The sequence below is a fragment of the Dipodomys spectabilis genome, unplaced genomic scaffold (genome assembly GCF_019054845.1).
Source record: "Dipodomys spectabilis isolate Male_0828 unplaced genomic scaffold, ASM1905484v1 ptg000365l, whole genome shotgun sequence".
Classification (NCBI taxonomy): domain Eukaryota; kingdom Metazoa; phylum Chordata; class Mammalia; order Rodentia; family Heteromyidae; genus Dipodomys; species Dipodomys spectabilis.
Window position 1 is genome coordinate 6,427,524 of NW_024871042.1, and position 144,179 is coordinate 6,571,702.

Sequence of the window (144,179 nt, forward strand, 5' to 3'; positions counted from 1 at the left end):
CAGCAGTTCAAAGCCAGTCCAGGCAGGAAAGTCTGCAAGACTCCTTGTCTAATTAACCAGAAAAATCTGGCTAGGTGTGGTTCAAGTGGTAGAGTTCTAGCCGTGAACAAGAAAGCTGAGTGAGAGTATGAGGCGAAGTTCAAACCCTAATACAGAAACACACTCTTTCCCCAAAAGGCTGTGTATTCAGCACAGCTAGGGAGGGAGGCTGGGAACGTAGTTGCTTATATGACTACTCTGGCTTCCTCTAATTTCTCTGCTTCTCTGAAATTGTAATGATTTTTAAATAGCTTTATACAAGTTGGGTGCCAAAGGCTCATAGTTGTAAACCTAGCTTCTCAGGAGGCTGAGAGCTGGAGGACCACAGTTTGAGGCAACCTTGGCAGAAAAATTTGATTCCCTCTCCAAAATAACCAAGGAGAAAACAGTTTGAAGGCATGACTGAGGTAGTAGAGTACAAGCCTACTTTGCATGAATCCCTGAGTTCAACCCCAGTACCCTCCCTGCACATACAAAGAATTAGACTTACCCCTTTTGGTTTTCTCTTGCTTTTCACACATCCTGGCTCAAAAACTTGGAGACTTAGAGTTGCATTGGATTCCCTCCTTTACTCTTAATCTCGTGTGTGTGTGTGTGTGTGTGTGTGTGTGTGTGTGTGTGTGTGCGCGCGCGCGCGCGCGCGCACATGCTAGTACTGGGGCTTGAACTCAGAACCTAGGCTCTGTCCCTTTGCTTTTTTGCTTAAAGCTGGCATTCTACCACTTGAGACTATGGCTCCACTTCCAGATTTTTGGTGGTTAATTGGAGACCAGTGTCTCATAGAACTTTCCTGCCCAGGGTGGCTTTGAACCACAAATCTCAGATCTCAGCCTCTTAAGCAGCTAGGATTACAGGCATGAGCCACTGGTTGCCCATATTCCTTTATTTTTTAAACAAAAGGTAGTTTTGTTTTATAGTTTTACTCACTAGTAATAAGAACAATGATCCTCCCAATCTCAGCCTCCCAAGTTAGCCAGCTTCAGATACAATTTTATCAAATACTCAGGCTTTTCTGACTCCTCCATATTTGGGAATTCTTGGGCTAGTCATTGGGGGGGGAAAATCTAACACAGTGACCTCAGCATCCTCATCTCCAACAAGAGACAAAGCTAGAAATGGTGTGTTCTATGTATCACACTATGGCATGAGTATGTCCTCAAGTGCAAGGGAGTGAATGAAAAATTGTGTTTGAAAAGTTTCACTAGGCGAGTTTATACAAGAGAGGAGTGGAGGCTGGGGAGTGTGAAGGTCTCTAGGCAGAGAAATGGCATTTGCAAAGATTAGAGGCACAAAAAATGTATAAATTAAACAAATATGCAGTCCCTAACTTATCATGATTTGACTTAAGGTTTTTCAACCCTTTTCCAGGCCAGTGACTTGTCATAAAGAATCCCCTCTCCATGCGTGGGAGCAGTAGACATGAGAGCCCCAGCAGCACTCTACAGTGTACTGTGTAGCTAAGTCATCATGTTAAGAAGACTGGAGGAGTTAAATGCATTTCAACTTAGGTAACTACAGACTGTCAAGGAAGGAAAGTGTTCTTTATTTACAGAAAATATGGTCGTTAAGAACATTAGGAGACTCTAGTGCCAGTAAGTGTTCAATCAACAAAGTTGGTAGATATAAAGGCACCTTCCAAAATGTTGATTTTGGAAAACAGTGTACAACAAGATTAATGACAATTTAAGGGCAAAGACCATATGACAAAATACCCTGAAAAGGCTACTGAAAGACATTTATACATAGAAAACCACATGTTCATGGATAGTCCTATAGTTTGAACATCGGTAGTGCCCCTTGGGCCTCAAGGAAGTACTGTGGAACTCTTAAGAGATGGGACAAAGTGAGAGGTCTTAAGACATGAAGGCATGTCCTTGAAGGGGATTGTGGGGCCCTACACACATATCATGTCTTTTTCTCTCTGCTTCATGTCTTAAGCTGTGAGTGCTGGCTTCAACATGTACTCCACTAAGAGGCCCAAACCAACAGAGCCACCTGATCCTGGCCTTCTGAGTCAAATGATCTTTAATTCCTAAGTAGCCTCTATCACGTATTTTGTTGCAGTGACACAAAGCTGACACCCTGTGAATCTTCTTCCTATAATCCTTTCCAATTAATCAAGAGTCAATGCTATTTAAACCAAAATCCCAACATGCCTACCAGGAATCTGATCATAAAATTTAAAAGGCTAATATGATCAATTTTCAACAGTGAGGAGGAAAGATCTTGCTGTAGCAGAAATCAAAACTTATTATAAAGAATAGGGTTAAAATAAATTGTTGGCATGTTTGAAAACAATCCCTGTTGAAATTATATTAGGAAGAGAGGTAAGGGAGAATGATGGAGGTAGAGAAATTGATTGGAATACAGCATATACATATATGAGAATGTCATAATGAAATGTCCTATTGTATAATGATGATGTATGCTAACAAAATAAAATTTTAGGCAGGTGCTGGTGGCTCACGCCTGTAATCCTAGCTATTCAGGAGGCTGAGATCTGAGGATCGCAGTTCAAAGCCAGCCTGGGCAGGAAAATCCATGAGACTCTTATTTCCAATAAAGCACTAGAAAACCAGAAGTGGCGATGTGGCTCAAGCAGTAGAGCGCTCGCCTTGAGCTGAAGAGCGCAACGACAGCACCCAAGCCCAGAGTTCAAGCCCCGTGACCAACAAAATAACTAAAAAATAAAATTTTAAATATATTTTTAAGAAATATAAATAACAAGCCAGGCACTGGTGGCTCATGCATGTAATCCTAGCTACTCAGGAAGCTGAGATCTGAGGATCATGGTTCAAAGCCAACCCCAGGCAGGAAAGTCTGTGAGACGCTTATCTCCATTTAGCCACCAGAAAACCAGAAATGGTGCTGTGGCTCAAGTGGTAGAGCCACAGGCTTGTGGCTTTCAGGCATGTGGATATAATACAGAAATGAGTATTTTGGCCAGTTTATGAACTATATAACAAAGCACAATTTTTATTTTTTTCCAAGCACAAAAGAAATCACAGCTGGAATCAAGAAATAAATGTAAGGGCTGGGAAGGTGGCTCAGTGGTAGAGTGCTTGCCTGGCATGCATGAGACTCTGGTTTGATTCCTCAGCACACATAAAAAGAAAAAGGCAGAAGTGGTGCAGTGGCTCAAGTGGTAGGGTGCTAACCTTAAGCTGAAGAGCTGAGGGACAGCGCTCAGGCCCAGAGTTCAGGCCCCACAAAAAGAAGAGAAAAGAAAGAAATGTAAGAAAATTTTAAAACATTTGAAGAGAAAAGGCAAGTATCTTATGATTTTGGAGCAAGGAAGAATGTCTTAACCAAAACAGGAAAAGCACAAACTCAGAAATAAATATCACTACATTAAAATACAAAACTTGAGTGACAAAATTATCAAAAATATGAAAAGAAATCATGTAGAAGGTGACATTTGGAAAATATATGTATATCAAAGATCTGTGTCTAGATTAAAGAACTACCCATCAATCAGAAATACAGAACTCAATGGGAAAAACAAAGGGTCAGAATGAGTAGTTCATAGAAAAAGAAACAAATGATAAGTAGATACACAATTATGGTGTATATGCATAATCCCAGCACTTGGCAGGCAGAGGATCAAGAGTTTGAGGCCAACCTGAGCTCTTACCTTCACTCATTCAAGCCATTGAACAAGGGAGGGAATTTGGCTTCTTAATGAGTAGTGTTGCCTGTATATACATTATGAAAAAATTATTGATAGGGCCATCTTTGGAATCTCTGTACCACAAAGAATACTGGACAGCTTAAAAGTCTTGAGAAGTGTTCACTTGGGCAGCATATACTAAAAATAGAACAATACAGAGAAGATTAGCATGACTTCTATACAAGGATGACTTCAAATTCGTGAAGCATTCCATGTTTTTACACTGTATAAAAGGAAATATATTCCTTACCTGACTCATGTAATTGCAATCCCTCTGTACATCACCTCCATAATAACAATAAAGTATGTTAATAATACAAAAAAAATCATCAAGCCCAACCTCTCCCAGCTATGAGAATTCCTGGGAGCACCAAATTTGAGGGAACAGCAATGTCAGCCAAGTTCTATAAGCTCAACAGTACTTTATGGAATATGAAAAATATTAAGGATGAAAAAACAACCCTCTGAACTGAATTTAAAATAATAAAAGAAAATCAGCTTTGGAATTTTTTTTAAAAAAAGAGAAGACTGAACAAACTAACCATTCACCACAGAGGAAGCATTTGCCAAAGTAGGGAGTCATTCTACAGCTGCCAGCTCCATAAACATACCTTTACCACCATAAGGATGCCACAGTGATCAGAAAGCTGCCATAATCAGAAATCCATCCTAATAAAGTCCCCATTACAGCTACCAGCTCCTAAATCAAGCCCTTCTTTACCATCTGTCTCAGGAAAATAGATGTCTAGTGCTGTGTCTTAACATTCTGAGACCCCAAGTAATAACTCCACAAGCTTGCAACTTGAGCAGCAGTGGCAGCAGAAGAGCAGCACAGACCTGCCTTCTTTCTACCCCTCAAATATCTGATTGGTAGGATCTAGCTAAATTACAACAGAACCATAGCTGCAAGAGAGTCTAGACAGTATATCTTTTAGCATGCTCTATAGTATTAAGAAGACATATGAGAGGTGCTGGGAGGGATGGTGAGTATTGTTCTACTAGGTTCTCTGTAAACATCCACCAATACTAGTCCAGGAATAAAGTGAAAGATTGTTCTCAACTGAAAAAGCAAATCTAGAAGTGAAATCTATAAGTCACCAAAATTGACCTTGTTGAATCATGTCCCTAGGGATCCATCCCAGAAACTTCCCATACTTTGTCTAGGCAGAAATCCTTACAAGGAAAATCTTAGCATAGGTCTTACACAGATAAGCCCCAAATTGTATTTGCAACTACTGGGACTTGGCTATTCTTGAGTTTTTCATTTTGATGAATTGTTATTCTAATTTCATATTCTTTTAAAATGATCAACATTCTACTGTATTCTCCCTAACGTTTCCCATTACCATGTGGTTTGATATGCCCCGTGATTAGTTATGTTATTGATTGACGAGATTTGTTTAGGCCACAATTCTCTATTTATGACAGCTTGTGAGATTCTCCCTTCTTTCTCTCAACAAAGAAATGAGGAAAACAAACAACTACAAATCCTAACAGCTTTGGTCAAATTCTCAAGCTTCCGTCCACTTTCAATATCCCTGTCATTAATGGCTATGTCCTTGGCAGAATGCTTTGGTGACAATCAGATCAGGATGGATCAAAACTGGCAAAAACACATTAAAGATGATCACAATAATTCCAGCCCCAAATCCAAGCAGATAAGAATGATATTACTCAAGAACTTATTCTGAATGACAGAAACTGAACTTATCCAATGTAAAAGCTCATTAGCATTCAGCAGCTAAGATTTTAACTCTAACTGCTTTTGGTAGTGGGTGTAGATACTTATTTCAAAATCATCTGCAAATCTCTTGCTTCTTAAGGCAGCTCCCCTTAAGTCTTTTTGGATGACATGGGTCGTCATTTGTCTCCCTTCCCTGATGTTTTCCATTTCCCCAGGCTAGTCTAGTCACTGACACAAAGACTAATATTTGATGACAGATGGTTCTGTGAGCTTCTGGTAAGGCCATATCTCACTTTTGGAATGCAAGTGATAACTGAGTTTCTCTAGAGTCTTATTTATTATACTATTATTGTGCACAAACTCATTAGATGTAAAGCATTCTGCCAGTCAACTTGATCCTACTCTTCCCCAGCTGTCATGCTGGCAGCCCAAAGATGACGACAGATGATACTGATGGACAGTACCATTGCTATCTCCTGCCTTTCCAAATTTAAAGCCACTCAACTGAAAGAACTTACTGGAGAAAAGAGCTAGGGAGCCACTGCATAGTGTGCTGTGGCTTAATCACCACGGTGGTTCATTAAATGTCATTTGTGGGATCCTGCTGCCTAGGTCTGGCTAGCACTTGTAAGCACACCTATAGACACTGTATGAAATCAGTCTGCACCACTCTTTCCAGTCCCAAGAGAATGATGTCACTTCCACATACGTCTGTATTCTTGTTAAGAACCAATCTTCCTCCTTTTTCAGGTGTGTCCACATCCTGTCTCAATGCACAAAAAGTCCTTCATAAACATTTTTTGCAACAAAATAAGAAGTAGCTGCTTATTCAATTCTCATTCTACAGGAGCATTCTTTCTGGATGAATGCCAGATAAGCAGAAAGATGAATTAGACATTCTCTCTGTCCTCAAGAACTTTTCTGTCTCACAGAGAAAAAAATGGATCATCTTCATGTTAATTGTTTAGGGAAAGAATTCAGCTGCTAGAATAAGTAGGCCTCCAAGCACAGTGGCTTAGAGCGTATATAAATTTATTTCACAATCCTTAGTAGCCCCAGGTTTAGCAGATGACTCTGTTTTGTGCATTCAGAAGCCTAGGTTTTTTTCTATTTTGTTCCCTTACCATTCCTAGAGTACAAAGCTGGTCTGCACTGTCATGTTGGGTTATGGACACTAGTAAAGAGAGGAAGAGGAAAAGATATAGGAAAGAAATTTTCTTCTCACATTCCACTAGTGAATGCTTAAGTTATATGGCTACACTTAACTATAAAATAGGAGGGCTGGGAAGGTGGCTCAGTGGTAGAGCGCTTGCCTTGCATACATGAGGCCCTGGGTTCGATTCCTCAGCACCACATAAGCAAAAAAAAACAAAAAGGAAAAAGCCGGAAGTGGCGCTGTGGCTCAAGTGGTAGAGCACTAGCCTTGAGCTGAAGAGCTGAGGGACACGCCCACGCCCAGAGTTCAGGCCCCACGACCGGACCCCAAAAAAAACAAAAAAAAAAAAAAAAAGGAAATAATTCCCAGCTGGATAGTCATGCTCTTAGGAAGAAAAGAAAATATTTAGTTAGAAAACTGGTCATCGTTAGCCAGGTGCTGGTGGCTCACACCTTTAATCCTAGCTACTCAGGAGGCTGAGGTCTGAGGATCAAGGTTCAAAGTCAGCCCAAGCAAAAAAGTCTGTGTCACTCTTATCTCCAATAAACCATTTAGAAAACCAGAAATGGCTCTGTGGCTCAAGTGGTAGAGTGCTAGCCTTGAGCTGAAGAGCTGAGGGGCAGCACCCATGCCCAAAGTTCAAACCCCCTGACTGACAAAAAGGAAAGAAAAGAAAAAAGAAAACTGGTCATCTTTGCCATAAAGAGCTGTGGGCTAAATATTGGTAGAGGAACAACCCCAGAGAGGCTGAGATGTGCAGTGATTTAAGCAGTTCAGTTCAGGAGCCAGATATGCCTATATTTGAATCCTCATACTTGGCACATATTAGCCAATAGTGTGATTATTTGCCATTCTGAAGAAATACATTGAAGAGATTGGACAGACTGCTAATGTGTAGATCCAATTAGGCTGACAAAGTGATCCAAGGATCTATAAGAGTTTAACTAGTGGTGGGGAATGTGGCCAAAGGGAATGCTATTACACTGTTGGTGGGAATGTAAAGTTGTTACACCACTCTGGAAAGCAGTATGGAAATTCCTCAAAAGAGTAAACATAGAGCTTCCCTATGACCTAGAAATTCCATTCCTTGGTACTTATCCAAATGACCACAAACTAAGCTTCACTAAAGCCACCAGCACAACCATATTCATTATAACATTGTTTACCATAGCTAAGACATGGAATCAACCCAGATAGCCCTTATGGAAGAAAAGATCAAGAAAGTGTGGTATATATACACTATGGATTTCTATGCTTCCATCAGGAAGAGTGACATTGCTCCATTCATAAGGAAATAGACTTGGAAAAATTATAAAAAAAGTGAAGTAAGCCACCAGATCCAAAGAAACATAGGCTGCATGGCTTCCCTCATTTGCAATAACTAAAATGTGACTATAAATCTACAAGTAAATCCAATTGATAGTAAAAGACAAATAATTACACTTGGACACAATTAAACAGCACTCTAGATATTCACACAGTGAGACCAAAGGAGGATATGCTTAGGAGAGAATCACAATGGCTCAATAACTATGTGCATATGATCATATAAAATGATGCTCATCGAAATGAACTCCAAGAGATGGAAACATGGTTTTTTTAGTTGTATGGTTTGCATTTTTTTCTTTCAGTTTATTCCCTTTTGTCACTGTTGTTGATTTCTGTACCTTTTGTCTTACATATAAGTATATATGATTTGGGGAAGGGAAGGGAAAGCACAGAAAGGTCAAAGGGTGAACCAATTCAGCAGTGATACTCACTAGACACTATATTGGAAATGAACTATGCAACTTGCTCAAAAAGAACTGTGCTCATTACCTGAGTCATATAACTGTAGCCCCTCTCTTTGTACATCACCTTTACTATAAAATTTAAATTAAAAAATAGTTTAATGAGGAAAAGGCTAGGGGTTCAATCATCCTGAATGTCAAGGAAGTGCTAGACCAGTTTTCCTCTGAGCTATTAGAATTTTCTCATACCACAGGAGCTTATATTGGGCTCTCAAGACTCATATTCTGATCTTTGACAACAACAAACCTTCACAAATACCTCTTAGGAGGAGGTGGGAGAAGAGAAATTTATCAATGTACATCAGAAGAATCAGGGACAAGTATCATGGTGGTACAGACAACAAAACAGCCCAGACTATGATCCAATGCAAAACTTGCCCAACATGTCTGGAGGGTAAAAATCCAAATGTCTCAAATCATTATGTGTATGTACACATATATTGTATATATTATAGCATACACATATGCCACACATATACTTACCATAAATACTATGGTCAAATAGATCTGGGAAACATTTTGTATTATTAACCCCCAACACACGTGAGCTTAAATTCTTTGAGGTCCTGCAACAAGTTAAATGCTTATTTCCCCACTTTTCATCAAACTGTTTGATCACTGCTTTTCAGTTGAAGTGGTCTGGCAATATGGTTTGGATCTTACATAGTTTTAAGTTTGTTGTTTTTTTTTTGAGACAGAGTCTCACTATATAATCCTTGCTTGCATTAAACTCATAATCCAATACCCTCCCAAAGTACTGAGATTATAGGTATGCATCCATACATCTTGTAGTTTTGATATCAAATGTCCCCTGAAGGTTCATGTGTCCCCCAGAAGTGAGTCTTGGAAGGTGATTGGATCAGGAGGATTCTGACTTCACAAGAAAATTAATCCATTTATGGATTCACAATTTAATGGAGTATTGGGAGGGAGGGCTTAGCCATTGGGGGCTTGTTCTTGAAGGGTACATTTTGTCCCAGGCCTCTTCCCCATCCAATATCTTTGGCTATTTTTCTCTGCTTCCTAGACTCCAAGAGATAAGAAGATTTTCTCCCTCACATGCTTCTGCCATTGATACTCTGCCTTGCCATAGGTCTAAAAGCAACCACACCGAGCAAACAAAGACTAAGGCTTCTGAACCTCTCAGCCAAAAGAAATCTTTCCTCCTTTTATGTTGTTTTGTTCTCAATGACAGAAAGATGACCAACAGATCTAATATGGCCCAAAGAGATCTTTGAAGAATTTGGAAACACCTTTTGTGTATCCTGTTTCTGAGATTGCTGACCTACAGAAAATTTCCACACATCACAGTTTCTCCTTTGTAGGTGTGATCCCCATTTAGTGACAATCCCTTCCCATGAGTCTCCCTACCTGGCATTGAAGTCTTGCAAAGTAGGCCTGGCCTCATGACCTGTGTCAGAATTGACACAGTGCCCCTTCTAAGCCTAAGCCTTATGGAAGTTCTGACATTTCCTTTTATGTGCTTGATGGAAAGCCAGCTTCCATGTAAGAAGTCCAACTATGCTGAGACCACCATGTTATGAGGAAATTCAAACTAACCACCTGGACAGGGCATGTGAAAGCGGAGTAAGGAACTCAGCCAAAAAGTATTTAGTCATTGAGCTGCCCCCAAGTGGCATTTGGGTCTACATGTGCTGCCTGCTCAAGATGCAGACTAGCAGCAAATTACCACTTGTTATTACATGTTTTGGGATATTTAGTACACAGCATTGTGTGCTTAAAACAGTGTGTTTTCCATTTGACTGAGAGGAGCCCTGAGCAGACCAGCTAGTTCTGTGATATCTTTGCTTTCCTTCCCTCTATGCTCTATTCTTTCCTCGTGGCCTAAATGCTTCAGGCAGCATCTCCAAAGAACAAGGACATCTCATGCCTAATTATAGTACTATTAAGACATTTGAGATGATAACATTTACACAGTAATGCTCTCCAATATATGGTCCTTATTCAAATTTCCCTATTTGTACAAAAAATGTTCTCTTACAGTATTTTTTTAACTGAAGGAGCCACTTACCTCACTGCATTTGGTTTTTATGGACATGAAAAATTATTGAAAGACACTTGATTGAAGAAACAGATTATATCTAGAAATCCATGTGGTTATTATCTAGGCAACTCTTTCACCTGAATTGGAACAACATCTGTTGTACCTACTTCAGAGGTTATAGGCTTTAGTAAGAGCCATCATTTGCTTGCAGTGGATACCAGTATTCCAAAACTAGTATTCCAAAACTAATCCTAGGTTGTGAGTGCTTTCACATGTTATTTTCATCACTTCTAAACTAGCTCCTATGTTCATTATTTGGCATAATGGCTTCTTTATGGGCCTTATCTATGTTCCTATGTTCCTTTATTTCTTGATGGATCATTTGGTTTTTTTCCTGTATAGCACTTCTAAGCAGTACATTTCCTTATAGCTCCTTCGGTGAATAGCTCCTTCCTTTTGATTAGAGATGCATTATGGGGGAGGGGATACTTAGAAAAAGGGAGACCTGAAGAGGAGGAAGTAAAGAGGAATGTAAAACAGTCTTTACAATGTGGTCCCAAAAAAAGAATTTTGGGGGATGAGAGGGAAAAACCTGGAGAGAGCAAGGGAAGGGGTGACACTGTCCAAAAAGAGATGTACTCTTTACCTGATTTATGTAACTGTAACTCCTCTGTATATCACCTTTATAATAACAATTTAAAATATTTTTAAACAATTTTTTGGTAGCCTCTGTTGGTGGAGTAGGTGACAGCACACGTCCAGAAACAGAGTCATCAAGGATATGGGAGTTAAGAGTTCAAGCCCCATGACCGATCTCCCCCCCCCCACCACCAAAAAAAAAGATATGGGAGTTATAAACCTTAATCAGGAGATTCAAGCCAAAGAGTTAATTTGTTTACCTTTTTTGGTTTTTTGGTCTCTATTTCTTGAAGATCCATGTATACATGCACTAATACTTCTTAGTTGGTCCATTGTCTCAACAACCAAAAAATCCATAAGTTTCTTGTTGATAGTGCATGGAAGGATCCTGAAGGTTGCACATAAAAGGGGGAGTCATAGTCTTATCCTCCTAAACATTAAATTGTTCACAAAGCTGTTCAAAAGTTTGCTCATGATCTCAATCCTTTTCCTTATGAATATTTTACTGTAAGTCTTCCACCTGGAGGATAGAGCACTATCCTCTGCCCACTCTCCCTGGGAACTAAGAAAATCATTCAGGGACCCTACAGATTGCAAGTGGGAACTAGGGAATTTGATGTTAACGTTGCCCTGTTTCCTCCCAAGAAAACAGTTCTGCCAAAACTGGGAAAGAGAGAGAGAAGGCAAGAGAATGCTTTGCCGTCTTGATCTTCTATACAGCCTCTGGGGATGAATCATTGATTAAAAACAGAAGGTCAATATTGTTCCTGCTAGGCAAACTTGAGATCTTGGAGAGCCTCTTAGCCTCGTTAGGATTCTCAAACCCTGCTCTGGAGTGAACAGAAAAGAAGATGGATCCTTGCTTGACTCATCATTAAATAAAAAGTATTTGGGTGTTTACAGTGCCCCTGCTGCCCAGTCAAAGAAGCATTCATCATAGTTCTGAGCTTGATAGTTTCCTAAAGAAGCACAAGGTTGAAGACACTCCAATCCTTTTTATTGTTTTTGAAATGAGAGATGGCATTGACCCAGGAGTCAGGCCCATGTCTCCATAACTTCTTGACAAGGCTGGTCTGCAATCCCTCCTGATCCTTCCACTCATTTGCTGAGCACAACCAGTCTCTTTTCTAAGGCAGCTTTCAAAATTGACATCAAATATTATTATTTTTTTTGGGGGGGGGGATCCAGTCGTGGGGCCTGAACTCTGGGCCTGGGCGCTGTCCCTCAGCTCTTCAGCTCAAGGCTAGTGCCCTACCACTTGAGCCACAGCACCACTTCCATCTTTTTTCTTTTTGATTATGTGGTGCTGAGGAATCGAACCCAGGGCCTCATGCATGCAAGGCAAGTGCTCTACCACTGACCCACCTTCCCAGCCCCGACATCAAATATTATTGACATCAAATATACTTGTAGCTGAAGTTTGGATCGCAGCCATCTTCCCCATCGTTGTACTTATAAAGACTTGGATGACTCATTCTCATTGCAGAGTGGGTGTGAAGGGTTGATCACTGGACAATAGGAGACATGGCCAACTACAAGGACTAGGGAAGTAGCTCCACAGTACAACACATGCCTAGGAAGAGTAAAGCCCTCGGTTCAATTTCTAGCACCTATATAAATTATTTTACCATACTTATTACAAATACACATGCAGTGTGCATGTATATATACCAACTAATATGTATAGTTTGTATAACATATATACATATTAACATACGTATAAGTATTTATATGTGGGTGTGTGTGTGTGTGTAGCAATTAGGAATTATTAGTTGGCATTCTACTGTGAAGAACTTTCTCTCAGTTAACTAAAAATGTAGAAGAGATGCCAGAGTTAGAAACATCACTATTTTGCAACCATCATAATTTGAGTCGGCAAGAAACATCAATGGAAGTTAAAGAGTTAATAGGTAAACATTGGATTAAGAACAGGATATATGCATTGGCATAGGGGCTCACACGTCAACCCAGCCGCATGGGAGGCTGAGATCAAGAGGATTATATTTCCAAGTTGGTCTAGGTAAAAAACATTCATGAGACATCATCTCAGCAGAAAAGTCTGGTCATAACAATAAATGCCTATTATCCCAGTTATGGTGAAAAATGTAGTAAGAGGATCATAGCTGAGCCAACCTGAGCAAAAAGTGAGTCCCTATCTTGAGAAACTCTATCTGAAGATAGATAGGCAGATAGACGACAGACAGACAGACAGACAGACGGACAGACACACACACACACACATATACAGAGAGAGAGCTCAATATGGGCATGAACATTTCTCTAGATACAGAGATAGGAAGGCAGATACAATTTCAATAGAATTGCAAAATTGCACCAAATTTTACCTCCACACAGTACAAAATTATCTTGTTTTTCAATAGCTCAATAACATGATATATGACTATTGTCAATTTCAATAAGGAAAAACTAGCCGTTAGTTTTGCCTTCCACTGGTAATTACTAAGGCTAAGCAGCTGGCCAAATTTACTATTAATGACCAAGTTTTTGTCTTGGCAGTCAGAAAATAAGGTTGGCAGAAGTACAGCTCTTTGGGATTTGCAATGCCATGACTAATCAGTTTTCTGCAAACATTGTAAGGATGTCTAAAGAGGATGTCATTCTCTGTTAAGGGCAAATCTTGGGTTTGCTACTTGGAAGCCATTTGTCTTCCCTTTTAGGATTGGAGGATGTATTCTGCTTTGGGGTGCAGGGTGAAGAGAGTCTCCTTATGGCCAGTCCATTTCAATCCCCATTGAGAGTTGACACAAGGTATTATCTGATCCTTGGCTTCCCTTCCTCCTTGCTGTTTCAACAAACAGTTTCTAAAGAACCCTGGTTTGGCTGGGCACCAATGGTTCACACCTTAATCCCAGCTACTCAGGAGGCTGAGATCTGAGGATAAGGGTTTAAAGTCATACCTGGCAAGGTTAATTGGTTAATCTCCAATTAACCACCAAAAAGCCAGAAGTAGAGCTATGACTCAGGAATTGCTTTGCTAGTCAATCAAAAAAGCAGATACTCAGAAACCTTAATCTCCAAAATCACAGACACTGAAACACTTCACTGCTTGAAACCATATCAGTAAAAATACTGTATTTGCATTTTGCCCAGAGGATCTGAATGAATATTGAAGGTGACTTTAACTCAAAGAAGCAATATCCATTTCCATCTGGTACTGTAAACCCGTGGGCCAGGGGCCCACCTAGTTCTTGTCTGGTCAGAAAAACAAACTGTGTATAAAAAGCAGCAGTTTATTCAAAACTAAAGTATAACCAGTCACCAGTGATGGCTCATGCCTGTATATCCTAGCAGGAGACTGCGATCTGAGGAAGGTGGTTCAAAGCCAGCCCAGGCAGGAAAGTCTATAACAACAACAACAACAACAAAAAAGGCTGAAGTGGACAAGTGACTCTAGTGGTAGAGCTTAAGTTCAGGGATGGCACCCAGACCCTGAGTTCAAATCCCAGAACTGGCACCAAAAGTAACCCAAATAACAAAAACCCTAAAGTATACAGCAATCAAGAGAGGCTGTGGGCTAGATAAGCTACAAGCAGCTCAACAGCTGTTGTTGAGGGTTGTTTCATCTTATTTTCTAGGGAGAGGGTCTAAGACAACCCCAATGGAGAGTGATTATGCTAATTAGGGCTTGATTGACAGGTCTGGGTTATATAACAAGCTATGTTTGTCCGATTCACTCCCTGGGTTTTAATTAGATTCATGAGAGCAAGAGGCAAGTAATATTCCTAAACTGTTAAGTAAAGAAAATCCTGAAAAGTTGAGTGGGGCCACTGACAGGTGAGATGCATACCTTGGGGACAGGCTGGAACTAGACATTTCTACCTTTCTCCTATCAGCAGGATACAAGTAACTAGAAGAACTAGGGAGACAACCACAAAAGGAATATTTGTGGATGTTTCATGAAGTGACTTAGTTCACACCTTCCCTGTGTGCCGCTAGTTTGCTGTCCACCTCTGTCCTGTTAATCTCAGCTTCTTATATGAATGTTAAAGATTTTGCTTCATTTTGTAGTTTCCAAGGACATATGTTCATGGTCTTCTTCCCAATTCAGACCTAGTGTAACCTCCTTCCTATGCTTCCTGGCTGTGCTTGGAGCTTATCAAAAATCTATTTCATACTAAGTTTACCTAAATGTTACCTCCTTCCAATCTTACAAGAAGGAATTTTTTGTTTTGGCTGATGGTTTCAGTTCATGGTTTTTTGGCTCTAGTACTTTAGGATTTCTGGCAAGGTACTACATGGTAGTGGAAACATATGGGAAAGAAAGCTACTAACCTCATGAGAAAGGAAGCAAAGATAGAGACAAGAAAGAAGCCAGGGTTCCAATATCCCCTTCAAGGACACATCCTATATAACTGCCTCCCATTCCTTGGCTTTATTACCTCCCAACAGAATCATGTGCAGACAAGTTGATGGCTTCCCAGCTAGAGCTGCTGGCCAGCACTTTGGTTCTCTTCCAGTTGGGCTTTTCCATTCTCCACATTGCTCCTTGGACTTTTTCATGACATATCTGACATTTTGTCATGGAAATGGAGGTTGCACAGTCAATTCTATGCATTCTTTTGGTCTAAACCATCACAGGATATCCCAGATCCAAGAAGTGAGAAATAGAATCTACTTCCTGATAGGAGTAGTAAAAAAATTTTTTTTGGAATCTATGAGCTACTACTTATTGTGAGTAGACATTTTGAGGTGGCAAAGGTTTCTACAAAGGATTTTCCCACATAGCTCACAGATATTTCCTTTTAAAACCTAAATCCTTTGCCAGGAACCACTGATTCACACCTAGAATCCTAGCTATTTGGGAGTCTGAGATGAGGATGAGGATGATTTCAAGGCCAGCCTATGCAGAAAAGTCCACAAGACTTCATCTCAAGGAGAAAAGTTAGAAATGATGATGTCTGTCATTCCAGCTATGGTGGAAGGGCTAAAATAGGTGGACTATGGTCCAGACAGAAAGTGAGACTCTATCTCAAAAATAACCAGTGTAATGAGGGGCTAAAAGGCATGGCTAATTGGTAGAACACCTGCCTAGCAAGCACAAGACCAGAGCCTTGTTCAATACTTCCTTTAGCCTTGTTGTGTTTTACTTCATAGCACTTATCTCAGACTGTTAACAACATTACGTACTGATTTTTGTCACATTTTGCTGTCTTTCCCACACTCCTACCCATCACTTCAACATGACCATAATATCTGGGATTTTAGATCAGGCACTTTGTCCTCAATATAGAACACCTGCAATTGATTCTGGTACATAGCCATGTTCCATCATTATTTGTTGACTGTTGTGGGATTGATGAAATGACTCCAGGAAGGGAGAGCCACACAGCTGGAAGTAAGCAGTAATCAGACTATATGCACATGTTAACCTCAGACTGCAAATGTCAGGTATTCAGAAATGAAAAGGGAGAGAGAGCATACAATCCTGAGCTGTTAGGTCTGAAGAGTACACAAAGATAACTTTGGTTCCTTGTTTTATGGATGAGGGCAGTGGGATCCAAAGAAAAGAGGCTTATTCAAGGGCACACAGGGGACAGGTTTAGAAACCAGGAGCAGGGGCCTGGTGGCTCAGGCCTATAATCCTATTCAGGAGTCTGAGACCTGAAGATCATTATTTGCAGCCAGCTCAGGCAGATAAACCCAATTATTACCAATTAACCAGCAAAAATCAGAACTGGAGGCATAGCTCAAGTGTCAAGAGGGAGAACCTTAAGCAAGAAGGATTGAGAAGGTGAACACCTGAGTTAAGTCCCAGTATTGGCGTAAAAAACCAACAACTCCTTCCACCCTGCCAACCAGGCCATGTGATTTGAGTTACTTGCTAGGACTCTCAGCTCATCCCCAGTGCTGTATCAGGAAATTGTATCCTAGCCTGGCAGCCACAGAAAGATGTCAGAAATGAGATTATAAGTTGCACAATGAAAGTCAGGCTCACACTTTATGAATTCTCCTTGTACTAGACAAAAGTAGTTTTTGTCAGAATTTTGGGTCATTTCATTTGTCTCTGTTTAGTAGGATCAGCTGTATTAAAAAAAGAAATCCTGCCAGGTGCCGGTGGCTCATGCCTGTAATCCTAGCTACTCAGGAGGTTGAGATCTGAGGATCACGGTTCAAAGCCAGCCAGGACAGGAAAGTCTGTGAGATTCTTATCTCCCATAAACCACTCAAGAACCGGATGTGGAGCTGTGGCTCAAGCAGTAGAGCGCTCACCTCAAGTTGAAGAGCACCCAAGCCCAGAGTGCAAGCCCCACGACCGACAAAAAGAAAAGAAATCCTGGTCTTTTGATGTGACCAAATCACCCTCCCTTTTCCTCTAACTACAGGCTAAAGTGTTGTCTGTAAAAGGTAGAGATTTCTAAGCCAGCTCTCCCGACACAAGTGATCCTATGATAGAAAGATAGAAATGTGTTCCCTGTTTTCCCTGGAAGAAAAGCTTTTTGATCCTTACCTTTATTGCATTTTTAAAAGCACTAATTAATTTAAAGCATTCTCCTATTGTGCAGCTAAATTCTGGAGTGTGAGTAGCTTCTACATTGTGCAGCTTTAAGCCAGATAATGACTCATTTTTGCATAACACAAGTGTTCAATTCCATGTTTTAGTTCTTATTCAAGTTTCTTGAAGGATTCTATTTAAGAAACCCGTGTTAGGACAAAGGAACATACTAGTTCATGTGGAAGATTCATTTCAGAAAAGAATACAGGGATTTGCAAAGAATGTAAATCAGGTTTGAAAAACAGAATAAGAGATGATGCTTGTACATTTTGTGTACCAAATTATGAATATATTTTCTCCTTCAAATTGAGATCATCATCTTACTAAGAAAAATTGGCGACTGGTGATTTTTTAAATGAATTAATTACTCTCTCCCACTCCCCTCCCATCTTTACTTTTAACTCACAAGCTGCGCCCAGATGTTATGGATCCAAATCTTGCCTATGATGATGTTTCAACAAGGTACAGACTTCATATGAATTTACCAAACGGATGACTGAAGTTTATTTGCTTAAGCAATGAATGACTAATGAGAGAGGATGGGTTGTCTTTTTCTTTCTTTCTGTAATTGTCATGAGCCGTACATTCCAATTTTCCAGTTTGTGCTTCAGTTAAAATCGCATCAATACACTTAGACACTTCATGTCCTCCCAGAACCATCTGCTAGCATTCCCTTTCTTTTCAGTCAATGCAGTGAGTCCATGCTACAGAGACACTGCTTATGTTTGTTGACTGAGTCTGTAAAGACAGGATGTCCTTTGTACTTCCCTTCCTTCAAAAAGAAGGTTCCTAAAACCCTAGAAACCAGTTTGATATGACTTTCCTTAGAGACAGTTAAAATGCCAAGGCTGCTGTTATATGTCCATCTGGAGTCTATCTGAAGAATGTGGCGAGTCACACATTCACACTGCTGCCTGACCCTCTTCTTGTTGAGCCCTAATCCTGGCATGTCAACAGTCATATGGACAATTATATGGCTGGTGTAAATTCATTTGCCCCAGAAGTACTATCACTCAGGAAGGGCTCAGATACACATGATAATTCAATGGTGTGGGAGTGAAGTAAACTCATATAGTGGAAGGTAAAGTCTGCAAAGGGAAATACAGAAGGTGGGGGAAAGACAAGATCCTAGACTCAGTGTGAATTCTATTCTATAGAAATCAGGGACTTCCAATTTTTGACCAGGGAAGTAATGCTATATTTACGTAAATCATAGAAATCCTTTGGAAAACTGTTCAATAGATTCTGGCAAGTTAAACGTGTTAAATTTATTCCAAGGTATTTGCCATAAGAATGTGAATGTATTCACACACACAAAAAGACATATAAGAATGTTCAGGGCTGGGAAGGTGGCTCAGTGGTAGAGTGCTTGCCTTGCATGCATGAGGCCCTGGGTTTGATTCCTCAGCACCACATAAGCAGAAAAAGCCAGAAGCGGCATTGTGATTCAAGAGGTAGGGCACTAGCTTTGAGCTGAAGAGCTGAGGGATAGCGCCCAGGTCCACAATTCAGGCTCCACTACAAACAAACAAACAAAAAAGAATGTTCATAATAGCCTTATTTCAAACAACAACTAGTAACAGCTCAAATGTCCATAAGTAGTCAAAAAGAGTAAGTAAATTCTGGGGCATCTAGAGTATGAGATATCACATAGCAATTTAAAAAACACAATGTGCTAATGACTCATGCTTATAATCCTAGCTATTCAGGAGGCTGAGATCTAAGGATTATGGTTAGAAGTCAGCCTGAGTAGTGAAGTCTGTGAGACTCTCATCTTTAATTAACCGCCACAAAGCCAGAAGTGGAGCTTTGGCTTAAGTTATGGGGTACTAGCCTTGAGAACAAAACTCTCAGGAAGAGCAGCTCCCAGAGAGCTCAAGCCCCAGGACTAGTACACACACAGAAAAATTACTGATTCAAACTGATTCAAATGGATGCATTTCAAATACATGATACACAGTGAAAGATGCCAGAAGAAAAGACTAGAAATGGTATGATTTCATTTATATTAAACTCTACAAAAATATTGTTCTAATCTTCAGTGACAAAATCAGATCCATGATTGCTTGAGTCCAGGGATTGGGGGAAGCGCAAAAGGCCTTTTATATTGGAGATGGTATTGTTCTATATCATGATTGTAGTGGTAAATCACAAGTGTATACATTTGTCAAACCTATTGAAGCCTACAGTTAAAACAGATGCACTTTAATGTGTACAAATTGTACCTAAATAAAGTTGGCTAACAACAACAACTATAGCTGAACATAGCTCCCAAAGAAGAGGAAATAGAAGTGACTTTTCTAAGGTGCTTATGATCTAGGAAAAGGCAGAAGGGCATATCCATGACATGTAGCCCTGCACTGAAGAACAGATTGAACCAAGAAGCATATGGACAAGAATTTATCAAGGGAGTGAGGGACAGAGAGAGCATAGAGATCAAGAGAGAGAGATGACATGAACTGGGACCATTATACATTATATATCATTTTAGTAAAGGTCTTATCTCAGTCACACTTCATATATTCTTGCTGACTCCCTACATGCATTAACCTTTCTTCTTCTCCTCTTTAAACTCATATAGTATCTTTAGTTTGTTTGTAAGACCTTATGCCTTATTCTTCTTGAACTGCTACTATTTATTATTACTTAATTTTAAATGTTTATAGATTTATGATATAGGACACAAGCTCCTTGTGGGAGTATTGGACTCAAACTCTCCTACAGTTCCTTTACTGTAGGAACTGAGCAGTTCTCATAGAAGTCCTGCATTCATTTTGATAACAATCAAGGATAACAATTTAGGGTAAGGAAGAGACATCTACATTTTTATGCTTCAATTTAGGGACTAAATAGGGAGATTTGAGGTTTTGAACTCTTTACTAAGTCATTCCACTTCTGCTTCAGTCAAAAGACCATAATTTCTATCAAAAAGCCGAGACCCTCTCCAGAAAATGTCCTTTCTGAGGCAAACTGAAATAGAGTAGGTATAGTTAATTACATGATAATTTCAAATATTAATGATTCCTTCTTTCCAATCAGGAATTTCAGCCCGGTAGTCACATTTGTATTCAACACCTGTCAACTCTGACCAGAAATCAGTTTTCTATTTAAGACACACCTTGACAAGTGGATTAGATGTTCTAGTGAAAGGCAGATAAATGTCACTCATGTCACTATAAATAAAAGTCTAGGCCTGCTTATCAGCTTGTAGGGTTGAGGTCTTACCTTCAACACTTCTCAGAGTGCTTTACACTTTATTATCCTTTAAATGAGGTCTTTTCTATTGGGCTTCTTCCATTTATACCCCCAGAGGGAATTAATACTGTTCAACTCTTTGAAAGATGTGGCTTCTATCATCTTCCTGTCTTTTCCTTTAAGAGACAATCCAACCTGTGGCCTTAAACAGAAATCTGCCAGAATTTTCTCAAATGTCATATAGGGAATGAAATATAGTAGGATCCTTTTATAGTACCAGATATAGGACACCTTGTATTTGCTTTACAAGCAAATCAGGTTCTAGCAGGTTATGATTATTTCTGGTTTGGTTTTGAGTACAGGATTTGACAGATGAATCGATGTAATAGTAAGCATGGACTTAGATCTTATGTTTCTTATCACATTCTGCTCCCTGAAATGGATGTATGTTTGCTAAAGGTGTCAATAGCAACTTGTACACATTTCTATACATATAACACCATTTCCCAAAGCATTTAATAAGTACAAGGTCACTAACTGCACTGCAACAACAACAATAAAGATTCTTATGGTTAAAGAAGTTTAGAGATAGGGTAATTGAAAAGACTCTAAGATGGCCACAGAAATGCAATCTGCTTAGGTCAATTTTACCCATAGTTCTCAATTATTTGACCATAGAATCATTCTCCACATTTAAAGGTATATTATTCACTGTTATATTTTTGGAGGTTGAAGATTTTATGTTTTTGTTTCACTTAAGGTGTGAACATAGATGGACATAGTTTAAAATTAAATGCTCTTTCTCATTATATCAATATATTCTTATCTAGACCTTTAAATGCACTTTCAGTTACTTGTATTTCCAGATTACATTTCTATACCTTCATTTGACTACATTGGAAAGTGCAACAGGGATAGGATTTCATACAATGAAAACATGTTCTCCATTTTTGGTTATCAATATCAAGTTCATTTGTACATGTGAACTACACTTGGTGATAATAATTGAAGACTGTGGCTGGGAAGGTGGCTTAGTGGTAGAGTGCCTGCCTCGCATATATGAGGCCCTGGGTTTGATTTCTCAGCATCATATAAACAGAAAAAGCTGGAAGTGACTCAAGTGGTAAAGCGCTAGCCTTGAGCTGAAGAGCTGAAGGATAGCACCCAGGCCCAGAGTTCAAGCCCCACCACTGACAATAATAATAATAATAATAATAATAGAAGATTGTTTTAGGTAGCAAGGATCATTTGAGATCTGACTACATCAAAATTTTAGAACTTCGAAAAATCAATATTGGTTCTAGAAACTTGTGGATTCCATTTCCAGATTTATGTTCACAGAACTATGAAAATTAGATTGCTCATAATATAGGTGAAGAAATTGAGGCTTAGAGAGGTCAAGCATCTTCACAATGTATTTATCAAGGTTCTTTAGAGAAATAAAACCAACAGGATATGAGAGTAAAGAAATTGTCTCACATGAGTGTGGAACCTTGGCAAAGTCCAGTCTGATGTTGTATTTCAGTAGGCTAGGAAGGGCTGCAGTTCTAATCCAAGGGCAGTATGCTGACAGAAATCATGCTTCATTTTCTCTTTATGGCTAATGTTTCATATATATATATATATATATATATATATATATATATATCTTGCTAAAGATATATTTCTATATTATCTTAAAGAGCTTTATAATTGTCCCTTTCATTCTTACAACCAATGGGAACTTTTTGGGTTTCGTAAAAAAAAAATAATAATAATTAGGACTATTATAGTTTAGATCACACTGTTATATTTAGATTTGGAATATTTTGAAGGCCTGGTCCCCACGTTAGAGCTATTGAGAGGTGACTGAATGGATCATAGAGCTCTGACCTAATTGATGGATTAACTCCTAATGGATTGTGATTGGGTAACTATTGGGAAGTGATGAAAACTGGGAAAATTGGGAAGGCCTGATTGGAGAAAGTGAGTCATTGAGGGCTTGCCTGTGAAGGGTACAATCTCGCCTCAACCTTTTCTTATCCTTCTCTCTCTACTTTAAGGCTCTCATGAGGTACACACTTCTGTTCCACTACACCTTCCTGCCATGATGCTCTGCCTTACCACAGACCCACTACCATGCGGCCATGTACTTAAACTTCTGAAATCATAAGCCAAAACAAATTTTTTTCTCCTTTAAATTCTCAGATTGTCACAATGGCAAAAAATACTAACATAGTTATTTAATTTCAACTTTGACATTTAGATAAAGAAAGAATTCTTATCTAAAAGCTGGGCACTGGTGGCTCCTGCCTAGCTACTCAGGAGACTGAGAGATTAGGATTGTGGTTTGAAGCCAGCCTGAATAGGAAAGTATGCAAGACTCTTATTCTCCCAATTAACCCACAAAAATCTGAATGTGAAGCTGTGGCTCAAATGGTAGAGTGTCAGTCTTGAGCAAATTAGCCAAGGGATAACACCCAGCACCTGAATTCAAGTTCATTTCATGAACTTGAGAATGACATGAAAATTAGTCTCATGTGATAGTCACTATGGTCTAGAACCCACAGGGTTAGGCAACAAAGCAGAGCTCAGAAAGCAAAAGTGATGAAAATTTTGAGTGTTGAGAATTTGTTCAAGCTCAGTGTTTTTTTTTTTGCCAAAAAATTGATGTTAAATTATTATTTCGATTATAATTATTTTTAAATGCCAAGTTCACCCGGCATTTGTATTCTTTACACTAATGTAATCCAGGTGTCAGTGGGACCTTCTTCTCACCCCTTGAAGTACAGACAAAAATGTTTTAACACCATCATGTCCTAACCCTGCTCAAGTCTAAGGTCTCCTTTAATATTATTGCAAATTCTCAACACTCAAAATTTTCACTTTTGCTTTTTGAGCTCTGCTTTGTTGCCTAACCCTGTGGTTCTAGACCATAGTGACTATGACATGATACTCACTCAATTCGAGAAAACCTACACCACTGCTGACACTTTATAGGACATGTTTGGCTGGGGGAGGTGTGATTATATTTAGTCCATATCCACCTGTCAATTTTCAGGGTACTCTCCTTTCTGTCTGTGTATATTGGGTATGTTGGTACTGGGGCTTGAACTCAGGGTCTCACACTTTTGCATGGTTTTTACTCATAGCTGGCATTCTACTATTTGAGCCACACTGGTTTATTGAAGATAAGAGTTTTTTGGATCTTTCTGCTTGGCTTGGCTTGAAACCACAATCTTCAGATCTCAGGTTCCTGAGTAGCTAGGATTACAGGCATGAGCCACCCTTACCCTTCCTTTTTTGGAGGGTCCCAAACCTTAATTTTGTACCACTTCTATACAAACCAACTGTTAAGTTGTTACTAGTAAGTTAGGACTCTTGGCAACAACTAGTTTAGGACATGGAATCAAAGGAAAAGATTATCAATAGATTGCAAAAAGAGAGAGATTGAGTTGTACCCCAACACCTCTTGGAACCAAGGATTCAAACCTGTTCCTCTAATTACAGATTGGCTAGAAGTAGGATTTATAAAAATTTTTTTCTCTAATGAGAGTTTAACTCAGGGCCTTTAACTTCCTAGGCAGATGATCTACCATTTATGCCACACCACAGTCTAAGTCTCAATTCTTGTCTTTCACCTTTGGATCATCTGGAAGGGGCTCTCTTGCTTTCTATACAAAAATGCTGCCTAAGAACTCTGAATGGCTGGACAGGGTCTGCTGTCTGTCCCTGCCCCATCTTGTGTGTTTTTTATAAGAATACAGCACATCCCGGGGGGAACCAAAAATACTTGAAGAGCAGGGGCTATTTCCAAGTAAAATGAGGAACTCACCATAGACATAATACACTGGAATAATTTTTATTATCTTTATATAAAATATGGAATAACCACTTCTCTGAGTTTTATACTAACAGTTTAAACTAAGTGCCATCAAACCACAGAGGAGGGGGCAAGTGTCTGCTGGGTAGCAGGGAGAAATACTTTCATTGAGGCCTCTTGAGATGAGCCTTTAGGATTGAGTGTGATTTGACAAGCCAAGAGGGGATTCAGGCCAGAGACTTTCAGGATTGAGAAAATGGACCTCCTCTTTCCCGCCTCTCCTCATGTGTTGGGGGAAAAAAAATGCACTGGAAGCCATCAAAAAACAAAGGATAAAATGTTACTGCAAGAACAGGAGATTAAATCATCTTTGAACTGAAAACATACAGTTGTATGAGTAAGTGATTCAGAATGTTACAACGTTAACTGTCCATTTATTAAAGAAGAATACCGTACCCTCAGAAAGCTGAAGAGATAAAGGAGGCAATCCCTTAGCTTATGGCTTAGCCTATTCTAAATGCTCAATAAATGTTGGAGAGATAAGCAATTTGTGTGTGTGTGTGTGTGTGTGTGTGCATGCGTGCACCAATCCTGAGGATTGAACTGAGCCTAGGCCCTATCTGAACTTTTTTGCTAGCATTCTACCACTTGAGCCATAACTCCACATTAGTTTTTGGTAGCTAATTGGAGATAAAGAGTCTCACGGACTTTGCTGACTGAGCAGGCTTCAAAACACGATCCTCAGCTCTCAGCCTGCTGAGTAGTAGGGACACAGGTAAGCCACTGATACCTGGATGAGATTAACAATTTTTATACTCACAAAAAAATGCATCTGGATGGCTGGATGGATGCTACTTGATGGCTAAATTCTGTAACTAAAGTGAGTGATTTATGTAAACCAGACCCTATTGTAAAATACCTTAAGAATCCTCCTTCTCATAGTTTTGGTATTGCGCTGTAATAAAAAAAACAGAAAAGAAATCAGGACACGGAACTAACGATGGGAGTTTAGCTGCTTCAACCCTAGCTTGAAAAGAAGGTAAAATGAGTCATGCTTTCCTCAAAGAAGCGACCTCATGGGCAGAGACGTGCTCTCCAGGGCTGGCAGTGAGGATCTGTCCCAGCCGAAGGCAGGGGACGTGAAATCCGAGCAAGCAGTCACAGAGAGTGACAAGTACCAGGCGAGGCCAGGCGCAGCCTCCCCTCCACCACCCCGTCGGCCGCAGGGACCAGCGCTCCCACTACCACACCGGCCAAGTTACCAGCAGCCCAGCGCCACAGCTTCCTCTGCGAGGGGAACGTCCTTCCCGACTTCCCCCGCGGCGACGCGGTGACGTCACTGCCGGTCTCCGGCGCGCACGTGGGAGGAAGCGCCGCTGCCAGTGGCCGCCACTCCGCCCGTCTCTTAGGTTACACTTCTCCACCGGCCTCGGCCGCTGCGCCTAACTGTGCTGCCGCGATGGGAGTCCCGGCGTTCTTCCGCTGGCTCAGCCGCAAGTACCCGTCTATTATTGTCAACTGTGTGGAAGAGAAGGTGAGGAGGCACCCGGAGGCCGTCCGGATGAACTACCCTCCCCACCCCCCCACTCCCGCCTTCGCCCCTCCCCCCCCCCCCCCCCCCCCCGCCCGCTGCATCTCTAGGCCGCGGGCCCTGGGTATGGGGTGTTCGCCTGACCTGGCCGGAGCCCTGGCCTTCCCGCCAAACCCCTGGGCCGCGGTCGCACCGCACGCCTTAGACGTGTTTTGAGAATTAGGGTGCGCGGACGTATCCTGGGCGGGGCCTGTGGCTGGGCCTGAACCCGTGAGCCGCGGGGCCGCTCCGCCCCGTCCCGCTTTTCCCGGCACCGGAAGGCTCCGCCCACGGCTTTGTTTCCTCCGGAGTCCGCGCAGTTTGGGGACTTGGCCCCGGGGGTGGGGGGGGGGAGGGGAGGGCTCCGCGGAGGTTGAGCGGCCTTCGCCCGCGCTGCGGGGTTAGCAGGTTAAGGGTGCACGCGCAGAGAGATCCCTGCTTGTCTCGAACAGTCGGAAGACTCATCGCTGGCGGTGAAGTCCCTGCTCTTCACCATCCAGCGAGGCCGTGTGTTGTCGTAAAATCATAAATGTGTGTGAATTGTTCATACGCCCATCCCAAAGTAGAAAAGGTCTCGGACTAGCCCCCAAGGGTCCCGTGGCGGTCGTTGAAGTTATCAGGAATCTTAGGCACACTCAGTTCAGAGAGGAGACTTTTGGTTATGTATCCCTTCAAGCGTATGATGAACTCGTCCGTCTGAGTGTCCGTTGCTTCGGTATCAGAACCACACCTTCCATCTTTTCGTCGTGCTTGAGTCTTACTCTAGTCATTTCTAAGATTCTGCCCGAATTTTGGTTCTGTACTCCTACTTAGACTATCTGGAGGTTCGGGGCATACTTGTCCCTTCCCCTTCTTGCTTCTTGACGGTGAGTACCAAACTGCCCTGTGAACTTCTTTTGCCTAAATTGCTAAATAAGATCTTGGTGGGTTTTTTGTTTTGTTTTTTTGGTTTGTTTTTTACGTTCTTGGCCCACGTGTTTTTCTCAAAAGAGTAATTGCCAAGCTGAGTGCTTATGTTTTATGTAAAAACTTTTATCAAACCGCATTCTCAGCCGGGCGCCAGTGGCTCATGCCTGTAATCCTAGTTACTCAAGAGGCTGAGATCTGAGGATCAAGGTTCAAAGCAGCCCAGGCAGGAAAGCCCTTGACAGTCTTACCGCCAATAAACCACCAGAAAAGCGAAAGTGGCTCTGTTGCTCGGTAGCAGAAGAGCTTAAAGACAGTGTCCAGGCCCAGAGGTCAAGCCCCACAACCGACAAAAATAAATACATAAACGGCTTTCTCATGAGCTATACTAAAAAGCAACAGTTCTTTTGCTCCACTCTTCCCCATCTATATGTTCTGTCCAGAGACAGCCACTTTAAGCGATTCAGATTCTAACACCAGTTTAGCTTGTGAAAGGAAAGAATTCAGTGTCACTTCTCCAGGTCCTCCTTTAATGTAAACCACTGTCATTTCTTTTTAATTTTGAGTTATACACCTCTTTTTTTAATTTTTTAATTCCATCACTTGTATGTATAAAGTACCCCTTGACCTACTGGTTTCTAAGGTTGGTATTAGGTTTTTTTTGCCCCTACTGCTCTTAACCTTCACACCAAGTTTGTCAGTTGTCTTTTTTTGTTTGCATCCAAAATTGTCAGGGATTTGGCTGTATAAGTTTATTTTGAAAAACAAACTTGAGAAAACTTGAGAAGTGAAAATAGTTCTTTGATTGTGATCCCTGTACACATAGTACGTGCTGTGATTGTTTCTTAACGTACATAGTACGGGCTGTGAATCTGTTTCTTAACTTTGTTTTTCTTTTTCCTAGACCTGCCCTCCCCCCCCCCCTTTTGTACTTTTCCTTAAATTATTTATCAGTCATTCTGTGAAGTCCCTTTTCTTTGAGGATGCTCGGAATTTTTTTATTTCTGTCTCTCTCCCTCCCTCTTTCCTTTCCTTTCTTGGTTTCACCCTATGGCCTAGGCTGGCCTCCAATTTGCAGTTCTCTATCTCAGCCTCTTTAGGTTCTGGGAACTTGTAATTATGTTCGCTTTTTAAGTCCTGTTTATTTCTGTGCTAGTTACAGAAATAAATTCTAGATCCTTATTGGGAAGCTGCTTTCTGAGATTTTCAGCAGGAAGTATGTTTTCTATATCGTTACCTTTCTTGCTAAAATTAAAACTTCCTTTGTTTTTATTCTTTATTGCATTTTTAGTAAATGCCATTGGGCATAGAAGTTTTCTGTCATTGTAGGCCACAGATATCTCCATTCTACCCTATACATATGCATGTTAACTACCTAAACATGGAGTTCCAAGTTTGAAAATTGTTAATACACTTACTTAACAAAATTCAAGGTTAATGAGTTTTTATGTACGTAATTAGTGATTTTTGCATAAGTTAGCATGTACAAGTTCCTATTCTAAGCATTTTATAGATGATAGTTTCTCAGATCCTCAAAAGAGCTGCATAACTTATTATTTATTATTACAAATCAGAAAATTGAAATAGGAGGGTAAAGTATTATTCTCAGATAACATCAGAGCTGGTATAGGAGGCAGGAAAGCCATGCACTTAATATTTACTCCCTTCCTTGTTTTTCCTTCTTTCATTCTGATCAGTTCTTTCTGAATTTTATTTTATTTTAATTTTTTTTTTTTATTTTTTTGGTCTGTCGTGGGGCTTGAACTCTGGGCCTGGGCGCTATCCCTGCACTCTTCAGCTCAAGGCGAGCGCTCTACCACTTGAGCCACAGCTCCACTTCTGAATTTTATTTTTTAAATTAGTTTTTGAGAACATGGCTTGCTGTTTAGCCCAACTGGCTTGAATTGCTGGGTGCTAGCAGTTTTACTGGCTTAGTCTTCCAAGTGGTTGAGATTACAGGCATGCCTAGTTTCTTTCTGAATTTTAAACTTTAATGATTATGGACCTAAGTATAGATTTTAAGTTTAAATTCTGTTCTCCCCCCCACCCCCCATGTACTTGAGTATGTAGTCCAGACTAGTTTCTTTCTTTTCTTTTTCTTTTTTTTCTTTCCTTTTTTTGGGGGGGGGGAGGAGGGGGGTCCGGTCATGGGGCCTAAACCCTGGACCTGGGCGCTGTCCCTCAGCTCTTCTTTTCTTTTCTTTTTTTTTTGGTGCTGGTTCTGGGGGCTTGAACTCAGAGCCTGAGCACTGTCCCTGAGCTTTTTTGCTTAAGGCTAGTGCTTTAGCTACAGCTCCACATCTGGCTCTTTAGGTGGTTTAATTAAGAGATAAGAGTCTTGAGGACTTTCCTACCCAGCTTGGTTTTCAAACATGATTCTCAGATCTCAGCCTCCTGAGTAGCTAGGATTATAATCATGAACCATTGGTGCCAGACTCCAGACTGGCTTTTTACTGGAAAACTTTCTGCTGTAACATCCCAGGTGGAGTTCTGGGATTACAGATGAAGGTTACCACATCTGGCTTTTAATTGTCTTGATAGGTACTTGGCAAACTCTAAATCTAGAGTCTTGTTATTCAGTGTTAGGGAATGTTCTTTGATAATTTCTTAAGCTTTTTATCTTCCTTCTCAAAACTAGATACTGGTTATCACTGGTAATTTTTCTTGGCTATTGTTTTCTAGCTCTTCCCCCAACCTTCACTCCTATTTTTGCAGCTGTATTGAAATATAATTGACATAAGCATACATTTGAAATGTACAATTTAATACAATGTATATATCCGTAGAACTGTCGCCACAGATAAAAAAACAGTATGGCTTCTGAAGTTTTCCTTTTGTCTCTTTATAATTCTCCACCATCTTTCTTGTGGTTTGTCAACTGTTAATTTGCTTTCTGGCACGGTAAATACCTTTCCCTTTCTAAAATTTTATCGAAATGGCTTTGTACAACATATACTCTTTTTTCATAGCTTACTTTCCTGTAGCGTATTTGAGATTTATTCATGTTGATAGATATATCAATAGTTCATTTTTTTTACTTGCTATGTATCCTGTTTGTCCAGAAGTAGATCTTCCTGCCTGTGCCTTGGGAGTACTAAGATAGGCTGTACCATCACAGCCAGCTTTGTTTTTTATTTTTATTTTTTATATTATTCTGTTCTGAGTATACTATATTTTGTTTCTTCATTTCTCTGATTGAATTGAATGCTTGGATTGTTTCCAGTTTTGGGCTATTACAGAAAACATTTTGTACAAGTCTTCATATGGACACAGGCTTTGGTTTCTTTGGAGGGGGTTCCAGAAGTGAGATTGATTTGTATAATAAGTTTGTGATTATTTTAAAAAGAAAAACTTGTATTCATAAACTGCTTTATTAAATGTACCTCCTTTATATAACTACTTAAAGATAAGAAAGAAATAAGAAAAGCCTGTACTTTTCCCAAATTTTAAAATTTTGGTTTGTGTTTTTTATTAAATCATACACAATTGTTGAATCAGTAAGTCAGACACTTGATACAATAATATTAAAGTGGCTAGGCAGTAAAACTCTAGCACCATATTCGTCCAAAGAGCACTGGAGCAAGTGATTACATTTTGCCATTTATAATTCCACCTTTTGGTATTTTAGGTTAGGCAACTTCACCTTTTCTGTATAACACTTCATCCTTTTCTCAGTATTACCATGAAGTCTTAACACAAGATGAGGGGTAGACTTTTTGAATGTTCGAAACAAGTATGACCATCTGTCAGACCTCAGACTTTGCTGATCAAGAGAAATTTCTTCCTTATTCTGGATCTTGGCCTTTACATTTCCTGTTGTATGTAAGGCTCAAACTTTTTTTTAAAATAAAAATCTGCGTCTTGAGCTGGGTGCTGATGGCTCACGCCTATATCTGGGTACTCAGGAGGCTGAGATCTAAGAATATAGGTTCAAAGCCAATCTAGTCAGGAAAGTCACTGAGCCTCTTAACACACACACACACACACACACACACACACACACACACACTCACACACACACACACACACACACCTGGAAGTGAAGTTGTGGTTCAAGTAGTAGAGCATTAGCCTTGAACACAAAAGCTCAAGGACTGGCATATTCACGCACACAAAAAATCTGCAACCTTGGTGGTGATTCCAACCATACATCGCTGATTGGGAAGTTCCTTTGAGCTTTGTTACTACCAGCACATGAGAGTTCTGCTCTCTATCTCCTTGTCAACACTTGGTGTGCTCTCTTTCAATTCTTAGATTTTCTATTATGTCATTTTATTGTGGTTTGAAACTTGTATTTCTGAAATGGCAAATCTTTTCAGATGCTCTATGGCTTGAGCCACTCATCTCCAGCTGTTTTTACTCTGCTTACTGTTTGAGATAGGGTCTTACTGGTTGGTCAAGTTGGCCTTGAATCACAGTCCTGATCTCAGCCTCCCAAATAGGTGGATTACAAGTGCTAGCACTATTCTTGGCTTCTTAATCTCATTTATTCTTTTGTTTGTTTGTTTGTTCAGATTTAGGACCTTGTGCTTGCTTGGCAGGCTACACTTGGGGCTCTCCTGCAATGCCTGTCTTTTCATGTATCTTCTTGGGTAAGGGGTCTATTGAGACTTTTTTTTTCCATTTTTCAATTGTGTTATGTCCTACTATTGAGTTACAGAATTGATTATATATTCTAGATGGAAGTTCTTAGCATTTATCTTTTGCAAATATTTTCTCTTAATCTACAGCTTGCCTTTTTACTAAACAGTGTGTTAAGTTTTAAAATTTTAATGATATATGACTATTGACTTTTTTTTTTGATTGTTGTGAGGTTTAAACTCTGGGTCTGGGCACTGTCCCTGAGCTCTCCAGCTCAAGGTGAGTGCTCTACAACTTGAGCCACAGTGCCATTTCCGGTTTTCTGGTAGTTAATTGGAGATGAGTCTCACAAACTTCCTGCCCAAGGTCCTCAGATCTCAGCCTCCTGAGTAGCTAAGATTATAGGCATGAGCCACCAGCTCCTGGCTTACCTTTTTATTTTATATTCCTGCTCGTTATGTTTAAGAAGTCTGCCAAAGCCAACATCACTAAGCTCTTCTCACGTTTTCTTATATAACTTTTGTACTTTTAGTTCATCTGATTATTTGTTTTTAGTATTTTTTTTTTATTTTTTTTTAATTTTTTGGTCCGATCGTGGGGCCTGAACTCTGGGCCTGGGCACTGTCCCTCAGCTCTTCAGCTCAAGGCTAACGCTCTACCACTTGAGCCACAGCTCCACTTCCGGTTTTTTTTCTTTTTGCTTATGTGGTGCTGAGGAATCGAACCCAGGGCTTCATGCATGCAAGGCAAGCGCTCTACTACTGAGCCACCTTCCCAGCCCGTGTTTTTAGTATTTTAATAGTGAATTTTAAATGCATTCCTTCAATAAACCCTATGGGTTATATTGTGTTGCTTTTTTTTTTTTTGGTCAGCCGTGGGGCTTGAACTCTGGGCCTGGGCGCTGTCCTTCAGCTCAAGGCGAGCGCTCTACCACTTGAGCTACAGCGCCACTTCCGGTTTTCTGGTGGTTTATTGGAGATAGGAGTCTCACGGTCTCTCCTGCCCCGGCTGGCTTTGAACCCCTATCCTCAGATCTCAGCCTCCTGAGTAGCTAGGATTACAGGTGTGAGCCACCAGCGCCCGGCTATTGTGTTGCTTTTATATATTGTTGGATTCCGTTTTCTTGAGAATTTTAAAATATGTTGATGAGATTCATGTAGTACTCATGTAATGTCTTTGTCTAATTTGTTTTGTTTCTATAATAATGGAGATTGAACCAAGGACCTTGCCCTATTGGGCAAGTTCTCTACAACTTAAGCCATGTCTGCAGTTCTTTTGTTTGTACAGTAATTGTGTGTGGGGGGGGGTGGTGGTGGTGGTGGTATCAAACTCAGGGCTTACCATTCTACCACTTGAGACATGCTTCCCCTAGTACTTTTTTTTCCTACTTTGTTTTTCATAAGGGTGGCTAACTTTGCCCATCTGGCCTTGATCTTCCTGTCCATCTGAATAACTGGAATTACAGGCAGGTGTTATTTACACCTCTTCTCTGCTCTCCCCTCTCCTTCCTTACTCTTCATCTTCTTTGACAAGAGTCTTTTTATGTAGCCTACATTGTTTATCTTTTTTTTGGGGGGGGGTCCGGTCGTGGGGCCTGAACTCTGGGCCAGGGTGCTGTCCCCCAGCTCTTCAGCTCAAGGCTAGTGCTCTACCACTTGAGCCACAGCGCCACTTCTGGCTTTTTTTCTTTTTTGCTTACGGTGCTAAGGAATCGAACCCAGGGCCTCATGCATGCAAGGCAAGCGCTCTACCACTGAGCCACCTTCCCAGCCCCTATGTTGATTATCTTGAATGCAGTCATTACACCTTTGCTTCTCAATACTAGGATGACAGTACTGGGATGACGTACCACTGCACTTGGTTGTCTAGTTTTGATATTAAAATAATGTTGGCCTCTGATGAAGTTGTAGTGTTTACTCTCCAGTTTTTTTTAAGTTTTATTTGTAGATTTTTGTATTGTTTCTTAAATATTTAATGTAACTCACCAGTGAAGGCACTTAAACCTGGGGATTGGCGTGAAACTTTTGTTTTTGGTGTGTGTGTGTGCGTGTGCGCGCGCGCGTGTGTGTGTTACTTGTGCTTTGTCACTTGAGCTATACCTCCAGTCCAGCATCTTACTGATTAATTAGAAGTAGAGATTTTGGACTTTTCTGTTCAGACTGGCTCTGAACTTGAAAGATGCTAAGATTACAGGCCTGGGCCCACTGGCCTTTGTTGATGAACTTTGTTTGGGGAATTGATGTTATTCTTTCTTTAGTTCTACAGGTATATTTATAATGGCTACTTTAAAATCTCTTTTTATTAAATCCAACAGCTTGAGCCAGGCACTGGTGGCTCACGCCGGTAATCCTAGCTACTCGAGAGGCTAAGAACTGAGAGTTGCGATTCCAAGCCAGTGTCCCTGAGCTTCTTTTAGCTCAAGGCTAATGTTCTACCACTGGGAGCCACAGCACCACTTCCAGCTTTTTCTGAGTAATTTATTGGTGATAAGAGTCTCCCAGACTTCCCTGCCCAGGATAGCTTCCAACCTCAATCTTTAGATCCTCAGATCTCCTGAGTAGCTAGGATTACTGGGGTGATCTACCAGGGCCTGGCATGACATACTTTTTAAAAAAGTTTTTGTTTGTTTGGGGTTTTGCCATTGTTACTGTTATTTTTGTTTTTAGTATGTCTGGTAAGTTTTTGTTTCAAATTGAACATTTTTAAATGATACATTGTAGTAACTACCTTCTTATTCTTTTTTGTTTATTGACTGAATTATTTTATTGAAATATTATCCCTTTATTGTACTATGCTTGCTTTTGTTCCTCAGGGAAATGCCTTCTTGTGCTTGCTTATAGTCACTGTGGTGCCATGACAGTGGTGCCCGGAGGCTTTGCTCACATTCTTTCCCTGATCACACCCAACAGTTAAACCCAGCAGTGGTTTCAACATTGCCCTGGAGCGTAAATTCCTCTACCAATTAGTCTTGTCTAATTGTGGCTCATTCTTGGGATTAGTTTCTGAGTTCCTTGTTTGCTAAAGTGACTCCCCACAATGTCTCTTTATTCCCTCCCTAGTTTTCTCCTGGAAATTAGCTAGAATAGCCTGGTGAACCCACAAATCTCCCAATCACTTTTCACCACAACTTTCACTATTCTTGAGAGTACGGTTAGGTTTAAACTTCAGCATGTTCTTTTCTAAATAAAGTTCCAGTGTTTTCATAGCTCCTCACCCTGTTTTATTGGAAGTTGCCCTTTATGATTTAATTCTTAATCTGGTGAGCAAGGATCAGTTTCATGTGTCTTGAATATTTTGCATCTCCCATAGTTTTTCTTTAGGAATTGTAATTCCACTATTATACCCAACCTGGTGTGTGCTGAGAGCTCATCTGCTCATCTGTTACTGATTGCTGCTTATATGATTGTCTTTATGAGCATGAAATTTGTGTTAGAAGTTTACTTTAAAACTTGTGGAATGTACTTTTATATGGTAATCCTGCCAAATCTGTGGCTTTACTTTGCATAGTTTCTTGCATGTGGTCAACCATGGTGTGAAAATACTAATGGAAAATTCTAGAAATATCCAATTTGTAAGTTTAAAATTGTGTGCCATTCTAAGTGGTGTGAAGAGACCTTACACTGTATTTACTACTCTACCCAGCCTGGGACATGCCCAAATTATACATACATACATCCATTTGTGTATATATGCATATGTATATTATCTACTTTGTGCTGTAGTCACTTGATAGGGCCCCAAACTATAAGAGCAGTGATGCAGCTGGGTGCCAGTGGCTCACACCTTTAATCTTTAGCTATTCAGGAGGCTGAGATCTGAGAATGCAGTTTGAAGCTAGCCAGGACAGAAAAGTTTGTGAGATTCTCCAATTAATCACCAAAAAGCTGCAAGTGGAATGTAGCTTCTTAAGTGGTAGAATGCTATCTATCCTTGAGCAGAAACACCCAGGTACAGTGCCCAGGCCCTGAGTTCAGGCCCTTGGACAGACACTGAAAAAAAGAAACAAAAGAGAATAATAATTATTCTGGCAGTTTGAATATACTAAAAAAAATCTATAAAGAGCTTATTTACTATGAAAAGGTAAATGTGGAAGTGGCACTGTGGTTCAAGTAATAGAGTGCTTGCCTTGAGCTGAAGAACTCAGGGACAGCGCCCAGGCCCAGAGTTCAAGCCCTACAACTGACCAAAAAAAAAAGTGAACATTCTTAATAAGCCAACAAATAATAAAGGAAATTGTTATGCTGAGAACGAAGATAATAATGAAAAAACAAATGTAGTCTAGTACTACCTTCAATTTCAGGTATCCACTGGAACCTTTGGAACACCATGCATGGATAAGAACTACAGTACAGGGGGCTGGGAAGGTGGCTCAGTGGTAAAGTGCTTGCCTTGCATGTATGAAGCCCTGGGTTTGATTCCTCAGCACCACATAAACAGAAAAAGCTGGAAGTGGTACTGTGGCTCAAGCCTTGAGCTGAAGAGCTGAGGGACAGTGCCCAGGCCCAGAGTTCAGGCCCCAGGACCGACCCAAAAAAAAACCCCATGATATAGCATGTATATAATGGGCTTTTAAATTGTTTAATTTTTTTTCTTTTTGCTATTGCCTTATATGTGTTTGGGGAACTGTTATTTTAAAGTGACTTTTACTTTTTTTTTTTTGGTCCGATCGTGGGGCCTGAACTCTGGGCCTGGGCACTGTCCCTCAGCTCTTCAGCTCAAGGCTAGCGCTCTATCACTTGAGCCACAGCACCACTTCCGGCTTTTTTCTTTTTGCTTATGTGGTGCTGAGGAATCGAACCCAAGGCCTCAGGCATGCAAGGCAAGTGCTCTACCACTGAGCCTCCTTCCCAGCCCGACTTTTACTATTGATAGCAGAACAGATCTTATTATCTTAATCTTCTGTTGGAACCCTGGAAGAGAAAAAGTAATAAATATCATTATGAAACATTATTGACTACTTCTGGAAGTAGTCATTTTGTGTGCCATTTTGTGTGCTAGTCCTGAGACTTGAACTCAGGGATTGAGCATTTGTCCTGAGCTTTATTTATTTTTTTCTTTATTTTTTCTTTTTTACTCAAGGCTAGCACTATACCACTTGAGCCAGATTCTCCATTTTCAATTTTTCGATGATTAAGTAGATATAAGAGTTTCTTGGACTTGACCCATCATCCTCAGATCTCATCCTCCTAAGTAGCTAGGATTACAGGCATGAGGCATCAGTGTCTAGCTAGCTCTTACCTTTGAAGAACTTAAAAATGAAATGACAAATATAAGTCCGACAGTGTTGTAAGACAATAAGCAATGATGTAAGGAGTGTAGGAGGAAGAGGCAGTAATTTCTTGGGGAAAGATCTTTATAAAAAGATGTTCTAAATGAGTGACATTTGATCTGAGTCTAGAAAAATAATATCTAAGAAAGCAAGAGTTGATGGGGGAAAGGGGGACTGTCAAATGAAATGCATTAAGACAAAGCATTGAAGGAAGAAAGTATTTCCTAGGAACTTTGGAAGTAGAAAGTGGGATTCAAAAAATATTGTGGCAGGATAGAAGACTACTCCAGGCTCATTGTTTTCTACTTGCTGTGGGAATCATTTGAAAATAGAAGCAAAATTAAGACACAGACATTAGTGTTTTAGAAAGATAAATGACATTGTAGAGGCTGAGCTGGAAATGTGAGAGTATACTGGTGAAACAGTTTACAGTAGGGTTGCTATGAACTTTTATGTCAGCATTGATGACCTGGTATTTATGGTAGTGGCAGTGAAGGCATGAAATGGAGAGGCTTCATCCCCCCCCCCCCCCCCCCCCCCCCGGCATTCTAGGTTAATTTGACAGGATTTATTAATGAGAATGGTGAGGGAAATAAACTTTTTTTTTTGTAAGGGAAATAAACTCTTACGGGGATCTTTTCATCTCTTACTTGGACATTTGAATGATTTGGGAATTTGATAAAAATCATCTACTTGTTTAAAATTAACTTGTGTTAGAAGCCATTCACTTACTATGGATGGGAGAACAACTTCAGTTTAACAATAAAAATATAAAGGTTATTTGAAGTGTTTTATTTCCAGTTCAGAAATGAATCTACTTAATTATCAAACTACTTAATTATTGCTTCCTTGTAGCCAAAAGAATGCAATGGTGTAAAGATTCCAGTTGATGCCAGTAAACCTAATCCAAATGATGTGGAGTTTGATAATCTGTATTTGGATATGAATGGAATCATCCACCCCTGTACTCATCCTGAAGATAAGTATGTAACCTATTTGTGTCACTCATACACAAATTACAGGGAAAACAATATATTAAATCCCATTGTTTGCTTGTCATTATAGACCAGCACCAAAAAATGAAGATGAAATGATGGTTGCAATTTTTGAGTACATTGACAGACTTTTCAATATTGTAAGACCAAGACGACTTCTCTACATGGCAATAGATGGAGTGGTAAGTGCTAAAATAATTAGAAACCTTCTTGTTTTTGTAGGTTTTCCAGTGACAATGTCTAGAATGAAAGTCAACTAAAAAGTGAAAAATGTTGTGTTTCATTCATTCATATTGTATAATGTTTGTTTTGTACCAGAGTAATTTGTGAATACGCTCACTTTGAAAGAATTAGTGTGGAAAGGAGGGAGACATAGATCCATGAGTGAGTTCAGTCATTTATAGGCACTAAATAAAATGCAGGGTGTAGAATGAAGAAATCAGGTGATAACTCTGGGAGTTAGAAGATAGAGAAAGTGATTTTTGTCCTTTTTTTTTTTTTTTTGGATGCCAGTTCTAAGGCTTTAACTCAGGTCCTGAGCACTATCCCTTAGGGTTTTTTGTTTTTGTTTCGTTTAGGTTTGTTTTTTTTTTTTTTTTTTTGCTCAAGGGTAGTGCTGTGCCACTTGAGCCACAGTTCCATTTCCAACTTTTTGTTTGTTTTGGGGTTTTTCTTGGTTGTGGGTCTTGAACCCTGGGCCTGAGCATTGTCCCTGAGCATTTCAGCTCTAGGTGAGCGCTCTACTGCTTGAACCACAGCACCACTACCAACTTTTAGTAGTTAATTGGAGATAAAGAGTCTTACAGACTTTCCTGTCCAGGCTGGCTTTGAACCACGATTCTCAGATCTCAGTCTCCTAAGTAGCTAGGGTGACAGCTGTGAGCACCAGTGACCAGCTTGTCCATTTCTTTTCTTTCTTTCTTTTTTTTTTTTTTTGGTTGGTCGTGGGGCTTGAACTCTGGGTTTGGGTACTGTCTCTGTGCTCTTCATCTCAAGGCGAGCACTCTACCACTTGAGCCACAGTGCTACTTCCGGTTTTCTAGTGGTTTATTGGAGATAAGAGTCTCACAGTCTTTCCTGCCTGGTCTGGCTTTGAACTATGATCCTCAGATCTCAGCCTCCTTAGTAGCTAGGATTACAGGCGTGAGCCACTGGCTCCCAGCTTCCCATTTCTTTAAGGATGAAAAATGATTGGAGATTGATGGACAGTAGGAATGGGAGGGTAGAAATGGGACAAGCTGGGCCCAAGGTATAAGAAAAGTGAAAATAAATCATAATCCCAAACTTACTGATTATAGGAAAAATAACTTTTTTTTTTTTAATTTAGTATGTTGAGAATGGCATTAGAAATGTGGTCCATGGTAGAATGAACTGATAAGGTTTCATTGGATGTTTTCTACTTGTTACGTGACTTGCTCACTTAACAAGGTTCAGATTTTAGGTTCTTTATCCAAGGTTAAGTTTATAACCATTTGAGTTTGTTATGAAATCATTATTAAACATAGTACTACTTTTATAAGAATGACTGATTGAAAATAGTATACATATTTGTGAATATTTTGAATAGCATTGTGTGAATATGCAATGTGTGTTTTCAGGCACCACGTGCTAAAATGAACCAGCAACGTTCAAGGAGGTTCAGAGCATCAAAGGAAGGAATGGAAGCAGCAGTTGAGAAGCAGCGAGTCAGGGAGGAAATACTGGCAAAAGGTAGAGAATGTGTGTTTAGTAGATGGATTTTACACTATGGCTCCCCAAAGCTTTGAAATTCTTTGTGGTTATATATAGGTAGGAGCTGACTGAATCTCATAGAGGAGAAAGGGAAGGTCAGGGGGTGCTGACACTCACTGGGACTGGGTCATTCCCAACCCACATGTGTTTGAGGTATAAAGTCTGGTTGGTTGTAGCCAAGTGGCAAAATTATATATAATAATTTAAATGGAGAAGCATTCTAATAGACCAGGAAAGCCACATTTATTGGTTCAAGGTAATTACACTTTATAGTTGGAGTAAAAAAGGTACCATCAACTTGTAATTATGATTAAATTTTATTATGCTATTTCAATATGTTGAAAGTATAAGGGTATATAGTTACTTCACAGCTTGTGTCTATAAACTTAAGATCTAAAACTTGTTTGTATTTATGACAGCATACTATTCTAAAAATTCTTTTGAAAGATAAAATTATGAAGTATATTTGTGTGTTAAGCAGCTAATTAGTGATACAGAGCAAAATAAGGCTTTTTAGTCTGCTGGTTCATAATTCTGTTTCACATACAAAGCTGTGAAAAGCTCGTCATTTTTTTTTTCACCTTTTGGTGGCATCTATATCTTAAGAAATACTATCAAAATTAAAACCCTTAAAAAAAACTAAGTCCTTTAATTCACATGTGTTTACACATGCATGTGTTCAGTCAGTCTTTTTGCAGAGAAATAAATTCATAACTTTGTGTTTTTAATGTAACGTAGAACTATAAAATACTAGATTGTAACAAGAGGAGATAGGGGTGTGTGTGGGTGTGTGTGTGTGTGTGTGTGTGTGTGTGTGTGTGTGTGTGTGTGTGTGTGTGTGTGTCCGTCCCATATGTTGTTTGATAGTCTTGTTAAAGTTTAACTTAAATTTGAAAGGAGGAAAAATCTTATTTTCTTCCCCCAAAGGGGAACATTACTTCTCAGGTAACAACATTATTTTTTCTTTTGTATTTAATTTTTTCTGCCTTAATATTAATTTGCCTTGCTTATGGGGCAAACAAAACATTGCATCTCTTCTCTAGGTGGCTTTCTTCCTCCAGAAGAAATAAAAGAAAGGTTTGACAGCAACTGTATTACACCAGTAAGTAATCTCAGACTTTGCTAGCTATTGCTAACTCTTAAATGATAGGTTAATTTATTTCTTTCTATCATTTTAGGGAACTGAGTTCATGGACAATCTTGCTAAATGCCTTCGCTATTACATAGCTGATCGTTTAAATAATGACCCTGGGTGGAAAAATTTGACAGTAAGTTTCACATTTTGGTGCTTCAAGAAGATTAAAGTGATTATTTGAGTCAGTACTTTGATATGACTGATATTATTTGTACTTTTCCCCCCTTAAAATGCTAGTTGGCTGTCAGAGAAAAGAGAAGCTTCCAAGAAGCTTATTGGAAATGGGGTAGCTTGTATAGTCAAGGTTTAGATAGCTGAATTTTCTCTCAATGCCAATTTTGTTCTTTTATCATCACTTGCAAAGTTATAAAATTGGATTCATGATTTTTAAAGTAGTATATAAGAATGCTATTCTTAAATAAAAGTTTCTGTTATATCAATATACAGCAGCTTAAAGTTATGGACTGCCTTTCCAAAAATGACCATGATCTCATAAAAGTTAAGTGAACTTTTGCATAATTTTAGGTTTATAACAATTTCCCTTATTTAGACATGTAAATTATTATTTTAGTGTCTTACTGATTATTCTTGGGGCTTATGTGTTTTGATGCTATATCTTTGGATAGTAGTGAAAACAATAGGAACTTGTGAATTGATTAGTCTAATGACTGAGTCTGACCTAGACATTTTATTCTTTTTCATTCCATATAGTAAGTTAAATCAGTACAATATATTTTGTGTTTTACCATGCATACCTTACTTCAGAGAAATTTAATAATACTATATTACAGAATTTTTATCTTAGTTTTCCTTAAGATACCTACTTCTTCCCATTTTTTTATGCCAATAGAAAATGAGATGAACTGAAAGTGTTCTTTTTTTAATAGGTTATTTTATCTGATGCTAGTGCTCCTGGTGAAGGAGAACATAAAATCATGGATTACATTAGAAGACAAAGAGGTAAAACTCACTTATAAATATTTATATGTTCTATGAAATAAAGAATGGCAAACTAGTGTGGGAATGTAGCTTAATGTTAAGAATGCTTGCTTAGCATGTGCAAGGCCCTGTGTTTAATCTCTAGCATTGTCATCCCCCCAAAATAAAAAACGCCATTGACTAGAAAGTATTTGGAAAGGGATCATGATTTCTGTATTGTGTAATATATTTATATAAATGTGTATTTCATTACTTTTAGCCCAGCCTAATCATGACCCAAATACTCATCATTGTTTGTGTGGAGCTGATGGTAAGTTTCTTGTATTAAACCATAGAGTCAGTGGGTTGGTGTGTAATCATTCTTGTTTACTTTAAATTTATAGGGAACTACTATTGAGTTGCTGTGTAGTCTGTGACCTCTGATTACCTAGCACTCTTTTTTTTTTTTTCTGTTGCTGATTTTCTTCTCATGTTTTTCAACCTTTTGAGACAATTACATATATCTTTAGAATGAGAAATGTCCTGTTTTATCCTGTGTAGTAATTGTAGGTTCATATGTCAGGAGGTTTTCTTCACTGAGAAATGCTGTGAAGTTTTAGCCTTTTTGGTTTTGCTCTTGTTTGTGTGGGGGGGATTTGTGTTGATGTCTTGTAGTATTTTGATTATGTAAAATATTATTTCAAAAGTGCTCTGTGTTCAGTATCTTTTTTTCCTTGTTGATTGATAGCTGATCTCATTATGCTTGGCCTTGCTACACATGAGCCCAACTTTACCATTATTAGAGAAGAATTTAAACCAAACAAACCCAAACCATGTGGTCTGTGTAATCAATTTGGACATGAGGTCAAGGATTGTGAAGGTTTGCCGAGAGAAAAGAAGGGAAAGGTAAGACCTTTGAGATGGGAATTGATTCAGACTACTCCCCAAAGAGGTATATCTTTTTAAACACTTGAAAGAAAGCTTGTATTTAAAAATATGTACACACATACTTGTTCTACTTTATACATTTTCTAACATTGCCTATGTCTCCTTCAAGTTCTCATAGTTAATACTGTCTGTTGCTTGTAGAAGTTGTTGTTTGTAGAAATTGTTTCAAATCATTGGTCAGATATGTTAAACTTCTTGATACTTTTAAGTTAATCCTAGTTTCTAGGTATTTTGAGTTTACTTGGTTATTCCAGTTGCCTTTAAATGGGTTTCTGCTTTAAGAATAGGGTATAGGAGAAAAAGAAGTGAAAGAATAAAAGGAAATACAACATGATTCCATACATGCTATAGAATAAAATGTTAACATTAGTTTGACATAGGTCATGTCCAGTAAACTTAACAGGTTTCCAATAAACATAGTTTTCATATATAGTTGTATTTTATTATGGTCTGATGAGATACTGGGAGCTATTTCAGTTTGTTTATATTTACTAAGACTTTATGTCTTAAGGTATTATATAGTTTGGAGAAAGTTCCATGGGCTACTGAGAGGAATGTATATTATGCAACTGTTACATGAAATACTCTATATGTCTGTTAAGTTTATTTAGTCTATAATGTTGTTTGGTTTTTCTGTTGATTTTTTTTTTCATTTTTGTTTGTATGATCCATCTACAGTATTCGTAAGAGTGGGATATTGAAGTCTATTACTGTTGTGAGGTCTGTCAATGTGTCTATTAAGGATTGTTTCCTCTTGATAGATTTTTTCCCTTTATTAATATGAAGCGACCTTTGTTTTTAACTAGTTTCAGTTTAAAATCTGTTTTGTTAAATGTAAGTGTAACTACTTCTGCTTTTAGAGTCTCTAAACTTGGATTTTTTTTTTTGTCCTTTAAACCTGTTTTTTACAGACAGCAAATAAGTAGATCCTCTTAATCCAAGCTTCTGTTTATATCTCTTTTGTCTTGTATGTACTAGTTCTGGCGCTTGAATTCAGGACTTAATGCTGTTCCTAAGCTTTTTTGCTCAAAGTTGGTGCTCTACCACTTGAGCCACATCTCCACTTCTGTCTTTTTGATAGTTAACTGGATATACGAATCTCACAGACTTTCCTTCCTAGGCTGTCTTTGAACCTTGATCCTCAGATCTCAAGCTACACCAGCTTGTTTTATATCATTTGATCGGAAAGTTGAGACCGTTAATATTGAAAAGTATATCCTATTTCCTGTCATTTTATTGTTTTTATGATGTTTACCTCTTACTTATCCTTCCTTAACTGCCTTACTATTTTACTCATCTAGTGGGGTTTATTCTTTCCTGTGTTTTCCTGTTTTATCTTTCTCTTCTGTGTGTAGTATTTCTTTTTTGCCAGTGCTGGGGCTTCAACTCAGGACCTGGGCATTGAGCCTGAGCTTCTTTTGCTCAAGGCTAATACTTTACCACTTGAGCCACAGTACCACTTTTGGCTTTTTCTGTTTATATGGTACTGAGGAATCAAACCCAGGGCTTCATGCATGCTAGGCAAACACTCTACCACAAGCCACCTTCCCAGCCCCATACGCCTGTGACTCTGCTTCATGACTAACCTGGGAGTCCTATGTTTCCTTTACGTGTCTTTGCTAGTCATCCTGAGCAGCTATCTTTGGTGCCTAAGTTGACAATGTAGTTTCTTACTAATCTCTCTAATTTCTCTTTTCTCAACCACCTCTTGTGACCCAGACTCTGACATAGTACCATATGATAAGACTCTTTGAGCAGTGATTGCTCCTAATTCTGAGTTCCTCAGAGAAACTCAATTTTGAACAATAGGCATTCCCTAAAGGTAATATCTTACTATTGCTCTCTGAGGTAGTGAGTATGACAAAATGCCTTTATTCACCAATGTTAGCCTCCCATAGTAGAAGTAGCTGCTTCACAAATCTCAGTGCTGGTATTAAGGCTTGTGGGATATGGCTAGTTCTTTCTTTTTTCTTCTTTTCTTTTCTTTTTTCTTTTTTTTCCCCTCAGCTCTTCAGCTTAAGGCTAGCATTCTGCCACTTGAGCCACAGCGCCACTTCTGGCTTTTTCTGCTTATGTGGTACTGAGGAATCGAACCCATGGCCTCATGCATGCAAAGCAAGCACTTTACGACTGAGCCACCTTCCCAGCACTATGGTAGCTATTTCTGAAGCTAGAATTGACAGTCTGTTGCTGGGGATGTCTATATTACCTTGCAATGGTAATACCTTGCAATAGTCTTCAGCTTTGCCTCTCCCTCCAAGGGAGCCTGGGACAGCCTTGGCTTGGAACTCCATGCTGCTTTTCTTTTGTAGGTTTGTCTTTTTTGTAGTGTTCTGCCCTCCTACCAACTCATTTGTGGTTCTTGGTTTTGTTCTTCCTTTTTTTATGTCTCTCTCAGATTCTTGTCCCTTCTGTGTTACCACAGTCTCTGGTTTTCATGTTTTTAAATGGATGTAAAAACATAATAAAACATGGAAGAAAATGCATCAGAGACTGTATGTATCCCCCAAAGGCTAAAATATTTTCTCTTCCAACCTTTGGGTTGGAAGTCCTTGCTGCTTTGGGCCAGTTAGTAAGTTAAGGTAAACCATATCTTGTCTGGGTATGATTTGGCTTATGTGTAATTTTTATTTCCAAATGGTTTGTGGTGGGCTTCTTAAATTTTAGTACTTTAATTAAAGTGGATCTTTTTTTACAAAAAGATTTAAAATATTGCTTGCCTTTCTTACAATAAACTTTTAAGGCTTAGGTATGTTTAATCTCCACTCTAATTCTTACAGCATGATGAACTTGCAGATAGTCTTCCTTGTGCAGAAGGAGAGTTTATCTTCCTCCGGCTGAATGTTCTTCGTGAGGTATGTATCAACAGCTACTGGAAACCGACACATAAAATAGGGTAGCTTTTGATAGCTTTAATGGGAGCATTCTTTTTTGATTGTAGTATTTGGAAAGAGAACTCACCATGGCCAGCCTACCATTCACATTTGATGTTGAGAGAAGCATTGATGACTGGGTGTTCATGTGCTTCTTTGTGGGAAATGACTTCCTTCCTCATTTGCCATCATTAGAGATTAGGTATGTATATTCATATGGTTGTATTTTCTAACTACTATTTTAGCCTTCTTGACTTTACAGAGCCTATTGGTCCTAATGCGTGTTTGTCTCCTGGTGGCAGGGAAGGTGCAATTGACCGTTTGGTTAACATATACAAAAACGTGGTGCACAAAACTGGGGTGAGTTTACTCTTGAATAATTTTAAAACAGAAGTGTTTGCTTTCTAAGAAGATCATTTTACATGTATTTTATCACTTACAGGGTTACCTTACAGAAAGTGGTTATGTCAATCTGCAGAGAGTACAGATGATCATGTTAGCAGTTGGTGAAGTTGAGGATAGCATTTTTAAAAAGAGAAAGGATGATGAGGTAAAGTGTTTCTATTGCAGTAGCTAAAATTGCTCCTGTCTCTAATAGGCTGTGATGATCCTGTGATTGTACTTTTAACCTCTTTGAGTGTTTTGTACTATCATTATAGTATATCAACAATAATGTAATCATGAGCATCAGTGCTTTGATTGCTTTCTCTATGGAACTATATATTGCACGCTGTTTGAGTTGCATTGTAATTTTCCCCATCTCTTCCTGATCTTAATTAGGATATAAATTCAAAAACCTGTGTCCTCAAAAGGATATGATATAGGAGTAGTAAGCCAGTGGCTGCCATATTTCATAGGAAATATTTTAGAAGACGGGCTAAGTCCTACTTGTTAAGTATTAGAGTTTAGGTTGGATTATATCAGCTAGGGGTTGGAAGAACATAAGACCTAGGGAAAGCTGCCTGTAGTTCCTAAGAGAGAAATGGAAAGGAAGAAACTTAAGATTATATGTGTTGACTGAATGCTAAGGGAAAAGTCCAGGTTTCTGGCTTGGGCAGTTAGAAATTTGCTGGTGCTGCTTATTGAGTTAGCAAATACTGGGAGTAGTGGGGCTTTGAGGCAATTGAATTTCATTTTGGAGACGTTGAGTTTGAAGGACTACAGGATACCTGAGAAAGGAAAAGTTCTGAAAGATATTAGAGAACTTTATTTGATGGGAAGTACTTACAGACATGAATGGAAATTTGAAATTCTTTGAAATCTTGTGTATAGTGAGAATGTCTTTCATAAAAGCCTTGGGAAACATGAACCATCAAGAAGAAAAAGTTCTAGAGAGGTAAAAGGACTTCTCCCAAAGAGAGAAGCCATTAGAGTTGCCAGATGGGCTGGATTGAGATGATTAGGCACCTGGTAAAATGGCTAGGTGTGACCCTGGGGAGATGATGGGAATGAAGGAAGAGCAGTGTGGAAGTAGAGTGGTTGGGAGATTAATTATGGCAAGTAGCAAAGGAGGTGAGCATTGGGCAAAATGAGCAGATAGTAGCTTCTTAGAGTGAAGGAAATTGTTTCATTAACTGATTTTGAACAATTAGTAAAGCAGTAATTTTGGTGCATTGCTTCATAATCTCTTGAACTGACAGTATTTTCCTTTTTGTATATTGTAGCTCTAGCATTCTCTTAGTTTTAGGATTTTGTTATTTTATATAACATACTTACTTATAAGCATTCTTTCCTTAAACTTTTAATAGTTGGTAATCTTCTGTAACTGCAAGAGTTTTCACTATAAAATTTTAATTATAGACCTGAATTTTTGCCTGGGATTATCAAATGTTTAGACATTTTAAACCCAGTTTTCAGCAATTACACAAGTTTTGCCTCATCTACCGCCATATATGTTTCAACCAAAACAAAAAACAAAACAAAAAAACCTGGTGCCTTATGCCTATAATCCTATCTACTCAAGAAGATGAGATCTGAGGATCAAGTTCAAAGCCAGCCCAGGCAGGAATGTCTATGCCAGTTAACCACCTAAGAGCTAGACATAGAACTGTGGCTCAAGTGGTAGACTGCTAGCCTAAAGTAAAAATCTAAGGGACAGTGTATAGGCCCTGAGTTCAAGCCTAGGACTGATACCCCCCCAAAAAAACCTTTGCTATTTGGCATCATAAATGCAACATGTTAGAATAGAAGAATTGTTTTAACGTAGACTCTTATCATTTAGTATGATTGATACTTTTAACATTAGAGTGAAAAGCATGGGATTTGATAACTACCTGGTGATTCAGATTTAATTAATATGGTTTCTAGCTGATCTGGTGAAGAGGATATTTTAAAGCTTTTTTTTTTTTTTAGTGTCCTCAAAGGCATATAATGTCCTTCCATATGACTAGACTCAGAGAAAACCCTCAGAAATTCAGTGTTAAAGTTTATATGAGTTATATGTATTTTTCTAGGAAGTATGTCTGTGTCTTTTGACAGATTTCCAAAGGAGTTCATAGTTAAAAAAAAAAAGATGTAAGATAAGTGAGGTCCAAGCTAGTAGTATGTTGTTCTGCTAATGTGACTATTAACCCTTAGATATACTTAGTAGATCAGGAGAATGGATTTAGAAGGAGAGCACAGGAATGTATTATTAAAATTGAGCATCTAGCTCCCACCAGTGGCTCAAACCTGTGATCCTAGCTACTTAGGAGGTTGAGATATAAAGATCACTGTTCAAAGCCAGCCCAGGCAGGAGAGTGTGATACTCATCTCCAGTTAACCACCACTGTAGTTTAAAAGTGATAGAGCACTAGCCTTGAGCAAAAGAACTCAGGGATAGTGTCCAGGCCCTGAGTTCAAGTCCCATTATGGACAGGAAAAAGAAAACTAAGCATTTAGTCCAGAAATGTGATACTATTATGTTTTGATGTTTTTTGCCTACAAACAAAGGCTTATTCAACATGAGCCAGTCACAATTCTGAGTGTTAAAAATACAGCAACAAACTAAAACTAAAACATTCCCGTCCTTCTGGCGCTTACATTCTCCTGGGGGAGATGAATATCACATGATAACCACATAAATTGTATAATATGGTAGAGAAGGTGGTAGATGAAGATAAAGCAGATGAGGAAGTATCTGGGAAGGTGGCAATGGAGAGGTTTCATTTTTAGGAAAGTTGACAAGCCCTCCCTCACAGATGACTTTGAATAAAGACCTAAAGAATGTGAGCTAGTGTGCCATGCAGATGAAAACACTTCATACTAAGAGAATAGCCTGGGCCAAGTCAATATAGCAAGAACAGAGGAGGCAAGGGGAAATTAGTAAAGATAAGGTCAGAAAGATGTTGGAGATCCAGATCTGGTGACATCCTTCAGATCATTTTAAGGACCTTAGCTTTTTCATTAGTGCATTAGTAAAGTTTTTAAGTAGAAAAGTGACAAGATCTGACATGTATAAGAAGATCTTGCTAGTTACCCTATGTCAACTAACTATAATAGAAGCAGTGAGCCTGTAGAAGATAGAGTTCAGAGGGTGGCACTGGAGATGGTAAGAGGTAGATTCTGAACATTTTTGTTTGTTTTTTAGAGAGAATGGAATTTGAACTTAGGGTCTTACACTTGCTAGGCAGCCGCTCTCCACTTGTGCCTTGCCTCCAGCCATTTAATATGCTTTCAGAGTAGAACCAATGGGATTGGCAAATGGATTGTGAGTGTGAGAGAAAGGAATGTGTCAAGAATGGCTCCGTGGGGGTTGGAAGCATGGAGCAATAGACCGAGCAAAAGCATCAGGTACTGAGTTCAAGTAGCAGTCTTGGAAAAAAAAAAAGAATGACTCCATGGCATTTTTTCTGAGCAGCTAAAGTACTGAGCGACCCTTATGAGAAAGACTTGGAGTGAAAGGGGCAAGTGTAGGGGCAAGTGAAAGGCAAGTGTAGAAATTCCATTTTGGAAATGTTAAATTTGAAATAATCCAGATGGAGATGTTGAATAGGGACAAGTCTATTAGATCTGCATAGAAGCATAGGTCAGCTAAGCATCACTTCAGACATATACCCTTACGTATCCAGAGTCTTAACTCCTTTCTTGGCAGAAAGCACCAATCTCAGATCTCATTAAGATACTGTGTTGCAATTGACAAGCCTGACTTGGCAAAACAGAAATGCAGTTGCCTAGCCACCCTTGTCATACCTATTGGACCTCATTTTAGGCCACTATATAAGCTGTGGTCATTTTAGCTGTTCTTTCAGAGCAGTGATAACCTAGGAAAAGTTGAGGATGAGCATGTGAAACCTTGTAATGGTCCAGTATGTAGCAAGGTGAAGCCCAAATCCATCCAGTTAAAACCCTGGTGCCCTCTGAAATGAGAGGAGGAGAAGAAGCAACATGGACCAGAGATTTTTGTGAATTAAATTGTCTTAGGTTAAGCAGTACATACTGAATTTCTTTTGTCCATTGATGGATTTTTTTTTTTTACAAGTGAAGAGTTTGTGTTTGCTAACTTTTTTCCCCCTCTGCTATTCATGCTGTAGAGTTGGGAACTTTTAAGCATTTAGTAATGTAACGATCTCTTTTGTAGATCTTTATACAGTGGTAATCTGATGTAATTACAATTAGCTATAACTTGAGGATTACTTTCTTATTTGTGTCTTTTCCACTTTGGCACCTTCTTCTGTCCAGGGCAAAACCAAGGTCTATGTTGTGGCTCTTTCACTTTCCCGAAATGTCAAAAAAAATTAAAATTTATGAACAATTGTATCTAAAAATTCTGTCTTTCTGCTGATCTACAGTTCTTAGCAACACTTTGAATATATAGTTTATTTCATAGTTTAATTATGTACCTAGACTTTTGGGATCTTCCTTTAGAACTTAAAAAATGGCCGTCCGAATCATTCCTGGTAATGTTTAACTCTGACATTTTTGTGTAATTATTTGACAGACTATGTGGATTTTATACTTTTAGGACAGTTTTAGAAGACGCCAGAGAGAAAAAAGAAAAAGGATGAAGGTGAGTTAATATCATGAAATTGGCTATTAGTTTACAGTTTTTGAGAAAAGTATTTTCATCATAGTAACTTTATTCCTTTATTACTTTGGGAAAGAAGACTGGGTTTAATTTTTTTTTGTTGTTTTGTTTTTTTTTTGGCTTGTCCTGGGGCTTGAACTCAGGTACTGGGCACTGTCCCTTAGCTTCTTTTGCTCAAGACTAGCTAGCACTGTACCACTTGAGCCACAGCACCACTTCTGGCTTTTTCTTTTTATGTGATACAGAGGAATTGAACCCAGGGCTTCATGCATGCTAGGCAAGCACTCTACCATTAAGCCACATTCCTAGCCCTCGGTTTAATTTTTAAAGAAGTCCTTTCTCAGTATGGAATTGGGATACACTTGGGCAGGAGGTGAGAAGCTGTGATTACTTAGCTATTACAATTATTTACAATAGGTTTTGTTTTGTAATGAAAGTAATCAAATTTTATTCTACATTTTTCTCGTTAATCTTCCTAAAACACAAGAAAACTTGTTTCCCTGCTCTGAAATCACCTGACACCTTAATCCCTTCAGAATCCACTTCTACCTTAGTTTGGCTTTCCAGGCACTTATCATGTGGTCTGATTCTAGCTGTGCAGTTCACACACACACACACACACACACACACACACACACACACACGCGCGCGCGCCCAGGCACTTATCATGTGGTCTGATTCTAGCTGTGCAGTTCACACACACACACACACACACACACACACACACAAATGTATTGAGGGGAAGGGGTGGGCAGAGGGGAGAATGTGGTTGTGGAGATAGGAGGGAAGGGAAAAAAGAGGAGCAACAATGCTTGATAAGAAATGTACTTATTATCTTGCTCATGTGATTGTAACCCCTCTGTACAGTATTTTCACAATAAAAATCTTATTTTAAAAAATGTATTGCCTTTGTTTGCTACCACTCACATTATATGTTTTCAATAAGATATTCCTTGTTGGTTTTAGTCCTAGTACTGTGGGTCAAACAGTCCTTTCTTTTAATTCTGCTGTTTCTTGCCTGTAATATTTGCATATTTAATTTCATGATGCTTTCTGTTAATTTAACTTATTTAATTCTTGTTTTTCTCATCTCAACTGGATTTTCCAAGTCATGGAATTAGGGACTGACTTTTCTTATGTTTTATTGGAGTTGAGCAATTTCAGGAAACTGGAAGTAGAGTTTTTTTATTTTTAATTGTTGCATGTAGGTTCAAAATCACTTATATTAGGAGGGGCATATTTGATTTCTACCTTATATACTATTATTATTTTCTTTCAGTCAGCATCTATTTTATCAGTCAGCCATGAAATACTACCTGTTGGAGATAATTATATATCTTGTCAATTTGTTTTAAATCTTAGTAAGGTGATAGGCAGATTAATGTTTTTCCTAAGTATAAGTAACACTTGACTTCTTAAAAATCTATTCTTAACATTATTTTCTTTGCTTGAAATTCTATCTTGAATGTTTTCTGAAATTGTAAATAAATAATGGATTGGCATAATGAAACTTAAATTGACTCTATGTACCAGAATATTATATGTACTTTTCAGCCAGAATAAAGTATTATAGACTGTTGTTTGCAGAATATAAATAGCCATCAACTCAAACTGTAGATAACCCTGTAATGCTAATGGGAATCCATTTGGTCTTTTAGCAAGTTTCGTACTTAAATATATAAGATGGGGGAACTCTGTATTTTATTGCCTTTGTTTCTTTTGTCACCTGTGTTCTGATTTAATTTTACTTTCTTCAATTATTTTCATTTATGTTAGAGAGATCAACCAGCTTTTACTCCTAGTGGAATATTGACCCCTCATGCCTTGGGTGCAAGAAATTCACCAGGTTCTCAAGTAGCCAGTAATCCAAGACAAGCAGCCTACGAAATGAGGATGCAGAATAATTCTGTAAGTGATTCACTTTTGTGTGGCATTGAAGAGTGGTAAATACAAAGTTCTTAGAGTTGTGTGTCTCAGTTTTATCCCTTAATCAGGCTGTTTTATTTATAAGTTTTTTTCTTTTACTCTATTAAATCTATCTTTGTGATGTAAAAGAAAAAAACATGGGACAATTGATGCATATGAATATAAGCAATACTGCATTGCTCCAGTAATGCAAATGGATCACAGCTGCTTTCCTCTACCTCAAAGAACTAGGGAGTGGAAGATGCTAGAAGCATGACTGGGATGTGTTAAGAGACTCAAACATAAGGGAAGAGAAAAAGGCAAATTTTGCTCCCTTATTGCTTCATCCTAGGGACCAATTATGAGCATTTTACAAGATAGTGTTTCTTAGATTCTCAAAAGCAGACTGTATAATTTAGACATCGTATTTTAAGATCAATTGAGACATAGTACTTTATAATCCAAACTCTGGTTATTTCCTGTTTGTAAGTTCAGGAAATGAATGGATTTACCACATGTATCCCTTCTTGCTTTAAAATCTACACTCTGCAAAGTGTCCTTGGTCTATGTAGCAACTGTCATGAGCTCAGAATGAGGGTAGAGACCATGAACTGAGAGCTAGCAGTAAAAAAGGAAGTTTAAATATTGTAGTATACTTTTGTTATAAAATATCAGGAAATTACATAAATTTGAATATTTAAATTTTATTATTGTTTTCCTATTGATTCATGTATTCCTTATTAGAAGGAAACTACATGTAGAATTTTTGCTTTATTGGAACATTGATTCAGCTTGTATTTACATAAATTCACACCTACAAGATTTAGGATTTGCAGTTTTCAAAGTGAAACTTTGCATCTTCTGAGAGAAGCAGCCTGGGTTTCTGTTGTATTGGTTGATTTAATGGTTTTTGTTCTCTTGACTCACTAATAGAGCAGGACATGATAAGTCAAGAAAACAGAGTAAAGTAAAAGCTGAATAGAACATAAGAAGTTCTTATCTACCATTCAAAATTACATGTATACATTCCTGCAAAGATCTGAGAGTGTGAGATTTCCAAATATCCTGTTGATAGTGTTTTCATCTCAATCTCAGAGTGGCCTTAGATGTAAAGTTTATCAGTTTATTTGCATTGAGATGGAATCCAATGTTATATTCAGACACCATGGGACTTGATCCGTAGAGCTCGTCTATTGATCCATGTTTCCCATGCAAGAAGGAATGGGGAGATTGGTACTTAGTTTACTTACTCTATTCTGTCTTATCCATTCTTAACATAATTATTCCTAGAGAGACCAGTTATTGCATTAGTCTTTAAAAAGTGGATTTTCACTTTCAGAATGTTCAAAGCTTAAAGAATTCATGATGCCAAATTATCTAATCTTTAAAGGAAGTCTATAAAGTTTGGAGTGTTTTCTGTTTTTCAACCTGTTGGTCATGGTTGGTGGTCTCTAGCACTTGGTACTTGATGGTCAGCATTGTTAGTACTTTATCAGATATTTTATATATGAAGTTTCAAATATTACATTCTGAATTGTGGTTTTATTATAGTTGAGGCTGTGTTTTGTTTGCTTGGTTTTTTTTTTAGTATACTTCACAGATTTTGTGTTATTCTTGCTCAGGAGCTATGCGAATCTTTGTTATGTCATCGTAGTTTTAGTATATGTACTGTTGAAGCAAGCACTTAGGCTAGCTGATTGCAAAAACATTAAGAAATTTGAAGAAGCAGGGCACCAGTGGCTCACGTCTGTAATCCTAACTACTCAGGGGGCTGAGATCTGAGGATCTCGGTTCAAAGCCAGCCCAGGCAGAAAACTCCTTGAGACTTATCTCCAATAAACCACTAGAAAAGGGGAAGTGGCACTGTGGCTCAAGCAGTAGAGCACTCACTTGAGCTGAATTGTTCAGGGACAGCTCCCAAACCCAGAGTTCAAGCCCCACAGCCAACCAAAAAAGAAAGAAAGAAAGAAATTTGGAGAAGATAGATGCCCTGCATAGCAAACATGAAACTGAGTTCAAAACTGAGTACTACCAGTAGAAAGAAAGAAAGGAAGGAAGGAAGGAAGGAAAAGAAAGGAAGAAAGAAAAAATTTGTGTGAATATAATATGTTCAGAAAAGCATGCACTTACTGGGAGAGGCAGAAGAGCAGATACTTAGCATTAAGTGATAAACAGCTTTTATTCTTAAAAGTACACTATTTTTCATTTTTTATGTATTTAAGTTTTTTGGTACTGAAAATTAAGCTTAAGACCTCACACACATTGTTTTTTTTTTTTTTTTTTTTTTTTTTTTGTCGTTCGTGGGGCTTGAACTCTGGGCCTGGGCGCTGTCCCTCAGCTCTTCAGGTCAAGGCGAACGCTCTACCACTTGAGCTACAGAGCCACTTCCGGTTTTCTGGTGGTTTATTGGAGATAGGAGTCTCACGGTCTCTTCTGCCCGGACTGGCTTTGAACCGCGATTCTCAGATCTCAGCCTCCTGAGTATCTAGGATTACAGGCGTGAGCCACCAGCGCCCGGCCACATTGTTTTTTTAAAACCTAAAGGTAGGAACAATCAGCCTGGAGAAGTATTATGACTTTTGTATTTGGTTGATAGGAATGCCACACATAATTTAATCCAAGTGCATTAGTAAATAGTGATAATTTACTGTCTTACCCAAACCACATGTGTCAGAAAAGCAGCATATTACTTAATAATTTATCACAAGTACTGAAGTATCTTCCTGAACTATTTCTATTGAATTTTTAATATAAGATTGACATTGATTTTTTTAAAAAGCAAATGCTTTAAGTTCTATGTGATATATAATATTGCTTTGATTTTACTATTCTGAGCTTAAGGTATGAAGTGTCTCCTTGTAAAGGTTTTAGTTACTACTATTAAAATAGCCTTATCAGTTCTCAATTTTAAGATAATTCAGTTTGCTTGAATTTTCTAATATGTTTTAAATAATTGAAGGAAAGCATGTTTTTGCCACAGGTTTTTGGTCATTTGTTCATTTACTTAAGTAAAGTTGCAGAAGGGTCTCTTAATATTTAAATTAAATATAAAATTATTTAAGGCCTTATTGTTGAGCTAGTTGAATTTGGCACAAAGGGAAACTAATACTGAATTTAAAGTGGCATTAGTAATACTAATAAAAAATCTGCTTTTTTTCCTAAGATGACTAAAATTATTACACATTGAATTTTATTTAACAGTTACTGGATAGAATCCCACTGCTTTCTAGAGTGGTTGTACTAGATTGAACCATTAGTGTGGAATAGAATCTTTACTAAATACAACATTGTCTATTTTATTTCTATTGTTGCTTTTTTTGGTATGTTACATAGGTATGTTATATGTGGATTTTTTCCTCTCAGTACTGCTATTCTTTCTGTTTTTAGAATTTTGCTGTGAAAATGATTGCCAAAGTGAACCAATTCAAGTTCTGCAATTAGGAAAAAATTATAATTTTTTTAATATGAGCAATTTTTCTCTTAATTGTATTAATTCCTTCTAGTTTAAGCATATGAAACTATGTCTTGTGTTACTCTTGGAGAGGAGGGTAGAATTGGACAAGATCAGTCTACTTTCTAAATATATTTGCTATATCTAATTAATGGCTGTTTTAAAAATGAGTGCCTGTGAAGCATAGTAGATAATACCAGTTGGATGTATCTTGTATAAAATGAGTAATGAAATCCTTCTGTAATATCATAATTGTCTGCAGAGTCCTTCAATATCTCCTAATACAAGTTTCACATCTGATGGCTCCCCATCTCCGATAGGAGGAATTAAGAGAAAAGCAGAAGACAGTGACAGTGAACCAGAGCCGGAAGATAACGTCAGGTGAAACTATTTTTCAGTAGCACTTTGTTAGCAAATTGCTGAAATAGATATAGTCTAATTATTGCTATTTAGCTTAGAGCAGCAGTGCCTTAAGACTTGCACCTGTGATCTTTTTATCCATCAGTAATTAATGTGGAGAGTTAGAATAGTCAGTAAATTCCGGTGAGATGTATAAGCTATAGCTGTTAGCTCCCAAGTATCTAGATTAGTATGCATGCAGGTTTTCATCTTCAAGCCACTTTTTCCTCTGAGACCAGGCACTGGATCATGATGCTAGACATGAGGTGTTTAGCTCTGAAGATGTGATCTGAATGTTACTGTTTGGAGATTAAATTTGCAAGCTGCTTAGCTAGAAAGTTCAGTTTTACTTGGACTGGAATGCAGTTTAATCTTCTCAACTGAAAAGGCTTTCCTCCACAATGAAATATGCAAAAAATCGTTCTAATCATTATTTTGCTAAAAACGACAAATGAGCATGCAGTTTTATTTCACGATTAGGAATTTCCTCCTAGCTGTGTACTTGAAATTTATAATAGATTTTTTAAGTGATCCAGAAATTTGAGATTATCATAAAATAAAATGAACACCTTTCCTATAACTAAGTCCAGATTTGAACTCCTAATGCAGAATACTAAAATTCTGGCTCACTAAGAATTTACGAGCTGCTCATCATGGTGCATACCTGTAATCCCAAAATTTTAGGAGATAGGATTGAGAGTTGTAGGCAGTGTGTGTTAACAGAGCTCAGCAGTAGAGTGGTTGTCCAGCTCTGCCAGTCTCTAGGTTCCATCTTAGCCTTGAAATAAAGAAGTGAGAGTAGGGAGAGGGAATTAATGAATGAAAAAAGTGATATGAATGAATTCCAAATTTAGAATTACATATCAGCGTGCCCAACTATAAAAAGTAGTTTTAAAGGTTTTGCATAATCAAAAAAAAACGTAAAGTGGTATTAAAATTTTAAGCACACAAGCATTCTTGCATATACTTAAAAGGTTTCTCTCTTTTAAATCCAGTTTTGTAATGGACTTGTCAGAATCAGTATTTGAATTTTTTTCATGTTTAACTGTCTTTAATAAATCCTATGAAAGTAGACTCTTAGAAATAATTACATGACTATATCAACTTCTTGACACTTCTCCTGGATATTAAATATAAATTGATTTGAGATATAAATCAGTAGCCACTCTGTTATGCAAGTGTATTAATTAAATATAAACTGGCTTTACTTGGTTGTTAGGTTATGGGAAGCTGGTTGGAAGCAGCGGTACTACAAGAACAAATTTGATGTTGATGCAGCTGATGAGAAATTCCGTCGTAAGGTTGTACAGTCTTATGTTGAAGGACTTTGTTGGGTTCTTCGATATTATTATCAGGTACCAAAAATACATTTACCTAAATATATCGCTAAGCATTTTAGAATAATAGTGATTCTATATTTATATCTAATATTGAATATTCTGAAATAAAACCCAGGGCTTGGGCTCTGTCTCTTAGGGGTTTTTTTGCTCAAGGTTGGTGCTCTACCACTTAAACCACAATTCCACTTCTGGCTTTTTGCTGGGTAATTTGAGATAAGATTTTAGCCTTCTGTGTAGTTAAGATTACAAATGTAAACCACCAGTGCCTGGCTCAGCTTCGTTTTTTAAAAAGCTTTCTATTTTTGTCATTAATAATTTTTATTACCATTATGCACACACATTTACACACACATGCACATATATATATATAGCTGCCATAATATTTGAAAAGGCTTAGAAGTGCCTTAGGTATTATGCATAAACAAAGTTTTTTGCTGTGTTAAGGGTTTTCAGCATCAAGTAGTGTGGTTGGCTGTATTTTGTATTTAAGATAACTAAATTTTAGTGGTTCTAAATTTTAAGATTTTAAGATAATTGGGTAATTGATAGTCCCTAAATAGTGGAACAATGGACAAATCCTGGAACATACCAGTACAAATCTGGAAGGGATTTAAAGGATAGTATCCCTTTTGTAATATAGTAATATTACATAAAGTAAATTCTAACTGAAGTGATTTGTATCTGATGCATGTCTTTTTAAAATTGAGATGTCAGATTGCTGAGAAATTAAGTAGAAATACTGAGGATCTTAACAGATAGTTAATAACCTGGTTTCCATGCTCCAGAGCAAACCAGATTAAGTTTGGTATGACCTGGGAGTTGATGAAGTTAAGTAAATACAAACTATTTACTAAGTACGGCCTGTATACTATTCTGTTTGTTTCACTGCTACTTACAAGATTTTAATTTATTAGGCACATTCAAAATATCTGTCAAAAAGACATGTCTTTATTATGAATATAGCCTGTTTTTTGTTGTGGTGGTAGTGATTATGGGTTTTGTTTTTTGTTTTTCGTTATTTTTGTGTTTGCTTTTATTTTATTTTATTTTTTTTTGTTCAGATCTTGGGGCTTGAACTCGGGGTCTGGGCCCTGTCCCTGAGCTTTTTTGCTCAAGGCTTGTGCTCTACCACTTGAGCCACAGCTCCACTTCCAACTTTGTGGTGGTTAATTGGTGATAAGAGTCTCTTGGACTTTCCTGCCTGGGCTGGATTCGAACTGTGATCCTCAGATCTCAGCCTCCTGAGTAGCTAGGATTACAGGTATGAGCCACCAACACCCAGGTGTGTTTGGTTTTTATTGGTAGTAGAGTTTGAACTCAGGTTCTTGGGCTTGGCAGGCAGGTGCTATACCACCTTTTTGCCTTAGTTATTTTTTTGTAAGCTTTCACTCTGATGCTAGCCTTGTAATTGGAATGAGAGATGTGTACCACCATGCCCAGCTTTTTTATTGATTGGGATAGAGTCCCACTGTCAACTTAGGCTATCTTTGAATGTTATTCTTCCCAGTCTCCGCCTCCTATGTAGCTAGTATTACAGAGGTGAGCCACCACACTTGGCTACTTAAGCTTTTTTTTAACAAGAGAAAATTATATGAAAATATAGTAATGTGTGTCATAAAATAAAACTTTTGGCTGTTTAATACTTAGCTACTATTCCATTGATAGCTCCAGTTACCTGCTTGCTCAGCTTCAACTGCTCTTGTTTTTATTTCATGATGAGTAGCTTAGAGTTAGAAAGAAATGTCATCAAATATTCATCTTCACCAAATTGTGTTTGTGAGTATAAACGTGATGCTAAACTTCTGATGATTAAAGATGTTTTACAATATTTTTAAGTTAAGGAACAAGAGATTTCGTCAAAACAATTTTAAGAATTCACAGGTATTTTTATAAATAGATTACAGGTTAATAGTCTAGTATTTTTTTTTCAGTGTGCCTATTACTGACATAGATTTTTGTTTGTGCTGTTTTTAATGATTATAGGGCTGTGCTTCCTGGAAGTGGTACTACCCATTCCATTATGCACCATTTGCTTCAGACTTTGAAGGTATTGCAGACATGCCTTCTGATTTTGAGAAGGGAACAAAACCGGTAAGCTTGATTAGAGTTGATGAAAAAAATGGAATTTTGGATTAGATAATAATTTGGAGGCTTTACTTCTCTCTATCTTGCACACAGTTTAAGCCACTGGAACAACTTATGGGAGTCTTTCCAGCTGCAAGTGGTAATTTCTTACCTCCATCATGGCGGAAGCTTATGAGTGATCCCGTGAGTATTTTAGTATTTTAAGGATATCATAACCAAGTTTTTCTCATATATTTTACTACAATTGTTTTTGCATCTCATAGTTTAAAATTTTTAAAGTACAGAAACAACGTATTTAGGTTATTTTGTACATTTTTCCATGCTTTTTTTAAATCCTTGAGTCCCTTACCTAGAAAATAAAAATTTTATATTTATTTATTTATTTGGCTTGAACTCTGTGCCTGGGAGCTGTCCCTCAGTTCTTCAGCTCAAGGCAAGTACTCTACCACTTGAGCTACAGCACCACTTCTGGTTTTCTGGTGGTTTATTGGAGATAAGAGTCTCATGACCTTCCCTGCCTGGACTGGCTTTGAACCACAATCCTCAGATCTCAGCCTCTTGAGTAGTTTGGATGACAGGCATGAGCCACCAGCACCCGGCAAATTTTTATTTTTAAGCCTACTTGGTAGGTTATTTTTAGTACTAGGATTTGAACTCATGGCTTCATGCATGTTTAGGCAGGCCCTCTATTTCTTAAGCTAATCCCTAGTCTGTCTGTCCTTCCTTCTTCCCTCCTTCCTTCCTTCCTTATTTTTTTTTAAAATAGTGTCTCTCTTTTCTCACCTAGATCTTTCTACTCACACCTGGAATTATAAGCATACTCCACTACACCTGGCTTATTTGTTGCATTGGAAATTTTCTTTTTATCCTGGGTAACCCCCCCACATAGACGATATTGCAGTTGTGAGCTGTTACACCTAGCCTCTGTTAATCTTTTAAATAAAATTGTTAGTTTTGTTTTACTCTGGCTACAATTGATCATCTACTTTATTTATTTACTTATTTATTTAGCCAGTCTTGGGGCTTGAACTAAGGGTGTGGGTACTATGGCCCTGAGCTTCTTTTGCTCAAGGCTAGCACTCTGCCACTTGAGCCACATCATCACTTCCCGCTTTTTTTCCCCTCTCTTTATGTGGTTCTGAGGAATGGAATCCAGGGCTTCATGTACTAGGCACATACTCTACCACTAAGCCACATTCTCAGCCTAACTTAATGTTTTTTAAATGAAATTTACCTCATTTCCTCATCAGGCTTGATTAATTAGACAAAACTCAAATCACGTTCTTTGTAACAGAGCTGTATGTGTGCTGTTTTGATTCTTTATACTTTTCTTCTTAATATAGGATTCAAGTATTATTGACTTCTACCCTGAAGATTTTGCTATTGATTTGAATGGGAAGAAATATGCATGGCAAGGTAAAATTTAGACATCACTCTTTTTTGTTACCATGGTAGCTTAAATTGAGCAGTCAGGCTGGGTTGGTGGCTCAGTGGTAGAGTGTTTGCCTTGCATGAGTACCTGGGTTTGATTCCTTAGCACCACATAAGCAGAAAAAGCCAGAAGTGACACTGTGGCTCATGTGGTAGAGCTCTAGCCTTGAGCTGACGGCTGAGGGACAGATCCCAGGTCCAGAGTTCAGGCCCCACGACCAGCAAAAAAAAAAAAAACTGAGCAGTCATACTTCATGCATGGAGTAATCCAGGAAATGAATAATTTCTGAATTGTGTACAAAAATTGATATTCATCCCACCTGCAGTTATCCCACCTGATTAATAACAGTTTTAATTGTAACATTCTGATTAATAGCAACTCGATTTCAAAGACCTTAGTAATTACAGGTTTTGTCTCCTTTGTAATTAATTAGTGACATTTGTTCTATTCAGTCAGTAGTTTGTATCACCTTTGAAAGAGAAAGAAACATGGTAGTTTCCACATGGATATTTACTTATACTTTATTGAAATTTGTGAAAAATGTACTGAAATCCTTATTTAAATACTTGGCATTGGTCATTGCTTTTTTTCATTTCTCAAAGGAATGCATTTTTACAGGAATAGCAATATAAGATTAATACTAAATTTAAACACCTTAAATTTAGATGTTGGCTATAGAATGTCAGGCATGATAAATCTCCCACCTACTGAGCCAGTAGGCGAGCTTTTGTTTCACCCCCAAAATTTCAGCAGTCATTTCAGATTTTTGCAGTTGTTTTAACCTGTTCTTTCTCCATGTTTTTTCAGGATAATAAACACATTTGGTGAAATTATCATTTCACTTTTTTTCTTTTCTTTCTTTTTTTTTTAATCTTTCCAGAATAGTTTTTAATTACCAAGGCTTTCTACTGCATGAGAACACCCAACTGTGCTATTTGTTCTTGTGTCAAGTCGTAGGCACAAGACTGTTTTCTCATGTTAGTAAAGACTCCTGAACTCGCTCATAATTTGCATCGCTAAATGATTTGAACAGGCCTCTTTACTACCTCTGTGGCCTTTTATAGTTCCTGTTTAGGAAAAACAGCCCTTCTGTTGTCCAACCCTATCTATTCCCCTATCACTTCTGTGTAGAATGTATTTCTATTACCTACTGGTAATAGAGAGCAGTGATCAATAAAACAGACTTAATTCTTTCCAGCATCGCTTTTTTTCTTGATTATTCCCTATAGTGTGGTTATACCATCCAATAAAAGTGATTTAAAGAGAATCATGAGACAGAATGACAAAACTATTTTAAATTTCATACAAGCTTAATGCAACAATAATGAGAAACATACCTCACTGGTTGAAGTTATATGAGGTAAAAGAGTGCCTATTTTGGTCATATGTACATAGCTTGGAGTCTCAGCTTTTCAAGCAGCTCTGTGGAAGGATTTTGATTAAAGAGAGAAGAGGCATAAAAAATTAGAGATAGTAAAATAACTAAAGGAGTAAATGCATTTATATACTTGTTGAATGAGCAAAAAATTAAGTCTTTGCCTCAGTTTATTAAGTTTATAAATGTACACAAATTGCTATTGTATTATTGTATTCTGTATCATTTAAATCACTGACAAATATTTTCAATAGGGAAAAGAAGCCAGGGTCCTTGCCAATATATTTGTTATTTTCTATTGTTTAAATAATAGTTATCCCATTAGTTATAACATTATAACATGATGGTTTTTATTTACATTTCCATAGTGATTACTGATATTAAGCATATTTTCATGTACTTACTGACCATTTACATATCTTCAGAAAAAGTTCTTTGTCATTTTTTAATTGGGTTTGATTTTTAGTTGTTGCATTATAGAACTTAATTCGTGTGTGTGTCTGTGTGATTGCTAGCAATTGAATCTAGGTCCTCACACATGCTAGACAAGGGCTCTATCACTGCTACATCCATAGCCTGTAGAAATTCTTTTTTTTTTTTTTTTTTTTTGTATTTTTTTTTTTTTTAATTTTATTTGAGAACATACTGTACAGAGGGGTTACAATTACATGGGCAGGAAAATGCATACATTTCTTACCAAGCATTGCAGCCTCCTCCTTTGTTTACCCTTCACCTCCCTTCCCAGCCTCCCCCCTCCCTCCCACCCAATCATACCCCCCCCACCCCCCCCCCCTAGAAATTCTTTTGGATATATGATATGCATATATTTTCTCCTATTCTGTGTGTTGTCTTTACCCTCTGTTTTAATATCCATTAATACACAACAGTTTTTAAGTTAGAGAAATCCATTTGTGCTTGTGCCTTTGGTGTCATATCCAAGAAATCATTGCCAAGTCCATTGCATGAAGCTCTCTCAATTTTTCTTTTTTCTCTTCCCCTTTTCTTTCTCTTCTTTTCTCCCTCTTTCTTTTTTATTTTCACTGAAGCTTCCTGACCTTTTCTTTTAATTCAGTTTTTTTCCCCATCTATTTCTGTAATTATTTTGCTCCTACATTTAGATCTTTGATCTATTTTGAGATTTTTGTGGGGTTTTTTTTGGTGAGGAGTGGGTGGTACTGGGGTTTGAACTTTGCTAAGCAGTCAGAGTTTTTGTTGTGTAATGTAAGGATCTAGCTTCATTATTTTATATCTAAACATCAAATTTTCTCATCGGTTATTGAAAAGCTCTTTTCCCCTGGAATAGTCTTAGCATTCATTGAAAGTTAATCATATTTATGAGCATTTATTTTGGGGCTCTCTATTCTGTTGTGTATATGTCATCTTCATACCTGAACTATACTGTTTCAATTATTGAAGCTTTAGTAAGTGATGTCAGAAATTCTGCCATCCAAGTTTATTCTTGTTCAGTGTTGTTTTGGCTATTTGAGGGTCTCTTGAGAGTCTGTGTTCATTTCTGGGTAGATGTAAATTTTGCAATGTATTATTACTACATATTAATATTTTCATCTAAGGTCCCAGGCAAGAGCATTTTTAGATAAAATTAAATATTACTAGGAAATAGTTATTCTTCCATACATAGTTTTACAACTTAGTTGGAGTAATGATAATTATTACAGCATTAAGGTTTTTTAATAAGACAGCATTAAGTTTATGCCTGTATTGAATATATCTTAAAATTATAGAAAGATAAAATATAATTCAATACTTTTCACCATTTTTGAAGGTGTGTATTTACCAACATTATATATAGATAAACAGCAATATTGTGTTTTTGTAAAATTTGTCTAGTAGAGATATATAGTATAGTAGTGTTTTAATTGCTGTGTATTTTACATGCAAATAGAGAATTTAAGTAGTTTTATCATATTGGCAGATTCAGATTCTGAACCCAAAGAGTCTGATGACTCTAGAGCTCATATTTGAAGGACTTCTTACTTGAACATAACTCCTACCTGGGTTGTCTTGGGGTGATTAAGAGGATTAAGGAAGTAATGCCTAGAACATAGTAAGAGCTCAGAGATTAGTAGCTGCTATTCTTATTTTTACTCTCAGTATATTCTCAAGCTCTCAGGTTGTAAAGCATTGCTTTCTGCTCTGGTCTGCAAGGTTGATTTATTGCTTGATAATTTTTTTGCCCTTGTAGCATTGTGAGTTGATAATTGAATCAGATTTAGCTTCTAGGGTTAATATGGTAGGAAAAATCTACTGGAGTAGGGGGAGGGGAAGCCAGATAGTATATTAATTTCTTGTTTATTATATATTTCTCCTTACTAAAAACAAACAAAACTTGAGAAACTCTAGTTTCCATGGAAGTGTCTAGCAGTAATTTAAATAGCCTGACTGAGGTGATACCGATATTTTTTACATCACTTCCTTTTATAATGCGTGCTAGAATTTAGTTTCTTTTTAATCTTAAAAATTCTTCTTACTTAGTAGTAAGCTTACTTATTTTCTTACTTTAAAAATGTAATATCTAAGTAAATAATAACTTTGAAAATCTTTTCATTTCTTAGAATTTTTTTTAATACATCAGTTTTGAGTGGCTATAGTTTCAAAGTTATTTAATTCTACTTAGCATTTATCTTTATTGTGTGCAAGTTTTACTTAGCCACTACTTTTTACATTGCCACTAGCAATGTCTAGATAACATTTGTTTTTCTAGTAATAGATATTTCATTACTGATGAGCTTCCCTGAAATAATAGGTTCTTAAAGTAATGCCCTTAATTATAGCATACTCCATATGATCATTTTCAGCCTCTGTACAAATAGCATGTTCCTGTTCTGTTCCTCATCTGTAAGTCTCTTAGCTTTTCTATATCACCTGCTTGATGGGCTTTAAAATATAAATAGAATACTTTGGGATTTTAGATCGAGAAGACATCATTCATAGAGTCTAGTTGAATAGAAGTACTTGAGTTACCTGTATTTTTCAAAAGAGAAAACCAGCTACCACAAAAGCATACAATCAAACCCTCAGAAGATTATTTGCCTTATTGAAAGCATCTTAGCAAGTAAGGAAAGACCATAGATTGGTGTTTAGATGGGCACTTGTTCTTTTTGCTTAAATATCTATCACACAAAGACTCAAAAACCACAAATGAGCCATGGGAAGTATGAAAAATGTGAAGGGTATTTCTTCTACTACCACATACAAAATAGTTGAATCTGTGTTTTTGCTAAATTAGGTAATGGAGTTGAGTTCCAAAATGTCTTGATATTCTACAAAATATGTCTGTATAGACCAATGTAACTTGGAATGAGGTGCTCATAATAGCTGGGATGATTTGTATTGGTTGGTTTTCCCAGGTGTTGCTCTGCTACCATTTGTGGATGAGCGAAGGCTGAGAGCTGCCTTAGAAGAGGTGTACCCAGATCTCACTCCAGAAGAGAGTAAGAGTTACACTGCTACTTGTTCAGATCTGAGTCTGTGTAACATAGACTTTACATGTCTGTATAAAATTGAACATTTTTACGAGGCACCAGAGATGCCAGTCGTAATCCTAGCTTTTCAAGAGGCTGAGATCTGAGGATCTAAGTTATTGAAACCAGCTGGAACATCTCTGAGACTCTTTATCTTCAATTAGCTAGCAAAAGGCCAGAACTGCAGCTGTGGCTCAAGTAGTAGAGTGTCAGCCTTGAGCAAACAAGCTTAGCAAGAGCACCTTGGCCCTGAGTTCAAGCCCTATTACTGGCACACATACAAGAAAAAATTACCCCATTTGTCAACTTTCGCATGGAGATATAAGTCATAAATTTGTCTTTTTCCTGCTATTTATTAACTTTTATTAATCATGTATAAATTGAGTAGTATTTAAATAAAGCTCTTGATTTAAAATATTTCTTGAATGTATTAAAAAGTGACACTTAAGAATATCCTGGGACTGGGAAGGTGGCTCAGTGGTAGAGTGCTTGCATTGCATACATGAGGCCCTGGGTTTGATTCCTCAGCACCACATAAACAGAAAAAGCCAGAAGTGGAGCTGTAGCTCACATGGTAGAGCGTTAGCCTTGAGCTGAAGAGCTGAGGGACCCAGGCCCAGAATTCAGGCCCCACAACTGGCAAAACAAAACAAAAAGAATGTCCTGGACCTCTTCATTCTTACATGATATTTTGCACACAAAGTACTTGCCTATTGGGAAGATATTATTAACTTACTCAATTTGTCTTAACTCCATCATTGCCAAATAAAAGCTTTACTTGAAGCATTAAGGTGAAACAAACATTTACCTTTAGAATATTAATTTAAAATATTATCTTGCATAACATAGCATTTTGTAATTTTGACAATAGTGTATTAGATGGGGAAGGAAATCGTAAAGCTAATTTCTGCTGAAATTTTTACTTAGTAATTGTAAGAAACAATTTATCAATTATGTGTAGAATAATCCCTGTAATTGGATGATAGTTTGTATTTCCTCAGGAATACTTACACATTTTTAATATCAGGTAATTGAACACTTTTTGAATAAGACAACTTTGCCCTTTCTCTTATACTCAGATACTTTTCAGGGATAACTTTTCTGATAGTCACTGATCTTTGAGACTCATTGTCAGAATATTTTTTCTTCCATAAGGCCATGTCTCACGTCTAGTTCTATCACTTTAAAATTATTTTTTATAGATTTTATACTGGATGTTTTTAAAGATGTAGTTATTTTCCTTTTTTTTTTTTTTTTTGTATTTAAAACATCTTCCTCTGAGCACAAGTGGCTCATACCTGTAACTCTAGCTACTAAAGAGGCTGAGATCTGAGGATCACAGTTTGAAGCTAGAACAGGCAGGAAAGTCTGTGAGATTCTTATCTCCAATTAAGCCCTAAAAAGTCAGAAATGGACTGTGGCTCACTTGGCAGAGCATTATCCTTGAGAAAGAAAGCTCAGGCCCTGGCCCTGAGTTCAAGCCCAGGACCAGCACCAAAAAAAAAAAAATGTTCCATATCCAATAAATGTCTTAGAAAGACGATTGGTTTGATGTGTGGTCTTAAGCTTTTTCTTACTCTTTCCTCAGACAGAAGAAACAGCCTGGGAGGTGATGTCTTGTTTGTGGGGAAACATCACCCACTTCACGATTTCATTTCAGAGCTGTACCAGACAGGTTCCTCAGAGGTATTGTATATCATGTGCTTAAAAAAAAATTAAGAACTCATTTTAAAACTTTTAGTAAAATTCTGTTATATTAAGTACATTTATGGTATTATACAACCACGTATTTTATCTCCATAATTTTTTAATCTCATCCAGAAGTTCTTCAACCATTAGATATTATTAAAGCATATCTTCCTTGCTGGATGCTAGTTACTCACAACTGTATTCCTAACTACTCAGGAGGCTGAGATCTGAGGATCATGGTTCAAAGCCAGCCCAGGCAAAAATGTCCATGAAACTCTGATCTCCAATAAACCACTTAGAAAAAGGGAGAAGTAGCAGTGTGGCTCAAATGGTGGAATGATAGCCTTGAGCACAAAGCTGCTCAGAGACAGCACCCAATCCCTGTGTTCAAGCCCCTGGACTGGCAAAAACAAACAAAAAATAAAAACTTAACTATTCCACTGTCTTCTAGCTACTGGTAACCTTTCTATTACTTTCTACCTCTGAATTTGTCCTTCTTGGTGCCATATTGCAGTGAAATCAATATTTGTACTTATGTATTTGTCTGATTTATTTCACTTAATTTTTTTAAAGATTCATCTGTGTTGTAGCATGCACAAAAATGTTCCTTTTTATGGCTGGATGATTTTCTGTTAATGTGTAAATGCCACATTTTGTTTATCCAGTTATCTGTTGATAATTGATAGTTTTTACCTGTAGGCTCTTTAGAATAATACTCCTATGAATTTTAGTGAACCAATACCTGCTTTCATCCACTTCCCATTCATTTGGGCATATAGTCAACAATGTGTTTTTCCACAGCCAGTAGATGTACCACCTGAACTGTGTCATGGGATTCAAGGAAAGTTTACTTTGGATGAAGAAGCTGTTCTTCCAGATCAGTAAGCATTCATTTGTATATAATTAAAGTGACTAGAAGGAATTTTAATCAGCATTTTTCATTTGTCTAATGTTTATTTTCAAGTAATTGCAAGAAAATTATATTTAAAACAAAACACAGCCATAGTGAATGACAAAAGGCTTGGATTCAAAGTCTATCTCTTCAGTATTTAGTAGCTGTTTTAACTTCTGTGGCGATCTTTGAGAGTGCCTGATAACCGTCAGGGCACCCACAGGGTCAAAACTGTTTTCATAATAATACTAATGTTGTGGTGCTACTTGCTGTTCTGTGTTCTTTCTTATGTGTACATTGTTAGGGGCTAAATGGATGACACCTTAACAGGTGAAATTAAGAAGCAAAGAAGAAGCTGGGTGTTAGTGGCTCATGCCTGTAATCCTAGCTCCGCAGGAAACTCCAATCTAAGGATCACAGTACAAAAGCAGCCTGGGCAAGAAAGTATGAGACTCTTATCACCTACAAACTACCCAAAAAACTTTACCAAAAAAAAGCTCACAGACAGAACCCAGACCCTTACTTCAAGTCCCTAGATGGCACCTAGAAGAAGAAGAAAAAAAGCAGCAGCAGCAGCAGAGGAGTAGTAGTTATATTAAGTCAGACAGATATTTTGATTTTCAAAAATGTAAAACGGAAATGGAGGTGTGGCTATAGCAAAAAAGGTGTGCCTGGAGCAAAAAAGTCAAGTGAAAGCACAAGGCTCTGAGTTCAAGTATTGTCACACATGCACAAACCAAAAAGCATGTAAAGCATTGACCCTATTCTAAGGTTTTTTTGTTTACTTTGTAAAATACAGCTATTTTTAATTAAAATTAATTTTTTATGTTAAATAGTAGTTTTGCTTTTAATTTTGTTTTGTTCCAGTACCGGGGCTTGATCTCAGGACTTAATCACTGTCCTTTGAACTTGCCCACTCAAGGTTGGCACCACTTGAGCCACAGCTCTACTTCTGGCTTTTTGGTGGTAATTGGAGAAAAGTGTCTCAAACTTGTCTGCCCCAGCAGCTCCAGACTTGGATTCTCAGATCTCAGCTTCTTGAGTAGATAGGATTATAAGCATGAGTCATGGGGTACCTTGTTTATTAAGTACCTTTAAATTTTTCTTAGCTTTAATCTTTAATAGGAAAATACTGAGACACATAGTTAACATAAACCAAAGCTCTTGGCACTCCATAATATTTTAAGAATAATTTTTAATTTTTAAAGGTTTTTTTTTATTAGTACACATTAGTTATACAAAGGGAGGTTTCATTGTGATATTTCCATTTGTGTGTACAATGTACCCTATCAACCTCATCCCCTCATTATCCCTCTAGATCATTTTTAAGGATATAAAAAGTTCAGAGAACAGAGTTTGAGAACTACTTATTCAACTACTCATTAAACTGTTAATCAGAGAGTATATATCTCTTCATCCTTTTTATGTAAATACTTGTCAGTATGCTGGATGCTTATTGGCATTTTGTAGTTTCCAGTTTCATTTCCCTGATAGCTCATGAGGTTAAATATCTATGGTTAATGATGAACAATGGTTCTTTCTTTTGAGGTACCTGTTTGTTATAGGTTAAGTCCTTTGTCATAATTTTTCTCTGTTTATGAGATGATAAACAAGGAAGGCAGATTCATGTTTTAAAGAAATGTTTTTGTTAGTGCATTGCACTAAAGCTTAGCAAACATAGCAACATTTTACTTCTACTTATCTGAAAGGTTACAATTTACAAACAGATGGCTCTTCTCATTTCTCTTTAGAATTGTATGCTCTCCTGTTCCCATGTTGCGGGACCTAACACAGAATACAGCAATAAGGTAAGTTTTCCAAAATCATAGCATTTGCTTAGGAAACAGCTCAGAACTTAAAAATAGTTTTTTGTTTTTTGCTTTTTAATCTTTGGTTTACAAGGAAATAGCAGCTGTTAATCCACCAATGCTTTGAGAGTCCCTGTGTTGTAGACCTCAGAGCAGAACCTCTTGACTTTAAATTATGTATATTGTTAAGGCTACTGACTTAACAAGCATGCTTATCTGTTTTCTGGTTTCCCTTGACAACCTTTAATTCTTCCTGGATTAGGAAAGTGGGAGGCAGAAAGTAGAGTTTGTAGTAGTTCACCATCCAGGAACAAACAGATCTCTATACCCTAGTGGCTTATACTGCTTTGCTGTATTATAACAAATTAATTATTTTTATAATTGTGTCACTGCAAAATTTAAAAACAGAGATGGGATTGAATGGAATTGTGAAAATTCAGCTACTTAGAATAAAAATCAATACACACACACTTCTATGTGTGATATAATTACTAGTCTTGATGCTAGGATTTGTTTTCCAATCTTTAGGCAAGTCTTAAAGCAAACACATATTAGGAATTCAAGAATTGGGTAAAAACCTGCTTTTTCTGAGTGTTCTTTTTCTTTTCCATCCATTTGTATGATTTTTCTTCCTCACAGAAAATGGTTTAGATTTTACTTCACTTCCTCATCTAAAATAAGCGTATTTATTATTTAAATATAAGCATATTGTTTTTTATAGTTAATGGATTTAGTAGTAACTGATTGCCATTTTAGAATGTCTCTTACTTAAAGAAAACTATTATGCATTGGGAAAATCTTAACTAGATTAGGTGATTTCATTTATCTTTACATGTAATTTTTTATTTAACTTTTACACATAATTTGTCATGGCACTTTATCTCTGTGCTCTGTTGTTAAGGGTAGAGTACAGACTTCAAAGCCATGTTGCTAAGCCCATCACAAACAATCTGGTTCTGACAAATTCAGTGTGGACAGTGTGTATTAACCTGTGGGGTCTTACATCGATGCTTGAGACCCATTAACCCCACCAGTTCTCTTTTTGGTTGTCACATTTTTGCTTATGCTTCTCAGTTCTTCTGGGTCTTATTGCCTACCCTTATAGAAATAGTTAATTCTGCTTAGCTTTGTGATTAGTATAGACAGACTTGCTCACAACAATGTTAGAGAATGAACAAGTTTTGGAAGTCTTTGTTTAGATGTTGCAGATGTTACTTCTGAGCCTGAAGCAGGCTTTAGTATTTGGTATTCACTGTGTTTATTAAGTTTAAAACAAACTCCAGGTTTCTGGGCATACTCAAATGTATGTTGAAAACTGATATTAAAAATATTTTTTTGTTGTTTTCCTAAAGAAAATAACAAAGATCAAAGTTAACTCTTACCTAATTTCATTGTTTTCTCTGGTAAATTTCATTGTTTTCTCTGAGGGATAACGTGGAAGCCAGAATTCACTTACTTTATGTAGTGTTTTGTGTGCTTATTTCAGGGCTTGATGTGTATCCAGAGTTTGTTTTATATACAAAAATCTGAAGCTGTAGCCTTCAGTGTCAGTTAATTCTGTTCTTCTTTTCCCTTTCTATTTAGATGCATCCAGTGTCCTCTTCTGTAGTTGGAAAATTATTTCCTTAAGTTGAATTTAGTTTGGTTATTCACATCATGTTTTATCCTATTTGGAATGTTGAGAAAATGTAAAAAGTATCTTACATTTATAAAAGGAACAGGAGAGAAATGGGGAGAGAGGACCTTTTTATTTTCTTTCAATTTTTATTTCAGTTAAGCATTCAACATATTAGTAGCTTCTCTTTGAATAAATCTGAGCTGCCTCCCTTAATTTTTCTCACTCCAGTTTTTCTTTGCTATTTTAATTGGTTTAAGCATAGAATTTTTTGCTTATAATTTTTTGTTAACTTTAAATACATAAGCTTTTCTACATATAATTTTTAGGTTCCAGAAAAGTTATCTTCTTAGCATAACTACACATTAGAATCTTGCATTATTCAGATACACTTTTGCATTTTCAAGGCCTGTTATAATTTGACACATCTATAGTTCTGTACCTGAATCTCCCATTCCTTAAGATTACCTCTTCACCATGTTGCTGGTCTCTTCAATATCCCTTTGACCCCTGTCTTTCTACCATTCCTTAGAGTGCTGCTTCTTTTTTTGCTTGCCTGTAGTCTACCTTTCTTTGTTTTTTATTTCTTGTTTCATTTTATTTTCTTTCAAAGCAAAGGGTATATGTCAGCATGGTGACACACATTGTCATCCTAACACTCAGGAGAAAGGCAGGAAGATTCAAGGGCACCCTGGGCTGTATAGTGAAACCAGTTTGACAAAAACCAAAAATGTCATAAAATGTCAAATGCAACAAAAAAACAAGTAAAAGGAAACCCATAGAATATAATTTATATGTTTTATGTCTATTATTTTCAGCAGTATTACTGTTCGATGTTTAATATTTCTCTCACAGAACTTAGTAGAGCACAATATATAAATGCTTAATATTTATAATTTTGTATCCAGTACTTGACACATTCTTCTAAGAACTCTATACTTCCCTTTAAAGCAATGTTTCTCAAACATCTCTGTTCCCCTTTGGGTAAATCAGGCAAAGAACAGAACATTTTATCTCTTCCAGAGGAATTTTCTTTTAATGTGGATCTGTGTCAAGATGAATTTTTTTAATTCATTTTTATTTATTGTTACCTTTCATTGTATAGGAAGTGTTTCAGTTCCACATATCAATTTATGAGTACAGTACATCTCAAGATTAGTTTTTAAATATAACCGCTGCAGTATTAGCAAGGCTCGTGGTTGGCAGGCAATTAAGCAAAAATCTAAGGCTTGAAAGTGTGAAATGCAAGCTATCAGCCCTAGACTTAATAGTTAAGAAAACACGTTTTAGGGTTCAACTGCCTGTAGTACTGGGTAGGATACTGAACTAGTTACTGTCTTCTGATAGAATTTAACAATTTTATAAACTCCCTTAAGGGTTTTAAAATGTCAAGTATGGGAGTCATAAAAATTTCCCTCTAAGAATAGTTTGCATTGGTATGCTAATTTAGCATTAATTGCAGAACGTATTAGTGAAAGGTAGAATAAAAATGAGACTTGGTATTAGGCGTTTTCTCCTTTCTTTGTGAAGTGTGGTAATGCTCTACAAAATAACAATGTAAATGGGGCGCCAGTGGCTCATGCCTATAATCCTAGCTACTCAGGAGGCTGAGATCTAAAGGTCACTGTTCAAAGCCAGTCTGGGAGGAAAGTCTGTAAGACTCTTAGCTCCCAATTAACCACCAGAAAACCAGAAGTGGCGGCTGTGGTTCAAGTAGTAGAGTGCTTGCCTTGAGCTGAAGAGCTCAGGACAGCACCCAGGCCCAGAGTTCAGGCCCCACGACCGCCCAAAAAAAAAAAGTGTTTTCAATAATAGTACTTAAACTTGCATTGCTAAAAGTAATTCCTTTTTGGTAGTATTGAGATTTGAACTCCAGATCTACTTGCTAGACAAGAGTTCTGTCATTTGAGCTGTGCCTCCAGTCCTTTTTGCTGTAGTTTATATTTCAACTAAGGTCACATACACTTTGCCTCAGGGCAGGCCTTGAACTGTGATACCCCTACCCCTACCTCTGGGATTATGAGTGTGTGATACAGTGCTTGGTTCTTATAATAATTCATAAAGTGAATCAAACAAGAAAAAATATCTGCCTTCCTGCCTTCTTTTTCCTCTTTCTCTTATCCCTCTCTCTCTTCCTCCCCCTTTTCCTCACTTCTCTCCTTTCTTTCTTCCCTCCCTTCCTACTCTTAAGCTTGCTTACAACTTTTCTATTTATATTTTCCTTATAAACATAAACATGCACTTATAATTTTTAAAAATTATGTCCAGCTTAATGAATTCTTCCTCATTGACCAACACTTAGATTAAGTCAACCCATTGTCACCCTTAAAGTTCCCATATCTCCAGGCTTGGTTTTATACTTTGTTAGGGTAGAGATAAAGTAACATTTATTCTTTTAGACCTACTTTCAAGTCATGATCCCTGGGGTCTCTAGTGATGATATTCAGTGATCAGCTAGGTCTCTTTGATCAGGACTTGAATGATTCCTAAACTTTTGTGAATTCTATGGTACATACCTATAATAATCCCAGCACTCTGGAAGCTTGGGCTAAGGATTGTACATTAGAGGCCAGCCTGGGCCACATAGTTGAAACTATATCTAGGGAGAGAGAGGCAGGAAAAATAGTTGTTTTCCTTTACATCTTCACTAACTATTCTGTATGGGGTGATTTAGTAATCTGATTGTGGTTTTAATTTGTATTAATAATGATGTTAAGCATTTTGAAAATACTTATTGGCCATTAATATATCTTTTGAGAAATGTCTATTTAGATCATTTGCTCATTATTAATCACATTTTGTTGTTTCCTTGCATACTCTTGATATTATCCCCTTGTGTGATTAGCAATTGGAAAATATTGTCTGTTCTGTAGTTTGTTTCGTTTGTATTTTCTTTGATGTTGCAAAGACTTCCTCACTGATACAATTTCATGTGTCCTGTTTTGTTTTTGTTGTCCATTCATTTAGGATCTTTACAGTGAATTGAGAAGTGTTTCCCCTATGTTTTTTTTCTAGTAGTTTCATAGTTTCATCTAGGATCTTAGCCCATTTTGAGTTGGTTTTTTTAAATAGTGAGATATAGGGATGTAGTTGTTGATGGTGGGTTTTGTTGTTTTTTTGTTTTGTTTTGTTTTGTTTTTTAATGATATCCAGCTTTCCCAATACCATTTGCTGAACACTTGAAAATTTTTTCAAAAATCAGTTGGCTATAAACGTGTGTTAATTTCTAGATTTCTAAAAGTCCTGTTGATTACTGTATCTTAAATCCATTATTAAACTGCTTTGATCAATATAGATCTGTAGTGTGTTTTGAAGTAGGTATTGTGATGCTTCCCGCTTTGTTATCTGATTTTCTAAGAATTGCTTTAGCTATGTTGGGTCTTTTATGGTTCCATATTTGTTGTTTTTCTCAATTCTGTGAAGAATACCATTGCATTTAATCATGCAGATTGCCTATGAAAATATGGAAATTTTAACAGTGTTCTACTTCATGAACATGAATGTCCTTCCATTTTCCATTTTTGTATGATTTCTATTATTTTTCATAAGTTTTTAAAATGGTTTTTATTTTAGAGATATTTCATTTCCTTGTTTTAATTCTTTAATTTATTTCTAGAGATTTTATTATTTTTAAATTTTGGGCGAGTGCCAGTGGTTCATGCTTATAATCCTAATATTCAAGAGATTGGGAAGAGAAGATTACAGTTCTAGGATAGCCAAGGCAGAAAAGTTTCTGAGACCCCCCCTCTTTCTCTCTTTTTCTCTTTCTCTTTCTCTTTCTCTCTCTCTCTCTCTCTCTCTCTCTCACACACACACACACACACACACACACACAGAGGCAGCAAAAACCATTAGATATCAAGATTATATATATATATATATATATATATATATATATATATATATATCAAAATTAAATAGTAGAGAAAGTAATACTAGCCTAGCAAGCTCGGTGCCCTGAGTTCAAATCCAAAACTACCAAAAAAATATATATTTCGTGTATTATGAACAGGACTGATTTTTAGATTTACTTTTCAGCCATTTCACAATGGTAATAAAAATACTATTTTCTTAAACATTGACTTTTGTATTTGCAACTACTTTTATTAGTCCCAACTTTCTCTTATCTGCTGTGCCACTGGGACTCTTCAAAAAGTTTCTGCCTGTGCCTATAAGTTCTAATATTTCTCTTCTCTTTTGCAGTAGTTGCAAAGTTTTAGGTCTAATGTTGAGGTCTTTGATCCACTGTGAGTTGATATTGGTACATGATGATAAGCATCGACTCCTCACTGTTTTTCTGTCTTCCTAATTTTTATGACCAAGTCTAAGAGTATTAATAGGATCAGTAAAAATGGACATCTTTTGGGTTTTTGGACATCTTTAAAGTTTTTTTTCCTATTTAGCATATTTAATGTGGTTTTTCATGTATAATATTTATTTTGTTGAGGTATTTTCCTTCCATGCCTAATTCATTGAGGTATTTTAATAGGAAAGGATTCTGAATACTTTTTTGCATCTGTTGAGACAATCATATGGTTTTAATCTCCTAATGTAATGTATTGTAATTACTCTTTGTGAGTATTCAACCAGCCTTACAGCCTGAGGATAAATCCCACTTGGTCAAGTGTATGTTCTTTTCTTTTTGCTTACCAGTCCTACAGCCTGAACTCAGGGCCTGGGCACTGTTCCTGAGCTTTTTTATTTTTTGTTCAAGGCTAGCACTGTACTACTTGAGCCACAGCACCATTTCTGGCTTTTCCTGTATATGTGGTACCGAGGAATCAAACAGGGCTTCATGCATGCTAGGCAAGCACTCGGTAAGCCACCTTCCCAGCCCTGTATGATCTTTTTTATGGGCTGTTGAATTTGGTTTACTAGTATTTTGTTGATAATTTTTTGCATATATGTTGTATTAGTTACTTTCTGTGCCAAATTAGTTACTAGTTATTAGTTTTTTACTAGTTATTTGTTTTTATAAAGTAATACCTAAGAACTTAAGAGAGGAAAGATTTATTTTGCTTATGGTTTCAGAGAGTTCTAAACCCCTCTGGAAACTGTTTGTTTTTCCCCCAATACTGTAGCTTGGACTCAAAGCATCCAGCTCAGGGCTTCATGCTCTTGCTTGGCTTTCCCTCATGGCTAACACTCTTGCATTTAAGCCACAACTCCACTTCCAGCTTTTTTCTGGTTAACTAGAGATAATTGCCTCATACATTTGTCTGCCTAAGCTAGCTCAGAACTTTGTTTTTTTGTTTTTGTTTTTTTTTTTTGTTTTTTTTGGGGGGGTCCGGTCATGGGGCCTGAACTCTGGGCCTGGGCGCTGTCCCTCAGCTCTTCAGCTCAAGGCTAGCACTCTACCACTTGAGCCACAGCGCCACTTCCGGCTTTTTTCTTTTTGCTTATGTGGTGCTGAGGAATCGAACCCAGGGCCTCAGACATGCAAGGCAAGCGCTCTACCACTGAGCCACCTTCCCAGCCCTAGCTCAGAACTTTGATCTTCAGATCTCAGCTGCCTGGGTAGCTAGGATTATAGATATGAGCCAGTAGGCCTATAGTTTACTATAGTTTTGTAATTATAACAATATCTTTGTTCTTTTTTTTTCTGACATCTTATTACCAATCCTGTTCTACCTTAAACTATAGCCTTTTAGTTGTATTGTGTGGTTTGTTTGTTTGTTTGTTGGTCCCCTAGTAGAAGAGTTCCCTTCTTCCTCAACTTCTTTCCACACACTGACAAAGATGTGCACCCAGAAGGCCAGTACACACACATTCTTTGACTTGGCATCTCTTGTGTACCTATTTTCTACTTCCTTATACTCTTATCACACAGTATTGATTTCCATTACTATGGGGGGATGCGGAACTGTTTGTTGATCAAAGTGTGTTCACCAGTGCATATCCTGATAATAACTATGTGATAGGCACCCCACTGTTATTCATATACTTATATAATCTTTCAGCATTATGAATAAAGATGTTATGAACATATTTAAGCATAAATCTGATGCATAACTAGAAATGTTGCTGGGTCAGAAAGCAGATGTGTATATTTATCCTAGCAAACTTTAGGATAGATACATATGTATGTATCACTGTCTCCAACCCAGAAAGGAAGTTTGACTCAGTTTATACTCCAATTCTGAGTATACAGCTTTGAGAAGCAAGCATTTGTATAGTTTTCAAACAGTTCCTTATTTTTAAGAAGTACATAAGGCAAGCAAGGTGTGGGATTTCAGCTGGGAAGTTCTGTAGAGTTGGTGGTAGTGTTATTGTTTTCTCTTATAGGTTTCTTACCTACTTGTATATAGTTTTTACTTTTAGATTTTGTTGTTGTTAGCCTCTTTTACCTGTCTATGATCATAGTGAAATTTCTTAAGAATTGGAGCAGTACCTGCAAGGGATAAGTGAATCAAGAAAATGTGATACATATATTCAATGGAATTTTACTCTTCCATAAGAATAATACCATGTCATAAGAATAATACCAGGGAAATAGATGAATCTAGAAAAAACTCATGTTGAATGAAGTAAGCCAGCTTGAGAGAGACATGTTTTCTCTCATATGTGGAAGCTAGATCTAAAATACAACTGTGCATGATAGCATATATATGGCCTGATGCATTTATACAAACTAAAGGAAAGTATACTGAGGGGAGGAATCCGCAGGTGTAACTCCTCCGGACAACTAGTGTACTGTTTATCAAAATGAATATCAGGAAGTGGAAACATGTTTTTTTGGAGGGAAGGCACAGGAATAAAGGGAAGGAAGGATAATCAAATGTAGTCATTATATTCCGTTTACATTATGTGAAAATTAACTTGAAGGTAGGAATGGGAGGCGGTGAATGGGCAAAATAAAGCAGGGTACAACATTGACCAAGAAGCATTGTGCTTAAAATCTTATGTAATTGTAATCCCTTTATACAATTACTTAATAACAATGAAAAATGGAGGGATGGAGCAGTGCCCATTATTTGATCATTCACAGCCAGAATATAGTTTTTCATACAGAGAAAGTTAGCTGAATACCATGTATAGGAATACTGTGTATTCAGGGCTGGGAAGGTGGCTCAGTGGTAGAACGCTTGCCTTGCATGTCTGAGGCCCTGGGTTCGATTCCTCAGCACCACATAAACAAACAAAAAAAAAGGAATACTGTGTATTCAGAATCAGTGAGGAAGCTAGTCATTTGGCAAAAATCATTGGCTAAAATCAGATTTAGATGCTTTTGAATTTGTTATTTCTGTTAAAATAGAAAAAATTCTCCAGTTTCCTTGATAATTAATTAAAGCCACGCTAATCGTGAAAGTTTATTGTTCTCTTGCAGTATTAATTTTAAAGACCCACAATTTGCTGAAGATTACATTTTTAAGGCTGTTATGCTTCCAGGAGCAAGGTAATATCACTAAACTACCTACATTTATTTTATGTGGATAGTGTTCATCCCTATAACTAAATATTATATTTTAAAATGCTCAGAAAGCCAGCAGCAGTACTGAAACCTGGTGACTGGGAAAAATCTAGCAATGGACGGCAGTGGAAGCCACAACTTGGCTTTAATCGGGACCGGCGACCTGTACACCTGGATCAAGCAGCCTTTAGGACTTTGGGGTGAGTTATTGATTCTTTTTTTTTTTTTTTTGTCGGCCTTGGGGCTTGAACTCTGGGCCTGGGCGCTGTCCCTCAGCTCTTCAGCTCAAGGCGAGCGCTCTACCACTTGAGCTACTGCGCCACTTCCGGTTTTCTGATGGTTTATTGGAGATAGGAGTCTCACAGTCTCTCCTGCCCGGGCTGGCTTTGAACCGCGATCCTCAGATCTCAGCCTTCTGAGTAGCTAGGATTACAGGCGTGAGCCACCAGCGCCTGGCTGAGTTATTGATTCTTATGTCTTTTATATTTTGCTTTTTTGAACTAGTATATTAGTACAGTCACCAGTTCAACATTTTACCCCCTGCTTGAATGGTGATAACCATCTCATTGTTGCTCGAATTCGCATTTCTTTGCCTGTGGAGATAATATGTTTACTGATTTATATTTCCTCATTTGCAAGTTCTGATTTTTTTTTTTTTTTTTGTGAAGGGGGCGGTGGTCATGGGGCTTGAACTCTGGGCTTGGGTGCTGTCCCTGTGCTCTTCAGCTCAAGGCGAGCGCTCTACCACTTGAGCCACAGCACCACTTCTGGTTTTCTAGTGTTTATTGGAGCTAAGAGTGTCACAGACTTTCCTCCCTGGGCTGGCTTTGAACTATGTTCCTCAGATCTCAGCCTCCTTAGTAGCTAGGATTACAGGTGTGAGCCACCGGCATCCACCTTCTGATTTTTATCTTTTGGATTTGTAGCTCCTGAACTGTTTTTTTCCTGATTGTAGAGATTATGTATAGAGAGAAGTATTTCCAAAACTGATTTGGACAGAAAGTTACGATCAGCATATAATTTATATAGAGAATAGTAAGGGATGGTTTGTCTACCACTTAATATATTTGCATTCTGAACTGCTTTATGCTGCAATTTCCTTGTGTATAAGGTAGAGAAAATACTTTTTATCCACATCATAGAGCTGTAAGAACTAAGTGTCATAATGTCTTCCAGCACTGAGACTAGTTCCTAGAAAGTCTTCATTCTTAAGAATAAAAAGAGGAAGTGGAGATGTTTGCCCAAGTGGTAATATACCAGCTTTAAATGGAAAAAGCTAAGTGAGAGTGCAAGGCCCTAAGTTCAAGACTCAGTACTGGCACAAAAAAATTAAAATATACTAAATATACTTTTTTGTGTTACTCTAGCTACTTTGGGAAGCCACATTGAAGTGTCTCTAAATAATAAAAGTTCTGTGTTCTGAGGATACTCAATTTTTATCCAGATTTTTATTTCTTGGAATTTATCCTGAGAAGGCAATTTTAAAAAAGCAGTTATATGCCTAAATATTTCTACTATATTGAAATATATAATTCTGATGTAAGAAGAGAAAAAGTTTACTAAAATATGAGTCATCAACATAGTTTAAGTACATCTACATATAATATCTACAAAGAGAAAGGGCATAGAGCACTGTTTGACATAGTAAATTGAAAACTGAGTAGTAGAGTAGTAATGTATAATAGTGATAGGACAGGTGGAGTTCTTGAGAAAACTGAAAAATTACCCGTTCAACAATTAGATATTTCAAGGATTTTTAGTTAAGAATCCTGGTGTGACAAGTAGAGACTTGCTAATCACCATTACCATTGCATGCACTTTGGGTATTTCTATTAGTCAGATGTAATAGTAAAGAAGTGGCTACTAACATTTGTTTTATTTATGTCAGCTTGATATGCTAAATATATTTCTATAGATGTGTTATATTTCTCTATATTTTTTTCTTATATGGGGGGTTCTTTTACAGCCATGTCATGCCAAGAGGCTCAGGGACTGGCATGTACAGCAATGCTGCACCACCACCTGGGACTTACCAGGGAAACTTATATAGGCCACTCTTGAGAGGACAAACCCAGATCCCAAAACTTATGTCAAGTAAGTTTTTACTTATTTTGTATTTTAACAGTTAAATATCACAGTACAAAGTAGTTTCTAATCCTCATTGCTAAAAAGATTTAACAGTGGGCTTTAAAAATATGTAAGCTATAAGAATTATGAAAGAATAATATATGCAAAATCAAATAATTTTTATCTTGTATTTATATAGTTAATTGAGGTCAACTAGCTTTTTTTTTTCTTTTTTTTTATTGTGAAAATTACCGTACAAAGGGGTTACAATTACGTAGGCAAAGGTAATGAGTACATTTCTTATCAAGCATTGTTGCTACCTCCTTTGTTTCCCCTTACCATCACAACTAGCTATTTTACTTTTACTGACTAACCTATTTCCAAGTTAACATATGCAGAAAGAGGTATATGGAGTTCATTGACATTTGAACAGTTAAATCAGGTACAGAAGATAATTGCTGCCACTTGAATATTTACAGACAATACCTCTTTAAACCAGAAAAAAGTCAGTTCTGTGGCTTGAACTCAAGGCCTCTAGCTCTAGCTCATTGTTTGCTCATGATTGACACTCTTCACCACTTGACCAATGCCTCTAGCCTTTTTTTTTTCTGGTTCTTTTGGAGATTGGAGTCTAGCAAACTATTCTACTCTACCTGGGCTGACCTTAAACTGTGATCTTCCAGATCTCAGCCTTCTGAGTAGCAAGGATTACAGGCAAGAGCCACAGGTGCCCCACTATTGGAAAATATTTATCTTCTGTATCTGCCACTGTTTTAATGCTAATTAAGGTACAAATCATTTTTAAAAAACAGGCAGGTTTTTTGGATTTTGGAATCTAAGAAAAAATTAATTCTTGAGGTCTTGTTTTCTCAGGGCCCTCTTTTTGATGTATGCTCTCTCTGTTGACTGCTATATTGTATGGTTTAATGACATTGATTGTAACATTATGAGATAATATAATAAAAACTGTGAGCTTCAACAGTTTTATTCTATTTAATAAAGCACAGAAAGGGTACAAAGTATCCCCCGTGGGGATACTCATGATACAGTGGCTGAATAGCTGCTTTTCCTCTAAGATTTAGCAGATAACATTTCTGAATTTTTCCATATATCGATTTCATGTTATACTACATACAACAGAAGAGTATAATCACTTTGAAATAGCTATCTGTGTTCTGAAATTTTACCAATAAGTACTGATACCTATCCACCTTAACTTTTAAATTAATTTTTATTATCATCAGTTCGACAAGGGGAGGTTCATTTTGACATATCCATGTATACATAAATAGTATATCTTGCTCTGACTTACCTAATCCAATCTCAACAAGTTTCATTGTTTTATTTTCAGACATGTACATAAAGTATTTTTACTATTTGCTTCCTTCACCCTCTCCATTCCCCCTCATCCCTCCCACTAGTACACATACTTCAGACAGGACCAGCTTTACATTTCTGTCATTCGTTTTTTATAAAAGTACATGTTAATTATTCAAAGGAGCTTAACCATGGTATTTCACACATGTACATACTACACTTCAATCAGATTATATATATGTATTATAATCATATATAAATAATGTGATTTTTCTCTGTATTTGTGTATATGTTGTATATATAAGAGAAAATATGTGACCTTAGTCCTCAACCTGGCGGCATATTTTGCTTAATATGAGGGTCTTCAGATCCATGCATTTCCCTGCAAACAATGCAGTTTCATTTTTCATTATAGCTGATTAATATCCCATTGTATGTGTATATCACATTTTCTTGACTCATCCAACTGTTAAAAGAGTATCTCGGTTGTTTCTTAGCTTTGCTATTGTGAACAGTGCTACAATAAATGGGTGTGCAAGTACCACTAGATAAGTGCTTAAGAGTGCTATTGCTGGATTATATAGGGTAGTTCTTTCCAAGTTTTTTTTTTTTTTTTTTGAGGAACCACCATACTGATTTTTTTTTATTTTGTTGTTGTTTTTTTTGTTTACCCTTCACATCCCTTCCCAGCCTCTCCCCACCATCCCCCCACCCAATCCTCCCCCCCCCCACCACTAAAGTTGTAAAGTTCATTTTCGACATGACAACTTGTACTTCTCATTGCTGCAACAGGTCCATCTGTATCCTTATTTAAATGACTTATTTTTCCCCTTCCCCTCCACAAATTATACCGACATCATATACAGTGAAAGCAGGGTTTATACTGTGGGGGAGGGACATACAAAGCAACAAAGAATTAATCTTATAAATGCGTTAGAAACAAATGCATGAAAGAAAAAAAACATTTAAATACATACCTTAGGGTTCATTTTCCTAACATCACCTTATCTGACCTTTTCTGCTTGACTCATACATATACTAGATATTGCAAATAAGGGAAATCACGGGACCTATGTTTCTTTGGGCTTGACTTACTTACTTAATATAATTTTTTCCAAGTCTTTCCATTTCCTAACAAATGGGGCAATGTCATTCTTTCTGATGGAGGCATAGAATTCCATTGTGTACATATACCACATTTTCTTGATCCGTTCATCTACTGAGGGGCATCTGGGTTGGTTCCATATCTTAGCTATGGTAAATAATGCTGCAGTAATAGTAGTGCTGGTAGCTTTAGTGTGGTCTTATTTGTGAACATTTGGGTAAATGCCCAAAAGTGGGATTGCTGGGTCATAGGGGAGCTTGATGTGGAGTCTTTTGAGGAACCTCCATACTACTTTCCAAAGTGGTTGAACAAGTTTACACTCCCACCAACAATGAAGTAAGGTTCCTTCTGTCCACATCCCCTCCAGCATCTGTTGTTATTAGAGTTCTTGATTTTTGCCATGCTAACTGGGATGAGGTGGTATCTCAATGTTGTTTTGATTTGCATTTTTTTTATGGCTAGGGAGGTTGAACATTTCTTCATGTGTCTATTGGCCATCCTTCTTTGCCCACTTATTTATTGGGCAGTTGTTTCTTTGAGGATTTGTTGTTGGGGGATTTAATTTCTTGAGTTCAAAGTATATTTTAGATATGAGACCCTTGTCTGTTGTATGGCTAGTGAAGATTTTCTCCCAATCCGTAGGCTTTCTATTGATCTTGCTAGCTATGTCCTTTGCCATGCAGAAGCTCTGCAACTTCATGCAATCCTATTTGTCCAACCTTTCTTTGATTTGTTGTGTTTCCGGGTCTCTATTAAGAAAATTTCGGCCTGCTCCGAGGAGACCTAGGGTTTCTCCTATTCCATCCTGTAATGTTTTCAGTGTCTGCTTTGACTCCGAGGTCTTTGATCCATTTGGAGTTGATTCTGGTGCAGGGTGATATATAAGGATCTAGTCAACACCATACTGATTTCTATAGCAGATCTAGTTTACATTTCTGCTACAAGTGTCTGAGAGTTTCTTTTTCCCCACAACTTCTCCAGCATTTGTTGTTGTTTGTGTTCTTGATGATCATCATTCTGACTGAAGTGAGATGAAATCTTACTGTTGCTTTGATTTGCATTTCCTTTGTGGCCAGGAATGTTGAGTATGTCTTCATGTATTTATTGGCCATTTATTTGTACTTCTTTTGAGAAGTGTCTGTTGAGTTCCTTTGTTCATGCAGGTTAGTTTGAAAGCCAACTGTTTGTTTATTGATACTTTTTATCAGTTCCCCTTTCATTATGGTTTTTTCCATTTACTTCTGTCTACAATGGTACTACTTCCAAATGGGAAAAGGAATTAAGATACAGTTTAGGTAATTCTCAAGATGAGTCTCAAGAGGTTATTGATTTCATTCAGCAACATGAAAAAAGAAATTTGAATAGCAAAGGTAAAAGCACATGCTCAATGCTATATCTCATAGGTATTAATAATTCACTTTGCAAATCTGTAATAAAAGTACTTGAGTGATCATTTCTAATCCTGATCACCTCCCAAAGGGCCCCTCTGACATAGTTTATAACATGAATATACATTGCCCATCTTTCTTTCTTTTTTTTTTTTTTCTGCTGGTCATGGAGCTTGAACTCAGGGCCTAGGCACTGTTCCTGAACTTTTTGGCTCAAGGCTAGTGCTCTACCATTTGAGTCACAGCTCCACTCCAGCTTTTTGGTGGTTAATTTGAGATGAAACCTTTTTTAAAAAAAATAGTGTTCTCAGTTACTATTTTCTGTAGTTGTTCCAAAGAATTGTCATTCAACAAAGCATTTTATGAGCACAATGTATCTTGGTCACCATTACCTTTTTGAACAGCCCTCTCTCCCAACCCTTTCTGAGATGAAACTCTGGACAGATTTTTCTGCCCCAGCTGGCTTTGAACTTAATTTCTCTACCTCTTGAGTAGCTAGGATTATAGACATGAGCCTCTGGCACCTTTTAAAAAAAATTTTTTTTTTGAATTTTATAATCTGGTCAGACATTGTTTTGGAAAAATTGAAATCTAATCAGTTTTAATGTCATAACTATTTTCTCCGTATAATGTAAAATTGCATTGCAGGGCATTTGATCAAACCGCCAACTCTTTATCAAGAGTCTGTTGATAGTGTTGCTTATTGTTAGTCTTTGATTTGTCTTTAATGTGCCAGTTCCTGGTTGATGAGCAATTGTCCCTGTACTGATGACTTGTTGGAGTCAAGTGCAACCCTGAGTACTCAGTATGAATAAAGCAATTCATTTCTGCAGGCAGAAAACCTGATATGTGACTTATCTTCATTATGGTCAGTAAACTTGTCAATTAGCTGCATTTCAAAGTGATTTTTGATTAGTGCAATCAGTAAACATGGGATCTTTCTGTGATTGCCATGCTGATTAGATAAATTGTCACTTGAGAATCTATTGGTGAAACCTTGGTTTATGTGGTCTTAGAACTCTAGAAAAGGGATAAGTTTTTAAAGACCAAAGGAAAAAATTAACAGTCATTTTATTTCGCTCACTTCTACTTTCTGAAGTGCAATTCACTGTCTCACAGTTTTTTTTTTCTCCCACTCAAATGGATCTTCTGTTAGAGCCATACAAATGAATGATAATAAGTTTGTTTTACCATCTACTTCATAACATATCATCCAGGAAGTATTTCTGCTTTATGAATACTTATAGGCTATATGTATTTCAGCGACATGTGCAGACATTTGTTTAAAGGTAGCCTTGAAGTTTTTCTTTACTGCTGATCATTTTCCTTTTTAGGATTTAAAGCAAGGACTTAATTGTGTGTGTGTGTGTGTGTGTGTGTGTGTGTGTGTGTGAAGATTTGATTAGGTTTTAACAAAATATATTTTTGCATACAATTAGTATGTCAACAGATTTATTTATTATGGAGATGAGTAATGATAAATGGAAGTTGGGAAGGGAAACTTCAACTGATAAGACTAGAATTTGTGGAATGAAACATGGTTCCTGTTTTCTAACACTTGTAGGTGGACTTAAACAGCACTCACCTTTGTCTCCTAAAACTTTTACGCTTAGTGAAATTTCCAGTTCATTTTTGTTTGGATATGTTACTCTGCTTATTTTTACACGTGTAATGTCTGAATCTAATGCATGTGTATTGATTTAAATATCCAGGGATCCAGTGTGGAAGCTTTTTTAAGTACCAATAGGTTCTGATGATAATTGTGAAATCTTCTGTGTTGTTACTCAGTCTGATTACTAGTAATTTGGTTAAGAGATTTAAAAGGAGGACAGTTCAAACTGACAATGCAAGTTCAAATTGATCCCACCTTTCTTTCAATTCAAAAATGAGATTCTTCCTAGTAGTAACAGCTGTTGAAAGGCTTGTTGCTGCTTTCAGAAGGAGACATCTCAGGTGTGGATAGATGGATGGATGGATGGATGGATGGATGGATGGATGGATGGATGGATGGATGGATGGATGGATGGATGGATGGATGGATGGATGGATAGATAGATAGATAGATAGATAGATAGATAATATCCATAGCTAAAAAGCTCTTAGTCTTGCTTCTTCAGTCATGTGGAGATAAAAAGGAAGCCCAGAGCAGAGGAGACCATGCTATAATCATATGGGCTATACTTTACTCAAGTCTGCGTTGTTCTTTGTGGGGCTCTTGGGGGGGGGACGGGATCAGGGAGAGGAGTGTCAGTATTAAATATGTTTTTGAACTCAGGATCTTGTTCTCTTTTGGTTTGTTTGGCTGATGTTCTTAGCCACTGAAGCCATGTTTCCAGCTCTACTTTTTGCTGGTTATTTTAGAGATGGAGTCTGATAAACTTCCTGACCAGATTGGCTTCTAACCATGATCTTCTAGGTATCAGCCTGAGGAGGAATTACAGGCATGAGCTACCAGTGTTCAGCTCTTTGCGGGTTTTTCTGTTTTTGTTTTCTTTCTTTTAAAAAACATTTCAAGTAAAAACCAGATTGCATTTAATTATTATCCAGAGATAAACTTTGAATTCTTCTTTCTTTTAAAAAAGCAATTTTGAAAAACATATTTCTAGTTTGCATTTCTACTGTGAGCCTGAATATATAAACTCTGGTAAGCTTTGTTTTTGGTCCCTAGAGGCTAGAAGAGAACTCATTAGAAAACTTAATTTTTATTTATTTAGTTAGTTTTTTGGTGCTGGTATTGGGATGTGAACTCAGGTCTTAAAAACTGTCCCTGAGCTTTTCCACTCAAGACTGGCATTCTACCACTTGAGTCACAGCTTTGCTTTTGGCTTTTTGGTGATTAGAGATAGTAGTCTAATGGACTTTCTAGCCTGGGCTGCCTTCAAGTTGTGATCCTCAGATCTCTGTCTCCTGGGTAGCTAAGATTACAAGATGACTTCTGGAACCAGCTGAAAGCAAAATGGCTACTAAAGGGCTGAAACAAGGAGCTAGAGTTATGATTAGTTGATAATCCCTTGCCTTGACTGGTCTAACTGAATGTTGGTATGTCTTAGGATACAGAGTAGGCCCCATTTAGCTATCAGTTAGATGTTGTTCCTAATTCCCCTTTGTGTTAAGGGGAAAGATTTTACTGTCAGAAAAAACAGAAAAGTTAGTAGTCTGTCCCTTCATTAACATCTCCCTAGTTTGTGTTAGAAAGATTGTGTGTCTCTGTTTTATGTTGTAGCAGTTAGTAACTTTACAAGGAAAATTTCAAGATATCTATAAAAGTTAGGGGTTTTTTTTCTGTCTATATTTATAGAAAGACCTAAATCATCTTGTTTTGCACAGCATTTAAAAATACATATGTACATACATATACATATACGTACAATATAGGGAATGAGAAAGAAATGTATGTGTTTAATGGCCTCTGTTACCCGAAATGATAAAATAATTACTGATCCTGTTGGTTATATTTATATTTGTTTTGTATGTATTTATGGTACTAGTTACGTGCTTTGTATTCTAAGGTTTTTTTCAGCAACTTTCAATTGTAAAATGTATGTGTAGATAAACAATGATTACTTTTTGAATTTTTTTGTTAATTTTTTTTCCTTGTATATTTTCCAGATATGAGGCCTCAGGAACCCTGGCGAGGTCCACCTCCTCTTTTCCAACAGCAAAGATTTGACAGGTAATAGTAAAGCAAATTTAGCTTGTAGATATTTTCCCAACATTTGAGTTTGTTGGCTGCTTAGAAATCAGAATCTAGTGGTTTAAAATACACTTTTCCCACCAAAATCAAATACTCTTTCATGGGTCCTTCAGGAAAATATTTAGCTAACACTTTGAATTAAAATGTTCATGTTTATATACTTTTGTACTTTTCTCGGTTCTTGGCCTTTATTTTACTGAACTTTGAGATGCTCAGAAAAATGAAATACAGCTTAAAACTGTTATTAGACTTTTTTGGTCAGGCTAAACAAATTTCTTTTTAGCAGGGTTGTTCAGCTTAATGAGGCATAACTAATGATGTTCCACTTTTATCATTTCAGTGCAGCAACATAGCATTAGTACAGACTAGCCATTGATTCTTGCTACAAACCTCTTGAAGTTCTAATCAGCTTCTTTGGTACAACTTTTTCAGGGCTGACAAGTCTATTGTAGGGCAGTGTCACTGTAGGTCAGTAGTTATTAGTTGCCACTGAAAACAGTTTCTTTAACTACTTAAGACTGAACTGAATTAAATGCAGAAGGGACTCAGAAGAGGATTATAGGCTCTGCAGTCTAATAAGTACCATGGACTAGGAGGAATGTGACATGGTTTAATAACAAGGGATGTTTGACATGTGTTCTTTCATTGATAAGTTGTGTGCTTCTAAGTCAGACTTTCCATGACAAGACATCTAGGCATGTTATGAATAATTATATTAACATTGATAGAATAATTTTTTAAAGGTAGCTTTAAAATGTGTCATTTTATATTGGTTTTATCAGCATCAGTAAATACAAAAACAAATGAACCCCTATCACAATAGGGCTGGCCTTTTTACCTTCCCAGTTCTGTTTTGCTGGGTTATTTTAGCAATCTCTGATCTGTTCATATCTAAAATGAAGAAAGCATAGTAACAAGTGAGTTTATAAATGTTCTTTCCCTTAAAAAAATCTGTTTAAAGTTATCGAAATTTCACTTTTCTTTTCTTTCTTTTTTTTATTATTATATCTTTAAGTAGTTGTACAAAGAAGTTCCCATTCTACAAAACAGTATATGAGTACAAAGTGTCTGACAACATGGTCGCCCGTCGCTCCTAACCCATCCCTTCTCTCACTTTTCTTTTATATTGAGATTAGGTGATTACATAAATTTCACATATTTCACAGTATTGTGGATACTTAGTTAATAACAGCCACAAACACATTTTAACCTTCACAATTGTTATTATCATGTTCTATAAAGTTTGTGAATTCTATGAGCTTTGACAATACAGTTATTTCTTCCACATCAAGTAATGTTTACATTTTTTTCCTTTTGCTTAGTGTAAGCTGGGGTTTTTTTTGAGAAAAGGCCAGGTGCCAGTGGCTCACATCTGTAATCCTAATTATTCAGGAGACTGAGATTTGATAATCATAGTTCAAAGCTAACCCAGGCAAGAAAATTTGTCAGACTCTGTCTCCAGTTAACCACCAAAAAGCCAGAATTGGAGCTGTGGTTCAAATATTAGAGCACTAACTTTGATCACAGCTAAGTGATAGCACCCAGGCCTTAAGTTCAAACCCTTGAAGTTTAATATGACTGATAATACACATATTCATGTTTTGTTTTTCAGTGTCCTATTTTATTACTGTCAAAGTGCTGCCATTTTAAAATAAAAATTAAAAAGGGATAATTTTTCTAAATTACATTATTAGTTTTGCCTCCTGTTGCTCACTCCTCTCATATTAATTACTAATATTTAATTTTTTCAAAAAGTATTTCTCCAGTGTTAACTCCATTTCATACACATGACTTCATCTGTTCCTCCTAACAACGTTTGACATAGTTGATATTTTTTATTCATTTTTATTGATGTAGAAGATGGAACACATAGTTTAGAAGCTTACCTAAGCTCACTCTTTCATACCATTGTTTACTGAAAAACTTTTCTGTAGAACAAAAACATGCAAATATTTACTCTGAGCATAATATAAAGCCACAAAGACTTCAAAGGCATCCAATCTACTTCTGAGACTCCAGTTCTAGTGGCTTCCTTCCTCTGGGTAGTTACACGTTTTCCTAAGATCACTGTCTTTGTATCTTTCCTTGCCAAGTACTGGTATTATCCTAACTTTGTGAACCCAGCAGATTTGGACAAATTTTATTAGGGTAGTTTTATGTTTCGTCTTGTACTAAGTGTTGAACTAGTGGGCACTCTACCACTTGAGCCACACTTCCAGACCCTGTTGATTGTTTTTGATGTAGTCAGATACTTAAAACCACTCTTGAGCCAGGCCCCAGGGCTCATGCCTGTAATCCTAGCTCCCTAGGAGACTGAGATCTGAGGATCACACAGTTCCAGGCCAGCATGGGCAGGAAAGTCTGTGAGACTCTTACATCCAATTAGCCACCAAAAAAACCATCAGAAGTGGAGCTGTGGCTCAAGTGATGGAGTGTTAGCCTTGAGCACAAAAGCTCAAGGACAGGAGCTAGACCTTGAGTTCAAGCCCAACCCAGGGGAAACACACACACACTTGAAATCAGAAGGTAAAAATGAGCATTAATAAAATTCTATCTTCAAGCCTTAAGTTTTTATCATATAAGGCATCTATATTTGAACAGTCAGACATGGTAGCTCACATCTGTTAATCCTGACAGTTCAAAAGGCAGGGAGACTAGAAAGATATGGTTTGAGGCCAGACTAGTCAAAAAGTTATTAAAACCCCATCTCAAATAATAAGCCCAGGTAAGTGGTGTGTACCTGTCATCACAGTAATGTAGGAGTCCATAGATATAGGGGGATGGCAATCTAGATGAAGCAGTCATGTAGGGAAGAAAAACAACTCTATATGCAAAAGCAAAAAGGGGAGTGGGAGGTATGTCTCAAGTGGTAGAGCACCTGTTTAGCAAACAAAAAGGTCTGAGTTCAAACCCCAGTTACTAAAAAGTAGGGGGAGGGAGGAAGACAGAAATAAAAGGAAACTAAATTTGAATTCTGAGATCCTAAACTTCTCCACCAGCTAATAAGCAGGCATGCTGCCTTCCTTCCTTCCTTCCTTCCTTCCTTCCTTCCTTCCTTCCTTCCTTCCTTCCTTCCTTCCTTCCTTCCTTCCTTCCTTCCTTCCCTCCCTCCCTCCCTCCCTCCCTCCCTCCCTCCCTCCCTCCCTCCCTTTTTTGTGGGTATTGGGGCGTGAATTTTGGTGCCTAGATGCTGTCCTTGAGCTCTTTTGCTCAAGGCTACTACTGCTCTACCACTTTGAGCCATACTCCCACTTCTGGTTTTATGGTGGTTAACTGGAGATAAGAGTCTGGGACTTTCCTGCCCAGGCTGGCTTTGAACCAGGATCCTCATATCTCAGCCTCCTGAGTAGCTAGGATTATAGGCATGAGTTATGAGCGCCGGCTCTATATCATTGCTTTCTACAGCGCTTGTCAGTCTAACCAAAGGAAGAATACCTCTCTGACTTTGTCAAGTTGTGAAATTCTTATAAGAGCCAAATTTTACTGATCCTTAGTTTAGTACATTTCCACTATGTTATTTTTAGTATATTTTGATAATTGTATTAACAAAGAGAATTTTTAGCATATCTTGTTTCCTAAACAAGATGCTTTGAATTGTTTTCTACGATAGTATTTATAATTCATATAGTAGTTTGATTTAAAAATGCAGCCAGAGCCAGTCATGGTGGCCTGTGCTTATAGTCACAGCAGGAGGATTATGAATTCAAGGCCAGTCTGGACTACAACATTCCCCATCCTGCTGCCCTTATAATCTGTGAGTGTTCAGACCAATTAGTCATAGAACATCTTTAAAAACTGGTTAGCCATATGTATAAATTAAAACTACCTAAATTGGCAATCCACACTGTTAACTACTTTCCAAAGCAGTACTTTGAAATATTTTTGTCACCATGATACTAACTACCTCAAATTAGTTGCCCCAGTTTATAACTGGTAATTCTTTTAAAAATTAATGTAGACTGGTTTTAGTGTTTATATCAGACATTAAAAACACATTTTCTGAGGCTCAGTGGTAGAATGCTTGCCTTGCATGCATAAGGCCCTGGGTTTGATTTCCTAGTACCACAAAAGCAGAAAAAAAAGCCAGAAGTGGCACTATGGCTCAAATGGTAGAGCGCTAGCCTTGAACTGAATAGCTGAGGGACCAGAGTTCAGGCCCCACGACCGGCAAAAACAAAACAAAGCAAAAAAAAACACATTTTCCTAGGCAAATTAAATAATAAATAGGATTGCCTTGTAAAAATAAAAGACCTTTCTGCAAATAAACAACAACAGAGTAATAATGCTCTTTTTATTCTGTCATTTCTTGTTTAGTTTTCATTATTAATGATTTCTAATTATAAAAATATTTGTCAAAAATACTACTAATCACTTTAAGCAAAAAAAGTTTTTATATTATTGACATTGTTTCTAACATATTATTCAAATATAGTATTTTAAAATTGTGTTTTCAGCCAGCCAGGCACTGGTGGCTCACGCCTGTAATCCTAGCTACTTAGGAGGCTGAGAGCTGAGGATGGCGGTTTGAAGCCAGCCTAGGCAAGAAAGTCTATGAGACTCTTCAATAAACTACTCAGAAAAAGCTGGAAATAGCACTTAAGTGGTACAGTGCTAGCCTGAGCACAAAAAGGCTCAGGAACAGCGCCCAGACTGAGTTCAAGCCCCAGAATTGCACACCCCCCCCCCCCCCAAAAAAAAAATGTGCTTTCAGTGTAAATTACGCTAGCAGATTTTCCTGAAATACAGTTGCATGAATTTTGTTAGTATAAAACTAACAAAGAAAACCTTATCACAATTAATACAATGTATATGTTACATGTTTGGCTTGGGTTTTGTGCAACTGGATCAGTATTAATGAGCCTCTTTGGCCATAATATACATCTTAACCCCTCATCATCTCTCACTTCTGAAGAGACAAGGGAAGACTATCCTGTCTGCCTGAACAATCATTTTCTATTGTAACAAAGGAGATGCTCTTCCTAGGATTTATTTGTACTAACAGTGAACCTAAAAAAATAATTGTAAGCACTAAATATATATACTTCTTTCTGAGATACAGACTTACTTTCAATTTATTTAAAATCACAACACATTATATTTTAGCTCTAGTTTCAGACACTAACTATAAAGATAGCTTTGGCCTTTCTAGAGTTCTTCAGAGAGCTGTTTTCTGAGCCATTACTCAGAATAAAAATTAATTATATTTGGGTTTCCTCCTTCCCCTGCCTTAAGAAGGCATGTTCTGAGAGAAGAGTGGAGAGTGAAGGGTAGGAATGAGAGTGGAGGGTGTCAAAGATGGGTTCGGGCTTGAATAGCTGCAAAAAGAATGCATTACCCAACGAGCCCATTCTCGGGCCCTGTACCTCTTCAGATTTCCTTTTCCCAAAAAAGTGAAACCCATGCTATTTATAGCTAATAGTGGCTAGCCTGCGCCTTACTGAATATAAATTTTTATTGAATTATTCTTCCCACTATTAGTAGTGCCAAAGTTTCTAATGTTAAAATACACTAAAACATTTTGCTTCTGTTTATTCTTCATAGTGACTTTTATAAAATAGAAGTTGAATAAAATACCTTGCAAAAAAGTTGCATCTTAAATGGTGATTACCTTTAGAAAATGTATGTCCTTGCCACATTGTTTATGTGACAGATTTTAATTATGGTTTAATCCCTTATACCTGTTGCTTTATAGCTACAAAGTTAAAACAGGCACTTGAAGACAATTAAAACATTTCTTTCAACCAGTAATCTGGGACAGCAAACTGGGTTATAATAGCTGTTGAATCTCTGTTCCCATGTAAACTGTACACCAAATGCCAGTCAGCCCATGCCAATTAGTGCTCATGTTGCTAGGTCACCATGGTCAATTGAAAGCTGCATCAATAGAACTTGAAAAGGTTTCCTCCCGATCAGACCCTCTGACATATTGAGCAGAATAATGGATGGGAAAAAACAGCCAAGTCCCCTACCCTGGATTCAAAATACTCAACAGTAAGAATTCATTTGCAACCTGCAATTAACTAGAAAGAATGGATTCTAAGAACAAGTCTGAATGTTTTTGAAAATAAAGCCTCATTCTCATGTCTTGTACATATTTACTCTTCAGATAGCATCATAAATGTAGCCAACTTGGTGATCTTAGATCTAAATCTCCAAATGACTAAAAAGAAAATTTCACAATTAAAAATAAATGTTCTTTCTCAAAGTCAGATCTTTTGAATCACTCTTTAATACTGATACTACTACCTATCCCATATGACAAATGGGGAAAATTGTATTGCCCTAAAATTTGGACATTGTATCATTTTTGACTTGGTTCTATAACATGGTCCCTAATAAAAAAACCCATGCTACCTTTCCACAGAGGCGTTGGGGCTGAGCCATTACTTCCATGGAACCGGATGCTCCAGTCCCAAAATGCACCCTTTCAGCCAAACCAATATCAGATGCTCGGCGGACCTGGTGGCTATCCACCCAGGCGAGATGATCGTGGAGGGAGACAGGTAATGCAGTGTGGTCTGTGGGTAAAAAGCATACTGTTCACTTTGCATTTGAGCATGACTCTCAGGACTAAGTATTTTCTTACCAGTATTTCTGGAAAAGTTCAGCTGAACTTGTATACATCATTAGAAATGTACTCAAGGTAAGTATCTGCTTTACTAAACAGGTTATACTATGAAGACACTAAAAGAATTTTCACCCCAGAAATTCATGTTATGGTTGTACTCAGTGATAATTAGCACAAGTATAGTCAGTCACCAAAATACATGGTTTTCCTTTTAAGGATATTATTCTTTAGTGGCAACTAGATTTGTCATAGCAGATGAGAATTTTCTGGATCCAAAATTAATAATTATTCAGCCATTTTTTAAAAATTCATATAAGAAGTCTCTGTTTGAAGAGAAGCTTTATATTTTCCTTAAAAAAATTTTTTTGAGGAGCTGGGAAGGTGGCTCAGTGGTAAGATGCTTGACTTGCATGCACAAGGCCCTGAGTTTGATTCCTTAGTATCACATAAGCAGAAAAAGCCAGAAGTGGCGCCATGGCTCAAGTGCTAGAGCGCTAGCCTTGAGCTGAAGAGCTGAGGGACAGTGCCCAGGTCCAGAGTTCAGGTCCCACAACTGACCAAAAAAAAAAAAAAAATTGAGCCAGGCACCCATGGCTCACGCCTGTAATACTACCTACTCAGGAGGCTGAGATCTGAGGATCATTGTTCAAAGCCAGCCTAGGCAGGAAGTCCGTGAGATTTTTATCTCCAGTTAACCACCAGAAAACCAGAAGTAGTGCTGTGACTCAAGTGGTAGAGGGCTCACCTTGAGCTGAAGAGCTCAGCGACAGCATCCAGGCTTTGTTCAAGCCCTATGACTAACAAAAAAAAAGAGAGAGAGAAAAATTTTTTGTAGTGCTGAGATAGCCCTCAGGGCTCAGTGCTTTGCTAGCAGACTGTCTACCACTTGGGCCATGACCAATCCCTTTTTGATTTGGTTATTTTTGAGATGGGGTTTTGCTTTTTGTCCTAGCCAGCCCAGACTATAATCCGCCTAGGTATACTTCCAACCATAACTGGTATAACAGGCTCACACCACTGTGCCCAGCTTTTTCTGTTGAGATAGGTCTTGAACATTTTTGCCCAAACCATGATGCTCCCACTCCACCTTCAGAATAGCTAGGATTCCATTTCTGAGGTACCAGCTCCACCTTCTTTTTTTTTTTCTACTGAACGTAAACAGCCGTGTCACTGGATGAATACTATGATTCATAAATTTAGTAAGCTAGTTTCATTTTCTTTTAGCAGCATGTAAGACTGGGGTCTATTAAACATAATTTCTACAACAATCTCATACCCTGGACAGTACTGACATGATCTTTAATCAAATCCTTGCTAGAGAAGAGGATAAGAATGCTGCAATTTCAGTGTGGTGTTCATGGATTTGGCGCCTGCAGTGATGTGAAGTGGTTTTTAAATTGCTTACCTGGTGTTGCCTGCAGGCCTTTTGTAGTGCTTTGCATACTAATTTTCTAACTTGAGTTCTTGTCATGTGTCCAGAGGCCTTTTTACATGTATTTTTACAAGTTCTCTTAACCTTACAAGAAAGTAATCCCCTTAGGCTGTACACTGGTGGCTCATGCCAGTAATCCTAGGTACTCAGGAGGCTGAGATTTGAAGATTGCAATTCAAAGCCATCAGGAAAGTACATGAGACTCTTATTTCCAGTTAACTGTTAAAAAGTTGGAAATGGAGCTGTCTCTTAAGTGGTAGAACAGTGGCCTTGGGCACAAAATCTCAAGGAAAGGGCCTAGGTCTTGAGTTCAAGCCCCAGGAATGGCATCCCCCACCCTCAAGTCCCCCTCCCCCCAAAAAATGTTACCACCTTAACTGCAAATAGCCTTTTCAGTGGGTATCATTATAATTCATAGAAATGAATTTTTTTTACTTTGAAGTCTTTCAATCCATTACCTCTAAGAAGTTACATGAATAAATTGAGTCTAGCTATTCTAGTATAGTTTCAATAACAGTAGGCAGTTTAAATAGCTTTTGTGTGTGTGCGTGCCAGTATGGGGGCTTGCACACAGGTCCTTGACACTATCCCTTAGCTGACACTCTGCTTACTTGAGCCATACCTTCACTTCAGGATTTTTGCTGGCTATTTGGAGATAAGAGTCTCACTGACTTCTGTCTGGGCTATCTTCAAACCTCAATACTCTTATTTCAAGTCTCCTGAGTAGGTAGGATTACAGGTGTGAGCCCCTGGCACCCAAACAACAGCAATTTTTTTAAATGAGGACAGACAGCTAGAAGAACCCTTGGAGAATGATCAATCCACCTCATTTTCCAAGTCAGGAACTCCTGAATCTGAACTCCCATAAAGTTGGTCAGTAGAGCTGAAGACTGGCTGTTTGCACTACTAACCCCAGTTCATCTTCTAACTGCCTGCTGTGGAGATCTCCCTTTCAAGAACTCTGCTGTGCAGTAGACTCTGGTGGCTCATGATTGTAATCATAGCTGCTTAGCAAGCTGAGGTTGGGAGGATTAAGGTTAGAGGCTGGCCCAAGTAGAAAAGTTAATAAGACCCCTTTCACAGTGGAGAGCTCAACTTGCACTTCTGTTATCCCAGCTATGGGAAGCCTAACAGGAAAATCGTGCCTCCCCAAACAGGAAGCCAGACCCTGTCTCAAAAATAGCCAGAAGAAATCAGGGCTGGTGTAGGTTATGTTACTGGCAAAGTTGTTAGGCTACATGGTTCTGAGTCTTGCATATACTGTAATTGAAACTACTAAAAGTACTCTGGATAGCACAGTTGAGTATTGCTCTATTTTAAAACCCTGGAAGCCTAAAATGAGATTTAATTTCTTCCTTCACTTTTTTTTCCCAAGATTGAGCATCAAACCAGGTCTCACACATGCTAGGCAAGTGCTCTACCATTGACCTATATCCATACCTCCAAGAAGTAAACGTATGGTGGAAGGGACATAACATTTATCTTGTATTCTATAGAAATGTTATTTGCAAGCATACTAGCAGGATATGTTATGCTGCTTATTGATTATAGAATAATCATAAGTTTATTAATGCTCCACTATTTACTGCTAAACAAAAATACATCCTGAAATTAATTGCTCTTTAAGATTTAATGATTGCTAGCCAACTGCTGGTGGCTCACGCCTGTAATCCTAGCTACTCAGGAGGCTAAGATCTGAGCTAAGCATTGCAGTTCAAAGCCAGTCTGGGCAGGAAAGTCCATGAAACCCTTAGCTCCAATTATTCACCAGAAAACTGAGTGGCATTATGGCTCAAAGTGGTAGAGTGCTAGCCTTGAGTGCAAAACCTCAGGGACAGCACCCAGGCCCTGAGTTTAATATTTAATGATTCCAAGTTTCTTACCTCAAACAAAATTACTTTCCTTATGCAGGTAATATGTCTACTAATGTATGGCTCAGAGTGGTAGCAAAATTGAGAACAACACCGTACACATTTGTTGTTTGCAGCAAACTCTTGTGTGCATTTTAAGGTATTCTTAGGGGTGATGGTTAAGCTTGTTAAGCCTGTGTGCTAGTTTTCTGCTTTGCAGCAAGCTATGGTAAAGCTCTGGATTCAAAGCACCTATTTATTGGGACTTTCCATGTGTTATATGTTAAGACATACTCAGCTTCTTTATGTTTTTCCTGAGATGTAAAAATCAATTTCTTTGCAAGGGTGTTAATCCAGAAGGCAAACTCTTTCTTTTGTTTATTTTCAGGGATATCCCAGAGAAGGAAGGAAATACCCTTTGCCACCATCATCAGGAAGATACAATTGGAATTAAGCTTTTGTAAAGCTTTCCCAAATCCTCTCACCATTCTACAGTTTTATGCTATTTGTGGAAAGGAGATTTCTTTCTCAAGTAGTAGTTTTTAATAAAACTACAATACTTTGTGTATTTCTTTTAACTGTATATTTCTACTCGTCTGATCTCACTGTTTTATGTTGCTTTCCAAAGATGTGTGTTACATAATACAGTGGATCTGAATTTGTTATTGCTTGTGAACACATTTGATGGAATTAGGAGAACTGGTTTTTTTCTTTATGGTTAAAAATCAAACCAGCTGTGGATTTTAAAACACAGTGTATTCTAGATCATCTAAGATCCATGCTGATTTTTAATGCACAAGAATTAGGTATGAACATTTGAGCTGAAATGCTCAGAGTATATATTGTTCAGTATTTGGAAACATTTCATTAATGTACTTGTCTTACAGAAATTTCTGGACTTTAGTAAAAAAATAATAAAGTCAAACTTTAAAAACTCTTGTCTCTTGTGTTATACTTTTATAGTATTTCAGCTGAAAATCTTAAGCACATTTGGTTGGCTTATTTTTGTTCGTTGGTGATATTAGGATTTGAATTCAGGACCTGCCACTTGCTTATTAACAAGTGTTCTACCAATTGAGGCATGCCTCCCCTTCCCTGCTGTTTTTATTTTTTTCAGGTAGTGTCTGGCTGTTTGTTTTTCTCCTTCACTGGCCTCAGATGATGATTCTTTTACAATTGTGCACCACCACACTCATCTTGTTTTCTGACATAGGGTCTCATTCCTCCCCACCCCTTGCTGGATGGTCTTGAACCTGGATTCTCCTACCTCTGCCTTCAGCGTAGATGGGATCACAGATGTGTACCATAGTTCTCAGTCAAAGCAAGGTTTTTTGGTTTTTTATAAATCAACTTTTGCAGAAAATAATTTGGTCCAACTAAATATCAGAAACAAGTCAATGATTTCAAGAGGATGTAATCGGCAAGACAATCCAACAAAATCTTTTATTATTTATTAAAGTAATATGTTCATTACTGAAAAAAGTAGGAGAATAAGTTATTACAGTAATTTTAAGGACTTGTTCTAAATTTCAACTTGAAGATTTTAATGCATAATTATAGTCTGTAGTCCTTAACATATTCTAAAGGTTATTTCACAGTTGAGTTCCATTGTACTCATTTTTCCCCTGGTGACTAAGCATACTATAATTCCTTACATGATGTTTGGAGTTCACACACCACTTTCTTACATGTTTTCTTTTAGCAAAACAGGCATGAGACAAAGAACTGGCTACATCATCTCAAGTTTTCCATCCTACCCTGAGATTTGTAGGATGAGGCTTCTCTTTGACCTGATTTAGGGCATTTTTGTTTTAATATTCAACTGAAGCACACTTGTTAATCCTTAGCTAATGCTATCTTAAACTTGAATAGGAAGGTAAGTTGTTCATTGCTGATAAAAGGTGACTAGAGTAGAATCCTTTTATTGTGGAGAAAGTCTCCTCTAGGAATGGTTGACAACCTTTAGGTTATACCTTCACCTCTACATTGTGTTAATGCCTACCAGTATCAGATTTCTCTGTAGTGTTGCACAGACTAAAAATGCATATCCATCTAAACAAAGTATTCCATTTTCCACACCTCCTAAATGTCTGTATAGCTTCATAGGAACCTCAAATCCACACTTCTACCCTATTTTCTCAGCCTTTAGTTGGAAGCCTTCACATACATGACCTAGTTCCATTTTTAATGGAACATAGGAAACTGAGTTTGAAGATGACCTCAAGCAAAAGATGACAGAAGATTCCTTCTTAAGAACAGGAGAATGATCCCCTTCTCATTCTTCCCCCATTTCCTTCAACTTGTCTCTATGTAGAGTCTTATACACAAACACACAAAAGCCCTGTTTCAAATAAAGGCTTTTCTGTGCTTTAAAGTATAATATTTACAGCTATAAATGTCTCTTCAAAATTGTAATGTCAAAGTCAGCAGGCCATTTTTAAAGTAGCTAATTGCACTCCATTATATTATCTATAAACAGGGCACTTTTTTTTTTTTCAATTTCATGAAGGTTTTTAAAAAAAAATCTTAGAACCTGGTAACAGCCTGACTACTGTGGCGCTAGGGACTCGTAATGAGCAGCTGTCTTCTCTGTGTAGATCAAATGGGGTAATGTATGTTAAAGTACAAAGCCTTCTGCACTGCCATCAGATTGCCATTTAGCGTTACAAAGGCAAATGGGGTGTAATGACCGATAGGTTAATTTTCCTGCGATGACGGTAGACTCCAGGAACAGACCGAGGTGGGGCTGGGGGTCCTACACTAGCTCTTTTTATCCCCTTCCCTCGAGTTGAATGGCGATCGATGTGCCTGGGCTGAGCAGAAAGGAGGTCGGGGCGGGGGTGCAGGGACTTCACAGCCAGACGCTGTGCCCAGAAGCGGGCGGCTGGTGCTGCTGCTGGGCCCGGTGAGCTGCTCTGCAAGGAATCAAAGCCACAATAAGTAGCTGGTCTCCCATACCCTCCCGACAGGGTCGGACAGCGTGGCCGGCGGTGCACTTGCGGCGCCTCCCTAGTCCCAGTCACTGCTCCCAGTGCCTCGCGCGCCAACCCCGCCGATGGCTCGGCTGCTCAGCGTGCTCAGCGAGCTGCTGGCGGCAGACAGCAAGGTGGGCGGGGGGGGGGGGGGGGGGGCGGGGGGCAGGGGTGGAGGAGGGGGAAGGTCAGCCCTCCACCCTCGGGGTGGTATGGTGGCATCCTCCCTGGCGCCCAGCCTCCCGCGTCGGCCTCAGCACCACGGCCAGCCCAGTTTCATCATCTGTCCAAGTGCAAGCTTCAAACCTGTAAGAAAACATCGGAAATTGTCCCTTTCCTTTTTTTTTTCTTTTTCCCCCTCCAGCTATTTTAAGTTCGAGATCTGAGATCAATTAAATATAGCTATGCTCAGAAATGTAAAATACAGACATTCCCTGAACGTTAATGTATCATCCATCCTCTCCTAGACCGCACTGTAGCCGTTCAGTATTGTCCCATTTAACCCGCAACTTGAATGCACCCAAAAGAGTCAGAGAACTGAATCCGGACAGAATCCATTCCTGATGATGGAGTTCTATTTCTAACCAGGAAAAAGAAAAAATGAACGAACGATATAAGAGATGGCCCATTTTCTGAGGAAGTTTTCTTCATTCGGAGTTAGGTCCAATACTCTGATGGCTTGTTTCCCCCTACTCTGTGGGGTGCGAATCAAGAGAAAACAGAGTGAAATGGGACCAGAGTTGTTCACTATTGCAAAATCAGTGTGCACAACCTAAATGTAGGCAGTTGGTGATTAAAATTTTATTATGAGTCAGTCACCTAAACAATAACAGAAGTTGAGGTTATACTAATTCTTTTTAAAGCACTGCATTCAACTTCAGGTAAACATTCTAAAGCACAACCCAACAAAAAACAAAAAAATTAAAACTCCCTGAAACTTTCTGTGTCTAAACTTAGACATAATACAAGTGATCTTGAAAACCAAAGGGATCACAATACTTACTGGAGAGAGCGGGGCTTCTGACAAGGTGTGGTGTGGTTTTCCTTCTCCCATCTTCTTTTAAATTTCACCAGAAATTCTCACCAGCAGTAACAAGCTACTTATATTTTATCAAATATATAATCAACTTTGCATTGTTTTCTCATATGCACAGACTCATATCTAAAAATCCAATCCATACATCTTTACATAATTATGGTTCACAAATTTATTTTAAAAGTTTTGCTAAACTGTCACTATTCAATGCAGTTAACAAAGCAAGTCTGCGGAAGGTGCTTGCAATTTAGTGAACAGGATTGAGCCTCCAGTTTGCTTTAAATTGAAAGCAAACAATTGCCAACCGAATGGAGTCTGAACACAACATCTGTGTGGATAGAAGTCTGATTGACTACTTGTTCTGACCTTTAGGTTGTGTTTCTAAGCAAAATCTTAAATAGAAGACACCCTCACCCCCTTCATACAGAAAACACTCTCCTTATGTTCTTCAAAATTGCACACATTTACATCCCAATGCAGCAAAGTACCTGCAATCTGCCGTCCCCCTCTACAGTTTTCATTCTGCATTTTGGTGTCTGCCTCAATTGGAAATGATGGCTAGTTAGACCCGAAACCGTGTAGGCAAATGTTATATCTGCAGAGTTAGCATTTCTGGAACCATGGTTTGCTGTGGCCTCTACAAAACTCTGAAGGGGGCTTTGTTCCACTCAGACCCAGCGCCAGTTCTCCCTCTTGGTTGTGAAGACACTTATCCTGCTCTTCAGTTAATGAGTTTCACCTAGTCTGGCCGTTTGTGTTTTTATAAAGGATCTGCAAAGTACTAATTACAAAAGAAAAAAAAAGTTCTTGCTTTGCATTAATCAGAAGATGGAATTCTATAGTAAAAACATTCTTTAAATTTTCAGGAATCAGACCTTTTCCTAAGTCCTGGAGTAGGAGTATAAACTCAGTAAATCTCTGGGTGTAGCCCTTTGCACCAATTACTTCTGGCTTAGGTCTTTTACTGCTTTTCAAAGACTGAATGGAAAAGGTATGGCTACCCTAAATACACTGTCAGAAAATACTGAATACAAAATTGTTTCTTCTTAATAATGACATTATTTTTGACAGAGTTCATTAGTCTAAATAAACTATCAAGGCGAAAAAAGTGCCCATGAAGATTTATTTTCCTTTAAATTTAATTTCTGGGTGTCCTTGAACCATAAACTATTATTGCTTTTGTAGGTATTGGACTATAAAAGTAATTATGGAAAACCATGTGGATTTTTAGGACAGATTTTCAGAAAGTAATTTTAAAATCATATAAAACTAAAAAAGCACTTTGAACTCTAACTCATCAGTTACAGTTTTGACTATTTGGTTAACCTTTGTTTCTAAAGTTAATCTATTATTATGCAAAAACCCAAGCTGGGACACTTTTCTTTAGGTTTACTGCACTATCTTTATATTAATTTGCTGAAATTTCTTCTAATGTAATTTTTTTTGATAAAACCTCATTTTCCAAAAGTGCATCCAGAGCCCCTAAATAAGGAGGATCTCTTCCTCCACAAAGGAGCTGCAGTTATTTAAAACAAAATAAGAAGCAGAAAAAACCCAAACCTAAAGAATTCACTTTATAAAATACAGTTTGGAGAGAGTGCAAATTTAACGTTTATATCTTCCTATGGATTCACTTTGTACACTCAGAAAAATGTTTAAACAGTAAGATAAAATATTTCAGTCACAATCAGTTTTCTAAAGCTTCAAATGTGGAAAAGGTTTGGGGTCTCTGGCAACTATGTGTTTTAATCATCCGTAAAACATGCTTTACCCATATTACTCCTTTAACTTTTATTTATCTTACAAATTGCCCTTATTCCGTTGTTTCCTAGCATTTTTCCTCCAAAACAAGTTGTTTAAAAGATAAGTAAGCTGGGGTTGTAACATCATGCCAACTAGTTTTAATTTTTTTAATCCCTTCCCTAATATAATTAATGAAAAAGAAATGACCACTTGACTTTTTTTTTTTTTTTTGGAAAAAGTACTCAAGGTTCTTTTAAGTTATATTTAAATATTCATTTGAAACACTGGAAATATAAATTGCATATTAAACAGTAAATACATAATTTATACAATAAAACACCAACAAAATCGGTGCAAGTCCTATTAAGTCCTAAATGTGTTGGAAAAATTATAAATATGTTACTTTTTCTTTATATCTTCACTACAATTCAATGGACCACCCTACTATTTTTTCTAATTCTTTTAGCAATTACTTGCTCATTCTGGTACTTTATCAAAGTATTCAAATTCAGACCAAAAAAAAAAAAAATCCTACAGAGTGTAAATGCCTTGACTACTGGATAAGGTTGTTGTTGTTGTTGTTTTATCAGCTCAACTGGAGAGGCCAAACTCCATAGAAAAAGTAGTTCACAACCGTTCTTTCTTATGGTGAGCTGCATCTTGGGGAAAGGTGAAGGCTCTTCTGGGATTGTACGCAAAAGTTCAAGATATTCTGAAATAGCATGGAATTTAAAAAGCTGTTTCAACCCATATAAGCAATATTTTGATCCCTTTTATTCCATAGCTCTATTTTACCTAATTGCAATAACTCCCCTGCAAGAATGTCTCTGTGGGTATGCTCCACCTTGAGCTACAATTCAATTTACTTTCAATCAAACATTAATGAAATTGCACTTAGGGAGACCCTTTGAAAATTAATCTCCCAAGATAAATACCACTTGGACAAGGATTCCTTCTTAAAGCTGGAGTGATTTTTAACACTAAGAAAGTTTCCAACTTTTCGAACTCTGGGAACTCTGGTCAGGAACATAGTGGACTTGGTCAGCTTTTCCAATAATTTAGAAACTTCTGGAAGGGGGGAAAAATCACTTCCACCAAGTGTGATGTTACATTATTCAGTTCTGGTCTGTCTGTCCCCCACTCCCAGAAAAGAAGTTCCTGTCCCTGTGAACGACTCGTCCTTTTTTTTTTTTTTTTTAAATATCCATGGACTCCACACATTTCCCCCACTGGTTCTAGCAGTTTCTTGCAGACCCTCAGGGCTGCAGGCGGGACCCTTTCGGGGATCCCGCGCTGTCACCACGTCCTGCCATACAGCAGGTTGGTGCCCAGCACACCTCCACCATAGTCTCCCGCCGCTGCGTCCAGGGCCGCCAAGCCGCCCCCGGGCCCGTGCAGCGCGGGCGGGCTGGGCGACAGCTCCTCTAGCTCGGGCGCTGGTGTCGGGGCCTGCGGTTGCTGGCCAGCCTGGCCGGGAGTGGGCGTGCCAGCACCATTTTGGCACGGTTTGCCGTCCTTCACCAACACGGGCACGGCCACGCGGCGCGGCGAGGGAGGTGGCGGTGGCGGCGGACCCAGGCCGCCCTCCTGCTGCAGCTGCTGCGCCGCCTTGTCCTTGGCCTGCCTCTTCATCTTGTAGCGGTGGTTCTGGAACCAGATCTTGACCTGGGTGGGCGTCAGGTGGATCATGCTGGCCAGGTGCTCGCGCTCGGGCGCCGACAGGTACTTCTGCTGCTTGAAGCGCCGCTCCAGCTCGTAGACCTGCGCTTGCGAGAAAAGCACCCGGCGCTTCCTGCGCGGTGCTGCCGCGTGCAGCGGGGCCAACGATTTGGCGGCGTCCGCGATGCCCGTCAGCGACCCCATGCCGGCCACATTCACACCCGCCGACGGCCCCATAAACCTGGAGACTGGGGGTGGGGTGGGGTGGGGTGGGAAGGCCAAGAACATGGCGGTGAGCTTCAGGCCCGCCGGTCCCCTTCCCGCCGCCGTCCCCTTTTCTTGAAAACGCAGCAGCCGCGACGGCGCGAGCTTCCCCGCTTTTCCCGCTCGACAGTCCGAGGATTCCCCCTTAGCTCTCCACGACCCGGGTCCCCAGCACCCTTAGGGAGCCAAGAGGCCCGACAGTCACCCCTGCGCGCCCCGGGTTGTGGGACCCGGGACACCTCAGGCTTCTCCAGGTTGGGCCCCGGGGACACAGCTCGTGCGTCCCACTCCGGGACCTAAAGACACCCGTTGGGGGCCCCAAGCCGGGTCTCTGAAAGCCCTGCGCGCCCAAGTCCGGGTCCCCACACTCCCTGCGCGCCCCACGCGGAGGCCCAGGACGCCCCAGGGCCGTGACCCAGGACACCTTGGATCCCACGTCGCGGCGGCCCAGGATCCTCGAGCGCGCGTGGCCCCGGGAACCCAGGGCCCCTTGCCCCGGCGCGCCCAGAGCGCGAACGCCAGGACGCTGGCGCCAGGGTGGTGGCGGGCCATACCCGCGGCCGCCCGCCTGCCCGCAGTGCCCGCGCTCCTCGCCCCGCTCACTTGACGAGTAGCGCGGGTCCGGGTTGGCGCCGTACCAGCCGGTGGCTGCAGCCGCCGCGCCGCCCCGCATGCCTTCCGCATAGGCGGGCAGCTCGCCCATGTTGCCCAAGCCGCCGTTGCAGTAGCCGCCCATGGCGCCATGCGGGAACTGCGAGACGCCCGGGGGCATGTGGTAAGTGGCGGCGGCCGCCGCCGCCGCCGCCGCCGCCGCGGCCGCCGCCGCCGCGTTGTGCCCGGTCATGGCGTGGGGCGACTGCATGCCCGCCACCGCCGCCGCCTGCGAGGAGGGGCCGGGCGGCGGCGCGCGGTAGGCGGCGGCGGCCCCCAGGGGCGCCCCCAAGCCGGGCGGCGCGCCGTCCATGGCGCCGCCGAACTTCTTGTAGGTCTCCTCGATGGGGCTCAGGATGTCGGATACGGAGAAGGGCGTCGTGTGCTTGGGGCTCAACGACATGGCTCGGCGGACCGCCAGGTAGGGGGGCCCGGGGTGGGGGCGGGCGCGGGAGGGACGCGGCGGCCGGTGGTGGCCGCCACCTCGGCCGCGGGCGGGCGGCGGGCGGCGGGCAGCGCCTGTGGAGAGCAGTCGGTGGCGCGGCGAGCGCCCGGAGCTGCGGGGATCTGGGGTTTATTTTAGTCCAGCGCCAGGTTTACGACAGACTCGGGGGGCGGAGCAACATCCCAAACGAGCAAACAATGGTCATTGACATCTTTTTCTCGCCCCCCCCCCTCGCCCCGTAATGGAGGCGAGAAAGGTAAAGGGGGCAGTTGGGTGTTTCTTGAAAAGATCACCCCCCTTTACTTTCTCCATCCTTCGCGCCTCTACCCGCGCCGGTTACCCTGGCCCCTCGAGCACCAGAAATAGAAACTCGGGGATTGGCGTCGAGGCTGGACGTGAGCCGCCACACTTGTCTCTTGCCACACCCGAGTTTTCCTAAAGTGACTCCGTGGCGAAGTCCGGTATAATTGTGTGTGTGTGTGTGTGTGTGTGTGTGTGTGTGTGTGTGTGTGTGTGTGTGTGTGGCGGGGAGAGACGCGCAGTTAAGTTTGGGAGGGGGTGGTTTTCAGGGCTGGCTGCATCCTTTCCAGCTACCAACCCCTCACTGGCTCCTTCATCTAAAGTGTTAAATTAAAATTAAAAAGAAAAAAAAAAAAGCTCTTGGGTTCCACCGTAAGAGTGCATAAAGAGAAGAGGTACAATGACCGTTCTCTGCCATTGTAGGGCTCTCTAATTTATGCATCTTTAGATCCTTAAGTATCATTTTGTGGGCAACCAAACGGATACTTCCAAATTAGCTCAAAGTATCCAAATCCAAAGAAGAGAGAAAACACAGAGAGACACTGGCAAATGCATAGATGCTAACTTGTATTTTGTTTTTACTCGGAGGGGATGGAAGTTGAACAAGAGAGAAAGAAGGTAAACTTTTATTTGCTAAAATGTTTCGTGTTCTATTTGCATTTGTAAAGTTCTTTACTCTCTTTTCCTTTGTTTCTGACTCCCCTCATATCTGACTTAAGATACATTTTCCTATCACAATCCCCCCTCATCGAGAGAGAGAGAGAGAGAGAGAGAGAGGAAGAGAGAGAGAGAGACTAAACTCGAATTTCAAATATTGCAATGCGTCTTTTTGTTATGTTTGGAAAAAGAACGTATTAAAGAATATGAAAAGAAATGTAGAAAAATTAAGTGAAAGCAGTAGCTTCTCTCAAAAAACTGTCTTGTCTTATGATTTGTAAATATATCTGCAAAGCAAAGAAGTTAGAAATGATCAAATCCTCAACAAGACCAAAGCTAAAACAAAAGGAGTGTGAGAGCATATTCACTGAAATTTGATAAGTCTTACAATTAAGAAACATCATGATGAAAGGGAAATGAAGACACAAATAAAAATGATGATAAAAAGATAAATGAAGATTCAATTTTAAGTTTTCCTGGAAACTGGAATAGAAGAAGCAAAACAATGCTTTTTAAGCAAGAGTTTACTGTAGAAAAAAAGAAAGGAAAGGAAAAGAGAAAGAATGGAAGAAAGAACAGAGAAGGGAGGGAGGGAAGGAGGGAGGAAGGAAGGAAAGTAGGAAGGAAGGAAAGTAGGAAGAGGGAAGGAAGGAGGGAAGGAAGGAAGGAAGGAAGGGAGGGAGGAAGGGAAGGAGGGAGGGAGGGAGAAAAAGGGGTGGGGGAGGGAAACTACTAAAGTTTAACCAGACAGTTGCACTAAGTCTCCAAGATGAAAACTGTTTTTTTTTCTGTTTGGCCGCAGGCCTGTGATTAGAACGTCACTCCTGGCTTTGTCTTATTGTTTGAATTGTTGTTTTGATCATTTTAGTGTAGTTTTGCAAAGAATCTGCCCTTCACAGGGAGAAAAATCCATGTGGTCATCTATAGGAAGAAAGTGACAAATAGAGGAGTATTACTAGTAATATTCAAAATATGTACTAAGAATATAATAAGGTAAAATGAACTTGTTTACAAACATCAGTTAATGACTTAACAAGTGTATGATTGTTGCAACTTTAACATGATGCTACTTTTGCAGGTCTTTAAATACTTGGGCTAGGTCTTCCTCCTTACCTGCACTGGATTGCCTACTTATTTTTACCTAAGTTAATGGTACACAAAGAAGCCTTTTAGTACACATTTAATTACTTGCTGGGATCCTTCTGAAAACTCCAATTTAGCATTCAGATTTTTGGTTTAATTTAAATTGTATTATATTTATTGGCTTAAAAATGGAAAGTCATTTTAAACTTCCATAGAAGACAATAAGGTAAGTAAAAAATAGTCTTACAACATATGTAGATATAAAAGTCACTTATGAGCAATCATATTTTATTTCTCAGGTCTAAACATAATTTAAAAAATGAAACCATTATTATAATGTCCATGTTGATTAGTTGTCCAGATTGGAAAGGTATTAACAGTTTTTCCAAATAAATATGTTTTCAAGCTATCCATTTATTTAATCTCTTATTTTACTTACAGAACTTCAATGTAGCAATTTACAGGTGGTTATATTATTCATTGTTGCTTTGTCATGTATGTGAATATATATCTGGAAAACTGCCATCTTTAAGTAACAAAGCACTTTGTCACATCTGAAGAATGTCTACAGAGAGTTACTTTCTGATTGTTTAGAAACATAATCAACCAAATAGTACTCCTTCAGAGGAGGTTGTGGGAAGAAAAATTTACAGTCTTCAACATATCCTGTCAATTATTTGTGTCTCATTCTAGACATTAACATACTGTCATGCTAGAAACACTATTTGAATGTGCAAAGATGATTTTTTAAAGATATGTACATTCAAAGACATAAAATAGTAATATTCCATTGACACTTTCTATCAAATTCATTTCATCAGAATATTTTCTTCTTACATTGCAATGGAAATTTGTAGCTGATTCATTGTTAAATACTGTTGATTACATTGGATTTCAAAGGAAATTTGTTTCTAGATAATGTTTTCTTGTTCTTTCTATCCAAAACAATGCTGGTACTCAGGGCTTAAAAAAAAAATAAAAGGCAAATGCTCTCACAGGGCAAAGAGATTCCACCCTGAGCTTGGTGTTCACCTGTTCTCTCGGGTTTGTCTTTACATCTTGAGTCTATTTTGTATGCCAGGAATAGTATGTTTTATATGATTTGGTACTTTTCCTTTTTTGTAGTTTCACACATCATACTGAACATGAAAAAGTTAATTAAAAAATATAGGCTGTGGCAAATAATGAAAATATTTCTAGGCAAAAAGATTCAGTAGGGTTTCCTGACTTTTTTTTTTAATGAAACTGAACATCTCTGAGGTGTTAATCTCACGAACAAAAACATTTGGCAAAAAAAAAAAAAAAAAACAATTCTGAAGGAGGCGCCTGTCTCCACCCCCTCCCCATCCCGAGTTGGGATTTGCTGTTGTCAGACATCTCAACAAGAGAGGCCTGGGAGACTGAAGAAACCTTGTGACAGACCGGCTTTGAAGTGGAGTTCCAGCCAGCACGGAGAGGGAGAGTTTTGTCTTTTTAGGGTAGCAAATAGACTGCCAATTGGACCTAAATTTCCTCATCAAAGTGAAATGTGGTTCAAAATATAACTCACTTTCTGATACTCAAGAATGGAAGTGCCATGTAGAAATGAGACACTTGATGTATTTGTGGTTGGTTTTAAATAGTTACGAAATCATTTGATCAATGACATTTTCAAGTTGGAGAAGTAACTTGAAAGTATATCATCTTTGCAGCTGGGAAGGAATAAAGACTAGTACCAAAGACAGGATTTTGTAGAGGAATTTGAGGCATAAGGGAAAAAATGCTAGGAGAATGAAACAAAGTTTATTCTAAATGTTTACTAATAGCTGCGGTTTTTGAAGTGTGGTCCTCCCTCCCCACCCCCCTCTCTCTTTATCTCCTGCCCTGAATGTTTTTGTTTTCAGTGTTTATTTCATTTATTTAAAATTTGTCTTAGCAAGTTTACTTTTGAATTTATATGACTTTGTTATTTCTCTGTGACACAGTGCTTCTTTTATATTTTCTTTATAAGATGCAAAATCCTGGTTATTTAACTACTCAAAATATGTCTTGGATGATCATTCCTAAGATTTTGTATATTTTAGGTTAAAAATAGTTTCCCAATTAACACACTTATTAGCACAACGCAAGAATGTATGGTAGGTGTCTAGCTAGGTGTCTACTAAATCATCATCACAATGGAGTCCGATAATATGATTTTCTTAAAATATACATGCGTGCATGTGCACACATACACAGACACCAACAAAAACCTACCATGGAAGAGACTTTTCCTTCTAACAGGCAAGCTGTAATAGTTTTTAAATTTTGTTTTTAGGGCTATAACATGGAGTAAAATTATGAAATTGGCTAGTAAGCTACAATTTATTTGCCTTAACATTATAAACTTAAGCTAGACATTAAAAAATTTTGGCATTTAAAAAGCTATATTTTAGAGTGAATAATGCATATTTGTGGGGGAAACAATGGCAATATTATAACAATTTTATTTCTGAATAATTATATATTTTGCTTACTTAGAAAGTTTAAAACTTTAAAACATATAATGGCATTTCTATTGGACAATATCTTTGACATCATTTGCCTGTTTCAGAATGTCATTAAATGTCTATTTTATAGAAAAGAAAATCTTTTGCAGTTTAAGCATAACCATATTTCTATTATTTTTGCCTGCAGAACTGGTTATTGTAAATATTCTACCCTATCCATCACTTGAAAGAGAATTCCAATTTTTGATGTTTTGGCAAAGTGATTATTAGATTATTATATTTTTAAGTAAATTTTCACCATATACATTTTAGACAAAATAACTGGGAAGTATTATACCAGGTAAATAATTTCACCATTTTTGTACACTTTTTGTTCTGTGTATTGCTAATATTGAGATGATATTTAAAACAGGCAGTTGTATATAATCAAATATTTGAATTCAATATTAAGAATTATGTTTAAAAAAAGCAATAAGCTGTGTTCACTTCAAAAATCAGTGAATTTTAGTAGATTTCAAGCAATTTAACTATTGCTTCAATTATTTCTGTGAAAAAGCCTGATATGAAACAACCTAAACTAGTAAAAAATTTAGTTACGAAAGAAGAGAATTTTAAAAATTGAGTTCATAATTTTATAAAGTTAACTTGCTAATGATACAAATAAACGTTGAATTGTGAGGGTTATATTAAAGCTAATGCTATACAACATTGTTCTAGGATTTGGTGAGTGGGATAGTTCACACAGCAATTGTTTTAATACATTTTGTATGCTTATTTTTATTTTTATTTTTTTTGAATCAGGTCCTCATTATATATAGTTGGCTGGCCAGAAACTCACCCAAATTTGTCTTAAATTTATAATCTTCCTACCTTAATCCTCTTGAGATTCCTGGGATTGTAGGCATGAACTACCCTCCACCCCCTACCCTCAGCTTCTCCATATGCTTTATGTGGTTATTAATATAAACATATAAACATAAAATGTTCTGAAATATATGAATGGGAAGTATTTCATATAGGAAGTTTTATCTTTGTGTAAATAGCCGGATAAGTACATATTCCAAAGCTGATTCTCTTAAATGCAATTTATTGCTTTAGAATAATCAGTGTTAGTTAATATATATGATTGAGCTACTGTTGGCAGGCTCCCTTTATGTAGCTCTTACCAACCATTTGCAGAGATTAAAAGGGTAGTGGAAATAGTGTTTTCAAAATTGCTTTCTAAAGACACTGGAGGATTGAAGAGAAACCTTGGGGGTCCCAGTGCCCTCTGAAATCATCTTCACATAAAATCCAGGTTTAGTGGGTAAAAGTGTCATTTAAGTGCTTTGTTCAGGAAAAAAAAATTATGTGACATAAAGAGATTATTTGGTCACGGCTCTTAAAGGGAACAAATTAGGATGTTTATTCTATACTCATGTCAAAAAGGGAAATTGAGAATGTTTTGTGTATTCAATATACTCCAGGAGATTATACTTAACTCCATAACTAATAAATGAATACAGGTAAACACTCATGAAAATCAAGCGCTTTTCATACCCCCCTCCAAAAAACTCTTAATCACAAGGGGAGGCTTGTCATACATGCCTGTAACTCTAGTTCTTGGGAAGCCGAGGCAGGAAGATCACAAGTTTGAGGCCAGTCTGTTCTACATAATGATTTTACATAGAGGCTCGACTTAGGCTACAGAGTGAGACCCTATGTTTTTTTTTAAAGTCTAAACTCAACTCAAATTATCCTTAGTGTTATATATATAATTACCTTATTTTTAAAAGCCAGTACCGTGTGTGTGTGTGTCTGTGTGTGTGTGTGTGTGTGTGTGTGTGTGTACTGGGGCTTGAACTCAGGACCTGGGTGCTGACCCTTAACTTTTTTGCTTGAGGCTGGTGCTCTACCACTTGAGCCACAGCTCCACTTTTGGCTTTTTGGTGGTTAATTAGAGATAAGTCTCATGGACTTTCCTGGCCAGGCTGGCTTTGAACTATGATTCTGAGATTTCAGTTTCCTGAGTAGCTAGAATGAACCACCAAGTGCTCAACTTGCATCTTCCTTCCTTCCTTCCTCCCTTCCTTCCTTCCTTCCTTCCTTCCTTCCTTCCTTCCTTCTTTCCTCCTTCTCTCCCTCCCTCCCTCTTCCTCTTTCTTTTTCCTTCCTTCTCTCCCTCCCTCTTCCTCTTTCTTTTTCTTTGTCTCTCCCTCCCTCTCTCTCTCACCCTCCCTCCCTCTTTCCCTATCTCCCTCTCTCCCTTCCTTTCTTCTTCCCTTCTTTCCTCCCTTCCCATCTTCATTTTTTTTCTAGCTAGTACAGGGGTGTGAATTCAGACTTTCAAACTTTCTCTGCTGCTTGCTGAACTATTGCTCTACAACTTAAACCATGCTTCCAGCTTGGACTTTTGATGGTTAACTTTGAAGATGGAATCTTGATGTTTCTGCTTGGTCTGACTTTGAACTGTAATTCTTCAATTTCCGCCTCCTGAGTAGCTAGGATTATAAGTATGAACCACTGGCTCCTGTATTCACATAAATATTTTGACACAAAGACTCAGGAGAGCCAGGTGCTGGTGGCTTTCACCTGTAATCCTAAGCAGGCTGACTTGAGATTTCAGGATCCTGATTCAAAGCCAGCCCAGTCAGGAAAGTCCGTGAGACTCTTATCTCCAATTAAGTACCAGGAAACCAGAAGTGGAGCTGTGGCTTAAAGTGGTAAAGTTTTAGCCTTGAGCAAAAGAGCTCAGGGACAGTGCCCAGGCTTGGAATTTAAGCCCCAGAACAGGAAAAAAAAGAAAAAGAAAAAGAAATTCAGGAAAAATCATATGAAGACAACACACACACACACACACACACACACACACACACACACACACACACACATTCTTTTTCTGCCTTGATTCATAAAATATCAGACAGTTTATGAAGAAATATATTTGTGTACTTCAAACATCCAGTAAGAATCGGAATCTCATAAGAACCTCATAAATAAAAGAATAGGAAATTAAGGTATGGGTGGAAAAACATCAGCCATACCAGCATATAAAGCCTACTAAATTTCTGTACTTGAACCTCCGTATTTGCTCTAGTCTTCCTAGAGTTTAGTTGTAAACACTATTTAACTGGACACTGGTGGCTCATACTTGTAATCCTAGCTACTCAGGAGGCTGAGAGGATTGAGGATTGAGATTCAAAGCCAATTCAGTCAAGAAAGACTGTGAGACTACCAAAAAAGCCAAAAGTAGAGCTGTGGCTCAAGTGGTAGAGCACTATTCTTGGGGTGGTGGGGGGGGAACAACAACAACAACACAGAGACAGGGCCCAGGCCCCAAGTTCAAGCCTCAGGTCTGGCACACATGCATGCACACACACACACATATACACACATGTGCACATACACACAGAGCCAGTTTGCACTGTTATAGTTAGGAAGAACATATCTATAACTCCTATTCTTCAGGCAAAGAAATGTTTTCTAACACTTAGCTCTAAAGGATATTTCACATGGGGTCTGAAGTTGATTCTCAGAGACAATATTAAAAATACTGAATGGACCCAGAACAAATCATGTTTAGTCAGGTAAGCCAAGCTCAGAGATACAAATGATGCAAGTTTTCTCTCATATGCAGAAGCTAGATCTAAAATACACTGGCACATGAGGAGTTATACAGGTCTAGCATTTCACACACAAACAAATGAAGGATATTCTTAAGTGCCTTTGATCCTATAAAATAATATTTATTGAAATGAACTCCAGGGAATGGAAACAGGAGTTTTTATTCCTTCACTGTTGGTTTTGTTTTCTTTTTGTTTTGTTTGTTTGTCTGGCAGGGTAAGGGGGGGACACAGAAATGGAAGGACAAAGGGTGAACAAATGCAGCAGTGGTACTCAGACACTATGTTGAAAATGAACTGTATAACTTGTGTATGGAGGTGGGAGGGAAAGGCTGGGAGACAGTGAGGGAAGGGGTGACATTGTCCAAAAAGAAAAGTACTCTTTACCTGACTTATGTAAGTATAACCCCTCTGTCCATCATCTTTATAATGATAAAAATTTTTAAATATATATTTAATGGTTCTAGATAGTTATTTCCTAAACTTTTTATAGTGGTCATTCCTAAAATGTTTGAGTCCTTAACACTAAATCAGCTCAATGGGAACAAGATAACATGGTCTGAGCAAGTCTTCTTCTGCAGGGGAGTAAGGAGTCACATATTTTTCGAGGAAGACATCACATGAACCACACTGTTTGAAAACTAAAAAGTTCTTATATTGAGGCTAATTATGTTCCCATAATTTACAGGTATCAGTCTTCCATCCCTTGAGGTTTAACTATATTTCTAGCTTCTTCCCATAAAGCTCTACACCTACAAGCATATATTTATTATCCTATTATTATACCCTCATTATATTTTCTCCTCATATGAGAAATCTCCCAGAACAAAAGGATCTAGAATGAATGTTAATGTTAACTATGGATTTATTACATGGTCACTATATGCTTAAAAATGTCTTCTGTGCTTTGGAAAATAGGAGAATGGGCAACTGTATCCTAAGTGTATTCTAATGGGAAAATGTATCCTAACAATCATACTCTGATCCTGACCAGTATTTTAAAATTATATGTACATACATATGATTACTTTTAGATATTATTTAAAATTATGTGTGCCTATGTATGATTGAGAAAATATATCTTAATCCATACATATTTGTCTAGAAGAAAATACATGCTAAGTTAAACAATTGACTTGCTATGAACTTTTCAGTATACAACCATTTGGTAAGGTGGAGGTAAAGCTAAAATTCTAAAAATCCTAAATATTTATTAGTCAATTGATAGCATACTAGGTACTGTCATGAACTGTGTGTATGTTTCTCTCATTTAATAGTTACAGCAGAAGAGAACTTAACGTGTGATTGACATTGAGATTGAATTTAAATCGAACATATTTACAAGTGGGAAGTATTTAGGAGTGGGAAGATCTCAAAAAATGGTATCACTTTCTGCATCTCTACAAGGTTGACATATCAAGATTTATGCTATCTTTGAGTAGCTGTTGTTAGAAACAGTGAAATTCTTACACTGTCAGATGATTTTGATGACTCTCTGGACAAAGTTTACCAACTTAGTATTCAACTGACTATTTTGAGTGCCTTTTTTTGGTAATGAAAGCAGAAAATTCAGAAGTTTCAAATGGCATGAGTTAATGGAGCAGTGATAAAAGGTGTTCTTTCCTGTTTGTATCACAGTAACACAGTAGCTTCTTTAGAAAATCGAATTTCTCAGGTTATAGTGAACTATGAGTACTTTATGTGTACATTGCTATTGACATAAGCTCAGTTATTATTAAAGTTACTGATAAAAGAAATAAATAGAATCTTGTTGCAATAGAAATAAAACACAAACCAAATACACAATTTAGTAGCCACATTAAAGTGAAAAGAACCAGGTAGTATTGAATAAAAAACATTTTCACTTAAGCCAGAATATCTAAATTATTTTGTTCTCTCTCTCTCTCTCTCCTTTTCTCCCTCCCTGTCCTGGGACTTGAACTCAGAGCCTAGGTGCTGTTCCTCAGCTCCTCCTCCCCCTCCCCCTCCTCCCCTCCTCCCCCTCCCCCTCCTCCCCCTCCTCCCCCTCCCCCTCCTCCTCCTCCTCCCCCTCCTCCTCCTCCTCCTCCTCTTCCTCCTCCTCCTCCTCCTCTTCCTCCTCCTTCTTCTTCTTTTTGGTTATGTGGCTTGAATTCTGGCCTGGGCGCTGTCCCTCAGCACTTCAGCTCAAGGCTAGCATACTACCACTTGAGCCTCAGTGCCACTTCTGGTTTTCTGGTGGTTAATTAAGAGTCTCATGGACCTTCCTGATCCAGCTGGCTTTGAACCTTGATCCTCAGATCTCAGCATCCTGAGTAGCTAGGATTACAGGGGTGAGCCACTGGCACCTGGCTGTTCTTCAGCTTCTTTGCTCAAAGCTAGTGCTCTACCAGTTAAGCCATAGCTCCACTTCCAGCTTTTTGCATGCTTAATTAGAGATAAGTGTCTTATAGACTTGCCTGGACTTGAACCATGGTGCTCAGATCTCAACCTCCTGAGTAGCTATAATTAGAGGTATGAGTCATGGATGCCTGGCTAAGGAGGGGTTTTTGTTTTGTTTTGTTTTTGTCGGTCATGGGGCTTGAACTCTTGGCCTGGGCACTGTCCCTCAGCTCTGCAGCTCAAGGCTAGTGCTCTACAGCTTGAGCCACAGTGCCACTTTGGGTTTTCTGATTGGTTTATTGGAGAAAAGAGTCTCATGGACTTTCCTGGCTGGGTTGGCTTTGAATCACGATCCTTAGATCTCAGCCTCCTGAATAGCTAGGATTACAGGCGTGAGCCACAGGCTCCTGGCCTAAGGAGGTTTTTTAAAAAATAATTTTATACTTCATTCTCACTCTGAACTAGCCACATTTCAGGGGCTCATTAGCCCCTGCTGCTCATGGCTATCGTACTGAACAGCACTGCTCCATTCATCTCTTAAATATGTTTTTAAGACAAGAGCTCACTCAGGACCCAGACAAACCTCAGACTCTCAATCCTCCTGCTTTACTTTCTTGGAGCTGGGGTTATATGTATACACCCAATGCCTAGCTACACTCCAACTATATTTTATATCAAATTTCCACATCAGTACTATACATACCTTCATTGTCATTACAAATGTGTTTTTACCACTGTGTACATACATCTTCAGGAATCTATGCCCTAAATTTGGCTTATCCAGGACATAAGAATTTTAAAAAATTTTTCAAATGGTTGAAAAATGTCAAGTAAATAATAAAATTCATGACATGAAAATCTTAGGAAATTCAGATACTATTCTTCATAGATAAGGTTCACTGAATATAGCTACACTTATCCATCTTTGGCTGCTTGTCTGCTAAAGTAACAGAGTTGAATAGTTGTGCCAGGGATTATGTGGCCTACTAACCTAGCAGACTTAGTTTAGAAGGAAAAGCCATCTTTGCACATACGCAGTTCCATGCCTGTCTCTATAAGTGATCACTGTTAAGGTATATTTTTCTGTATTTAACCAAATGTTTCTTTGTATATATATCCTGTATGGTATGTTTTATATATGTGCCCAAATATGCAAATATTTATACACATATTCTGTAGTTATCTTTATATATCTGAGACATATTCACACCATTACTTGTAATAGTATTATTATACTGTGTTTTTCTTTATTTGCTTGACTATATATCAGTTTCCATGCCAGTACTTATACATGTTCCTTGTTATTACAGTTGTAATATATATAAGTATAATATATACATATGTATAATATAAATAAAATATTATATACAAATATTATAAATATATTTTGTATTTTTGTATATATATTTTTTATGGCAGCACACATTGATTTAGCGCCACAATTTTTCTAATGAACACATCAAGATTCTGTAATATGGTCTTACTAAAAGTTATTTAACTAGTCTCTTATTAAGGAGGTTAGGTTAATTATTTCTTTCCTTTCTTTTTCTCCTGTCTTCCTTTTTCCCTCTCTTATACAGATCTTTGTATGCTAGCATAATAATTCAGCAGAATTAATATCTATAAGTTAGCTTTTATCAGTGGGTTAAATTTATCGCTCATTTTGGTGAATGATACCAAATTGCCCTTCAAAAATAGCAGGTTACACGTGTGTTACTTCTCTCCCCATTATCCTCACCAACTGTACATAATCATTCCTCTATTTACCAGACGAGTTTAGTCTTACATAAGTGTTTTACTACCTCTTCAATATTTTTTCTATTTGCAAAAATACTCTTACTCTTTTTAAGAGGTGAAAAAAGAAAATTGACCAAGGAATATATTAAATATAAAGAAAAGCCTCCACAAATAATACCCAGAAATATCACTACTAAATACTTGTTGCCCAGAATGCTAATGCATTTTCATTTTTTATCCTTATTACTGTTCTTTATGGGGATTATGGTATAGTGTAAAGCAATTATGCTTTAGAATTAAAGGGACATCAGTTGAGTCCAGCCTTACCAAACTGTAAAATGCAGTGGCAAACATTACTTAAGCCTTCAGAATCTCATTTTTCTCAACTATGAAAATGTGACAGCTAGCTGAAATAGATTTAAGTAACAGGTGAAATCACCTGTCATAACAGTTCCAAAATTGTTTACTTTATCGCTTCCTTTTACTTCTTTATGGGAATGACAAAAGGATGTATTTCCTAGACTATCATGTTTTATTGCAGAAGTTTGTGAAGAGTGGTTGGGGAGTGATGCTGGTATACTGATGGATCTGTAGCTGAAGAAAGAAAGATCTTTTTCATTTGAGGACTGTTTCCTCACCCTCACTTGACACCTCTCCTCCACTTAATCTTTTCTTGTCATGTGCTATTCTACAGCCCAAGTGTTCAATAATATTCTTCTACTTTTGGGAAAACACAAATCTTCAGGAATAAAGAAAGTACCTTTCTCTGTCATCTTAGAAAAAAGTCAATGGCATAATCTAGAATGAAAACGAAGTTTGTTAGGAGTAACATTGATCAAGATACGTTGTATTTAAAAACTGCTTTGTGGAATAACAACTCCTGTGTACAACTATTTAAAGATAATGAAAATATTTTTTAAATGCTGGGTGTCAGTGGCTCACACCTGTAATCCTAGCTACTAAGGAGGCTGAAATCTGAGGATCTAGGTTCAAAGCCAGTCCAGGAGGAAAGTCCATAAGACTCTTATCTCCAATAAACCACCAGAAAACTGGAAGTGACGTGGTAGCTTAAAGGGCAGAGCATTATCCTTGTCCAGCCCTTGAGTTCAAGCCCCACAGGTGACAAAATAAAAATAAAAAATTTAGTAAGCAAATAGTTGGCCTATAGAAAATTCTGTGCCAAAGTAGGGTAATCTTAAGAGCTATGTCTTCAGAACTTCTAGAGGGCAACATTATGAATTTCAAAAGGTAAGTAGTTAGAGGGCAGAGATGGCATTCTAGATAGAAGAGTATTTAAAAGAATTTATACAAGTTATTTACATATTTAGATTTGGGAGAGAGGGTCCACAAGCTGGTATAGAACTTGGTATGCATTTCTGTCTGGCCTAGAACTTGTGATCTTCCTACCTTATCTTTCTGAATATTGGGCAGCAGTCACATACCACTAAATCTGGCTCAGAGCTAATTTAATCAAATCATTTAGTGAATGTCTACTGCCATGCTTCTATATGTTGTGAATATATATAAACCCCAAAGGTTTCTATGCTGGAAGCTTAGTTCCATTGTGTTCATTTGAGATGTGATAGAGCCTGTAAAAGATAGGGACAGGGCCCAGGGATATAGTTCAGTGGTAGGGTACTTGCTAAGCATACACAAGGCCCTAGATTCAATCCTCAGCACTGCAAAAGAAAACTCAGTTCTCATATTCTTATCAGCAGTAAATCTCAAAGCTTTTGTTCCTTTTTTTTTTGATGCTAGAGGCTAAATGCTTTGGGCATAGTGAACAGACACTTTACCACTAAGCTATTAGATCTCAAAATTGATTGGTAGACTTCTGGCTGGCTACTGTCTCTCCTCAGTAGAGAGAAGAGCATAATTGTTGGTTCCACTTTTCTTCCAAGATTCATTGGGCCAATCCTGGGTGATCTGCTGGACTAAGGGCAGTAAAGAGTTAACCCTTTAGCCCTCCATTCCTCTGCTCTACATTCAGAAAATCTATTGCTCTTAGGATTCCAGTAGTAGCTCTCTATGAGTGACTATTTCCTAACCATCCTACCCTTAGATGTTCCAGGACACATCTTGTGACCTAGACAGGTTGGTTGTCTTATTATCCTAAGCATACTTCTTCCACTCCCTTAGTCCTGTCCTCTTCAGAGCAACCACTTGCTATCTATATGTCAAGGCCCTATTCAAAAATCTCTTTTCTCTGAGAAAACAGTCCCAGCCAGGGTATTTCTTTTGATCGCTCCATAGATGCCCTATTCCAACTTAGAGTCTTCTATCACATAAATACTTTATGAGAATAGTTTCTATTACATGTTAACATTTTTCAATTACATTTATCCTATTTGTTGCTATGTTATTTTTGTTCTAGGATATTATGTGGGAGAGCTGTATTTTGATGCCACTCTGGACTACTAGCAAGTGACTTAACGTTTGTGAGTTGGTTTCTCCATGTGTAGAATGAAGGTCATGAACTCAGTTCTGGGAAACATTACAGATTAGATTTTATAGGAGTTCAAAGTCCTATGAAACAAAATACATTACAAGGTTAAAAGACAAATGAGTGCGGGAAATATGTGCCACATCTATACAAAAGATTAGTGCTGCTACTATAGAAGTGACTTTCAACAAATAAGCATGTAGAAAACAATTTGCAAAAGGAACAGGATGAATGTCTAAACAGTGTTTATTCCCTAGCAGTACAAGAGAATTGCAAATAAAATAAAAATAGCCTTAGGAAGGCACTCATTTTCCTTTCCTTTTTTTCTTCATTGTGTGTGTGAGTGTGTGTGTGTGTGTGTGTGAGAGAGAGAGAGAGAGAGAGAGAGAGAGAGAGAGAGAACGAGAGAGAGATACTAGGTTGAACTGAGAGCTTTACATTTGCATGGCAATCCATGTCTCTAGTTTGTAGCTATTTCTTTCTTCCAGAAAGATTAACATTATGTCTAGAGTTAGAGAACATAGAACTATAAGGGCAGATATCAATGAAACTGTGAAATAAAATAGCACCTTTGTCTGAAAGTGTTAGATGTATGTCTCTGTTAACCTATCAGATAGATCTCCAGAAAAGTATCCTGAAAAAATGCTTGGACAGGGATTTATATAAAAACGATCTATATAGCATAATTTGTAGTATTACGAATTATTTGAATTTTCATCATTGGGAGAATGCTATGAGATCACTAAAAAGAGTAAGGGAGGGTTGCATTCAGCTGTATTTATAACTATGAAAGGTATCAGTGATACCTTTTTTTAGTTTTAGTTTTTGTCAGTCGTGGGGCTTGAATTCAGAGCCTGGGTACTGTCCCTGAGTTCTTTTTATTCGGCTAGCACTCTACCACTTTGAGCTACAGCTCCACTGCCAGTTTCTGGTGACTAATTGGAGATAAGAATGTCATGGATTTTCCTGCCTGGGCTGGCTCTGAACCTCGATACTCAGATCTCAAACCTCCTCAGTAGCTAGGATTACAAGCTTGAGGCACCAGTGCCCAGTGCTTTCTTTGAGGGGGAGGTAGGGGAGGTGTCGGTATTGGGGCTTGAATGCAGTGCTTATACACTATCTCTTAGCTTTATTGCTCAAGGCTGGTGCTGTACCACTTGGGCCATTGTTCTACTTCTGGCTTTTTGGTGGTTAAGTGGAGATAAGAGTCTCAAGGACTTCACTGCCTGTGATCCGCAGATCTCAGCCTCTTTGAGTAGCTAGTATTACAAGTGTGAGCTCCTGACACTCAATTAGTGATATACTTTTGAGGAAAAAAATTGCCATGCCACATGATCCTCTCTTGTTAAAAAAAAAAAAAAGGTGCAATGTACCTTAATACTTAATTAGTACTTAAATTGTTAATCTGTTTGTGTGATTGAAAATTATTTGTAAGGAGACATAGATATTTACAAAGGGCTACCCTTTACAGAGTAGGCAGGAGTGAAGGAATGAATTATTACTTTTTAAACATGGTTACAACTACTAGGTTTATATGGGAATTTTAGTTTGAGTTTGAGTTTTGCACCTCTGGAGAATGGATCCAGAATTTTACACATGCTAGGCAAATGTTCTACCATTTGAGTCATGCCCCAGCTTGTCTTAACCTTTCTGTTTTTGAAACGGTCTTGCCACTTTTGCTCAGGCTACCTTCAATCTCTTAATCTTCCTGTCTCTGCCTTCCAAATAGGATGACAAGGCTGCGGTCTGCTTCTATGTTAATATTCCCTAGTTAGCTCTGGTTATGAATATAACCATCTCTTCCTCATAGTACTCACCACAGGTTTGATCATTTGAATATGTATCTCTACTTTCTTCTTGCCTGCAGTCTCTAATAACTATATTTTTGTGCTTAAGATTTGCATATGGTATATTGAGGTGTAGATTTGTTTCTGAGCTCCTTGGATCTTTAATTTGGTATCTATCATTAATTTTGGTGTGTTCTTGGCTATTATTACTTCTATCTTTTGTTCTCTTTTTTCTCTTCAGTACTTCTAATATGTATATGTTACACCTTTTGAAATTGCTCCAACGTTTTCAGTGGCTGTTTTTTTTTTTAATCTTCTCTTTTCCTTTTGCATTTCATTTAGGAAAGCCTATTCTCATCTGTTTAAGACCACAGAGGGCTTTATATATATATATATAGTATTTATTTTTAAATTTTATTTCCACATCTCTGCTTATATCACCTGTGTATCCTTCTCTGTTGTATTGGTTTTTTCCCCCCACTAGAATACTTAACATTATTTAAAATCTCTTGCTAGATATTTTCAAAAGCTGTGCCATCATAAAGTCTGGCTTTTTTTCTTGCTATCAGTTAACAAGGTTTGCAATGTTGGTGTTGAAAGGTAAATGTGCTTTTTTGTTTTTGTCATTTGTTGTTGTTGTTGAAAATAGGAACTGAGATAAGTAGGCCTTCAGAGTTAGGGCAGCTGGGCTGTTTGTTGTGGCTGCAGGTACCACAGTCTTCAGGATTTTCTAATTTCCTTGCTTTCCTCTCTTGAGGTATGGAGGCTTCTTGAAGAATCTTTTTTTTTTTAATAGAGTCTTTATTTTGTAGCTCTTTCAGCATAATCCACTATTACAGTGTCTCTAGGTATGATCTTCTCAAGTATTTCTTCCCTCTTCTACCCTTTGAGCCAGGAAGGGTAGCAGGGGCTAGAGATGGAGCATGTCCTTTTTCCAGATCCGGTAGTGGGCATTTGCATGGGAATGCTCTGGATATATTTCACCATGGTCACTTTCCCTTTTCCACACCAGAGCTAAGTGTGTCATTCCTGGCTTTCCACTGCCAGAACCTAGGTAAGCTAACAAACGTGTGAGTTCTCCTAAGGTTACAGCCATCAGCAATTTTTTACTCACACTAATCCACCCTCAGCATCCAGCACTTTGTCACACTCTCCATTCACTTCACCAGTTTGGGCTCTAGCAGTTCTACTCTAGGTCTGCAGATGTGAGCTGTACATATTGTCCATGCTACAAGACGGCAGTAAGCTTCCATCCCCCACTCTGGTGACTTAAGGTTGTTCCCCCGGGTCCCCCCCATATTTTTTGCTTTTGTTTTAAACAGGGGATTAATGACTTCCAAGCTATTTTATGTTTGAGTTGAAATGTGTTGAACATGTAGTAGCCACTAAATAAACTACTTATTAGACACAAGAAAATTTTCTTTTGGTGTGTGTGTGTGTGTGTGTGTGTGTGTGTGTGTGTGTGTGTGTGTGTGTGTCTGTGGTGTGTGTGTGTGTGTGTGTGTGTGTGTGTGTGTGTCTGTGTGTGTCTGTGTACCAGTACATGGGATTGAGTTTAGGGCCTCTTGCTCTTGCTTGGCCTTTTTATTCATGCTGGTGCGCTACCACTTGGATCATATCTCCAGTTCTGGCTTTTTGCTGGTTAATTGGAGATAAGAGTCTTGAGGGTTTGTCTGCTTGGGCTGGCTTTTGAATTTGGATCCTCAGATTTCAACCTCCTGAGTAGTTACAGTTATATGTATGAGTTGGCCAGCTAAGAATCTTATTTTTTAAGCTGAGCATATGCCACCATAATCCCAGTGCCCAGCAGATATGGGCAGGAGAATTCAAGGCCAGCCTGGGCTACATTGTGAGACCCTATCTCAAAAAAAAAAAAACAAGAGTGAGGGAAGGTGTGATATTGTCCAAAAAGACAGGTACTCGTTATCTGACTTATGTAATTTGAACCTCTGTGTAATCACCTTTATAATAACAATAAAAAATAAAAATAAAAAGCAAAACAGAACAGTATATATGATTTCTCTATATAATTTTTATTAGCAGAAATTATATATAGACAGATTTAAAATTTTTTACTCCAACATGAGAATATCTCAATAAAATTATTCAACAGAATTGGGCATACAGGTGGTACTTTGTGGCCTTCAGAATCTACTTTTTTTTTTTTGTTGTTAGTCATGGGGCCTGAACTCTGGGCCTGGGCACTGTCCCTCACTCAGCTCTTCAGCTCAAGGCTAACACTTTATCACTTGAGCCATAGCTTATTTCTGGCTTTTTGTGCTTATGTGGTACTGAGGCATCGAACCCAGGGCCTCATGCATGCAAGGCAAGCATGCTACCACTGAGCCACCTTCCCAGCCCCAGAATCTACTTTTAATTGTGGATTGGTTTGGGAAGGTCACAAGGATCTTCACGAACTTAGGAAGCACCTTGCCCCTTGCTGAGCATGTGAGTGAAGGCAGAAGCTAAGGGACAGCTCCTCAGATATTATCTCGAATGAGAAGTGGGACTGTATAACTTCCAAACTGGGAATTTGGGGTTTCTCAAAAGCAGTATGTTCTTTAACTCTTTAAAGGAGGGTTAGGAATGTAGCTCAGTAGTGGAACACTTGTCTAGTATATGGAAGGCCTTAGGTTTTATCTTCAGCACACATACACATGCATGCACATGCAAATACATGCACACACCTGCGCACACATGCATACATATACACACATATGCACACACATACACATGCACACACAGGCCTACATGTCTTTCAGTATTTTTGTCTAACTAGAATTTAAATCAACTTGCCCATTTATAATGGTATGATGTTTGAGGAAACTGATTTACTGTCCTGAACTTACATTTCAGGTTTACAACCAAAACATAGGCATGGAGCTTCAACCACAGCAGATTAAGAATGAGTCACTAGCCCAGCTAGTAGACCAACATGCATTTCTGTGTAATTCTGAGACACTAGAATATTGTCTATATGTGCCTGTGAAGGAGAGAGAGACAGAGAGAGACAGAGACAAAGAGAGAGAGAGAGACACACACACACACAGACAGAGAGAGAGGGGAAGAGAGAGAGAGAGAGAGAGAGAGAGAGAGAGAGAGAGAGAGAGAGAGAGAGAGAGAGATGAGTATATCTTGTGTGATGCTTCTGTGATGCTGATTTTCCCCCTTCTTTCTGCAGGAAGAGATAAGCCCAGGATGTCTTAGAATTAACTTCCATTCCTGGGGAACTATTGTGAGCAGACCTTGTATGTAGTAGAGCTACTTCATATTGCTTCCTCACTAAGAGCTTTATTGTTAATAAAAGAGAGAAAGACCTTGATTGGTTGTTTTACATCTGTTTTATTTTGAAGAAGTATTTGCTTTCATAAAGGTTAAAAAAATAAGCCAAGTCTTTTAAAAGTTGTTTTCAAAGGCTGTAAAATACCATTTTGAAGTAACAACAGTTTGATTTCATAGAATTAATGGCTTCTAAGTTTTATATATGTCAGCTTTTCTTTATTCTACTTAACTCAAGATATATTTGTGAATACATTTTAATTTTCCAGAAACCACTTGTGTGTGTGTGTCTGTGTGTGTGAATTGATATCAGGCTTGAATTCAGAGTCTTGCACTTTTCTTCAGCTCTTTTCACTCATAGCCAGTGCCCTTGAGCCATACCTCTGGCTTGGCATTTTGCTGGTTAACTGGAGATGAATCTCACAGACTTTTCTGCCTGGATTGGTTCCAAACACTGATACTCAGATCTCAGCATTCTGAGCTAGGATTAAAGGCATAAGCCTCTAGTGCCTGGCAGGAAACTACTTATTTTGAGTTAGGTATCCTTCTAAGTCTTATATAGGACGAGTTTTATATAGTTTCTTCCCCCCACCTTCCTTCTCTCCCTTCCTCCTGCCCTCCTTTATGTTGTTTTGCAAGCGGATGTCCAATTATTTAAATGAGCATCATTTTTAATGGCCTCTTTGTCTTTATGGAAATCTTGACCAGATATATACTTATCTAAAATTTCTGAGATTTCTCCTTTATGCTACCATCTATAAATCTCACAAATTTTAAGTCCATCAGTGTGTTAAGACCTAACACTTGTCATCATTATTTCACTACTTATTTAATCTTTGATAGACAAAAAAATAAGTACAAAACAAAGTACTTTCCTCTTTCTTTCTTTCTCTCTCTCCCCCTTTTTGACTTTTTAAAATGCCTTAGGCAACCATAACTCATTGACATTTATATCTCAGAGCTAAAATTCAGAGATTACATTTGGATCAACACCTTCGGTACTGAAACTAATTATATTGCCAGAATAATGAAATGAAAATGTTAACATATTTAAACCTGTCATGTGAAAAATCTTTCAGATCTCACAATGAAACCCTTTATGCCACCCTTGTTGCAGGTTGTTACAATACCATAATTACTTTTTACTTTCTGGAAAGTCTATTTCAATACTAAAATATTCGAGAATAAAACATCTGTGAGAAAGTAGAGATGCTCCCCTGAACTCCTGTACAAGTCTCTCTGTTTTTTTACCTAACATTATCTTATCTGGACACAGTTTGGGTTTCATTGGGCCTCAACATAGGGAAATCTTCACTCCTCCCTCCCCTACATTTAGCAAGGGAGATTTCATTGTATATTTTTGACAAGAGCTATATTCTACCAGGTAGTTGACTTCTAAAGTACTCCCTCTCCCGATCTATACTTGACTCTAAGTTAATTTCGTTGTTATGATTGGAGGTGTGGCAAGCTAGGGGGAGTGCATCTACCACTAAAAATTCTGTGTTTCTCCATATATTCCCAGAGTCTGGGGTTCTAGGGTAGTCACTCATGGACATCTCCATGGCTATAGGGGGAAGAGAAATGAGAAGTTTGTACCTTGAACCAGAATGAACACTGTCTACTTGGTTCTATTTCCCATTGACTTCTTCTCACACTCCCATTGGGTTGTAACAGAATGTACAATTTCTGTGGCCTTGCAGACTTTTTATCTCTGCCATGCCATGGGATGAAGACAAGTTTTCACATGCTACTTGGTACCATGCACATGGCAAAGCACCTGACAAGAAAATTGGAGCTGAACTTAGGCAGTCTGAGATCACTGACGGCACCTGCTGAAGGTTGCCCTCCACTTTATGGTGCTGTTACCTGCTGCCAAATCCCTGGCTCCTCTCTTCCAGTTAACAGCTCGTGAGGAGTGTCTCTGAGGGGACTCTGTCCCAACAATATTCAGCTCCTAGGAGCCAAATCATTGTCAGTGTCATTTTCCTTCCTCCCTGACAAAGCAAGTAGTCTTCCTTACTACCTCCTCTGCATGGGTCAGAGAAGAATCAGGCTTCGGGATTTACAGAACTCCTCAGCACTTTGTATACTCCTACCCTCTGTCTCTACCCCAAGTTCACAACAGGCCCTTTTTATCCCTTTCATCTCCCTTGTATTGAGGACATTACAGAACTTGGCCTGTAATGCTAAATGAAACGTGTCTAACTATCCAGATTTAGCTATTCATCTTGATTGTACTTACGGTACCTTTTTTTGTAAAGACTGCTGTAATTGGAGACCTTATCCCTAACCCCTTGAAGGCCCCAACATCTGTAGCTAAATAAATCTGGGGCCACAGAGAAGCTGATTACACCTGTGGACTTTCTCGCTTGGTTTTGCTTCCCACATCTCATTCTTTTCGGGAGAACCTATGCAAATGATCCCAGGGGATTTGGTCATGTATTGCCTTACCCTCTTTCATGTGACTATCAGGGACAGCCATTTAGAAATTTAGTCTAGACTCTTCTAATGCATTTTCTCCTGAAAACAAAACAAAACAAAACACCACCACCACCAAAAACACCAAAAAAACCCAACAACAAACATGCAGCTGGCTGCTGCTAGCTCACACCTTTAATCCTAGCTACTTTGGAGGCTGAGATCTGAGGGTTGCAGTTTGAAGCCAGCCTGGGCAGAAAAGCTCATGAAACTCTTTATCTCCAAATAACTACCACAAAACTGGAACTGGTGCTGTGGTAGAGTGCTAGCCATGAGCAAAAGAAGCTCAGAGACAACACTCAGGCTCAGAGTTCAAGCCCCAGGACCAACAAAAAACAAAACAAACAAAAAAGCATGTACATAGTGATATTACACAGGTCATAGGCTTCTTTGTCTATGTACTCCTATGATTATGACATTCCAGTGTTCTTCACTTTGTGAACCTCCATTACATAACCACCACCAGTTTCACATCACAGGACCTTTCTTACTTTTTTTTGGTTGGTTGTAGGGCTTGAACTCGGGCCTGGGTGTTGTCCCTCAGCTCTTCAGCTCAAGGCAAGTGATCTACTGCTTGAGCCACAGCGCCACTTCTCTTTTCCTGGTGGTTAATTGGAGATCAGAGTCTCAAAGACTGTCCTGTCCAGGCTGGCTTTGAACCACAATCCTTAGATCTCGGTCTCTTGAGTAGCTAGGATTAGGATTACAAGCATGAGCCACCGGTTACAGAACCTTATTTTACTAATGGTTTTGGTGGCACTGAGATTTGAACTCAGGGCCTCCAAGCACTCCACTACTTAAGTCATGCACTAAGCACTTTTTGCTTTAATCCTTTTAGATAATGAAAGGATAGAGTATTTGAGGCAGTGACCATTTGTTGCTTGTTTCAAAGCAGAGCAACACGTGGTGCTAAACCACCTGGTTGTGTGCCCTTATAAGACCTGCAAATCCTTAGCTTGGGGCTCTCCTCCTGGGCTTCACTATGTCAGAGTGTAGGACAAGGCCCGAAATGCAGCCCGTTTAAATAAAACAGCTGTAGAGTCTGACTCTCAGTGGTCTTGTTGGTGGGGGTCCTGCGACCTTGGCATAACAGATAACATCTTCTACTTTTTGCCCAGGGCTGGCCTTAGACTTCAGTCTTCCTATCTCTGCCTCCTCCTGGTCTCACTAGACCATTACTGACTGATGTTCATATTACTTCCACTTTCAGGTGCTATGAAGAATAATTCATTGATGTTATTATTGTTTTGTTTGTTTGTTTGTTTTTTGGTCATGGGCCTGAACTCTGGGCCTGGGTGCTGTCCCTCAGCTCTTCAGTCAAAGTCAGCACTCTACCACTTGAACCACAGCACCACTTCCTGGTTTTTTTGGCTAATGTGGTGCTGACGAATTGAACCCAGGGCCTCATGCTTGCAAGGCAAGCACTCTACAACTGAGCCACCTTCCCAGCCCCCATTGATGTAAATCTTTGTACACCTGAACAATAATCTCCCTAGACATGAAATGGATTATTTATACTTTGATACATAGTACCCTTTGAAAAAGTAGCACCATTTTAAGAACGTACCAGTATATAAGGCCAACTTTTGCATACACTCTTGCCAGCATTGGACTCTAGAGGCTTCATTTTTAATCTATATCGAATTATACCTATACCACAATAATTGTTTTTGAAACATGGTATTTGATTATTCTGGTCTGGATCTCTTTATTTATGAGGTTATTCATCAATAGTCAATAATCATTTGGATTTTTTTATTTTTTATTTATTTGGTTTGAACTCTGGGTCTGGGAGCTCTCCCTGAACTCTTCAGGTCAAGGCTAGCGCAGTACCACTTGAGACACAGTGCCACTTCTGGTTTTCTGGTGTATTGGAGATTAGAGTCTCGAGAGCTTTCCTGCCCAGGGCTGGCTTTGATACTCAGATCTCAGCCTCCTGAGTAGCTAGGATTACAGGTGTGAACCATCAATCAGTGCCTGGCGCCAGCTTAGAATTTCTTATCATTAAGTTGAACAATTCTTTTGTTTCTCATCCTTATCATATCTGTACCAGTGTTATAATTTGTAAGCCACTAAACACTGGCCTAGATTTTTCTAGAAAAAAAATAAAGATTCACTATGCAATGTGTCATGAATTACTGTTAAGTCTCTCTGAGAAACAGAATGGATGCTCTCTCAAAAGTGGTTTTGGATGTTGGTATTGATGACATCACACACACACCTAAGAGCATATGAAAACCTTTGTTAGGTACACAATTATATCTCTGGGGAAAGCAGAATATACATCCCAAGCAAGTCCAAAATAACTAGAGAAAATCAGAAAGGGAGTCCCAGGTTTTCTTGAGAACTTTTTCTAGGGCAGAGGCACACAGAGAGGGGGAGACTCAAAAGTAGATAGTAGTCAGATATCAAAACAGAATTAGACTCCTTGTATCTCATCAGTCATGGGCAGGCACATTTATACATCCTTGGGTTGAAATATGGGAGCACCATTACATTGGAGAGTTAACTCCTTCAAATGTTAGTACTACCCAGCCAGACACAATCAATTAACCAAACACTTTTAAAAATAAAAACTAGCCAGGCACTGGTGGCTCACACCTGTAAGCCTAGCTACTCGGGAGATTGAGAGATCAGGATTGTGGTTCAAAGCCAACCTGGACAGGAAAGTCCCTGAGACTCATCTCCAATTAACCACCAGAAAACTAGAAGTAGATCTATGGCTCAAAGTGGTAGCCTACCACTCAGGGACAGCGTCCAGACTCCAAGTTCAAGCCCTATGACTGAAAAATAAATACATAAAAAAACAAATAAAATAAATAAGATTAAAAAAATTTGTGTCTGGAACTGCAAAAGATCACAGTGAGAGTATTCATCACCTTCAGAGGTAGCTGGGTAGCACAGACATTTATGTTGCAACAGATTTGAAATGACTCTTACCCACATGGATGTACAATGACCTTACACTCCTATAACAATAGCACCTCAATTGTCTGAGTTTTTCCATTACTTTGTGATTTAGTTACTAATGTTCTGTGAATCAGATGTCACTAGTGCATTTACTTCTGGAATACTGAGTATCAAAGCTTAGATAAACTGGGGCTATTTTCCTTTGTGGAAATACTATTCATTGATATGTGATTTTCTCATTTCCTCCTGAAATCACTCCATCATTGTCAGTAATTTCATTCTCTTTCTTTAGGCAGCAGTTACTGCCCTTGACTGCTTGCTTTTCAGATTTTCTGTCTTTCTTGGTAACCACTTTTAACAGTACAAACCGACATAGTTGAAAAAAAGATTTCATAGCTGTGCTGGCTTTTGTTGAGAGTGTAAATGACCATTTGATTTCAGTGGGTTCTTTGACATTATAGATATAATCGTTGTGAACATATTTGGTTTTGAGATGAATTGGGCTTCATGTTCAATACTAATTTTCAAAGCCTGAGTGGTTGATTGGGAAAACAGAGAAGTGATATATGACTCCTGTTTCACCACTTACTGCAATGCTGTGATTAATTTTTATATTCTGCGAAAGCTTGCCATATACCAGGCTTTTGAGTCATAGATTCATTTATGGTCATTTGTTTTTAAAGGGTTCGTAGTCATTTTATCTTAATACTACTAGTCCCTTTAACCAACACTTTCTGCACTGGTTTTTTATTGTGTATACAAATAGTTTATTTTCTTTTTCAAGACATTACACAAACATCTTTCACCACAAAAATTGTTTATATTTTACTATTTCTGCATCTCTGCATTTCAAAGCAGGAATTTCTGATGAATCAATGGAGACTTTGTATTTAGACATAGTACGTAGAGTTGAAGGATTTCTTTGTTAGACATATTTGGCTAAAAATTAAAACCTGTCAGCCAGGAACAGTAGCTACCACCTGTAATTCTAGATATTCCAAAGGCTGAAATCAGGAATATCTGTTTAAAGCCTTTCAGCCCAAGAGTTCACAAAATCCTATCTCAATAGAAAAACCTTGGCATGGTAATATATAGTTGTTGTCCTAACAGGAAGCATAAATAGAATCAAAACTCCCAGAATAGCCCCTCAGAACTGAGAGGCTAAGATACTATCTCAAAAATAATAAAAGCTGAAAAGGCTGATGGTATGTCTTAAATGAGAGTGCCTAGCAATCATGAAGCCTTGAACTCAAACTTCAGTACTGTATAAATAAATAAATAACATGTTGAGGTAGAAGCTTAAACAACTGAAAATTAAAAAGTAACAATCAAGCTGGGCGCAGGTGACTCATACCTGTAATCCTAGCTACTCAGGAGCTACTCTTAGCTACAATAAAAGCTATTCAGAAAAAGCCAGAAGTGGATCTGTGGCTCTAGTCTTGAGCACAAAGAAGCTCAGGGACAGTTCCCAGGTCCTGAGTTGAAGCTCCAGGACTGGCAAGAAGAAGAAGAAGAAAGAGGGGAGATGCAGGGGAAGGAGGAGAGAGAGGAGGAGGAGAGAAGAAAATCAGCAGGAGCTCGGCTGCTCATGCCAATAATCCTAGCAACTCAGGAGGCTGACATCTAGGGATCACAATTTGAAGCCAGCCTGGACAGGAAAGTCTGTGAGACTCTAATCTTCAGTTCACCAGCAAAAAGCCAGAAGTGGACCTGTGGCTCAAGTAGTGGAGCATTATACTACCCTTGAGTAAAAAGCCTAGAGATAGCATCCAGGTCCTGAGTTCAAACTCCAGAGCCTGCACAAAAGAAGAAGGAGAAGGAAAAGGAGAAGATCATTGAACCAATTTTCCTAGAAAATGTTGGACAAATTTTCACTTAGAATAGGGACCCTAATTCTGTAACCCTCATCATACTTAAATGAGAAACTCAATTGTAAAATGCAAAGAAATTTTGCTATTAACATCAACATGGATAAGATTTGTTTATTAAGTCAAATTGAATCAATTCAGTGAATTCTGAACTCAGAAAATTTTCATCAAGTACTGTATAATCCACTGAAACATGACCAATGTCATTATGGTAATCTATCAAAATTACATTCCACATACCAACATTTTGACTATCAGAGGGAACTTATTCCCCATTAAAATAACTATGATATTAATAATTTGGGGAAGCAAAGCTATAGAAGTATAATTATGAGTTTAGTGCTGGTGGCTCACGACTGTAATCCTAGCTCCTCAGGAGGCTGAGATCTGAGGATTGCAGTTCAAAATCAGCCTTGGCAGCCGTGGCAGGAAAGTCTGAGATTCTTACTTACAATTAACCACCAGAAAATTGGAAGTGGAACTGTGGCTCAAATGGTAGGGCCCTAGCCTTAAGCATAAAAGCTCAGGGAGGGGCTGGGAAGGTGGCTCAGTGGTAGAGCGCTTGCCTTGCATGTATGAGGTCATGGGTTCGATTCCTCAGCACCACATAAGCAAAAAGAAAAAAGCCAGAAGTGGCGCTGTGGCTCAAGTGGTAGAGCGCTCGCCTTGAGCTGAAGAGCTGAGGGACAGCGCCCAGGCCCAGAGTTCAGGCCCCACGACCGGACCCAAAAAAAAAAAAACAAAAAAAAACTCAGGGACAGCGCCAAGCACTGAACTGAAGCCCCAGGACTAGAACATATACAGAAATTATAATTATGATATTATCAGAAACCTTTTCCAAACAAAAAAAAAGCTGTCTAAAAATATTAATCCTTAATTATCCTCTTGGCAAAATGCCAGTGCATCACATCCGAAAATGTTAAACTTGGGGCTGGGAAGGTGGCTCAGTGGTAGAGCGCTTGCCTTGCATACCTGAGAGCCTGGGTTCGATTCCCCAGCACCACATAAGCAAAAAAAAAAAGAAAAAACCCAGAAGTGGCGCTATGGCTCAAGTGGTAGAGCGCTAGCTTTGAGCTGAAGAGCTGAGGGACAGTGCCCAGGTCCAAAGTTCAGGCCCCACAACCGGACCAAAAAAAAAAAAAAAGAAAATGTTAAACTTTAATACAATAGGATGATCCTCTTAACATTACTATTTGATGCTTCAATGTTTGCCTAAATTCATAAGGCAGTATGGTGGTATCAAATATTGTTATTTTGCTCACTATTAAAATGTTCCTATCATTCTTTAAGAAGTCTGAATGAATCATGGAGCCTTGTTTTGAGGCTGCTATTTTAGTAATTATTACTCTTGGTCAGTGAATCAAAATATAGCATGGGATTTCACAGTACCTTACAACAGTTAGGAAGCCTGGGATTAGAAGTAGTATGTTTACATTTCTAGTCTGTAGAGTTTATACTAAAGATTCTAAAACCTCGTGATGTTTAATTTTATGTATTAACTTGTATAGTTAATGGTGCCAAGTTGTTTCAACACTAGTCATTGTGTTTCTGTGAAGGTGTTGTTTTCATGGGATTAACATTTAAATCAGTGCACATGAATTTAGGCATATTATTCTCCATAATATGGTTGGACCTCATCCAAGCAGCTGAAAGGTTTAAGAGGAAAGGTGGAGGTACTCAGGGAAAGGAATTCTGCCTCCAGCCTGCTCTTCAGATTTTAGACTTGCCAACTCTCCTAATGACAGATACAGTGCCTTCTTTACCCATGGGGGTCTACATCTGCGGATATAACCAATTCAGGATTTTAAAAAATTGAAAAAAATTTCTACAGAGCACACATAGATTTTTTTCTTATCATTATAAATAATACAGTAAAACAACTATTTATATAACATTTACATTTTATTTGATACAAGTAAAAGAACAAATATAAAGAAAAAATCATACATAAAAATCATAAATAAAAATAAATACAAGAACAAATTTTTAAAAATTAAGTATATGGATCATGTATATAAATTACATGGAAATGCTCCATCATTTTGTAAAAAGAATTTCAGTATGGGAGATGGATTTTGATATATACAGTGGTCCAAGGACCAATGCTTCAGAGATATCAAGAGATAACAGCATTCATACATCTTTTTTTTGGTTCACTTTCTTGGGAAAAATCTTAGCTAATACAAGTGATAGTTTTAAAATGAATACTTTTTAAATATATAATGGTATTGTTATTATTAAGGTGTTGTACAGAGAGGTTACCATTTCATAAATTAGGTTTTACCTACATACATTATTAAAACTTATTAAGCATCTGATATGTGCCAGGGCTTGTGTCCAGACTCTTTCTCCTAAACAATTACATTCCAAATGTCTATATTGTCTTGGGCTCCATTTCACAGATATATTTGTCTTTCCATGCATGAATACTACACTAACATGGTGTTATTTACTGTAATTTCTTTTTTTTTTTGGAGGGGGGTCAGTTGTGGGGCCTGTACTCTGGGCCTGGGCACTGTCCCTCAGCTCTTCAGCTCAAGGCTAGCGCTCTACCACTTGAGCCACAGCACCACTTCTGGCCTTTTCTGCTTATGTGGTGCTGAGGAATTGAACCCAGGACCTCATGCATGTAAGGCAAGCACTCTACCACTGAACCACCTTCCCAGCCCCCATTTACTGTAATTTCTAATGAGCATTGCTACCTAGTTAGATCCGCTTATTCTGTTCTTTAAGAGTGTTCTCATTATTCCTTGGCATGTACATAAATTTGTCAGTTTCTAAGAAAATTTGACCTTACACACCAATTTTGAAGAATTGATTTATTTATAATGCTTTATTTTCCAATCCATAAACATGGTAGTTCTCTTATTTAGTCTTGTTTTGCAGTTTTGTGTGTAAAGATATTATAATTTTTTCAAATGCTATTTTATAATGTATATTTAAAATTTGGCATTTTGTAATTGTATAGAAATAGGGCTGGGAAGGTGGCTCAGTGGTAGAGTGCTTGCCTTGCATGCATGAAGCCCTGGGTTCGATTCCTCAGCACCACATAAGCAGAAAAGGTCAGAAGTGGTGCTGTGGCTCAAGTGGTGGAGCGCTAGCCTTGAGCTGAAGAGCTGAGGGACAGTGCCCAGGCCCAAAGTTCAGGCCCCACGACTGACCCCCCTCAAAGAAAAGAAAGAAATATAAAAATAAAGTTATATGGAAATACATTAATTTGGGTAAAATTTCCAGATCCACTAATAATTTATTTGTGATTTGGTTGAAATGTCTATACCAACCATACTGTCTATGAATAATGACAATTTTAATCCTTTCAATCCTTTTAAGTCCTTTCAATAATGCATCATGACAAAGTTGGATAGTTCAATATTTAAAAGTCAGTATCAATGGGCTGGGAAGGTGGCTCAGTGATAGAGCACTTGCCTTGCATGCATGAGGCCCTGAGTTCGATTCCTCAGTACCACATAAGCAAAAAGAAAAAAGCCAGAAGTGGCGCTGTGGCTTAAGTGGTAGAGTGCTAGCCTTGAGCTGAAGAGCTGAGGGACAGGGCCCAGGCCCAGAGTTCAGGCCCCACGACTGGACCGCTCCCCCCCAAAAAAAATCAGTATCAATAACAATATGCCAAGAAATGACATCTCAATAAATGCAGAAAGAGAATCTAAACAAATTAAACATGGACTCTTGATTTAAAAAAAAAAAAATCTTGGTATCTCCAAAAACCTACAGCTAAAATCAAACTACATTTGGTCTATTCTCCTAATGTTAGACCAAAAAAAGACAAAAAAAAAAAAGCAAGCTCCGGGTTGGGAGTGTGGCTTAGTGGTAGAGTGCTTGCCTATATCCATGAAGCCCTCAATACCACACAAATAGAAAAATATGGAAGTGGTACTGTGGCTCAAGTGGTAGAGTGCTAGCCTTGAACAAAAGAAGTTTGGGAGAGTGCCCAGGCCCTGGGTTCAAGCCGGAGGACTGGCAAAAAAAAAACAACAACTTCCATTTACCACTCCTGTCAGGGTTTAGACTAAGTTTGTTCACCATTGCAATAGGTAAGAAAAAAGAAAGATATAATTCTCAGATATAATTCTATATACTGGCAATGAATGATTAAACTTTTAAAAAGTAAGATGTAGCACTTTTTTTTTTTTTTGGGTCCGGTCGTGGGGCCTGAACTCTGGGCCTGGGCACTGTCCTTCAGCTCTTCAGCTCAAGGCTAGCGCTCTACCACTTTAGCCACAGTGCCACTTCCTGCTTTTTTTCTTTTTGCTTATGTGGTGCTGAGGAATCGAACCCAGGGCCTCATGCATGCAAGGCAAGCGCTCTACCACTGAGCCACCTTCCCAGCCCAAGATGTAGCACTTTTAATAGCAATGAAATTGAAACTTTTAAATATAAGTTTGATAAAATACAAACAGGGTCTGTATGATTAAAACAACAAAATACTGATAAAAGAAATCAAGTGTTAAACAGAGAGCCACATTATATGCTTTGGAATACTCAGCATTGCAAAGCTGTCAATCTCTCCAACTTGTTCCAACACAATCTCAAAATCCCAGCAGGACTTTCTACAGAAATTGACAAAGTCTACAAATTATAGAGAAAGGCAAATAATTTATCCAGAATGACTTTTTTTGAGACAATATTTTGATACATATCCCACTAGCCTTAAACATGTGATCCTTATGGCTCAGACTCTCAAAGTCTGGAATTACAGGAATGTACCACCATGCCATGCTGCCAAAATGATTTTGGGGAGAAAAATTGGAAGTTACATTATCTGATTTAAAGACTCAATATCAAATATAATATTCAAGACAGGGTGATGTTTGTTGGAACAGAATAAAATGTCTAGAAATAAACTCACACATCTCTTGTCAATTTAATTTTTGCCAAAGGTACAAAGGCAATTCCATGAAGAAAGGATACTCTTTTCCAATGAATGCTGGAACAAATAAAATGAACTTTGAGATGGACATTGATGGCTCACAACTAGCTACCCAAGAGATCTGAGATCTGAGGATTGTGAGTTTTAAACCAGTTGAGCAAGAAAGGCTGTGAGACTCATCACCAATTAATTAGCCAAAAGCTAGAAGTAGAGCTGAGGTTCAAGTAGTAGAGTGCTAGCCTTGAACACAAAAAGTTCAGGAATAGCATCCAGGCCTTGAGTTCAAGCCCCAGGATCATCACAAAACCAAACAAACAAATTAAAAAAAAACCAAACTTATACTCTATCAGAAATGAACACCAGATAGATCAGTCTTAAATAAATATAAATTTTTAAAAAGGAAATTGATAGGAGAAAAATTTTGTAATCTAGTGTTAAGCATAGCTTTCTTAAACATGCATGATCCATAATAAAAAGTAAAGACACCTAGAAAGAATATTCCTAATAATCCTTAACTAAGGAATGTACTAACAAACCCCAGTCTATCTCTACAATGGGATCTATACAACATGGATAGATTTCAAATGCATTGTACTAAGTGGAAAAAACTAGTTGTGTTAGGAGATTATATGTGTGCTATGAGCCCTTCTTATGATGTTCTGGAGAAGGCACCAGAGGGTGACAAACCAATCAGTGGTATAACTAAGGAATGGTTTGACTAGAAAGCAGTACAACAAGGGAGCTAGAGAACGAGAGTCATGGCACTGTTTTGTATTGTGGTGGCTACATGATTGTGTACCTTTGTCCAAGGAAGACACAAAGGTTAATGTGACTATACATAAATCATTACTTTGTAAACAGCTGCTATGAAGGGATACATTATGGTAGAATTGATGAACAAGGGATAGTATCACATGTGCAGTACTCTAGGCTAAGCATTCTCAGAATAGTCTCATTCTAATCTCCAGGGTATTTTTACTCTAACCCAAGGATATACCAGGCACACACAAAATGAGTAAAACCCTGTTTAAAAATGAGAGCTGCTTCTGGAGGAACCCAAGCTCACATATTTGTGCTTTAATGCCACTTACTGAAGAGTGAATGTGCATTGTTGTATGAATGGTCTGTATAATTAAACTTATAGTAAACAGTATTACACTTTGGTTTGTAACTGGATGTACTTCTTTCAGGTGTGAGGGAAGGGTAATTTATTTTGGAAATTGTCTAGATTTTTTTTTTTACCAGTCTTGGGACTTGAACTCTGAGCCTGGGCACTGTCTCTGGTCTCCTTTTACTCAAAGCTAGCACTCTACCACTTGAGTCACAGTGATACTTCTGGCTTTTTCTGTGATTAATTGGAAATGAGTCTCACAGACGTAGGGTTGTATTCAAACTGCAATCCTCAGGTTTCAGCCTCTCGAGTAGGTAGGATTGAAGATGTGAGCTACCAGCACCTGGCCAGAATTGCTTAATTTTTATTTATTTTTATTATTATTATTATTTTTTTGTTCGGTCATGGGGCCTGAACTCTGGGCCTGGGCGCTGTCCCTCAGCTCTTCAGCTCAAGGCTAGTGCCCTACCACTTGAGCCACGGCGCCACTTCTGGTTTTTTTCTTTTTGCTTATGTGGTGCTGAGGAATCGAACCCAGGGCCTCAGGCATGCAAGGCAAGCGCTCTACCACTGAGCCAACTTCCCAGCCCATATTATTTTTAAATTTTGTCGAGATTGTTTTTGTTTGGTTTGGTTTTGCCATTCCTGGGGCTTGAACCCAGGGTCTAGGTGCTGTCCCCAAGCCTCTTTGAGCTCAACACTAGCATTCTACCACTCTAACTAGCACTCTAGACTAGCAGTCTTAATGCTGTTTCTGGCATTTTCTGAGTAATTTTTTTTTTTTTTACTGGAGATAAGAGGCTCACAGACTTTCCTGCCCCAGGATGGCTTTGAACTGTGATTCTCAGGATCTACAGCATTACAGCTGTGAGCCACTGGTGCCTGGCTTAGAAACTGCATTTCTAAGCTCTTCAAAGAGCTTCTGAATAGGTCACAATTTAAACATTTTTAAAGACATAAAATAATGTTCTAGTTTTGCTTTTCTTTATTTCTATCATCTTCTAAGTGTTGTGCAAAGGGGTTTCAATTCAGCATATCCACTTATGGATCAGTATCACTCCTTCCATCATACCTATTCCAACCCTACCTGTCCCCTTGGCTTCCTGGTTTGGTTTTTGTGTATGCACATTGAATACTAGACCTGATTTCACGTACCCCTATTTGTCCTCCCCTTCCCTAGTTACTTTATTTTTATAAAGTGCTTGTCACATGTACATAAAAAATAGGAAGAATATTTACATGAACTTCAGGAAGTGACTATTAAGCAAAGATGAGACAAAATAGTGTCCTCTGATTTTTATATTCTGGAAAAGAACAAATACAGGCACATTAAATTTGAATACAAGATGCTTTGTGGATTTTTTCCTAATCACAGCTTTGTGTTTGGCATGCTTTTATGCTTACAAAACATCTGAAAAATGATAGTTGCTTACACAATCAGATGCTTGACAATAATCCCAGGAAAATTATCCTTATCTTTCTTTTATAATGAATTCCAGGAACAATCAGGTCAATGAAGAATCTTAGGTGCAGCTGAGAACTACCAATTTTGTGACAGTCATTGAAATTGTGCCGCATTACAGCTTCTTTGAGGACATACAAACAAACCAGGATGTAAATAACCCTCTTCTCCTTTCTCATCTCAGCATTTCCCCCGTGTTAATCAAACCCACTGTTATTGAAGACAATACAGCATAGAAAACTATATCTGACTTTTTTCCAGGTGGTTATTATTTTACAATTATCTGGCAAAATAAGGACCAATATTTAGTTCCCATATATGAGACATTGTCCTTGTGCATTATTTACAATAAATGAAAACCTACTTAGCAAACATAGAAAAATATAATACATTCAGCAATCAAATATTGGAACAGTGACAGGCACTAGGTAAGATGACTGAAGGGTTATGAAATGGGCTTTTATGGGGAGACTGATTCAAAATGATGAGTGATGCTGTGGAAAGCTCTTCACAGAGGTGATAAGAAGGGAGAGAGCAGTGGGCTCAGAAGTCTGCTACCAATTGCTTAGATGACCTTGGATGTGTTTGCTCACCTCTGGAGTGTCAATGTGTTCCTTGAAGTTAAAGAGTTTCTACTAGATGTGGTGTGACTTCTCATTAGGGCTTTCTGGTCAGTGCTTGTGTATCCCACAAGGTCACACAGCCAAAGCAGAACACAGTTCATCTGGCAGGAGCTGAAGAATAGGGACAAAAGAACAGGGTGGAGATCTTAGAAGTGAATTGAATGGTTACTGCTACCTACCACTGCAAGTCTAGGTGTAAGTCTCACCTCTTCCAGAGGGTCAAGTTTCAGGGAAGAGGGCAGGAAGGATGAAGGTAGGATGTCAGGATAGTGCAAGATGCCTTATAGCACAGGACTGAGGCAGAAGCAAGAAGTAAAGGAAAGGCTCCAGAGAAGATTGAAGAGTAGTAACGAGACCACCAATTATAAGATTTACAGACTTTGTTACTGTCTCTCAGGGCAATGAGTATAATTAATTATACCATGCAGAGATGAAAGATGTTGTATTTTATTATGTTGTTTTATTATCTTTACACTGGAGTTTTAATTTAACATGTCAATTTATATGAAATTCCTTGGAAACACTTGTTAAACTGCCTAACACATGCTTGGAGTTGCTGGAAATAATAATAAATAAAGAACCATAAGTAGCTGACCTCGTGTGAATTTAAAATGTAGAGGGAGAAATGGGTGTGTTGGGTGCTAATGGGGCTATCCGTTCATTTGCAAGTGCTGGATGAGCACTGACAGTTGAATTTGACCCAATTAAGTCTGGTAGGAGGGATAAGAAGAGACTTTGTAACAGAAGTGATATTTAAACCGGGAGCGTAGTGCAGAGAGTGGGATCATCAGCTGCGAAGCCAGGGAGTGTAGTGAGAGCAGCACACCAGTGAAGAGGAATAACAGAATGAGATAACATCGTGCTCCAGGCATTCAGTGCGAAGCCAGATATGACTTGAGGATGGAAAGAACTGAAGAGTCGTGGTTGGTAGGGGAGCCCGGGGATGGGCTGCCTCTGTGTCAGCAAGGGCTTCTCACCCGTGCTGAGCAGCCCGAGTGCTGGCAATAGGCTGGACAATATCATTAATATCTGCCACTTCAGCTGGACACTCTAGCCAGCTAGGCCCAACCTTGGCCAGAAGTAGAGGTAGGAAATAGAGGAGACAGAAATTTTTAAAAAGCTTGGTCTGTGGGTAGTAGCTTAAGATCTGTTTGATATAACCTCCAGGGGGATATGTGGCAGCTATGGTAATTAAATCTAATGTTGATTTGTGAAGGGTGAAGTCAGTATGTCTAAAGTGAAGCATCAATATCTATACTGACAACAAAGTCTCAAATCAGCTTAGATTGAGAACACCCCGCCCTCCAAGAAAAATTGCATCCAGATTCCAAAAGTTTTAGTTTTCAGAGATGTTTATGCTTTGGAACTGTGAGTAGAAGAGTGTGGAATTGTAAAAAAAAAAAAAAAAAGTCTTAGGAGAATAAATACTTCCAACTCTAGGAGTCAAAGCAGGTTTGGCAAAAGGGATGGCATTTTAAAGCCAGGTCTTGGAAGTGAAGGCTTTTTCATTAGCAGGAATTAGGGATCAAGGGGAGGATGGAGGGGAGGACTTCAAACAGGCATAAGAGTTTGAGCAAAGGCAGAGTGCCTTTGGAGTCTGAACACCATGAAATTTGAGAGCCCTC

At 38.2% G+C, this 144,179-nt stretch overlaps 2 protein-coding genes, 1 long non-coding RNA gene and 1 other non-coding gene across 5 annotated transcripts; 2 read left to right on the forward strand and 2 right to left on the reverse strand.

Annotated features, from left to right (window-relative positions):
* The first annotated feature begins 3,827 nt into the window (after positions 1 to 3,827).
* LOC122096157 lies at positions 3,828 to 3,929 on the forward strand. Its single transcript, XR_006145251.1, has one exon. It is a non-coding gene; the product is annotated as a U6 spliceosomal RNA (small nuclear RNA).
* A 20,625-nt stretch (positions 3,930 to 24,554) lies between these two features.
* LOC122096048 lies at positions 24,555 to 25,844 on the reverse strand. Its single transcript, XR_006145238.1, has 3 exons — positions 25,757 to 25,844; positions 25,414 to 25,449; positions 24,555 to 24,775 (listed from the first exon to the last, which is right to left on the reverse strand). It is a non-coding gene; the product is annotated as an uncharacterized LOC122096048 (long non-coding RNA).
* An 8-nt stretch (positions 25,845 to 25,852) lies between these two features.
* Positions 25,853 to 99,667, forward strand: Xrn2 (5'-3' exoribonuclease 2). 2 transcript variants are annotated; one of them, XM_042666435.1, is made up of 30 exons: positions 25,853 to 26,028; positions 37,676 to 37,803; positions 37,886 to 37,997; positions 39,414 to 39,525; positions 40,590 to 40,648; positions 40,725 to 40,814; positions 41,569 to 41,641; positions 41,880 to 41,930; positions 42,348 to 42,505; positions 45,328 to 45,402; positions 45,489 to 45,622; positions 45,723 to 45,780; positions 45,863 to 45,970; positions 50,363 to 50,407; positions 52,202 to 52,333; positions 56,044 to 56,162; positions 57,400 to 57,535; positions 59,504 to 59,611; positions 59,699 to 59,788; positions 60,949 to 61,021; positions 65,781 to 65,864; positions 67,483 to 67,580; positions 68,385 to 68,464; positions 70,227 to 70,283; positions 79,226 to 79,294; positions 79,378 to 79,509; positions 81,276 to 81,403; positions 88,796 to 88,859; positions 95,245 to 95,383; positions 99,119 to 99,667. In XM_042666435.1, the coding sequence occupies exons 1-30, from the start codon at positions 25,954 to 25,956 to the stop codon at positions 99,182 to 99,184; spliced, it is 2,853 nt and encodes a 950-aa protein (XP_042522369.1). In that variant the 5' UTR covers positions 25,853 to 25,953; the 3' UTR covers positions 99,185 to 99,667. The 2 variants fall into 2 exon arrangements, with proteins under 2 accessions (XP_042522369.1, XP_042522370.1); XM_042666436.1 differs by lacking the exons at positions 25,853 to 26,028; positions 37,676 to 37,803; positions 37,886 to 37,997; ... (1 more) ...; positions 40,590 to 40,648; positions 40,725 to 40,814 and having other exon boundaries at positions 41,582 to 41,641; positions 42,452 to 42,505.
* A 6,110-nt stretch (positions 99,668 to 105,777) lies between these two features.
* On the reverse strand, positions 105,778 to 107,461 carry Nkx2-4 (NK2 homeobox 4). The gene is made up of 2 exons (XM_042666560.1): positions 107,008 to 107,461; positions 105,778 to 106,388 (listed from the first exon to the last, which is right to left on the reverse strand). The coding sequence occupies exons 1-2, from the start codon at positions 107,456 to 107,458 to the stop codon at positions 105,778 to 105,780; spliced, it is 1,062 nt and encodes a 353-aa protein (XP_042522494.1). The 5' UTR covers positions 107,459 to 107,461.
* Between the last annotated feature and the right edge of the window lie 36,718 nt (positions 107,462 to 144,179).

Bases quoted from the DNA above. Each gene is read 5' to 3' on its own strand.
- Xrn2 (XM_042666435.1), top strand. From the start codon at position 25,954: ATGGGAGTCCCGGCGTTCTTCCGCTGGCTCAGCCGCAAGTACCCGTCT. The intron at 41,642-41,879 runs GTAAAACTCACT...CATTACTTTTAG, and splicing joins TTACATTAGAAGACAAAGAG to CCCAGCCTAATCATGACCCA. The intron at 45,403-45,488 runs GTATGTATCAAC...TTTTGATTGTAG, and splicing joins GGCTGAATGTTCTTCGTGAG to TATTTGGAAAGAGAACTCAC.
- Nkx2-4 (XM_042666560.1), bottom strand. From the start codon at position 107,458: ATGTCGTTGAGCCCCAAGCACACGACGCCCTTCTCCGTATCCGACATC. The intron at 106,389-107,007 runs GTGAGCGGGGCG...CCCCACCCCCAG, and splicing joins GGACCCGCGCTACTCGTCAA to TCTCCAGGTTTATGGGGCCG.